General features: G+C 41.5%; 4 protein-coding genes, 1 non-coding gene and 1 pseudogene across 8 annotated transcripts; 4 read left to right on the plus strand and 2 right to left on the minus strand.

Moving 5' to 3' along the window:
- Positions 1–10502: 10502 nt before the first annotated feature.
- On the minus strand, positions 10503–46401 carry HSD17B6 (hydroxysteroid 17-beta dehydrogenase 6). Of its 2 annotated transcripts, none has more exons than XM_059184899.1 (5): positions 46293–46401; positions 21640–21972; positions 19832–20090; positions 14767–14930; positions 10503–10943 (listed from the first exon to the last, which is right to left on the minus strand). In XM_059184899.1, the coding sequence occupies exons 2-5, from the start codon at positions 21950–21952 to the stop codon at positions 10726–10728; spliced, it is 954 nt and encodes a 317-aa protein (XP_059040882.1). In that variant the 5' UTR covers positions 21953–21972; positions 46293–46401; the 3' UTR covers positions 10503–10725. The 2 variants fall into 2 exon arrangements, with proteins under 2 accessions (XP_059040882.1, XP_059040883.1); XM_059184900.1 differs by having other exon boundaries at positions 21640–21969; positions 46293–46399.
- Positions 37557–37661, minus strand: LOC131839983 (U6 spliceosomal RNA). Its single transcript, XR_009357103.1, has one exon. It is a non-coding gene; the product is annotated as a U6 spliceosomal RNA (small nuclear RNA).
- Positions 46402–46450: 49 nt separating the features above from the next.
- PRIM1 (DNA primase subunit 1) lies at positions 46451–71554 on the plus strand. Its single transcript, XM_059184898.1, has 13 exons — positions 46451–46647; positions 47310–47467; positions 52513–52619; positions 52691–52764; positions 54330–54466; positions 54834–54892; positions 55891–56000; positions 56715–56803; positions 56969–57110; positions 59788–59857; positions 60790–60881; positions 69263–69361; positions 71264–71554. Exons 1-13 carry the CDS (start codon positions 46545–46547, stop codon positions 71281–71283), a joined length of 1260 nt encoding a protein of 419 aa, XP_059040881.1. The 5' UTR covers positions 46451–46544; the 3' UTR covers positions 71284–71554.
- A 5588-nt stretch (positions 71555–77142) lies between these two features.
- Positions 77143–90796, plus strand: NACA (nascent polypeptide associated complex subunit alpha). 2 transcript variants are annotated; one of them, XM_059184903.1, is made up of 7 exons: positions 77143–77284; positions 78159–78230; positions 88119–88204; positions 88388–88465; positions 89322–89468; positions 89893–90021; positions 90434–90796. In XM_059184903.1, exons 2-7 carry the CDS (start codon positions 78161–78163, stop codon positions 90581–90583), a joined length of 660 nt encoding a protein of 219 aa, XP_059040886.1. In that variant the 5' UTR covers positions 77143–77284; positions 78159–78160; the 3' UTR covers positions 90584–90796. The 2 variants fall into 2 exon arrangements, with proteins under 2 accessions (XP_059040886.1, XP_059040884.1); XM_059184901.1 differs by having other exon boundaries at positions 77165–77284; positions 78069–78230.
- A 26226-nt stretch (positions 90797–117022) lies between these two features.
- PTGES3 (prostaglandin E synthase 3) lies at positions 117023–137727 on the plus strand. 2 transcript variants are annotated; one of them, XM_059184904.1, is made up of 8 exons: positions 117036–118058; positions 131421–131534; positions 131683–131752; positions 132260–132358; positions 133078–133167; positions 135215–135277; positions 136046–136070; positions 136562–137727. In XM_059184904.1, exons 1-8 carry the CDS (start codon positions 117211–117213, stop codon positions 136579–136581), a joined length of 1329 nt encoding a protein of 442 aa, XP_059040887.1. In that variant the 5' UTR covers positions 117036–117210; the 3' UTR covers positions 136582–137727. The 2 variants fall into 2 exon arrangements, with proteins under 2 accessions (XP_059040888.1, XP_059040887.1); XM_059184905.1 differs by lacking the exon at positions 135215–135277 and having other exon boundaries at positions 117023–118058.
- LOC131840094 (U1 spliceosomal RNA) lies at positions 136253–136403 on the plus strand (annotated as a pseudogene).
- Positions 137728–142224: the final 4497 nt, after the last annotated feature.

The raw sequence follows: 142224 nt of genomic DNA on the forward strand, positions 1-142224 counted from the left end.
TACAGCAGGGTAACTATAGCTAAGACGGTGCAATAATACGGTATCACATATTTGGATGTTGCTAAGAGAGATCTTAAAAGTTCTCATCACAAGAAAAAATTTTTGTAATCATATATGGAGAGGAATGTTAACTGGATTTACTGTGGTGATTATTTCACAATACATACAAATATCAGATCATTATGTGGTATAATACGTGTCAATTACACCTTAATTTTTAGAAAGGAAAGAAAATCGGGAGTAGTTCGACTAAAAACTAAAAAGAAAACCAAGGAAATTATTTTGACAAAAGTCTGGGTAGTGTGTCCCTCTAGATGGTCAAATGAGGATAGTATGCATTGGGTAGCAGTGCTCCAAATGTTGACCAAAGTGAGAGTTCCAGGGGTATTCACTTTATAGTTATTTATTAAATTATACATATACTTAAAAATTATATATATATATGCGTATATGTATGTATTTCTTTGTATGTACATTATATTTCACAGTAAAAAATGTTAAAATTAAAGGAAACAAAGAAATAAATACTTTGGGTACAGGATTTCCTTTGAGGGAGATGAAAATGTTCTGAAATTAGACACTGGTTGCACACCTCTATAAACATACTAAGCACCACTGAATTGTACACTTCAAATGAGTGATTTTTATGGTATGTGAATTATATGTCATTGAAAAGACATGACCACCAGTTGACCCGTGAGGTGGGCCCCAGTGATCACAGGATCCTCGCCCCCTCCCCTGTGCTTGGAATGTGGGTTCCCCTTGACTTTCCCGCTCCCAGGGGCTGCTCCGAGGACACAGCCTTGAGATAGCGATGTGGTGTTGACAACACATGCACGATATACGTGACTGAACCCAGCGTGGGCCTCTTTATAAACTCTTCAGATGCAGTGAGCTGATGCAGGGATCCATTCGTCTTGCTGCCGCCTAAGACAAGCCTCATATGGAAGTTCTTTTTGCTTATTAAAACTGCCACCCGCCCCCCTGAAGTGGCCTGCCTCTTTCTTCAGTCTCTCCCCTGCGCTCGGGGCCAGTTTTAGATTTCACCTGGGAAGCTCCCAAAAGGGTTTCAAATCAATAAAAAATCATATAATTTTAAGTATTTCAGCACCAACTTTCATTCCCAAAAATGTCCCGGTTTCAACAATAAATTATTTGGCCACCCTATATTTGGAACTATATACCATTTCACATGTGTTTTCTTTTTCCCATCGACATTATATCCTTAACATTTTTCTATGTTCAAAACCTTGAAAACATCCCACCGAGTTTTCCACTGAAGATGTGCACACCCACCGTTCTGCCCTTGTCCCTGTCCTTCCTTGACAGGAGTTTAAAACAAACAGCTTATCTTGAAAGTCAAAGACAAAGATTTAATATGCTGTGCCATGTTAAGATTTGTTCAACTGACGTATTGGTGCCTGAAAATTGTTTATATCCAACCCATTGCACAAATATTTACTGTATTTGTATGCGGCTAGACCCAGGGCCACGTGCCCTGTGTACCAGGTACCTGGTCCCTCTCCAGAATGTTATAATCCACTGTGAGAGAGAAGGTGGTGGCTAGAAAACAGTAAGCAGCTCAGGAATAGTAACAGTGTTGATGAAGTGCCACAGGAATTTTCAAGAGGGAGAGGCCACTTGGGCAGATCATTCCAGATGGGAGAGATAGCATGCACTAAGGGACAGGATTTGGGATATTATTTAAAACCATAATACAAGGGATGCCTGGGTGGCTTAGTTGGTTGGACGATTGCCTTCAGCTCAGGTCATGATCCCGGAGTTCTGGGATTGAGCCCCGCATTGGGCTCCCAGCTCCACGGGGAGTCTGCTTCTCTCTCTGACCTTCTCCTCGCTCATGCTCTCTCTCACCGTCTCTCTCTCAAATAAATAAATAAAATCTTAAAAGAAAAAAAAAAAGATTAAAAAAAAAAACCATAATACAACTCCAAACCCTTATTTAATGTAGGTGTAAGGAGAGAACCAGATCTGTGGTGTTCTTCCATTTTGTAGACTTTTCTTTATCTGTGTGAGTGTATGTGTGCTCTTGTGTATCCCTTTTTATTTATTTTTTACTTTTAGGGAGAGAGTGATGGGGGAGGGGCAGAGGGAGATGGAGAAAAAAAATCTCAGGCAGACTCCCAGCTGATCATGGAGCCTGATAAAGGGCTTGATCCCTTGACCCTGAGATCATGACCTCAGCAGAAATCAGAAGTTGGATACTCAACCAACTGAGCCACCCAGATATTCCACACGAGTATCTTTTTTTTTTTAAGATTTTATTTTTTTTTGACAGAGATCACAAGCAGACAGAGAGGCAGCAGAGAGAGAGCAAGAAGCAGGCTCCCCGCTGAGCAGAGAGCCGAATGTGGGGCTCCATCCCAGGACCCCGGGATCATGACCTGAGCAGAGGCTTTAACCCACTGAGCCACCCAGGCACCCCATGAGTATCCTTCTTTAAAATCAAAATTAGGGGTGCCTGGGTGGCTCAGTGAGTTAAAACCTCTGCTTTCGGCTCAGGTCACGGTCTCAGGGTCCTGGGAACAAGCCCCACATTGGGCTCTTTGCTCAGTGGGGAGTCTGCTTCCCGCTTTCTCTCTCTGCCTACTTGTGATCTCTGTCAAATAAATAAATAAAATAGTTTTAAAAATAAAATAAAATAAAAAGTAGACCACAATATTCAGACTGTTTTGTAGTCTTTTTTTACTTATGAAGAATTTTGTGAATATATTTATAAAATTATTATACTAAATATAAAGGGTTTTTTTGTTTTTTAATTTATTTACTGGAGAGAGAGAGAGACAGAGACAGAGATAGAGATAGTGAGAGAGGGCAGGAGGGGGGAGGAGAAGGGAAAAAGCAGGCTACCCGCTGAGCAGGGAGCCCAATGCAGGACTTGATCCCTGCACCCCAGAATCGTGACCTGAGCTGAAGGCAGTCACTTAACCAACTGAGCCACCCAGGCCCCCGGGGTTGTTTTGTTTTTTTAAAGATTTTATTTATTTTTTTTGACAGAGACAGCAAGAGAGGGAACACAAGCAGGGGAAGTGGGAGAGGGAGAACAGGACTTCCGAGGAGCAGGGAGCCCGATGCACGGCTCAATCGCAGGACTCTGGGATCATGACCTGAGCTGAAGTCAGACGCTTAACTACTGAGTCACCCAGGCACCCCTAAATATAAAGTTTTGATCATTTTATTTAATAATACTAATATATTTACTTTATACTATATAAATATAAATTAAATATTCTTAAACCTGTGAAATATTTAATATTATTAAATATATTGGGTATATATATATTAAATAGTATATAATATAGTTGCTTCATTTTTCTTATAGCTTTTCAGCATTTTTGGAAATTAAAATTGTTTCTCATTTGTTCTTGCTTATATTTTTAAAATGCAGCTGCAAGCATTCCTTGTAGCTAAGTCATTGCTTGGCCCATACTTTATACCCACAGACTAAAGTCTTGGTTAAATTGCTGAATGTAAGAGTATTTAAAACATTACAAATTCTAATGATGTGTAATCAAACGCCCCCAACAGGCTTGAAGCAATGTACATTCCCACAAGCAACAGGTGAAAGTGCCCTAAGTGGGGACTTGAGACTTTCTTACCAACGGGCTGCCTCCACTTGGAGAGTGGTAGTTAACTGCGGGGCTCAGGGGTGAATAGTCCAGATCAAGAGAAACCCTGAAAACCATTCCAGGGCTTGGCTTCCTTTAACTGGAATTGAAAAGTATGAAAACATCTAGACCTTTCTACTTTGTTCTCTTGCAATGAGAAGCTATACAGGTGGTAAGAGCATCAGCTTGTCCCTTAAATTATTGCAGAAGTTTTGGGTAATGCTCTCCCCAACTCCCACCCTATCATCAACCCCGAGTAAAAAGCACCTCAGTGCTTTGTCCTACTCCCTAAGAACCAGAACCTCACCACACTGATTAATAGATTGGTTTTCGAGGCACCTGGGTGGCTCAGTAGTTTAAGCCTCTGCCTTCAGCTCAGGTCATGATCTCAGGGTCCTGAGATGGAGTCCCGAATCAGGCTCTCTGCTCAACTGGGAGCATGCTTCCCCCTCTCTCTGCCTATTTATGATCTCTCTCTGTCAAATAAATAAATAAAATCTTTTTTAAAAATAGACTGGTTTTCTGGCCTGCCAGAAATAGAAATATAAAATATCCCCATCATAAACACAACATAAATTATAGAAAATTCAAATATTACAAAAGTGTGCAATGCAGAAAGTTTAGTTCCAACCCCCATCCTGCCTCTGAGACAAACCAACAATTGGGATTATTTCTCTCTCTCTCTCTCCCACACAAACTACATGCTTGCATGTATGTATATATACATGTATAAATTTATTTTTTATGTGTAAACTTATTATAACAGAGCTTTCATAATATACATGCTATTTTCTTTTTTAATTGATAATGTTCTTGGACACAGCTTTCTATGTAGATAAGAAGTTAATGACTTAGAGGTTTTGCTTAAGCCTTTCATTAACAGAAAGATCAATGTTTTGTTTATCCTGCCCAGCGCACCTAAATGAATGTCAGCTGTGCAAAATAGTGTAGCCATGGGAAAACTCCTAAACCTGCAGAGAGAGTGCGCGCTCTTTCGAATTCCAGTCAGCAATTAAATGGATTTTTATTCCCACAACTGCTAACTTCTCAAAAAAAGTTTCCCCTCAAAGCATCAGAAAAACAGCCTTTACACTTCACATAATATTATACTTCCTGTATTTGCTTCATTCAACAAATATTTATTTAATGACTACTAGATGCAAGGTCCTAGAGGTTAAAATTTTACTGTCACATTTATTGATTGGTTTCCTCAGCAAGGACTATTTTGTAATGCTTTACTAAACCAATCGAGAAGATAAATAGGAGTTTCTGTTAATGATCTACTTAAACATATTTTTTAAAACCATATTTGGGCACGATAAAATTTCCAATGGTATCTACTAAAAGGAGAACCTAGAAAAGTAGATTCAAATTATTACTCCCTGTTGAAAAAATGTGGTTTGTTTTTTACATTCAAGATGTGCTTTTTGACTGTTTATTATACACAAGGTATGGTAATGGGTAAGGATGTAGTTCCTATAGTTTGAGATTATACAGACTATGACTTCTTTAAATTTCATTTTTGTTATTAAATATTTGTGCCCTACAAAATAGTAAAAAGAGTATTAATTTGGGATGCCTGGGTGGCTCAGTCAGTTGAGCAGCTCAGGCCATGATCTCAGGGACCTGGGACCCAGCCCTGCATTGGGCTCCATGCTCAGTAGGGACTCTGCTTCGCATTTTCCTTCCCCTTTCCCTCTGCCCTTCCCTACCCCATGCTCTCTCAATCTTAAATAAATAAATACATCTTTAAAAAAAGAATATTAACACCTATGCCTATATAACTAACCTACTTAACTACTAACATGTAGTTTAAGAAATATAATGTTAGTTCAATTGACATCTCCAACATACCCTTCCTCAATCCACAAAGGTAACTAAAACCAGGAATTTAGTGTTTATTATTCTCATAAACATACTAGTTCTTCTACTATATATATTTATATCCATAAGCAAGATATAGGACTTTCTGCAAGTTTTAACACTTTAAACAAAAGATATACTACTGTTCAGATCTTCTGCAACTTATTTTTATCACTCATTATGTTTTTAAATTTTACCCACATTGATATATATAGCTTAATCCTCATGAAGATTCATGTTAACAATCACATGGATGGATGGATGGTTGGAGAGATAGATAGGTGGATGACAGGTAGATCAACCAACCATTGTATGAACATACTACAATTTATCCATTATCCTGTAAATTGACAGATAAGTTATTTCCAATTTATCATGATTCAAACAATAGAATACTCAAGATTTTTGTACAGGTCTTCTTGTGTAAATGTATGATATTTATGATTTATATCTAGAAGTGAAATTGTTGATTCATAGGGCAAATGCACTTCAACATTATCAGGTATTTCCCAAATTGTTCACCAAAATGGCTCTATAAATTAATCTTGCATAGAAGTGTAGAATCTTCTCTCCTAATATTGGCTGACTTTCATTTTTGGCAGTATTATGGATGTGGAACTATATCTCTCTGTGGTTTTACTTTTCATTTCTCTGATTACTAGTGAAAATGAATATATTTTATATATTTATTAGTCATTCAGCTTTTCGTTTCCTCTGTCCATTTTTCTTTTTTCTTTTCTTCACTTTTTTAGAGAATTAACAATTGAGTCTTCTGACCCACCTGTAAACATGGTATATCTCTTCATTTATATTTAGGCCTTCTTTATTTTTTTTAATTTTTAATTCCATTATAGTTAACATACAGTGTCAAGTTAGTTTCAGGTATATAAGACAGTGATTCAACAATCTTCTATGTTACTCAGTGCTCATCAAGGTAAGTGCACTCTTAATCCCCTTCACCTGTTTCACCCATCCCCCACACCCACCTCCCCTCTGGTAACTGTTTGTTCTCTATAGTTAAGAAGAGTCTGTTTTTTGGTTTGTCTCTTTTTTTTTTCTCTTCTTCCCCTGTCTACTTTCTATTATTTTTTCTTTTCCTTTTCTTTTTTTAAAGTAATTTCTATACCCAATGTGAGACTCAGACTCACAACCTTGAAATCAAGTCACATGTTGTACCAGCTGAACCAGCCAAGAACCCCATCATTGTTTCTCTTGCTTATAAACTTCAAGTTCTTTCCATTTAACAATAAAACTTTGTGATATATATGGAACTACAAAAGACCCCTAATAGCCAAAGAAATCCCAAGAAAACAAAGCAGGAGGCATCATACTTCCTGATTTCAAGCTATACTATAAAGCTATAGTGATTAAAACATTATGGTAGACATAAAAACAGTCAGCTAGACCAATGGAAAAGAATCAAGAGCCCAGAGATAAACCCAAGCATATACAATCAGCTTATATTTGACAAGAGAGCCAAGAATACTTACTGGAAAAAAGATAGTCTCTTCAATAAATAGTGCTGGGAAAATTTATTATTCATATGTAAAAAATAAAACTGGACCTTTATCTAATACCACCCACAAAAATTAACTTGAGGGGCGCCTGGGTGGCTCAGTGGGTTAAAGCCTCTGCCTTCAGCTCAGGTCATGATCCCAGGGTCCTGGGATCAAGCCCCGCATCGCATAGGGCTTTCTGCTCAGCAGGGAGCCTGCTTCCCTTCCTCTCTCTCTGCCTGCCTCTCTGCCTACTTGTGATCTCCGTCTGTCAAATAGATAAATAAAATCTTAAAAAAAAAAAAAAAACCACACACACACACAGTGAGGTATCACCTCACATCCATTCAAATGTTCATCATCAAAAAGACAAGAGATAACAACTGCTAGTACTGATGTGGAGAAAAGGGAATCTTTGTGCCCTGCTGGTGAAAGTTCCACAAAAATTAAGAAATAAGATAAAGCCACGATATGACCCAGCAATTCCACTTTTGGTAATATATCCAGAGGAAATAAAAACACTAACTCTGAAAGATATCTGGACTCCCATGTTCATAGCAACATTACTGATATTGCTCAAGACAGAGAAACAACCTAAGTGTCTGTGGATGGATGAATGGATAAAGTTGTGGTGTGTATATATAATGGAATATTAGCAGCAATAAAAAAATGAGGAAATTCTACCATTTGTGACAACATGGATAGACCTCGAAGGCATGTCAGAAAAAGACAAATACTGTATGATCTCACTTATATGTGAGACCAAACTCATAGAAAAGAGTTTAGATACATGGTTATCACAGGCAGGGGTGGAGGGTGGAGGAACTGGAGGAAGGAGTGTGTGTATGTGTGTGTGTGTGTGTGTGTGTGTGTGTGTTTCTCCTTGCCTGAGTTGGAGAATGTTAGGAACTTGCTAGTGTGTGGCAGGTTCTAACTGGGTGTGCTTTGGTCTGCTTGTTAAAAGAGGTTAGACTCTATTTCCTATTTGCCCCAGAGCTGAAGCTTTGCAGCACTCTATGGTCAGTAGACTTGGTGCGTGTGGGGGGGTTGTGCTGGTCTTCTGGGGGAGGGCCCACTGCTACTCTGACTCTCAGGCACACTTGCCCTAGCAGGGGGCTGTGGTTTGGTATAATCGGCTCAAGCCTCCACTGTGGGCACTGTGCTGATAGGGGGCGGGGTTGGGGGCAGGCAAAGTTCACACCACCACTGTTTAGGAAGCCCTCACAGAAGAGTGAACAATAACCCCTCATGTGTCCCAGGCACATGATCCCCTTAGATCCCTGCCTTCACCCTGTCATTGCCCAAGCCATCTGCTCACCCAGCAGGGCAGTGCTCCTATATTTTATCTGAGGTCCACTAGCTGGGTTTCAAAACTCCAAATTTTAGGAAGCCAGCGAGGCACCGACCCATGCTGATCCTCTGGGGGAGAGTCTTGCCACACTGTGGCTGGTGCCAATTTGTCCTAGAAGGGCACACGAATGCACAGGCACTTGGAGTTAATGGTAAAGCACAGCCAAAAGCAGTTGGTTAAGCAACTGACTCTTGATTACAGCTTGGGTCATAATCTTAGCCTTGTGAGATCCAGCCCCACATCAGCTCCACGCTCAGCATGGAGTCTGCTTGAGATTCACTCTCCCTCTCCCTCTTTCCCCCTCTCACACTCTCTCAAATAAATAATCTTTTAAAAATAATAATAAAGTTGTACAGATATAAGAATTCTAAAAATACGAAATACATAATGACAGAAATGGCTTATAACTAATTAAACTAATAATCCATGAGTCCATTCCTTTTTTTTAAAGATTTTATTAATTTATTTGCAGGGAGAGTGAGCAAGGGAGAGAGAGCACAAGCTGGGGGAGAGGCAGAGGGAGAAGCAGACTCCCAACTGAGCAGGGAGCCCAACGTGGGGCTCAATCCCAGGTCTCTAGGATCATTACTTGAACCGAAGGCAGAGGCTCAACTGACTGTGCCACCCAGGTGACCCCATGAGTCCATTCTTATAATAAATACAAAAATAAAGGAGATGGAAATTTCAACTTGTAAATGTAGATGGAATGAGGGAGTTAAAAATCATTCATAATCATCATAGTAGTAACTGATTTTAAAAAGAATCATTAATAATTCTAAAATTAGTAGGTAAAAGTTTGATGAGGAACAGGACATTTAGATAATCTCAAAATATCCTCACGAATTATTTATTAGTTACAAAAGAAAAAAATTAACTTTACAGTGGAGAGACTCCATTTAAAAAAAAAAAAAAAAGATTTTTATTTATTTGAGAGAGAGAGAGACAGCACAAGCCAGAGAGAGGAAGAAGTAGATGTCCCGCTGAGCTGACAGCCCAATGTGGAGCTCGATCTCAGGATGCTAGGAGCACAACCTAAGATGAAGGCAGACAATCAACTGAGCCACCCAGGTGCTCCTTGGCAGACTCTATTTTAACCAAGGGTTCAAACTTAAAAACATCACCAATAATGAGATAAACTGACATCTATGCCCACTGATATGATGCATTGAGAGGGACTCCGTATTACTTCTGTGGCATTTCTGCCAAAATGCATAACCCAGATCTGATCATGAGGACATGCTTTACAAAATAACTAATACTTTTCAAAAATGTCTGTATTATAAAAGATTCTTTTTTGAAGTGAAGAAAATATTATAGATTAAATCAGAGAACAGGGACATAACAACTAAATCAAAGTGTGATCCTTTATTGGATCAGTTGAAATAGAATGATAATCTGTTTAACTATCTAAAAATACTACTGATAGTGTTCTGACATCTGCAAGAACCAAAAAAAAGTAAAGTAAATTTAAAATACTGCAAGTAAAAAAGCAAGGCAATAATTAACTCTAAGAAAAACAAAAAGATGGTATTATAAAGGAAAAATATTTGACTAAACAGTAAGCAATATTCACATACTTAACAATGCAAACACTATTAATTACTGAAAATAAGATAAAATTTTATTTAAAATATTGGGATACAGGAAATGGTCAGGAAAGTGGTATAAATAAACTAATAGGAAAATCAACAGGATTTTTCTTAGTGGGAAATCAATTGAGAATGTCTAAACTTAATAAATCAAGAAATAACAGTATATTACATAGAAATATAGAGGTTGATGCCAGAAGAAATAGGTAAAAGTTGAAAGCATTTACCTCTGAGGAGCAGCAATGAAGCATGGGGAACTGTTGTTTTTTATTTTTAAGCTTTTGAGTATTAATGGAACATTTAACTGTGTGTGTGCATGTGTGTGTGTGTATTATTTTCATTTACAAAATTAAAAATCTTTTATTTTTAAACAAGAAGAAACATCATCAAAAATAGCTGGCAAACAGAGAAGAAAGCAAAATGAAATATTTATTAAAAGTACCAGAGTAGAAAAAAAAAGTACCATAGAAAAAAAATAAGGATAAAGAAGCCCATATATTTCTAAATAGTCCTCAAGCAATAGTGTTATCATAGCCCAGAACTATTCATTAACATAAAGAAATAATACCAAAACAAGTTGAATTATTTTCTGTTTATTCTGTTTAACAGGCAAAGAAGAATGATGTATTTTGGAAATATTCTCATCAAAAAATTCTTAAAATAGTAAAAATTCCTCAAGGAATAAGCTTTGGATATCTGGACTATAAACATGTTAGTTCCTAATAAGGAGTACTGAGACACTAAGTATCAATTTCGGACTTTCGTCTTCTTCATTTTGAGAGCAATCAAACCAGTTTTCTTCAGACAGCCTGGGCTGGTTTGGGCCAGGACCTAGTCAGTATGTAGTCTGACAGTGATGTAGGTAAATAGGACAGAGGAATGAAAAAAAACTGAGAATCCCAACCAGCTGAGTATCGAGTGCGGGGATACACAGATGTCAAAGCATGTTCCATGCAGTCAGTGACGAGGTTCAGGTTTGTGCTACATTTCAACAGCTCTTGTTTGACGCCATTGTAATCTGTATACAAACAGAGAAATGGTGGTCAGCCATCTTATTCCTTGCGGTTTTTTTTAACAAGATCTTATTTATTTATTTGAGAGAGAAAGAGAGCATGAGCGGGGAAGAGGGGCAGAGAGAGATGGAGAATCAGGCTGCCCACTGAGCAGGGAGCCTGACACAAGGGCTCAATCCCAAGACCTTGAGATCATGCCCTGAGCCAAAGGCAAACACTTCACCAACTGAGCCACGCAGGTGCACCAATCTTATTCCTTGTATTTTAGGGGTGCCTAGATAGCTCAATGGGTTAAAGCCTCTGCCTTCGGCTCAGGTCATGATCCCAGCAGGGCCCTGGGATCGAGCCCTGCATTGGGCTCTCTGCTCAGCAGGGAGCCTGCTTCCTCCTCTCTCTCTGCCTGCTTCTCTGACTACCTGTGATCTTTGTCTGTCAAATAAATAAATAAAATCTTTATTCCTTATATTTTAAGGTTAAGACCCTGCTATACAGCCACAGAAATCTAACGACATTTGATTTCTACAAGGATTAGGCTGTAGATCTATGCTTCCCAGTGACAACCATTAGCCAAATGTAGCTATTGAAGACCTAAAATATAGCTAGTATGACTAAAAACTGAATTTTTAAATTTTAATTAATTTTCATTTTAAAACTCAAATCTAGGGGACGCCTGGGTGGCTCAGTGGGTTAAGCCGCTGCCTTCGGCTCGGGTCATGATCTCAGGGTCCTGGGATCGAGTCCCACATCGGGCTCTCTGCTCAGCGGGGAGTCTGCTTCCTCCTCTCTCTCTGCCTGCTTCTCTGACTACCTGTGATCTTTGTCTGTCAAATAAATAAATAAAATCTTTATTCCTTATATTTTAAGGTTAAGACCCTGCTATACAGCCACAGAAATCTAACGACATTTGATTTCTACAAGGATTAGGCTGTAGATCTATGCTTCCCAGTGACAACCATTAGCCAAATGTAGCTATTGAAGACCTAAAATATAGCTAGTATGACTAAAAACTGAATTTTTAAATTTTAATTAATTTTCATTTTAAAACTCAAATCTAGGGGACGCCTGGGTGGCTCAGTGGGTTAAGCCGCTGCCTTCGGCTCGGGTCATGATCTCAGGGTCCTGGGATCGAGTCCCACATCGGGCTCTCTGCTCAGCGGGGAGTCTGCTTCCTCCTCTCTCTCTCTCTGCCTGCCTCTCTGCCTACTTGTGATCTCTCTCTGTCAAATAAATAAATAAAATCTTTAAAAAAATAAAAAATAAAAATAAAATAAAACTCAAATCTATTTCTGGAAAACATTTTAGTATTTTTGGAGTTGTCCATGGATCAGAATAATCTACAGTGTTATCCAATAGAAATAATAATGAGACCCATATATGTAATCTTAAATTTTCTAGTTGCCACTTAAAAAAAAAAGAAAACAGGGGGCACCTGGGTGGTTCAGATGGTTGGGCAGCTGCCTTCAGTTTGGGTCATAATCCCAGGGTCCTGGGATCGAGACTCAAATCAGGCTTCCTGCTCAGCAGGAAGCTTGCCTCTCCCTCTCCCACTCCCCCCCTTGTATTCCTCTCTCGCTGTTTCTTTTTCTGTCCAATAAATTAATAAATAAAAATCTTTTCAAAAAATAAATTTAAAAAAATTTAAAAGTTAAAAATATTTTAAAAAGGAAACACATGAGGAGCGCCTGGGTGGCTCAGTGGGTTAAAGCCTCTGCCTTCGGCTCAGGTCATGATCCCAGGGTCCTGGGATGGAGCCCCGCATCTGGCTCTATGCTCTTCGGCCAGCCTGCTCCCCCCTCTCTCTTTGCCTGCCTCTCTGCCTACTTATGGACTCCGTCTGTCAAATAATTAAATCAAATCCTCAAAAAAAAAAAAAAAAAACCCACATGAAATTAATTTTAATAATATAGTTATTTGGGGCGCCTGGGTGGCTCATTGGGTTAAAGCCTCTGCCTTTGGCTCAGGTCATGGCCTCAGGATCCTGGAGCCCTGCATCTGGTTCTCTGCTCAGCAGGGAACCTGCTTCCTCCTCTCTCTCTGCCTGACTCTCTGCCTACTTGTAATCTCTGTCTGCCAAATAAATAAATAAAATCTTAAAAAAAAAATAGTTATAATTTAATCCTCCATATCCAAAATACTACCATTTCAGTATTTATTATCATTGTGAAATTGTTAATAAGGTAATTTATATTCTTATAAATAATGCTCCAGTGACTCTAAATTTTCTTAATCTACAGATGAAGTATTTCCTAGGAAAATTTAGCATCCAAGTTAAGATATGCTATAAGTATAAAATATACACCAATTTTAAAGGACCAATAAGAAAAAGAATAAAAAATACCTTATTAACAACTTTATATTGATAATAACTCTTTGAACAATTCCAATTCCTTTTATATTCTTTTTTTAAAAGATTTTATTTATTTGTCAGAGAGAGAGCATGACAGAGCGTGACCACAAGCAGTAGGAGCAGCAAGCCAACTCGGGACTCAATCCCAGGACCCTAGGATCATGACCTGAGCTGAAGGCAGACACTTAACTGATGAGCCACCCAGGCATCCTGTAACTACTTTTAAATCATGACAGATATATATATATATATATATATATATATATATATATATATATATATATATATATATATCTCCTTTTATATCTATATGTACTTTTATGTATAGTCACTGCAATAAATTCTATTTTCCTCTTAATTTCTATTGTCAAACTCTATGTATCCAGATGGGAAAAAAAATTCCCTAATACAGTTTAAAACCTTAGACAGGGAAGAGTTTATAACTACAGCTGGCCCTCTGCCATGTTGGGAACGATATTTCCCTAGCTTGCTATGAGTTCTGAGAGGCTCAGGTACTGTTTTGTGACAGCTTTTTTCTTGATTCAATTTTTCCCCCCTCTGCTAATCGTGACCCTCTTAGGCCTGATGCACCCAGAATGTCTGTGAATGACAGAATGACAGTGCTGGAGGTCAGGAGTCTTCTGTCTGCACCTCTGTCTGCCTTCTTTTCTCCGGACTACAGTATCACTCAAAGCCAGTGCCTGGGCTGCTGGGACCCACCCATCACAGGGTCCCCTTTTGAAAGGCGAGCTGCTCCCTTTGGCCTTGGCAAGCTGCTGACTCCTTTGTGTGAAGAAAAACCATCGCTTCCCCCAGGAAGATGGAACCCCACACCAAGGTGAATGACTTACTCCTATGAAGAAGGCTGCTTTACCTCTACCCCCAAACTGCCTTTTAGTCATAAGAATGCCATTCTTACAGACATTGAACCATCTCACTCCCAGGAGGCTCCTGAAGACTGCACTGCACGTGTCTCTGGCCTCGGCCAATAAAGCCTTGCAAAGCTGGCCTTCACCTAGTCCTCTCTACCCACACCCCTCCCACCCTCAACAATAAGGCATGGAGTTTGTGCCTGGGCCCTTTATTACTAAAGGGGTAGACAATACTGAAGGCTGTACTTCAGTTGTGCAGGCCTCCCACACCAGTCCCGCCAGACTACAGAAGCGCACACCCCTCTCAAGACCCAGAGGTTCCAGGCCTCTAGCCTGCCTCCCTAGTACGTAGATGGCCCAGCCCATACATAACAGGGCAGAACGAGCATTGGCCCTAGGCTGTCCATACAACCTCTTCTCAGCCATGAAAGCCATCACCAAGCCAACGATGAGGGCCATGGGACCTTACCCAACACCTCCTATCCTGCGAAGGCTTTGTTTAAGGAGTTTTGTTCTCAGAGGACCTGCCCATCTTCACCATTCTTCACCAACCCTCTTTTCCCCTTCTCAGGCAAGGTTATCCATTATCTTAGGAAAAGAAAAGCTCACGGGCATCAAAAAACTTCTGTCCATAGGCTTCTTTAACATGTTCAGGGACTTCTTCCCAGGCTTGCTTGAGTTTCTCCAGGCACCGCTGCAACTCTGTCATTCCGGTTCTGAAGTAGCCAGGCTCAACTATGCTAATTTTCACCCCAAAATGTTGAAGCTCACGCCTGAAAATACAAACCCTGGAGTTAACTCTTTTTTTTTTTTTTAAAGATTTTATTTATTTTTTTGACACACAGAGAGAGATCACAAGTAGACAGAGAGGCAGGCAGAGAGAGAGGGAGAAGCAGGCTCCCCGCTGAGCAGAGATCCCAATGTGGAGCTCGATCCCAGGACCCTGAGATCATGACCTGAGCTAAGGCAGAGGCTTAAACCACTGAGCCACCCAGGCGCCCCAGGAGTTAACTCTTTTGACTGAAAGACATGACTTCAGTGCCCTCATGGAGGAAAACAAAACAAGTTTTTAAAAACATCTCTACTGAATATTTTGAAGGATAAAGAAGCAGAGAGGAAAAGGAAAAAAAATGTTTTTAATTTCCTAGGTCCAACAATGGGGACATGATTATACAAACTACCAGAACCATTCAATTCTACATCCATTTTTTTCACAGAATCATGAAGTCCCTACCCTGTTTTAGACAGGGGATCCATGAAGGACACAAGGAAGAACAAAGAAAGTTAGCATTTTTATGGCAGCTACTGTGCTAAGCATCTTACATGCACAATCTCAGAAAATTAAGACTCAGTTGCTTGCCTCAGAAGCTCACAATGAGGGGCACCTGGGTGGCTCAGTGGGTTAAAGCCTCTGCCTTCGGCTCAGGTTATGATACCAGGATCCTGGGATCAAGCCTCTTATTGGGCTTCCTGCTCGGCAGGGAGCCTGCTTCCTCCCCTCTCCCTCTCTGCCTGCCTCTCTGCCTACTTGTGATCTGTCTGTCAAATAAATAAATTTTTTAAAAATCTTCAAAGAAAAAAAAGCTCACAATGAGTGAGTCTGACAAGTAAGCAAATCATTGTTAACACAACTCAAAAGAATTACAGGGGTGCCTGGGTGATTCAGAGGGTCGAGCATCTGCCTTCAGCTAGGGTCGTGATCCCAGCAGAGCAGGGAGCCTGCTTCTCCCTCTCCCTCTGCTGCTACCTACCCCTCCTTGTGCTCTCTTCTCTCTCTCTCTGTCAAATCAATAAACAAATAACCTTTAAAAAAAAAAAAAAAGAATTATAGGGGCGCCTGGGTGGCTCAGTGGGTTAAGCTGCTGCCTTTGGCTCGGGTCGTGATCTCAGGGTCCTGGGATGGAGTCCCGCATTGGGCTCTCTCTGCTCAGCAGGGAGCCTGCTTCCTCCTCTCTCTCTGCCTGCCTCTCTGTCTACTTGTGATCTCTCTCTCTCTGTCAAATAAATAAATAATCTTTTTAAATAAATAAAAAGAATTATAAAGGAGAGATATTCAAGGGGCTACATAAGTAGAGAGGAGGAGGCAGAGAGTTTCTGAGGGAGTCAAGGAAGGCTTCAATGAGGAGAGACTGTTTCACTTGAACCTTGAAGGATAAAGAGGAAATTTCTGCATGATGAAAGGGGAAGAACAGAATACCAGATAGTGGGAACTGGACCTGCAGAAGCATGGAATTACTATATATTCAAAGACTACAAAAGACCATTAATGGAATCTGAGGTGGGCATGAAAATTACAAGTCATTGGTCATTCCAGAATATTCAGGTTAGTTCAACAAAGAGTTCCAGAATCCTTACCGGGGGCTGGATATGTACCAGGCACTGTGCTAAGTACTGCCTTCACCAAGTGAAATAAGATGGCATTGTGTACCATGGGAGAAGTATAGTCTAGGTATTTGGGGACAGTGATGAGGGGTGTTCCCTAATCTGGAGGCTGAAGTGGCCTCACTGAAAAAGGTGAAGCCCAAGCTGATTTCAAGGAGAAATGTTTGAAATAATTGGTCCATAAGAAGGTAAAACACATAGCATCATGACCCCCTAAAGCTCTGAATGGTTCTCAAAGTGTGGTCCCCAGATAAATGGCAACATCAGCATCTGGGAGTCTGTTAGAAATACAAATTTACTGGGCTCTAGTCCAGATTTTTTTTTTTAAAGATTTTATTTATTTATTTGACAGGCAGAGATTACAAGTAGTCTGAGAGGTAGGCAGAGAGAAAGGAGGAAGCAGGGTCCCTGCTGAGCAGAGAGCCCCATGCGGGGCTCGATCCCAGAACCCTGGGATCATGACCTGAGCCGAAAGCAGAGGCTTTAACCCACTGAGCCACCCAGGTGCCCCTAGACCAGATTTATTAAGTCAGGAACTCTGGGGATGAGACCTGACAATCTGTGTGAATAAGCCATCCAGGCTCTGAGGCAACCTAGAGGTTAAAAACGACTTTTCTAAAGGAAAAGCCTCCCTTATCAAAGCAAAATCTAAAACTTTCCATGGTAGGGCCTCAGAGAAAAACTGTCAATGGCTGTGTGTGCTGGAAAAGAGAGAGGGCTGTGTAAGCCCATGGTGCTTCTGCCCTAGAATTTCACTTCCCCTTGCGGCTTCCTCACTGTGATTCCCATCACACCGTGAGATCTGCATTCCCTCTTAAAGTCCAGCTCATGTGTGGGCCAGATCTTCCTTTCCCTGTTTGGCCTTAGCACAATTAGAGCACACTGGAATTTTCTAAAGAAAATCATGATTTGAACATTGGAAGGCCATTCTTTGCTCTTGGTCTGAGACACCAGTGAAACACAGGCAGCAGCCCCGTGGAGGCAGACAGAAGGTAAGTTAGGCTGGAAGCCAAGCAAGGCGCCTGTCCCATGGTGACAACTCGCATGACTTCAATTATTTCCCTATTCCCTTCCTAGGCAGATAATATAATATGTGTATTATGAGAGATACCTACCGGTCATGGCACGTGATAAGCTAAATAATGGCCCCCAAAGATACCGGGTCCTAATCCCTGGAACCCATGTGGTACCCTGAAGTTGTGATTAAATTAAGGATCTTGAGACAGGGAGATTATACTAGATAATATGGGTGTGCAATCACAACTACCTTTTTTAAAAATATTTTATTTATTTATTCGAGAGAGAGAGAGATAGCAAAAGAGAGCATAAGCAAGGAGGAAAGGGAGAAGCAGACTCCCTGCTGAGCAGGGAGACTGATGTGGATTCTGATCCCAGGACCCTGCAATCATGACCTGAGCCAAAGGCAGATGCTTAACCGACTGAGCCACCAGGTGCCCGCAATCACAACTATCTTTATAAGAGAGACAGAGGCAGAGTTGAAGGCCCACAGAGGAACAGAAGGCAATGTGACCTTGGAGGCAGGGACTGGAGTGATGTAGCAACAAGCCAAGGAATACTGACAGCCCATAGATGCTGGAAGAGGCATGGAACAGATTCTCCCCTAGAGCCTTCAGAAGGAACCTGGCCCTGTCAACAACTTGATTTGGGCCCAGTAACACTGATTTCAGACTTCGGCCTCCAGAACTGTGAGGGAATAAGTATGTGTTGTTTTCAGACACTCCAAATTATAGCAGCCACAGGACACCTGGCTGGCTCAGTCGGCAGAGCATGTGACTCTTGATCTTGGGGCTGTGAGTTCAAGCCCCACGTTGGGTGTGGAAATTACTTAAAAAAATAAAATCTTAAAAAAAAAAAAAAAAAAAAGAGGGGCGCCTGGGTAGCTCAGTGGGTTAAAGCCTCTGCCTTCAGCTCCGGTCATGATCCCAGGATCATAGGATCGAGCCCCAAGCCCCGTACCAGGCTCTCTGCTCAGTGGGGAGCCTGCTTCCCTTCCTCTCTCTCTCTGCCTGCCTCTCTGCCTACTTGTGATCTCTCTGTGTCAAATAAATAAATAAAATCTTTTAAAATTTTTTTAAAATTAAAAAAAAAAAATTACAGCAGCCATAGGAAGCTAATACATGGTGCCTAAAATACTCACAGCTCATTTCCAAGAATGAAACTGCCCTAAAGTCAGTTCCTGCTTAACAGAGAGTATGTGTGGCAATATTTTGTGCCATGTGACTACCCCATCGTGTCCCCAGCTAACTGGACCAGGGAGGAGAGAGCCCTGCTTAGCCTTGGAGAGTGGCTCTGTCTATTACTACCTGTGTTATGACCATAGCGACCTACTAATCTCTGCCCCTGTTTCCTCACACACACACTAAGGATAAAAATAAGACCTTCCTCATTGGGTTGCTATGAAAATTAAATGACCTGTTAGATGTGAAGTACTCACAACAGTGCCTGGCACATAATAAAGCACACGAAAATGTCACAGAATAGGTCACCTGGCACACACAGAAAATAAACAAAGCTAACAGAGTCCTCCCTCTTAGGAATGAAAAGGTAAAGGGAAATATAAAAAGGAAGCAGCTGACAGAGCAACACATGCCTGAAACAGTGCCTGAAAAAAAGCCAGGAGGTAAACCCAGGGCCATAATGGGCCATGGAGGACGAACAGAAGGTCTAAGAAAAGAAGTGCTTAGATAAAGAAAAGAGATACAGAGTAAAGCAGATGAGTGCCCAGAGACAAAGAGAGTCAGAGTCACCATGGAGAGACAAGGACAGGCTCACTGTAAAGAGGAAAGAAGACAGTCATCTTCTCTTCAGAAATGAAATTTTTTAAAAAAATTTTATGTATTTACTTGACACAGAGAGTACAAGGGGGGGAGCAGCAGGCAGAGAGAGAAGCAGACTCCCCGCTGAGCAGGGAGGCCGATGTGGGGCTTGATCCTAGGACCCTGGGATAAGATGCTTGCTTAACCGTGTGAATTACCCAGGTGCCCTGAGAAATAAAATTTTATCAAGGCTAAATCTTGAGAATCAAAGTGTGATGTGGTGGAAGGAAACAAAGACCTACAGCCAAAACACAGTTTTGCCAAATCTGAGTTGCGGCCGGTGAACTTTGGGAAAGAGACTTAAATCGGAGCCTCAGTTTCCTATATAAAACAAACTAGTAATAATATCTATAAATCAAGATTTTTGGAGTAATGAAATAAAATAATGTAGGCAAAAGCAATTAGCACAGTGCCAAGACATATTTGTTGCTTTTGTTTTAACTTAAGAGCGTTACCTCAGAATATCTGAAAAGGCTTCTACTCCATACTTGGAGCTACAGTAGATTCCTCCAAAGGAAGCAATTCTTCCCAGAATGCTGGAGACATTAACAATCCTCCCACGTGCTCTCCTCACCAAGGGAAGCATGCTCAAGGTCAACTCAATCAAACCAATGAGGTTCACTTTGAAGACTTCCATATAGGTTTCCATCTTCAGCCACTCGATGTAGCAGTGTGGGTGGAAGATGCCTGCATTGTTGACCATGCCCCAGAGTCCTAAAACAAAGTCAAAGCAGAAGTTCAGTTTCAGACAAAACCGACAGACTATTTACCTTAATTCGTCTTCGGGCTGACAGCAACTAAAAATGTTAGAAAAAATATATTTTTTAATGTTCTTTTTTTTTTTAAGATTATTTACTTATTTATTTATTTGACAGAGAGAGGGAACACAAGCAGGGGAGCAGCAGAGGGAGAGGGAGAAGCAGGCTTCCTGCCGAGCAGGGAACCCAATGCGCGGCTCAATCCCAGGACCTTGGGATCATGACCTGAGCCGAAGGTGACACTTAACGACTGAGCCACCCAGGCGCCCCTATTTTTTTTAATGTTCTTAAATCCATCAGTTAACAAGAAAGTAGAGGAAGGTCAGGGCAAAAACTAAGAAAAGGCAGGAATCCAGAGACAATAAAGAGAACATTGGTGCTGGCTTTTGATTTGAGGGAATTTTCCAACCAGTGTGAACTTGAATTTCAGTATTTATAGCCTCAAAAAAATACACAATAAGATATGAAGTCCAGGACCTAAGGTAGGTATTCTAATAAAAAATACTTTCTTCATTAAACTGGGATCTTTAATGGTTATGCTATCCATATAACGGTGAGATAGAAAGTCCTTCCAAAGGACTGAGAGTAACACTGTCCACCTTGAACTTTGCCATTGTGGGGAGGGAGCAAGAATCATCCCTACCAACCCTGAGGAATCATTATTACAAGCCATTTCTCATTAGAGTTTGCAGCCCAATTCCCACTATCTGGATGGTCCAAAAATGTCAAGCCAAGAATTAAGTTCAAGGTGGTCAAGGCTTCTGAGCACCCCTGGCACATGATAGAAGCAAACATGGATCCTCTCTGGAAAAATCTTTATATCAGGCATCAGGGAATCACCAGAGTTACTAAGAAAAATTGTAGTTCATGGTCATAAATCAAAATACAGAAGGAAACAAAACACCAAATGCAAGAACCAACAGAATCAAAAGAAGCAAAAAAAGACTCACAAAGACATTAGATACCAGAAGTATAAGACTTATCATATAAAATATGTATGCTAAATATAACTTTTTTTTTAAAGATTTCATTTATTTATATATTTGTCAGAAAGAAAGGGCACAAAAGCAGGGAGAGTGGCAGGGGGAGAGGGAGAAGCAGACTCCCCGCTGAGCAGGGACCCTCCTTCCCCTGCCCCTCCATGTAGGACTCAAAGACAGACGCTTAACCAACTGAGCCACCCAGGTGCCCAGGAATGACTCTATTTTAAACGGTAGCCAAGGGGAGAAGATCAGTTTCTTAAGAATACCTTGAAAATTCTTTAAACATAAACATAAAGAACTATGGTTATAAATACCCACTGGCAAGGAGAGATAATAGCTTCAGATCTATTTGGCTCATTTTTCAAGATAAACATTGTTAAGGAAATGAAACACCACTGAAGATCACCTCTATCCTTCAAATGAGAAAGCCTTTTAGGCCCTACTTTGGGGTATTACATATAGAGAGAAAACTTTAACAACTTCATGCCCAAGTAAATGAAAGGAGAAACTACTTCTCCTTACCTCTGTCCCCGACACGCTCCCTCACCCACTGAGTGGCTGCCGATATGCTCTCTGTCTTGGTGACGTCCAGGATCACGGTCTCCAGCCTGTCTGACGTCTGGCCTCTCAGCTGCTGGGCCCCCTCCTCCGTCAGACACGCGGCCAGCACCCTCAAGCCTCGCAGGTCCAGCTGCCGGGCCAGCAGGTTCCCGAAGCCCGAGTCACAGCCCGTGATGAAGACGTACTTGTCTCGGAGGTGGCTCACCACCTGCCTCTCCCGGTACCAGCGCAGGAGGAAGTAAAGGCCCACGAGGGCCGCCAGGCACAGCCACATGGTGAGGGGACTCCCTTCTGCTTCAAAAGAAAGAGACCAGCTTTCATTCCCTTCTGTCCTTTTCTCTTTAACCAGTTATCTACTGAGGATATGCTATGTGCCAGACACTGCTCCTGGGGCTGGGGACTCCACAGTCACCAATACTCCGGAAGCCACAGTCCAGAGAGGGCATCGGAGATAACAGGACAAGTGCCATGCAGTGTGGCCGGTGTCATAACAACAAACAAACAGTCTGACAAGGCTGCAAATGAGTGGGACTTGAGGCCTAACAAGTTAGAAATGGCTTCACAGGGGGCAGTGTTTTGGCAACTACTTCCTGTAAGATAGCTAAGAGTTCAAGAAGCAGATCCAGATGAAGAACGTTCCAGGCAGCCACAGGGTGTATTTGAAGGAAGTGGTGGGCAGCATGCCTTCCTGATGCCTACAAGCACTTCAGCACGGTGTGCCACAGAGCATACAGAGGACCCAGATGCCCAGACCAGAGCGTTCCTTCTGGGCCACGCTAAGGAATCTGGACGTTATCTTACAGGCAACCAGAGTGTGCTGTTATCGGGAGGTATTACACTGAGGAGTAGGATGGGCAGATTTAGCTTGAGAGATCTGTACCACAGTGTGAGTGGAAGGTATATTTAACAGGGCTGTGAGGAAGTCAAAGACGTAGGTTAAGAGACCCAACTGTCTAGGGGAGATACTGCAGCCAAGGCAGTTTGTAAATAAAGACCAATCAGATGCATTATTGAAATGAATGTTCAGAGAGGCCTACATTTCTTCATGTAGTTCTAGAGAAACAGCCACCATTTGGGGGCAACCTATAGTGTTGGGTGCAGTACCATATGATTCATAAGGACGTAAGACACCATCACAGATGGGCGTGAGCCCACCAGCACATCATAAGCACATGACACCTGCGTGAGGTGAATCTATGCCATTCACACTCTTTGGCTTGGCATTCAGGCCATCGAGGTGCTCTGACCCTTGACTTACTCCTTAGGCTTCTTTTTTTGCCACATCCCTCTTGCATGCACTCTTTAGTCATAGCAGCTTCCAGTACCCCACACAGTACAGGCCTTTCATGGCCCAGTACACAATTCTCTCAACAATCCCTTCTTTCCCAGTCCTCATCCATTTGGCCAATAACACTCATCCATTAATACTCAGCTCAACGATCATTTTGACTCAACAAACACCAATTCAACACCTACTATGAGTCAGACACAATGTTAGGCATGGATAAACAACAGTAAACCCAACAAGGTTCCATTATTCATTGAATTTACCATCTAAGGGTGAAGGCCAACAAGAAAACAAAGCAATGGAACAGAATTAAGGACAACATGCTGCTGGAGCACTCTAGGAGATCTGAGGTTTCTGGAGAGAGAGTAAATAGAAGTTGAGATCTAAAGGGTAATAAAATAATCGTAACAATAGCTAACAACAACAATAGCCTAACACTTGCTGTGTACCAGGCTCTTTTCTAAGCTGTCCCCATATACGAACTCACTGAATTCTCACAACAGCACTCTAAGGCAGGTCCTGTCATATCCCTGTGTCAGGTTCAAATGTCAAAACATTCAGGCATGTGAGTGATTTGGTGGGGAAAATGCACGAGAGGATAAAGGGGAGAGTGCAGGAGTAGGTGGTGGTGCAGGTCTGAGAGCCTCTGAAAGGAGAAAGAGGAGGGAGGAGTTGAGAGGAGGCTCCTTAACGTATAGGACCCTCAGAAAGTCTCAGCCAGGCAAATGGGGGGCCTTTGAGCTGAGACTGTCCAGTAGAACCCTGCACTGGGCAGAACTGGCTGGGCTCCATTGCTGCCACCATGCTCCGTCACTAGCTGGGGGTGCCCAGGAGAAGCGTGCCTCAGTATACAGGCCATCGCAGATCCAAAAACAATAGCTGGGGGCTGTGAGTCAACCTGACTCCTCAAAGCAGATTCTCTTGAAAAGACATCTGAGCAATACACCTCCACAACCGCCGCATTATTTTATAGATGAGCACTGAGAGATGAAGTATAGCTCAGGGCAAAGGAGGGGGAGAGGGGTCCAGGCAGAAGACTTTTGGACCCCTCTTAACCCGACCCCTGATCAAACAAAAGGGACCACTCCCCCCCCCCACACCCCACATCCCAGCTGCAGCCTGTACTTGAGCGTATCATGACATCACACTGCTTCCTCCGACTTGTAGACTACGAAGCCCTTGCGAGCTCAGGCTATCGATTCCTCTGCAGCTGGCACAGTGAAGGGTATACAGCCGGGGCTGTGTGGTTGGATAAATGCTGTTAGATAGATAAATGAAACAAAGGGGCGCCTGGGTGGCTCAGTGGGGTAAAGCCTCTGCCTTCAGCTCAGGTCATGATCCCAGGGTCCTGGGATCGAGCCCCGCATCGGGCTCTCTGCTCGGCGGGGAGCCTGCTTCCTCCTCTCTCTCTCTCTCTCTCTCTGCCTGCTTGTGATCTCTGTCTGTCAAATAAACAAATATAAAATCTTTTTTTTTTTTAAGATTTTATTTACTTATTTTACAGAGAGAGATCACAAGTAGACAGAGAGGCAGGCAGAGAGAGAGAGAGGGAAGCAGGCTCCCCGCTGAGCAGAGAGCCCGATGTGGGACTCGATCCCAGGACCCAGTAGAGTTAACATATAGTGGTACATCAGTTTCAGGTGTACAGTATAGTGATTTGACAATTCTACACATTACTCAGTGCTCATCATGATAAATGTGCTCTTAGCCCCCTTCACTCCTTCCACCCACCCACCCACCCCTCTCCCCTGGAGACCTCCAGTTTGTTCTGTAGAGTTAAGCATTTCTGTGAGTTCTGTGAGGGCCTTTAGCAAATTAATAGAACCCAAAAAGGGAATCATTGGAACTTCCAACGATCTTGGAACTTCCAATGTGTAGCCTGTCAGTCAGAAGTACTGGTGATAAGCTGGGCTGGTGGCTGGCATCTGCAGTAGGGGCTGGGGATGGGGTGGGGGGTGGGGGAGGGGGGCAGTCTTGCAGGATTGAACCTTTCACCTGTGGGATCTGATGCTATCTCCGGTAGATAGTGTTGACATAGGAAACAAAGGCAGAAGGAAAATTATTAAATTTCCTTACTACTTACAGCCCATTGACAGGTGGAGTGACATTCCTCTAGGAACTCAGCTGCCTGGATGCTGACAGTTCATTAAGGCCAAAAGGCAATTTCAGCCCGACCCACAGGACCCTGTAAGTCCACTTAAACATATAAAAATTCTGGGGCATCTGGGTGGCTCAGTTGGTTGGGCAACTGCCTTCGGCTCGGGTCATGGTCCTGGAGTCCCGGAGTCATGGGATCGAGTTCCGCACTGGGCTCCCAGCTCCACAGGGAGTCTGTTTCTCCCTCTGACCTTCCCCCATCTCATGCTCTCTCTCCCTCTCTCTCTCTCAAATAAATAAATAAATAAAATCTTTTTAAAAAAAATTTCTTTCAGAAACTTCCCTTATCTCTGCTCCCCAAGATACATGTTGGCAATCATCCCCCAAGCCTATGACCCACTGACAAACATCGAAAGGGTCTCATAACTAAGGCTTTACTAGACAGTAATAAATGACCTTTTCCCAACAATAGCTATTGCCCCTCAAGGTCCTGGAAACCCTGCTTCCAAAATTCCTTAGACTTACACTATCCCTAGTCCCCTCCCAACTTTAGTATTCCCTCCCTCTCCCCACTTCCTTTTTTCCCCTCTCCCTCCACCTCCCCATGATCTCTCTCCCATTCCCAACTTTCTCTCTCCAACCTGAGAGCTTTCCATTCTCTAGCCAGATGCTTCTGGCTCTCCTGTACACCTGCATTCTGCATTCTCCAGTGTGCTATAGTAACAGGGCTTCCTCCTGCCTGTTTATTGACTAAGAGTCACTTCCTGATGTTAATCAAAGATGAAAATCCATTTCCCCCATCAGAGAGCAGTTCAGGCTGCACAGCCTTCCGGGGTCTTACTCTTCAACCGCATAGCCAGCAGCGAGAAGACTGCACTCATAGAAGAGACATGCCAGGCCAGAGAGACTCTCCGGGCACCAAACCTGAACATGAATCAAATTCCCTAAATATGCCTTGAGTACTTCAAAGATCAAACCCCAAGTGGCCTGCTTGGTTTTATAACCATTTGTCTGCAAAAGCCATGCAATCACTTATGTTTCTGCCTTTGACCCAGGAGATTTATATGTTTATACTACTATTTCTTGATTTAGCACCTCTAGACATTTTCTCACTTCCTGTCCATCAAATGAACTTAGCTTTCTCACATCGTATTGTCTCTTTCCTTCTCATCCAAAGGACACCACCTGGTTAATTTTCTTTAAGGAGTTTTAAAGTTGAACTCAGAAAACACCTTCATAACCGTAATGCACAAACTAAGATCTACTCTTTACTTCAGGCCAGACCCTCGCCATCCTTGGTCTTCATCATCATTTGAAACTGCTCTTCCACAAAGATCTTGAAAGCTGAAACTGCCCTCTCTGACTACAGCCCCTTCGTATCTCTCCCCCTCCTTCCCTCGCCTCTCCCTGTCTCCCTCCTCCTACAGCGCCCTCCCTTTGCTCAGTCTCAAATTATTACGGTCCTCTTATGGCTTCATTTGCCTCCTTATTCAGTGTAGGTCCTGGGGCCAGCCACTTGAGGGGTGTTTTACTGGTGTCCCAAAGCCTTTACTATCCACATTCCCTCGTTGCCAGCTGCCAAGTGGCACTAGAGAAAGGCTAGAAAACAAACCAGCGATTTCCACAGCAAATCAATAATACCCCATCTCCGCTGGACTTTGCTGACACAAGGCAGACCTTCTGTTTGCCTCCATCTGACCCTCCCCTTGTGTGTTCCCAATAAGACCCATTCCAAATCTCCAACCTTCTCAATTTCCCAGCCTCATGTTCATCGGGCTCTCCTTCCACAGATGAGCTGACCTCTTGCCCTCCCTGCCAAAATCCAGATAAGTTCTACTGTTGGGTCCCCCAATAATGGGTCCGTGATTAAAGGAGTGAGACTGATACAAAGCGAAGGTCAAGCAAAGCTTTATTTCACGCCAGCCATCAAGAATCAAACCAAGGGCGCCTGGATGGCTCAGTGGGTTAAGCCTCTGCCTTCAGCTCAGGTCATGATTTCAGGGTTCTGGGATCAAGTCCCGCATTGGGCTCTCTGCTCGGCAGGGAGCCTGCTTCCTCCTGTCTCTCTCTCTGCTTGCCTCTCTGCCTACTTGTCAAATAAATAAAATCTTTAAAAAAAAAAAAAAAAAAGAATCAAACCGAACGTTCGGGGCCGCACCTCTTACAAGAGAAGGCGACCCCTCTCTCCCTTACAGACTAACTTTTATAGAGCAAAGGCCATGTGGTTGGGCCTGGCCACACACAGGTGGCCAATGAAATTGTAACACACAGAGAAAGCTGCACAGTCATGCTAGGTGACCAACTGAATTACAGTTTACCCTAGTAGACATTTGAACCAGCCTATCACCTAGTTCAGAATTGGCACCCAAAAGGTGCCCAAAGGGCAGGGCCCATACTCCTTGGTAGCTAGGAGACAGTATGTGCCCCCACTGATTGAATACCTCCACCTGGCCTGACCCACCCTTGTACTTGGACTTTGTTACCGGGGACTGGTTTCCAGGACTTGTTTTTAAGTAAGTTGGGGGGGGAGCAGGATCAATTTAAGTTTTATTGCATAAACAACAATATGGCAGTTCAACCGGGGTGGGGCCGCTCTGGCTAAATAGGCCCTTACACTACCTTGTCATCCTCATTTCTAAACCAACAGCCTGCACTGTCTAATTCATACCCACATTTTGTCTCTCATTTCAGGAGCTGCCATGTCCACTGAGGACATCCTTGCTTTAAATGTTTCTATATTTTCTGTACTCTGGACTGCTCTTTTGTCTTTCCTCCTCCCTAAGACCATGCTATCCTGCCACCCTCCAAATGACAACCTCTCTTACCCCATATGGTCAAAATATTCAAAGAACATATGCACAGGCCCCCTGTTGTCTCCCTGCCCATGCGTTCCCAACCCCTTGTACTCCACCTCCCATCCCCATCCCTCTCCGGAAACTCAGGGCTCACCAAGGACCAAGGAGACAATCCTTAAAGCCTTTTATCTCTCCTCCTTCTCAGATATCACTACAATAGCTAGCACTTTCTTTTTTCTAGTAATTGTATCTGGTTCCCAAATTCCAACTGGATCTTGGATGAAGGAGATTGCTTTCTGACCATACCATGCCCTTGCTGAAGCCTATCCATGACCCCATCACCCACAGATAAAGTCAAAACTCCTCAGCTTGGCACATAATCATAATAGTGAACAGTAATTTAGAACTTTCCTTGTACCAGGCACTGTTCAAAACAACATACACACACATACAACGTACATGCAGGCATTATGCCTACTTTTCAGATGAGGACACTGAGGCACAAATTAAGGCAAAAATGAAATGAAATGCCCAAAGTCAAACAGAGAGTGAGTAGTAGAGACTGGATCAAATCACCACGCCATACTATCTCTCCCCTAGAAGACTTCCCACGGTCTGGCTCCGGCCTACTTTTTCCACCTAAGCTTCCTGCTCTCACAGTCAGAAGCCATCACCTGCTTCATTTTGACCACCCAATTCTGGGAACACGTTCCTCCCTTGACTTCTGAGATACTCCGCTCTCCTGGTTCTCCTGCTTCCATCACAGCGCCCCTTCCCTTCTGTAAGGGCCTATTCAGCCGAGCGGCCCCAACCTGGTTGATCTGCCATTTTATTGTAAAACTTAAATTGACTCCCCCCCACAACCCTCCAGGGGAACTTACTTAAAAGCAAGTTTCGGGAAACCAGTACAAGGGTGGGTCAGGCCAGGTGAAGGTATTCAATCAGTGGGGGCACATACTGTCTCCTAGCTACCAAGGAGTATGGGCCCTGCCCTTTGGGCACCTTTTGGGTGCCAATTCTGAACTAGGTGATAGGCTGGTTCAAATGTCTACTAGGGTAAATTGTAATTCAGTTGGTCGCCTAGCATGACTGTGCAGCTTTCTCTGTGTGTTACAATTTCATTGGCCACCTGTGTGTGGCCAGGCCCAACCACATGGCCTTTGCTCTATAAAAGTTAGTCTGGAAAACAGGGAGGGGTTGTCCTCTCTGTAGGGGCCGCCCAGACGGGTCTGTTTGACCGTCGGGTTTGATTCCTGATGCTTGGCATGAAATAAAGCTTTGCTTGACTTTCCCTTTGTATCAGTCTCACTCCTTTAATCACAGACCCATTATTGGGGTACCCAATTTTGTGGGGACCCAACCCTTCCACCTAGTCTGCTCCTCCTCTCCTTCCTACACCCTAAGTACAAAGATTCCCCAGTGTTCTGTCCCAGAATCCTTCCCTGCCTGTTCCTCACTCTCTCCTTGGCCATCTTGTCTCTTCTTAAGGTTCCAACTCTCACCTCCACAGAGCTGCCCAGATCTGTATCCCCAACCTGACCATTTCCTGAGGCTTTGTCCTATAGTTTTTTAATTTCCTGAATTACTCTCCCACCAGACATTTAGCTAGACACTCAGTATACCCACGGCAGACTCATCATCTTATCTCCTAAAAGTGCTTCTCCTCTAGTATTCCCAATTTCTACTTGTATTACATTTTAGTCTTAACGCTCTGACACTTCCTCTTCCTGGCCCAATGCATTCTTTGAGGAAATGAGGCTGTAGAGTCAGGCTTGGTTGTGTCCAGAGCACCTGTCCCCTCCTCTTCATTCCTACGGTCACATTCATTGTTCAATCAAGCCTTCAACACTCAGTGCCTGTTGCCTGGCCTATCATATAAGCCTTCTCACTATCCCTACGGGATCAGTCCCTTCCCCTCTCATCTACATGGTGCTGTCTGCTTAATTTTCCCAAAGCACAGCTCTGCTGATGCTCTACCTGAAAAGCATTGGACCTACTAAAAATAATCTAAAACTTCAGTTGGGTGTACAAGGCCCTCCATTATTCCTAGTGTGTCATATTCTCTCAAAAGTTTTACAGGCACATTCGCAGCCACTAACCACCAAACAAATGACCTCCCTAAGACTAGAACATCAAAAAAAGCACAAAGAGGATTACTAACTCAAAAATCGTGAACCTGAGATTGTAACCTGTGGATATCTCAGAGATTAAGGAAAAAAAGTCATGACCAGTGAATACCAAACAAAGGATCAACAAAAGCTCTGAAACCACAGACCCAGAACTGTGCATTTAGTTAAGGCCCCACACCAGGGCTTAATACCTAATTTAACTACAGTTTCAACATAGCCCATAAATATAATCTTAATCAGGAATTTGTTGATGGGCACCTATTAGTTGGCCACATGGGCCCTCTCCATCCTCCAAAGACAGGATGATCTTCAAAGTAAGACCCCCAGCTTTCCCCCTAAGCGAAAGCAACCTTGCCTAGAATAATCCTTTTCTTTTGCTAATAACTTTCCTGCCCCATCCTCCTTCCTATAAAAACCTTCCATTTTGCACGGCTCTTCTGAGCTCCCCTCTAGATGGGATGATGCCTGATTCATGAATCATTTAATAAAGCCAATTAGATCTTTAAATTTATTTATTGAATTTTGTTTGTTAACAGCTGCAAAAACTACAGAATAGTAGCTAAGTGGCGCTGATGCCTTAATTTTTAGGACATCTCAAAAAAAAAACACTTTTTTTTTTATCACATCTCTCACTTAAACTGAGGGTCTGATCGGAAGGGGGGAATGTTAAAAAGAAAACCACAGGCCCCAAATGGAGTTACTTATGTTAAGTCCCCATGTCAGTAAACCATGATTTAATACCTAAGCTAACTACAATTTCAACTTCTCCAGGAATGTAACCTTTCAGCAGCCAAAATGGAATTTCCTGGTCAACACTAGGAGATAATCCTCCATAGACTCTATCTCCCTTAGGAAGGCAACCTTGCCTAAAGAATGCATTCCTTGTTAACAAATTTCTTCTTCTTCTTCTTTTTTAACACCCTCCTTGTGCCTTTAAAAACCTTTCTTTTTCCAAGCTTAGTGCAGCTCCCTTCTCCTTGCAAGATGGGATACTGCCCAATCCATGAATCATTTAACAGAGTCAATTAGATCCTCAAATTTACTTAGTTGAGTTTTGTTTTTTAACACAATCCAGTTGGAAAACTCACTGTTTTCTAAAACCTGCCGGTGGATTTCTTGGTCTGGGGTTTTGCTCTTGTGATTTCCTCTACTTGTTCACCAAAACAGACATTTATGAAATAGCAACCATGTGCCAAGCCCTGGGTAAGTGCAGAGGATACAAAGATGAATAGAGGGGCACCTGGGTGGCTCAGTGGGTTAAAGCCTCTGCCTTTGGCTTAGGCCATGATCCCAGGGTCTTGGGATTGAGCCCTGCATTGGGCTCTCTGCTCGGTGGGGAGCCTGCTTCCTCCTCTCTCTCTCTCTGCCTGCCTCTCTGCCTACTTGTCTGTCAAATAAATAAATAAAATCTTAAAAAAAAAAAAAAGATGAATAGAACAGTGACAGTCCTTAAGAAGCTCACAGAACTAGGAGGGAAAATAGAAATAGAAATAAAATTATTAAGAAAATGTGGAGAGGGTGCCTGTGTGGCTGTTGGTTAAGGGACTGCCTTTGGCTCAGGTCATGATCCTTGAGTCCTGGGATCGAGTCCCACATTGGGCTCCCTGCTTGGCAGGGAGTCTGCTTCTCATGTTCTCGCTCTCTCTCTCAAACTAATTAATTAATTAATTAATTTTTTTTTTTTTTTTAAAGAAAGTGTGGAGAGAACAGCAAGAGAAAGCACCTATTATGCCAAAGGTTTAAGGGCAGAGTAGTATTCGAGGTGAACAGAAGCTCAGCACACTAAGCAGAAGGACAAGAAGTATATCTCAGGCTGCCAGAATAGGATGGGAGAAGGCAGAGAGGTCTGTAAGGCTAGAGGCCATGGAGTAGCCACAGATGATGCTGGGAAAATAGGTTAAGGACCTGATCAGGAAAGTCCTTGGATGGCAGGCTAAACAATGTAGATTGTACCCTACATTTTCTCATCCATACATTTAATAAACATTTAGCTTATTAAACTAAACATAAACTAATTAAACATTTAGTTTAATTAATGCAGTGTCAGCTACTGCATTAGATGATCACCCCTCATTCACTGCTGGTGAAAATGTAAAATGGTACAGTTCCTTTGGCACCTTGAAAACATTACACTCAGTGAAAGAAGTCTGTTGCAAAAGACCACACACTGTATGATTCAATTTATAAGAAATTTCCGGAATAGGCAAATCTATAGAAACAAAGAGTAGGTGAGTAGTTGCCTAGGGTTGGGTTCAAGGAGTTGAGGGAAAATGGGAGGTGATGGCTAAAGAGTAAGAGAAGTCTTTTTAGGGTAATAAAAATATTCTAAAATTGATTTTGGTGATGATCCCACAACTTGTGAATATATTAGGAGTTACTGAATTATAAACTTTAAACGTATGAATTGTATATGTGAATTATATTTTAAGAAAACTTTTTTTTTTTTAAAGATTTTATTTATTTATTTGACAGAGAGAAATCACAAGCAGACGGAGAGGCAGGTAGAGAGAGAGGAAGGGAAGCAGGCTCCCTGCTGAGCAGAGAGCCCGATGCGGGACTCGATCCCAGGACCCTAAGATCATGACCTGAGCCGAAGGCAGCGGCTTAACCCACTGAGCCACCCAGGCGCCCAAGAAAACTTTTTAAAAAGTAAAATAAACAATAGATATAATAAATATGTTAGAAGAGGATATGCACTTTGGAAAAAAGAAAAAGAGTAGAATAGGGGGGATCAAGAGGGCTGGAGGGAGGACGGTTTACAGCATTAAATATAGTTGTCAGAGTAGGCCTCGCTGAGAAACAAACATCTGAACAAAGACATGCAGGAGGTAAAAGAGTTGATCATGCAGTGGGTATGAGGAAGAAGGGAGCAATTAGAAATATACAAGAGGCAGATGCCCTAGGACCTAGTGATTGGATGGGGTGGGGGGTCCTAGGATGATCTCCAGTTTCAAATCCCTGAAATGCAAGGATGGTTTAACATATATAGAAAATTCTAGAGGTGGGTATGGAGCTAAGGGGAAAAAAAGAAAGAAAATCCTAGATTCCACCAAGAAACCCTTGGAATAAACAAATTCAGTAAAACTGCAGCATTAAAAAATCAACCTACAAAAATCAGTTGCATTTCAATATAATAATAATGAACTACCTGAAAAAGAAATAAAGAAAGCAAACCCACTTACAGTAGCATCAAAGACAACAAAATACTTAGGAATAAATTTAACCAAAGAGGTGAAAGATCTGTACAATGAAAGCTATAAGACTTTGATGAAAAAAATAGTAGAATACACAAATAAATGGAAAGATATCGCATGTTTATGGATCAGAAGAATTAATATTATCAGGGCTCAGTTGGAAGAGCATGCAACTCTTGGTCTCTGGGTCAGGAGTATAAACCCCACATTGGGTGCAGAGATTACTTAAATCAAAAAATGTTTTTTAAAAAGGACGCATATTGTTAAATGTTCATACTACCCAGAGCCACCTGCAGCTCAAATGCAATCCTATCAAAATTCCAATGGCATTTTTCATGAAGTAGAAAAAACAACCCTAACATTCTTAGGGAAGCACAAGAGACCCTAAATAGTCAATTTAATACCAAGAAAGAACAACAAAGCTGGAGGCATCACACATCCTGATTTCAAACTATACTACACAGCTATAATAATTAAAGAAGTATGTTACTGGCATAAACACACACACACCCACACCCCAAGGGAACAGAATCAAGAGCCTAGAAACAAACCCACATATACAGTCAACGTACATATAGGAGCCAGAAAAGACAAGAAATAATAAATGCTGGCAAGAATGGGGAACAACCTGAAGGAGACTGGAAGGAGAAAAGGGAAAGCCTGGAAGAAGTTTCAGGGAGATAAGCGGTACTGAGGGCTGGGTTCTGCTTAGGAAGTATCTTCACTGAGCTACCTCCTTGGGCAGGAGATACTTAAGTCCAAACATGACTCTGTAGGAAACACCTACAGAGCCTTTTCTTTACCAACAGTGCAGTCATTGGCCCATTCTGCCTTTGGAGACTTGGTCCTGAGATTATCTCCATGAACTACACAGGTCATCTGGCCATTTCCCAGCCTGAGATTTCCTTCCTCCTTTCCCCATTTAGAGTGAGCTCTTTTCCAAGGGAAGGTTATTTATATTTGTGGATGGGGCAATGTAAGTACAAGGGGAAAAGGAGAAGCTACGGGAATAGGAAACAAAGGTATAAAGGGGTGTAGGGAAGTGGAACACGTCTAGGGGCTCCAAGAGGAAGTGAAGATGGTTTAATCTCCACCTAAGCACCCACTAGGGTGTCCCTCCTTTGTTCCTCCCTCCCCATTATCAGTCTCCAGATCCCACCCTCCAGCCCAGGTCTCAGTGACAGGGCCCTTTTGGAGCCCCAGGAATTGACCTCTCTGGTTGTCTCGGAATCTGGGGCAAATACAGGGTCCCTAGCCACTGGCATGGGTATTAGAAATATAAATCATATATAATATGATTTAGTATCATAATATATGAACTACTGTCCCTGATTGGTTTCTCTACAACCAGGAAACCCAAAAGAAACTAGCTATGATATTTATCATCTATCCCTCAGTAGAGCAATCATAAACACCTGACACAGGTGTGAGAAGGAGGAAAGACTGGCAATCCTCAATGTTAGGCTCTCTCTGCTAAACTGGCCTTCCCTACTCAGCCATTGTGCTTGCTGTGTGCTGAAGACTCTAATATCCAAACCTGGAGATGTTTCAGGCTTCCACGGTTTTCCCCTTCATCAACAGTGCAAATGTATTCCGTTTGTCAGAACACGTTTTTGGGAGCCTGTTAGTTGATACCAGTGAGACTACCCGGCTAACTCCTGCCTACTTTTCCTTTTCTTCCTTTCCAAGAATCTGTCTGCATGAGTTCCCCTGCTCCCAACCCTAATTCAGTGGATAGCATCAATTCCTGAGCCTGGATTCGGAGGCCAGATTACCTGGGTTCAAATTCAGACTTGATTTATCACTTACTTGTAGTGTGGCCTTGGGTAAGTGAATTAACCTCTCTGTACCTGGGAGCTCATCTTTAAATGGGAAAAGAACACCTCGGTGATTTGTTAAGAAAGTTAAATGAGTTAACATACATAAAACACTATAAAATTATTAGATACTATTAGCATTATTTTGGTGGTCGTTGTTTTATCAGTGCCATTCTAGGCCTTTCTCTATGAGCCTTACCTCTTCCTGCAGGCTATAACAGAAGGAAATTTCATCATGAGAACTCAAACTATCTGGCGCGTTCAGAAGTCAAACTCCATGCATGGCAACATCCTTCATCACTTCTACCAGCTCTTTGTCAGCATACTGGGCAATGCTAATTCACCCTGACTTTCTTCAGTCTCAAGCAGAGGACCCATCTCTCTGCAGTATAGTGCATTGCAAAATAAGGAATAGCCTTTATTCCCTCTTTTCAAATCTTCAGACCTGAGTTTGTCTATAGACTCCTATAGTCTCATCACTGATCCTAAGAGCTAGTCTATGATCAGCACATGGGTAGGGGGAGGACCTGGGTGACTCAGTCAGTTAAGCATCTGCCTTTGGCTCAGGTCATGATCCTGGGTCCTGGGATCAAGCCCCGCATCAGGCTCCTTGCTCAACAGAAACCTCCTTCTCCCTCTACCTCTGCCCCTCCCTCTTCTCATGCATGCTCTCTCTCTCTCTCTCAAATAAATAAATAAATAATCTTTAAAAAACAAAAATCCTCTGCCCCTCCCTACTATGCTCACATGCTCTCTCTCTCGAATAAATAAAATTATATATATATATATATATATACTCAGCACAATTCATGGACCGATCCACCACAACACTCTTTGTTCCCATATTGGACATACAGGTGGTACTCAAGTCAGTAATCATTCATCATAATCAGATGCCACTAGGCACCCACCATTATGTTTTAACTGAAAAATGGTTGGCAATGTCAAGTGCTGGCAAGAATATGGAACAATCTAGCATGTACACTGAAAGAGTTAATTGAGTCAATCAATTTGAAAAATGGTTTGTCCTTATCTACCAAAGATAAAAACCCACCTTCCTTAAAATAATTGATTCTACTTTTAGATATATAACAACGACAAAATATGTGCACATGTGCATCATAAGATGTATTTGTATCAGCACCAAAAAGCTGAAAACAGCCCAAATACACAACAGTTGAATAAATAAAGAAGTTGAAATGTGTGCACACAATGTAACGCTATACAGTAACAAAAATGAACTACACCTACACACAACTGGATGTATGAATCTCACAAACATAATATTATGACACAAAAGAACTTTGTGTAGATTCCACCTATACAGAGTTACAAAGAGGCAAAACTGATCTATGTTGCTACAAATCAGATTGGTGGTTACCCTTGGGGAGGTAGGCGGGGTCAAAGACCCAGGGAGGTATTAGAAGGTTGTCTGTGGTACTGGTAATGTTCTATTTCTTGACCTGTGTGATTGCAATGTAAGTATTAATTTTGTGAAAATTCACTGAACTGTTCACTTAAGATTTATATGTGTTTGACTCAAATTAGAAAAAGAAGAAGAAAAAAAAGAAAAAGAAAAATAGATCTTTGATTAAAAAAAAGAAGAAAAATTGTCTGAAAAACTCTGCATTTGCTTATGAAATTCTAATCAAGAACAATATGAATCCATACACTGTGCAAGACTCCACACAATAAATCCTGTCATGGGGCTCCTGGGTGGCTCAGATGGTTAAATGTCTGCCTTCAGCTCAGGTCATGATCTCTGGGTTCTGGGATCGAGCCCCACATCAGGCTCCATGCTCAACAGGGAGTCTGTTTCTCCCTCTTCCTCTGTCTCTCCCCCTGCTCACGCTCTCTCTCTGCATCTGTCTCAAATGAATAAAGGAAATCTTTTTAAATAAATAAATAAATCCTGAGATTTTATCTTTCTTTTTTTTTTCTTTTTTGAGACTTCATCTAAGTAAATAGTATGCTACTGATTTTTTTTTTAAAGATTTTATCTATTTATTTCAGACAGAGCAAGTGAGAGAGCAGGAGCAGGAAAGTAGAGAGAGAGGGAGAAGCAGGCTCCCCGGTGAGCAGGGAGCTGGACGTGGGGCTCAAACACAGGACTCTGGAATCATAACCTACCAAAAGCAGATGCTTAACTGACTGAGCCACCCAGGCGCTCTGCTACTGATTATTTTTAAATTACCTAGTTCTGGGCCTGGGTGGCCCAGTCGTTTGCATCAGCCTTCGGCTCAGGTCATGATCTCAGGGTCCTGGACTGGAGCCTCGTATCTGGCTCCCTGCTCAGCAGGAAGCCTGCTTCTCCCTCTGCCACCTCCCCTGCTTGTGTTCCCTTTCTCACCATCTCTCTGTCAAATAAATAAATAAAATGTTTTTAAAAAACACTTAAAAAGTTCTTCATATTATCTTACAAATTCAAAGCCAAATTTAATGTTCAATCAGAGTAATTCTCTTAGGCTTTGTAGACAGCATTTTTCTTTGCTCTTCTATCACTTTGATTTTCTTTTTTCTTTTTCTTTTTGTACTCCATTTGCATTTTATTTATTTTTTTAAATATGGAACACTTCATGAATTTGCATGCCATCCTTGCACAGAGGCCAAGCTAATCTTCTCTATCGTTCCAATTTTAGTATATGTGCTGCCAAAGCAAGCACTCAATTTGCATTTTATTATCCTTAATGTCTATGTGTCTTTTACTTTAGGTTACCTCAAACTCTTTTTGAAGATGCTGCATCTGTCCAAGAATAAAACTTAACAGATTCTCCAATCTCAGCCTCATTCCAACAACTGACTTCACCTCTGCAAAGTGGGGAAAAATAAGCGAATACTCCAGCAACTGCTGCCTTGTGCGGACAGTTTTTGGTTATATCACACTTTATCTCCTATCAGCATATAAGATTCCACAAAGAGAAAGGAAAAATGTTACCTGAGGAATTCCTGTTTGGGACTGACTATATGTCAGATTTCAAACATTTCTTATTTAACCGCCTTTGGAATTTTATTTCTTTGTTCGCCACAGAATTAGAAATTTAACAAGTGGGAAGGAATAATGGGACTATTAAACTGTGTTCAGTGGCCAAGTGAGTAAAAAAGAAAAAGAAAAAAAATGTTTTCACCACTGCCACTGCAAAGAGCTTGCCAGCCACAGGAGGGGGGTGGTATTGGTGGGGGTCAGTTTAGGGCAAGACCCAAATGAGACTACCAAGCTTCAGCAACACAATTCTCATGACTTAATTAAAGAAGCCTCCTTTTGCTTACCCACAGTTTCACGAACTTACCCCACAGCTATCAGCATGAACTACAGAGAGCTGATTTTCCCCAACGTCAAGAATCTCAATTTATAGGCATACCCAGGGGATCTTTTTTTTTTTTTTTTTTAAAGATTTTATTTATTTATTTGACAGAGAGAGAAATCACAAGTAGGTGGAGAGTCAGGCAGAGAGAGAGAGAGAGAAGCAGGCTCCCGCTGAGCAAAGAGCCCGATGCGGGGCTTGATCCCAGGACACTGAGATCATGACCTGAGCCGAAGGCAGCGGCTTAATCCACTGAGCCACCCAGGCGCCCCTACCCAGGGGATCTTATTTGCAAGGATAAAATCACTCCCAAACTTTCCCAAGTTTCCCATACTTTCACAAACTCCAAAGGAGTGCAGATTTAAAAAGCAGAAGAAACAATGGTGATGAAATTTCTTTCAGGAATCAAAGCTGAAAGATCTTTTGAGAAAATAAAAAAAATCATTACCAAGACCTCTCTCCATACAGACCTTATCTCCTCCCTGTCCTCAACCCAACACACACACACTACCAGCTCAGGCAAAGTCCAGTCCTAGAGGCTAGAAAGGACTTCATGAATCTGGGGGCCGGGGCCAGAGAAGGGAATGCTGGGGGGTGTGGCGCAGCACCTTCTGCCCTGCTTGCACAACATCTCCCTCTTGTGGTAAGGGGTGGGCACTACATGCCCTTGGACCAAGTTCACAATCCTCACCCATGTCATCCTTGCTCAGCTGAAGAACCAGACCTGTTATAATAAAATAAAAAGCAGAAAGAAAAGAGCTGTCCTGGCCAACCAGAGAAATTTCCACACCTTCGGCCCCCATCCTCTGATTTAAGTTGGAATACTAAAATATGAAACCCCTGCTGGAGTATGGAGTAAGGAGGTCAGCTAATTTAAGCAGAGCCCACCCAGACTGCCAATCTGAGATCAGATGCACAAACCTGGGATCTCAGCCTTCATGGAGTCAGACACCTTTACTGACACGGTTCACACACCAAACAATTAACCCTTTCAAAGTATACAGTTCACTGCATTTTAGTATATTCACAGGGTATCTCGTTTCAGAACACTTTCTTCACCCCAAAAAGAAACCCTGTACTCCTTAGCAGTCACCACTCTTCCCTTCTCTAGCCCTAGGCAACCTCTTATCTACTTCCATGTCTCTGGATTTGCTTCTTCTGGACATTTCACATACATGGAATCCCACAATATGAGGCCTTTTAAGACTGACTCCTTTTGTTTAACATAACGTTTTCAAGGTTCATCCATAATGTAGCATATATCAGCATGCAATATTGTGAATTCTAAGGAATATATATTTGGTCTTTCAGATGACCGAATATTTATTTTTCATGTATGTTTGGTCTTTGTCCATGTTTCTGGCTCTCAGCTCCCAAAGCCCTTGGAACTGCCTGAGGGATAAAGAGCAATGGAAAGAATGCCTGGGTAGCTCAGTTGGTTAAGCGTCTGCCTTCAGCTTAGGTCATGATCCCAGGGTCCTGGGATTGAGTCCAGCATCAGGCTCCTTGCTCAACAGGAAGCCTGCTTCTCCCTCTGTCTGCTGCTACCCCTGCTTGTACTCACTCTCTCTCTCTCTCTCTCTGAAAAATACATAAATAAAATCTTAAAAAAGAAAAGAAAAGAAAAAAAGCAACAGGAGCATCTTTCCTTATAATTTTTGGCCTTTTGTCCTCAGTCCCTGAAATCACTTCAGACCCATGAAGGTAAAATGATGTACTGTTATTCCTAACGAGCCCCTTTCTACCACAACTGGGCTTATGTTAATGAGGTGATTTTTGGAAAGCACTTCATTGGCTGCCAGGGAAACCAACTAGGAACAGAAGTTGGAATTTTCAGTCCCACCCCAGACCTCAGGGAGAAAGAGGGGCTAGAGATAGTTTAATCACCAATGGCCAATGATTTACTCTATTGTGCCTATGTAATAAAGCCACCATAAAACCCAAAAGGGCAAGGTTCAGAGAGCTTCCAGGTTGGTGAACACATGTAGATTAGATTCAGGAAGAATCTGGAGAGAGCTTGGAAGCTCCAAGCCCTTTCTCATACACCTTGCCTTTTGTATCTCCTCATCTGGTGGTTGTTTCACTTCCTTTGTAAAAATTGGTAATCTACTGAGTAAATGGGCTTCCTGAGGTCTGTGAGCAGTTCTAGAAAAGTAATCCAACCCAAGGAGCGATGTGTGGGACACTCTAGTTTGTAGCCAGTTGGTCAGAAGCACAGGTGACAAGCTGGGCTTACGATCACCATCTGAAGCGGGGCAGTCTTGTGTGGTTGAATCCTTAACCTATGGAATCTGAGGCTGTCTCCAGGTAGCTAATGTCAGAATCAAGTTGAATTGTAGGACACCCAGCTAGTGTTTGAAGAATTGGTTCGGATATGTGGGAAACACTCTCCACCCACACTGGAACTGGTATCAGCATCCTTTCACAACTCTCCCGCCTTGGCACTTATGAAATGACCCTTCCCAGCTCTTCTTCTGTTTATACTCCTATTCATTTACACTGTCCTTTGCTAGCTCCCCTTTCTCTCCCCAGTTTTTAAAGTCAGTATCTTTTAAGAGTTCTATCCTAGTCTTTCTTCTCTTCTGACTGTCTATATCCTCAGTCATCACCAGCTTCCACCCTGATCTGAGTGCTAATGACTTGCAAATCTCTGTCTTTAGTCCAGATCATTCCTGAGATCCAGCTCCTCAGATCCAACTACCTGCCGGACATCTCCCACCTGGTTTCACCCATATCTTCCATAAACAGAGTCCCAACTATGCACTAGGTCCTATCAAGTTACTGGACATAGCAGAGGTGAGTAAAGTAGACATGATATTTGAAATCTTTGTCTTAGCAGGAAAGATAGACATTAAATATATATTCCCACAAATAAATACATCATTACATATTGATGGGAACTACGAAAGAAATACATAGGGTCGGGGCGCCTGGGTGGCTCAGTGGGTTAAAGCCTCTGCCTTCAGCTCAGGTCATGATCCCAGGGTCCTGGAATCAAGCCCCCTACCCCTGCTCAGCAGGGAGCCTGCTTCCCTTCCTCTCTCTCTGCCTCTCTGCCTGCTTGTGCTCTCTGTCTGCCAAACAAATAAATAAAAATCTTTTTTAAAAAGAGGAAAACAACTAGCAGAGAAGTATTTTAAATTTCCTACTTACTTGTTTCAACAAGATTATTTACTCCCAAGACGTCTCATCAAATACTGATATGATCAATATTTTATCTTAATTTTAACCAAAGCGGAATAAAATGGAAGATGAATAATTTTTATTTCCACACTCCTTAGCTTGGCATGCAATGCTCTGGCCATGGCTTGCCCCTTAGCCCCATCTCTCCCAGGCCTTCCCTTCAAGTCGGAGCTCTGTCCATGTGGAACTATTAGCAATTTCCGGAAAGTGCCATGCCATTTACTATTTTGTGGCTGTGCTTCCTGTACCAATCTTACCCAAGTCTTAAGGAAAATGATGCCAAAAGACAGCTGGTTATAAATGCATCTATAACCCTTTTTTTTCACTTTTTGATTTGTGTCCATTGCTCCAACTAGGTTATAACTTTCTCAAAAACAGAAACCATGTCTTTATTTTTTTTTCCTCCCCAGAACCTAGCTAAGTGCCCAACATAAATGTTCATTAACTATCTGTGGATCTATCATATGGATCACCTTTTACATGCTAAAAACATCCAGAATAACAATAGGAGTTTGAACTGGAAGGGAAGTCCATGAGGTAAGTATCCAAGTCTGCAAAAAACTTGGGGAGACCTAGGACTGATGGATTACCCAAAGAGGATGACAGTAGATGTATATAGGCAATGTAAAGAGGATGACATACAGTATAAGGCTTGAGGGACAAAGGGGTTTTGCACCCAGGTGGATGAAAGCTGAATGGCAATACTGCCTCCCAGTGGCACGTAGGATAACAGCCTCCATACCAGAGCATTTGTACAGAATTCTATAGCTTACTGCCACAGTGTGCTTGTGGCCTGTGAACTGTGCTAGGGACCTCTCACTTTACCTCATTTAATTCTCATGACAACCGCTTGGAGAAACACAGCATGTAGCTTAGGGGTTAACTGTAGAGACTTACTAGCTGGTGTGACCTTGGACAAAGTATTTAAATTCTCCACATATAGGATAAATAGTAGTCAAGTAGTCAGAGAGGCAGGCAGAGAGAGAGAGAGGGAAGCAGGCTCCCTGCTGAGCAGAGATCCCGATGCGGGACTCGATCCCAGGACCCTGAGATCATGACCCGAGCCGAAGGCAGCGGCTCAACCCACTGAGCCACCCAGGTGCCCCAATTTATTTATTTGATAGAGGGAGAGAGATCACAAGTAGACAGAGAGGCAGGCAGAGGGGGAGGGGAAGCAGGCTCCCCGCTGAGCAGAGAGCCCGATGCGGGGCTTGATCCCAGGACCTTGGGATCATGACCTGAGCAGAAGGAAGAGGCTCAACCCACTGAGCCACCCAGGCGCCCCTTAAAGATTTTTATTTAGTTAGTTGAGAGAGAGACAGTGAGAGAGAGCATGAGAAGTGAGAAGGTCAGAGGGAGAAGCAGACTCCCCATGGAGCTAGGAACCTGATGCGGGACTCGATCCCGGGACTCCGGGACTGTGACCTGAGCCGAAGGCAGTTGCCCAACCAACTGAGCCACCCAGGCGCCCCGAGGGATAAATTTTTTTTAAGTAGGATCCACGCCTACCACAGAGCCCAACATGGGGCCTGAACTCACGACCCTGAGATTAAAACCCGAGCTGAGATCAACAGTTGGATGCTCAATGGACTGAGCCACCCATGTGTCCCCCAAAATTCTTTTTTTTTTTTTAACAATTCTATACATTACTCAGGGTTTACCATGGTAAGTCTTGTCACCATCTGTCACCAGTGTTATTACAATCTTATTGAGTATATTCCCTATGCTGTACTTTTCATTTACTTTTATTTTTTTAAGATTTATTTATTTATTTATTTGACAGACAGAGATCACAAGTAGGCAGAGAGGCAGGCAGAGAGAGAAGGGGAGCAGGCTCCCTTCTGAGCAGAGAACCCGATGCGGGGCTCAATCCCTGGACCCTGAGATCATGACCCGAGCTGGATGCAGAGGCTTTAACCCACTGAGCTACCCAGGCGCCCCTACTTTTTTTTTTTTCATTTACTTTTCATTTACATTTCATGTCACCGCCAACAACCACAATTTTGTTCTCTGTATTTAAGAGTCTGGGTTTTTTGTTTGTCTTTATTTCTTAGATTCCACATATGAGTGAAATCGTAAGATATCTATCTGTTTTTCTCTGTCTCACTTATTTCACCTAGCATAATACTCTCTAAGTCCATTCATGTTGTTGCAAATGGCCAGATCTCATTCTCTGTTACGGCTGAGTAATATTCCATAGTGTTTTTTTATTTATATGTACATATATATTTATATAAATATATATATTTATATATCACGTCGTTGCCCATTCATCAATTGGTGGATATTTGGGTTGCCTACATATCTTTGCTACTGTAAATAATGCTACAATAAACACAAGGGTGCACATATCTTTTTTAATTAGTGCTTCCATTTTCTTTTTTTTTAATTTTTATAAAGATTTTATTTATTTGAGAGAGAGAGAACACAGAGAGAGAGAGCACATAAGGAGAGGGAAAAGCAGATGCCCCACTGAGCAGGGTGCCCAATGTGGGGCTTGATCCCAAGACCCTGAGATCATGACCCAAGCCAAAGGCAGATACCTAACCAACTGAGTCACCCAGGCACCCCAGTGCTTTCATCTTCTTTGGGTAAATAGCCAGTAGTGGAATTACTGAATCATATGATATTTTTATTTTTAATTTATTGAGGAAACTCCATACTATTTTCCACAGTAGCTGCACCAATTTACATTTCCCTCCATGAGGGTTCTTTTTTCTCTACATCCTCACCAATACCTGTTATTTCTTGGTTTGTTTGTTTTTATTTTAGCCATTTTGACAGGTAGAAAGTGGAAGAATAAATTCTCAAAAGGGTACCTGACAGCACAGCAAATGCTATATAAACATTAGCTATTATTATTCCCTTTTTCCTGATGAGAAAACTAATGTTAAATAAATCGAGCATACAGTAGGAACTCAAAAAATATAACTTCCTTTGCTTTCTCCCCCTTTCATCTTCACTCCTTCAGGAGTTGCCCTCCTTAGCGGTCCTGAAATTCAAAACGGATTCCCAAATATCCCAAAGAAGTCAGTTCTGGGGCATCTGGGTGCCTCAGTCAGTTGAGCATCTGACTTCAGCTCAGGTCATGATCCCACAGTCCTGGAATCAAGCCCCATGTTGGACTTCCTGCTCATCGGGAAGTCTGCTTCTCCCTCTCCTGCCCCTCCCCACCCACGCTCATGCTCTCTCTCACTTTCTCTCTGTGTCTGAAATAAATAAAATCTTAAAAAAAAAAAAAAAAAGGCAGTTCCTAAATGCAGCAATGAGAAAACTGAGAAACCTCCATTAAACAGTCCAGAGGGATATGGTTACGCAAAAGAGCACTCTCTAGGGCACTCTTGTCATCATTATTAGAGTGAAGACATTCTCAGTTATGAAATTCATGCTACCCAACACAAGATGCCTATGGATTGTGAATATCAACGAAGATCTGTGCAGGAAACCAGATTTCAAGGAATATTCAAATAAGCATGATCTTCCCAGAGCCCAATTTTGACCAGTTTGCCCAGAGGAGCTGAGAGACCCTGACCATTTTTGAGATTAAGCTAATAATAACTTCCTAGAGACTCTGTTCTCTCCCTACTCTCTTACTGTTACTGCAAACATAAAATTCATGAAAATGATGGTTTTCGAGTGACATGATATCTTTGTGATTATAGACTGTCCACCCCAGTCCACATTTGCAATGAGGTTTATCTTTACCAGGTTAGAGTGATGGGCAGATCTGCACATTAGCAGCAAACAGCCTCCTTTTATACTCGGAAATCTCTCCGTGATTCTGCAAGATTTCTATAATTCAGATTTTAGCATTCCTGGGTGTTCTATTTGAGAGACTGAATATACAAACCGTGGCCAGACCATATACAAAAACAGAACTCTGAGGGCTGCTGGCAGGCTCAGCTCACAGGGCATGCAACTCAGGGTTGTGAGTTCAGCCCAATGTTGGGTGTAGAGTTTACTTACAAACAAAAACAAAACAGAACTCCAACCTACAACCTTTAGAAGCCAACCCCCTTATCCATAATAAACAGCTCAGGAAGTCAGTCTGCTTATAGGTCAGACTTGCAAAAGTCAGACCATTGTCTCTAGTGATATTTCAGGGAGCCAGACCATAACCCCAAATGGCCAGGACTTGATTAATAAATATCAGCTTCCCTAGATTTTGTGGTTACTTCCAATTTAGGACCAATCAGAGAAAGCCAAATTAGCGCTCCTAACCAATCACACAGAATGCCCCTATGCCAGTTAGCCCAGCTACGGCTTTCCCATGTAAACAGCCTTGAATCTAGGTACACCTGAAACCTCCTGTTCACCCAGTATATAACTTACCGATTCCTCTGCCTGCCTTTGACTCTCTGCTAGAACCCAAGTGTCTGCAGCTGACCCCCTTGCTATATAGCAAGCTCTGAATAAAAAGCCTTTGACCTTATTTGGTTGGTCTTCGTTTATTTCCACATAGTGGACCTAGTAATTCTATGAAGAATTAATTTTCAGACCCTCTTAAAAAGACACTGGCGCTTGGGTGGCTCACTCTTTTAAGTGCCTCGGGCTTGGGTCATGATCCCAGCGTCCTAGGATAGAGCACAGCATCAGGCTCCTTGCCCAGCGGGGAACCTGCTTCTCCCTCTCCCTTTCCCTCTGCCTGCAGCTCTGCCTGCTTGTGCTCGCGCTCTCAATTTCTCTGAAATAAAATCTTTTTTTAATGGCTTACATTGTTTAAATGCGCTTCCAAAACATTCATAAAGTTAAGGGGGAACATCATTTTTTACGTCATCTTAACCTAAGTCAACACGCTCAAGAGCTCACCTCTCTGTACGACACCTTCCTTCCTGAAACAGCAGCGGCTTTCTTCTACCCACGAGAGCAGAGGTCTTAGTGAGAACGCTAATAGGCCGAGACCAAGTGGCGCCCAAGCCAACCCCTAAGTGGGAACTACAATTCCCAGCGGCCCGTCGAGACGTCCGGTTGCGGCCACAGCGCGCCTGCGCAATGTCCGGGGATCCTGCTGTGTGATTCCCGCCAATTTTTGCGGTTCTACGACAGTGAGTCGAGCCTTCCATGGAGACGTTTGACCCTGCCGAGCTGCCTGAACTGCTTAAGCTTTATTACCGGAGGCTTTTTCCCTACGCCCAGTACTACCGTTGGCTCAACTATGGCGGAGGTGATAAAGCTGGGAGCGGAGTGGGTAGTGGTTCGGTGGGGAGGGTGAGGAGGTACTGGGAGCGTTCCTCGGAACGACAATATGAAGTACCTCCTGTGCGCCAGGCATTGTGCCAGCGCCTTTGCGTATTATCTCGAGCCTTCCCCACCAGCTCAGAGATGTAAAGGGGCCGAGAGAGGTTACGGTAAGCAGGCACACAGAGGAAGAAAGAGCCGCTGCTCCTACCATCACGTGGTGGGACTCCCCATTCAGCTCCTCATTTACCTGCCGCGCGTCTGAGCCCGGGACATTACTGGGTCGTACCCTGGAGGGGCAGAGGCGTGTTCTATATCGGGGACAGCGGGGCATCTCCCGGAAGATGAGAGGTACTGAGCTCTTCGCAGCTGAACTTAGTAGTGCTCGCCGAGGAGAGACAGCTGACATTACATCTTTAGAATATGTCTGCATCTTTTTCCTCATTTTTACTTTTTCCTATCAGAGGCAGGATGGTATGCACCTTCAGAGTAGGAACTAGTTTTGTGTTTTGGTTTTTTTTTTAAACATGTAGCACAGCGTTGAGCACAGAGGGCTCATTAAAAATATCTTATCATTGGTTAATGTTTTAATGCCCTGAGCCGAATCAAGTGCCAAATTAACTTTAAAATGGTATATTTATTTTGCAGTAATAAAGAATTACTTTCAAAACCGTGAATTTTCATTCACATTGAAAGATGATATTTACATTCGCTACCAATCCTTCAACAACCAGAGTGAGCTGGAAAAGGAGATGCAGAAAATGAATCCATACAAGATTGATATAGGCGCGGTATATTCCCACAGAGTAAGAAATCGGTTTTTTAATGTATTTTGTAGTTTTGTTTTTTAAACCAAGAATGGATTGGTGTTCTCATTGTTTTGAGGTTAAATTTTTATAATTGATTCTAGTTGAGTCCCACTTTAACTTTTTTGCAAGTAGATTGTAATATTTTGTTGTTCTTTCATACTCCACATTACTGATTGGAAATCATTTGGAAGTGAATTGGTTGTATTCTTACTAGGACAGAAAAATTGAATATCTGGCCAAAAGTGTAAACAAGGAAGTCAGCGTGGTTTAAAGGAAGGTATTTTAAAACAATTACATTGTCTTCCAGCATTGGAGGTGTTTTGTTTGTTTGTTTGTTTGTTTTTAAGTAATCTCTATATCCAATGTGACCCCAATATTTAGAGTCACGTGCTCTACAGACTGAGCCAGACCAGGACCCCTTCAAGATATGCTTGATTCCTTTATTTCTCTCACACTCATATATCTATTCCATTAGGAAATCTCTTCAGCTCTACCAGAATATTATCTGAAATCCAGCCACTGGTACCAGTACTACTACCATCCTTATCATCTTTCATCTGAATTACTGTAAAAACTTCCTAACAATTTGCTCCTATAGACTCTAGAGTGTATTCTCAAAACAGTTGCCAGAGCAATCCTTTTAAAACAAGTTAGATTCTGTGATTCCTCTGGTCAAAACCGTTCTCTAGTGGCTCCCCATTTTGCTCAAAGTAAAAGCCCCTCTCTCCCCCTCACTCCTTCCACTCATGCCACACTGCCCCTGCTCAAGCAGTTTCCGCTGCCCAGAACCCATTTCCCCAGATAGCTCCTTGGTTCCTTCCCTCACCTCCTCAAGTCTTCACTTTGAGGCCTTCTGCAACCTGCCACTCCTCCTACCCATTGCCACTTATACAGTCTAAATGTCTAGATTAGTGCCTGCCTGAGAGAGTATATCGTATTTGTTGAATGAATGAACATACCAAAATTGCCTTTCTTTCCTTAAAAATACACACATGGGGAGGGTCACCTGGGTGGCTAGTCAGTTAAGCATCTGCCTTCTTCCTTCAGCTTGGGTCATGGTTCCAGGGTCCTGAGATCAGGCCTGGTGTCAGGCTCCGTGCTCGGTAGGGAGTCTGCTACTCTCTCTCCCTCTGACCCTCTCCTCTGCTTGTGCTCTCTTTTAAAAAAAAAAAAAAAACATACATGGGAGAAACACACTCATGGCATGATAGCTTTTGTAGGGAACTATTTCTTTTTCTTTTTTTTTTTCCCCCAAGATTTATATATTTATTTTAGAGAGAGAGCAAGCGCCCAGCAGGGCAAGAGGCAGAGGGAAAGAATCTCAAGCAGACTCTGCAGACATGGAGCCCAAGGCCAGGCTCAATCCTGTAACCCTGAGATCATGACCTAAGCCACAATCAGAAGTCAGACATTTAACTGACTGAACCATGAGGTGGTTCAGTCAACTGAGGTGCCCATGGGTTTTTTTGGTGGTTTTTTTTTTAGATTTTATTTATTGGGGTGCCTCGTGGCTCAGTGGGTTAAGCCTCTGCCTTTGGCTCAGGTCATGATCTCAGGGTCCTGGGATCAAGCCCTACATCGGGCTCTCTGCTCAACAGGGAGCCTGTTTCCCCCTCCCTCTCTATGCCTGCTGCTCTGCCAACTTGTGATCTATCTCTCTCTGTCAAATAAGTAAATAAAATCTAAAAAAAAAAAAAAAAGATTTTATTTATTTATCTGGTCAGTTTCATCCTGAAGAAATTTCACTTACAGCTTCCTGACCTCCAAGCTAGACTAATTGCTCTCTCTAAGCCTCATGGATAAATATAATCTTGTAATCACCCTGATTTCCTTTCACCTCCTATTTTGGATCCTGTGTTCCCTGAATCCTTTGTTCTCTTTTTGGTTTACTTTTCTTTACGTAGAGAATGTCCTCCATGAGCTTCCTGAGAAAAGGTGCATGGAAAAGGAAATATTGGACACCTTCTGTATCTGGAAAATGACTTCATTCTACCTTTGTACTTAACTAGTGGTTGTTTGTAAATCAGTTTCCCTTAGAATTTTGCATTATCTGCTAGCTTCCAGTGTTGCTGTTAAGAAGACTAATGCCAGGGGTGCCTGGGTGGCTCAGTGGGTTAAAGCCTCTGCCTTTGGCTCAGGTCATGATTCCAGGGTTCTGGGATCGAGCCCCGCATCGGGCTCTCTGCTCAGCAGGGAGCCTGCTTCCTCCTCTCTGCCTGCCTCTCTGCCTACTTGTGATCTCTGTCTGTCAAATAAATAAATAAAATCTTTAAAAAAAAAAAAAAGAAGAAGAAGAAGAAGACTAATGCCATTCTGTTTCTTATTTCACTGTGTTGGAACTGAAAGCTCTTTAGGATTTTCTGCCTAGCCCCTCTGTCCCTAATGTACTAAAGTTTCACAATGATGTGCCTTGGTGTCCATCTTTTTTGCACCTATTATGCTAGATACATGATGGGCTCTTGTGATCATGAACTCATGTCCTTCAATTCTGGGAAATTTTCCTTTTATTTTTTAAGATTTTATTTTGAAGTTTAAAAAAAAAGATTTTATTTTTAAGTAATCTCTATCCCCAACATGGGGCTTGAACTTAAAACCCAGAGATCCAGTATCTCATGCTCTACTGACTGAACCAGCCAGGCTCCCCTTTTTTCCTTAAATATAATTTTTTCTATCTATAATTTTTCTCTGGTCTCTCTACAAATCCTAAAGTCAGATGTTATGTGTCTTGGACTGATCCACTAATTTTTTTTCCCTCTTATTTTTATTTTGCTCTACTTTCTGGGGAATTTCCTCAGAGGTTTTCATTTCTGCTATTATAATTTATAAGAATTTTTTTTTTAGAGCATCCTGTACTTTTTCCATTGATATGTCTTATCTTTTTAAGAGTATCAGTGATAGTTTATGTGTTCTGCTATACAATCTGTTTTCTCCCTTTTTTCCCCTGTTTTTTCCTCCTCTTTCATATTAGAGGCTTTCCTCATAAGTCTGATAATTTCTTGCATGTTATTTATATTTAAAAATAAAGCACTAAAAAAGCTGATTGGAAGTTGTGTATACATGGCTGGGATTTCTTTATTACAGGGTGATCTGGCTAGGCCATTTTTTTTTTTTTTTAAAGATTTTATTTATTTATATGACAGACAGAGATCACAAGTAGGCAGAGAGGCAGGCAGAGAGAGAGGAAGGGAAGCAGGCTCCCTGCTGAGCAGAGAGCCCGATGCGGGACTCGATCTCAGGACCCTGAGATCATGACCTGAGCCGAAGGCAGTGGCTTAACCCACTGAGCCACCCAGGTGCCCTGGCTAGGCCATTTTTTGGGGAGGAAGCTTTGATGTCAGTTTCTCTAGATCTTTGCTTGAATAAAAACTTCACTTGCACAGGGATCTTTGTTTTGATCACAAATCTTCTATTCCTAAAGCCTATAATAGTGCCTGACACTCCTGATCAGATTCTTCAGTGAGGAATCTTCTGGTTTCCTGCATAGGATGGCAGTAATAGGGTATAAAAGTTGGGGAGAGGGCTGGGTCTCAACTTTCCACATGTAAATGTTTGTCCACTTAATCCGCTATATATCAATACAATACACTTTTTTCAACTGTACCTATTGTTCCTGCCCCCCATCCCAGTCCAGAGAGACCCACTATTTGAGGTTCTCCAGATAATAATTCAGGTGTCTTTGCCAGGGAAATGAAAGTGCAGTTACCTAGCTCTGCAGAGTAAATGGAAGAATCTGGGGAATTAACTGCTTCATAAATAGATTTTTAACTGATTCTCCTGTTTTTAATCTTAGCTTCACCACTGCCACACACACTCCCTCTCTCACTCTAGGGATACCCATTATCACCTGAGTTTGGGAGATGCTGAGGTGTAAATTGGATTGCTTATCTTTCCTTACTGAGAGTTTAAAATTCAGCCCTTATGGTTATCCTTATAAAAATTTTAGTGGTATTTTCTCCTCTCTGGTACTTTTTAATTTTTCCCCCACTCTGATCCTTTTTTAAAGATTTATGCCTTTATTAAGAAAACCCTTACTATCATTTTTGTGCAGGTTTGGAAAGAGCAAGATAAGTATCTGTATTCAGTCTGCTTTTTTTCTTCTGGTGGCCCATAGTCTCAAAAGAGGCTACTTAAAGGGGTGCCTGGGTGGCTCAGTGGGTTAAAGCCTCTGCCTTTAGCTCAGGTCATGATCCCAGGGTCCTGGGATCGAGCCCTGCATCGGGCTCTCTGCTCAGTGGGGAGCCTGCTTCCCTTCCTCTCTCTCTGCCGGCCTTTCTGCCTACTTGTGATATCTGTCAAATAAATAAATAAACTCTTACAAAATAAAAAAATTTAAAAAAAAAGAGGCTACTTACAGCTTGAGCCAAAGGCTCAGTTCAAACTAAATTGAGATATTTTGAATTATTGAAAAATTTTAAATACCTTTTTGTTACTTATATGTCCAGTAATAATTAAAAGTCTTTAAAACAGTTTGCAATAGGGCATTAATTCTTTGTATGTACTTTTCTTTATGAGAAAACTAAAAAAGCCTTACTGGGATTTCTGTTGATTAACAAATTTTTTAAAAGATTTTCTTTATTTATTTGACAGAGAGACACAGTGAGAGAGGGAATACAAGCAGGGGTAGTGAGAGAGGGGGAAACAGGCAGAGCAGGAAGCCCAATGTGGGGCTGAATCCTAGGACCCTGGGATCATGACCTGAACCGAAGGCAGACTCTTAACGAACTAAGCCACCCGAGCGCCCCAGTTAACAAATATTTATTATTCAATGTTACATATCAATTATATCTCAGTAGAACTGGTAAAAAACAAATATCTATGGTAATATGTATTTACCAAAACCTTTTCTAAGTAGATGAACTTTATATTGTCATCCATTCTGGATGTATAAAATCCAAACTAGTGAACTTTAACTGAGTAGAGTTGGCATTATATTATGGTTTTTTTGTTTTTTTCTCTTTGGCCACATTCTTTGAAAATAGAAAATAGCATAATTGGCAGCATGACAGCTCTTACAGAAGCTGATTAATATTTTCTCCTTGTAGCCCAATCAGCACAATACAGTGAAGCTGGGAGCTTTCCAGGCTCAAGAAAAAGAACTGGTGTTTGACATTGATATGACAGACTATGACGATGTGAGGAGATGTTGTAGGTAAGCACTGCATGCCTTGCTGGTAGGGTGGATGATATCACTGACAGTGAGTAATGATGCCTCTACTCCAGTTCTGCAGACATATGTTCTAAGTGCTGGACCCTCATGACGATGGCCATACGCATAATCGACCGAGCACTGAAGGGCAAGTATTGGCAGTGTCTGAGTGGGGTCAAATGTAAGAGTCTGTTTTCCTCTGAATATTTGTCTATGTATACCATTTTATAATCAAATCTCATAGATTTCTAACATGTTTCCTTGAAACATATATCTGGAAAATAAAAGGAGATTAGAATAAAGTTGTAGTTGAAATGCTAATAAAGCTGTTGATCAAACCAGTGAGTTTTTATCCAGTTCAGTCTGTGTGCTACCCAGAGCACCTCTTTGTGCTAAAAACTGTCCTAGATGAGGGAAATATGAAAGATAATGATTGCCTCAAGTAGGTTATACAGTCTAAGAAAGTGACAAATAAAATTGAGGATTACATTTAGTTTAGTAATATACACGAGGTACCATGGAGATAGAGAACAGAAGGAGTACATATTGGAATAGAAAGAAATTAGATCAGAAAAGGTGATGATAAGGATGACAATGATATTAAAAAGAGGGGCACCTGGGTGGCTCAGTCAGTTGATTGTCTGCCTTCAGTTCAGGTCATTATCCCAGGGGTCTTGGGATCGAGCCCCACATCGGACTCCCTGCGCAGTGGGGAGCCTGCTTCTCCCTCTGTCTCTGACTTTCCCCATGCCTTGTGCTCTCTCTCTCTCCTCTCAAATAAGTAAATAAATAAAATAAATACCTTTAAAAAAAAAAAAAAAAAAGCTAACTCTTGGGATGCCTGGGTAGCTCATTTGGTTAAGCCTCTAACTCTTGATTTCAGCTCAGCTCATGACCCCAGGGTCCTGGGATACAGGCCCACATCGGGCTCCTGGGCAAGGAGCCTGCTTGGGATTCTCTCTCCTTCTGCCACTCCTTGCCCCAATGCATGCACGCTCACTCTCTCTATCAAAAAATTAAAAAAAATAGCTAACTATTGTCCTCGCTTCAGCAATGCATATACTAAAAAGAGCTCTTTCTGGGGGACACCTGGGTGGCTCAGTTAAACATCGGCCTTTAGCTCAGGTCATGATCCCAGGTTCCTGGGATCGAGTTCCACATCAGGCTCCCTGCTCAGCTGGGAGTCTGCTTCTCCCTCTGCCTGCTGCTCTCCTTGCTTGTGCTCTCTCGCTCTCTGACAAATAAACAAATAAAATCTTGAAAGAAAAAAAAAAGCTTGAGAGGGAAAAAAGGGCATGAAGAAATTCTTGGCAGAGAGAACAGGATAGGTATAGACATGAAGGCAAGACCATGGGAGACAGGAAACTACACATAATTTAGTATAGTTAAGGTGAGTACATGTGGATAAGAGGTAAAAATGAAGCCAAGGAAGTAAGCAAGAACCAGGAGTTTATAAATTTATTTATAGATTTTAAATTTTTTTTTTTTAAGATTTTATTTATTTATTTGTCAGGGATAGAGGGAGAGAGAGCGAGCGAGCACAGGCAGACAGAGAGGCAGGCAGAGGCAGAGGGCCGAGCAAGGAGCCAGATGTGGGACTCGATCCCAGGACCCTGGGATCATGACCTGAGCCGAAGGCAGCGCTTAACCAACTGAGCCACCCAGGCGTCCCTATTTATAGATTTTAAAACATACTATTTCTTCCCTCCTCAGAGGACTTTGGATTTAAGCATCGTCTCTGGGTATATTCTGGAAGGAGAGGTGTTCATTGTTGGGTCTGTGATGAATCGGTTAGAAAACTGTCCTCTGCAGTACGTTCTGGGATAGTTGAGTATTTGAGTCTTGTAAAGGTAAGATCTGAGTAATACTTTACATTTCTTTGTTTGTTAGATGTTACCAAGCCTGAAATGTTTAGTGAAAAAAATGAAACTATCTTTTATAGCATCCATATTCCAGAGTAAATGACCTTACTAACAGATCAAATAATCACAGTGGCTACATTTTTTAAGATCTTTCATATTTTGCTGTAAGTATCCTCCTTGTAGCAAGAGGAAAATGACTTTTCTGGTTCAATTATGTCGATTAATATTGACATAATTAAAAGAATTAAATTCTATATTTTGACAATTTAATCTATATTTAGAGTACATTAAAAAAATTTAATTATTTCACTTGTGTCTTATACATGAAGTTCTTTTTTGATGGTTTATTTTTCAGGGTGGTCAAGATGTTAAAAAGAAAGTCCATCTAAGTGAAAAAATTCACCCTTTTGTCAGGTCTGTTGGAAAAGATTCCATGTGGTTTAAGCTGTGTCTGATTTACGTACATGTGCTTTTAGAATTACATTGTTACCAATTTCTCTATTGGGGTACCATTTTACTGATAATAAGGCAACTAATGATAGATAGATAGTCATTAATTGAATGACTGTCTTATGCTACAGTATTCATGATAGTTGTTTTACAGATGTTCTTATTGGTCTTAATAGTAACTTCATGAGGGACATGATAGTATCTCCATTTATAGTTGAAGTAGAACTTAGATAGTATAATTTCTTTGGTACCACAAAAGTAATTGTTAAATTTAGGAAGCATGTCATAGTCTGCCTAATTTCAAAACTCAGACTCTTTCCACTAAATTCACTACTTCTCTAGATGTAAAGAGCATTGCATTAAGAGTAAGAGTTTCTATTCTGTGGCTTTCTAAAACCCTGATAAAATATTAGAGACTCTATCTCCTTATAAGTATAAGATGGGGAAAACAACATCTGCTCCATCTATCTCAGAGTTGTGGCAAAGATTAAATGAAACGATAGATGTGAGGTCTGTTTGCAAATTGCTAAGCACTATGTAATTGTTGAGACATTAATGCAAGTACTTCGGAGTAGAAACTGTAGACTCTATCCCACACTACTACTGATGTATTATTATGTTGTCCTGGCCTGTTTCTACCCTTGTTACATATTTGTGATGCTATTCATCTGTAAGTTGTGGAATTTAAGAAGTAAACATTTCTTGAATAGCTATTCTAAGCCAGGTGCTATATTAGGTTCTTCCCCCTTAGAATGTCTTAGTTAATTCTCATAACCCTGTGAAGGCATATTATTCCCATTTTACATAGCTAATTTGTTTGTTAGCTAATTCTGTTTGTCTTCTTATTAGACTAATGTATGCTCACTAAAAAAAAAAGATCAATAGAAGCAAGCACTAGCCTCCCTTCTTGGCATGTATGTGTTGCTAATAGTATTAGGACTGTGCTATTGTTGTTCCTACAGCAAATCTATAAACATAATAAAAAAATACTTCCAAGAATATGCCTTAGTTGATCAAGATATTCTTGAAAATAAAGAAAGCTGGGATAAGATTTTAGCCCTTGTTCCTGAAAATATCCTTTCCCAAGGCCATTTCTATGTGAGCTATATGATGTATTGATCTATATTATAAATGTGTTCTGCCTACATATTTTCATATACTTACTCTTATAAGTTTAATCTTTTTATACAAAAACATCTCCTGTTTTTCTGCATTTTAGTATATCTAGTCTGGAATACAGTAAGAAATGAGACCATTTTGGAAATAAATGTCCTTATTTTGGAAGTTGATCCTCATAGAATTAATGGATACTTAAAGAATGCTGAATCATTTTGTCAAAATATGTACAGACCAGGGAAAGGTTTTACATTAAACTATATAGAGGGGACGCCTGGGTGGCTCAGTTGGTTAAGTGACTGCCTTTGGCTCAGGTTATGATCTTGGAGTTTCAGGATCAAGTCCCACCTCAGGCTCCCTGTTCAGCAGGGGTGTCTGCTTCCCCCTCTGACCCTCCCCACTCTCGTGCTTTCTCTCTCTCCCAAATAAATAAGTAAAATCTTTAAAAAAAAAAAAAACAACTATATGGTTATTTTGGCATTCTTTCTGTCATATCTGTTTATATTTTTACAGGGGACTTTTTTAAGGAAATGTATTTAATTAATATTTGCATTTTTGAAAACAATAATTACTTTCTAGTAAACTTTTGGTATCCTTGTGAGTAATACATACTGAAAATAAGTTGTTCATCAGTGGCTGTAAATGACTGTGTTCCTTAATGACTCATCACCAATTCATGAGACACTTCAGCAAAACTTCCCGAAGTATCACAATTCACTTCAGCGTTGGGAATATTTGATGAAAGCCATCAGCTTGCAGGTATATTCCATTGAAATCTCTATTATAAATATAATGTCATTCTTAGTTAAATTCTAATTTTTTTGCTTAGTAAGTTAAAGATCACTGAAAGCCATTTTTTAACCTCTTAAAGAAATCCTCAAAAGTTCCTACTGATCCTCATGCTAGAGTTTTATCTCCTTTTAGGATAGTACCAAAAATGACAAATGTGGACCCTACCTGGAATGGGAGATCATGCTCCAGTACTGTTTCCCACGGCTGGACATCAATGTTAGCAAAGGAATCAATCATTTGCTGAAGAGCCCCTTTAGTGTTCATCCTAAAACAGGTACAATGTAAAGAAAGCAAAGAAAACTAGAAGAAAAATGAGTTATTTTTTGTTTGAGTAAGCATGTCACTGGATATGAATACATATGATAACTGAGTTATTTTTTAATTGTCGACTAGTAGCTACCAGATCAGTTTCCACTACATAAATAATTATCCTCTGGGTTTCTGAGGTTTAGTGTTGGAACTATAGAGGAACTTAGAAATCCAAGGACAACAGCTCTCATTGTACAGATGAGAAAACCGTGGTCCAAGAGGTTGAAGTGACTTGTTCACAGTCTTAAAACAAATTGTGTCAGAGCTAGGAAGAGAATTCAGTTCTTAAAACGTGAAAGTTCTGTGGTTTTCCCACTATGCCTCCTCCCTCAGTTCTTTTTCCATAGTTTAGCTTTCCTCCTTCACATTTCTCTTAGATATGTGTTTTGATGGACTGAAACTGACTTTAAAATAAATAAAATGGTTACTATATTGACATAAACTTTGCTTCATCCAACCAGGAGACATAGACAGTTGTATGTAGTTGTCCTTTTACGTCTAACTCTACCACTCACTGTGGGATGTTAGGCTAATTACTCTCTGTGTCTTGGTTTCCTCATCTGTAAATGGAAATGATATAGTACTTACCTCACAGGGTTATTGTGAAGATCTAAAGTGTAAAGTGCTGGGGTGCCTTGGTGGCTCAGATGTTTGGGTGTCTGTGTTTGGCTCAGGTCATGGTCTCGAGATCCTGGGATCAAGCCCCAAGTCAGACTCCGGGCTTAGCAAGGAGTCTGCTTCTCCCTCTTCCTCTGCTTCACCCCCTGCTTGTGCTCGCTCTGTCTCTGTCTCTCTCAAATGAATAAATCTTTTTTTTTTTTTTTTTTTTTAAGATTATTTATTTATTTATTTATTTGATAGAGAACACAAGTAGGCAGAGAGGCAGGCAGAGAGAGAGAGAAGCAGGCTCTGCACTGAGCCCAATGCGCGGCTCGATCCCAGGACCCTGGGATCATGACCTGGGCTGAAGGCAGAGGCTTTTAACCCGCTGAGCCACCCAGGCGCCCCTCAAATGAATAAATCTTTAAAAAAATAAATAAAAAATAATAATTAGATGTAAAGTACTTAGAAAAGGATCTGTCACACATTCAATTCTCCCAAGTTGCCTAGTTTCCTTTAATAATCTGTGATGATTCTCTAGTGCATATATTTGAATAACCCCTTTCTAAACCTATCAACTTGTGCTCGCTTCGGCAGCACATATACTAAAATTCTAAACCTATCAACTATGTGTTTTTAGCTTTTTTTAATAATAAGCTTAGTATTTCTTTTTTTAATTTGTCTTATTAGTTTCAGAGGTAGAGTTCAGTGATTCATCAGTTCCATATCATACCCAGTGCTCATTATATATTTCTTTTTTAAGTTTTTGAATTAATTTTTAATTTTTTTTAATTTGATTTGATTATTATTTTAAAATTATGTTCAGGTAGCCAGTGGCTGAAAAGTTTTGGGTTTATTTATTTATTTTATTTATTTATCACCATAAAATATATCATTAGTTGCTCTGGGGGTTTTTTTTAAAGATTTTATTTATTTATTTGACAGAGAGATGTCCCAAGTAGGCAGAGAGACAGGCAGAGAGGGGGGGGGAAGCAATCTCCTTGCAGAGCAGAGATCCCGATTCAGGGCTCAATCCCAGGACCCTGAGATCATAACCTGAGCTGAAGGCAGAGGCTTAACCCACTGAGCCACCCAGTTGCCCCACATCATTAGTTTTTGATGCAGTGTGCATTATATATTTCTTATTATTTTTTAAACCTAACTCTAAAGCTATAGTGGGTATCCCCTTATTCTAATACTCAGAGTTTGGGTAAATAATTATGTTCATAAGTATACACATTTGATTATATTCTTTTCCCATAAGTAGCTGTAGTCTTTTTACTCTGTCTTCAAACCACAACTCCAAACAACAATTCTCTTGATTATTTTACTTGTTATTTACCTGGCATCCTTTAGATTGATTATCTCATTTTTGAGATGTAATGAATTTTATGAGGTATCCCAGGTGTGGATATTGTGAAAGGGGAAGTATAATGCTGTCCATTTTATTTCCAAAATGCTTTCTAAAGATGCCCAACATATAGGTGTCTGTTCTAATCTCAGCAAATAAACCAAGTTAATGAAATGAACTATATCTATGTTATTTCATTTTTCAGGACTCACTAAATTTGATATCATTCTGTCCTTACGTATAAGGATATTAGGAAGAAGGAGATAGAAATAAAAGTGGAAATAAGAGCACTAGATTATAGCTCAACATTCTTTCATACCTATTTTTTTGTTTGTTTGTTTTTAGGAAAAAATAAAAACAGCTAATGTGGAAGTAATTTCTAGCTATTGTTTTTAACAGATAAGGGGCACCTGGATGGCTCAGTGGGTTAAGCCACTGCCTTCAGCTCGGGTCATGATCTCAGGATCCTGAGATCGGGCTTTCTGCTCAGCAGGGAAACTGCTTCCCTCTCACTCTCTCTGCCTGCCTCTCTGCCTACTTGTGATCTCTGTCAAATGAATAAATAAAATCTTAAAAAAAAAGAAAAAAGATAAGTCTAACCCTTTTTCTAAGCCTTAGATTAAAATTTGGCCAAAATAACAAACAGGATTGTATTTTACAATCATCAGTTTATAACTTTTGGTTCTTACAGGTCGTATTTCTGTGCCTATTGATTTACAGAAAGTGGAACAGTTTGATCCATTTACTGTTCCAACCATAAGGTATGTTCCAGATCATTGATCATTCATTTTTTGTTTGTGATTTTTACTCTGAATTTGAAGTAGGTTGAATTAGAGCCCTTTCAGAGAGGCAGCTGCTCTGAGGCTATATGACAATGCCTTTGTAAAGCAACATTTCCTAGTGAGTTCCACAGAACACAAGCTGCTATTCTCTTATAAAAAAAAAAAAAATTGTAAGTTCAAATAAGTTTGAGAAATAACAATTTTAACAGATAAAATGTTCTTTACTGCAAGATTTCCCAATTTTTATTATGCTCTTATGCATGGAAAACTCCCAAGATGCAATTGTGACTTTTAGAATATCCCAAATTTAGTTGGTCACACAGTGTTTTCACAGAAAATTTTGGGGGATTCTTGTGCTATCATATATTGGGTAATGTTGACCAAGAACCAACTTTAAAATTCTTATTCTGGGGGTGCCTGGGTGAGTGACTGAGTTGGTTAAGCGTCCAACTCTTTATCTCAGCTCAGGTCTTGATCTGTGGGCCATAAGTTTATGCCCTGAATTGGGCTCCACACTGGGCACAGAGACGACTTTTAAAAAACAGAATAAAATTCTCTTATTCTGGAGCACGTGGCTGGTTCACTTGGTAGGGCATGTGACTCTTGATTTTGGGGTCATGAGTTTGAGCCCGACATCAAGTATAGAGTTAAAAAATTAAAAAAAAAAAAAATTCTCGGGACACCTGGGTGGCTCAGTTGGTTAAGTAGCTGCCTTCGGCTCAGATCATGATCCCAGCGTCCTGGGATCGAGTCCCACATCGGGCTCCTTGCTCAGCAGGGAGCCTGCTTCTGCCTCTGCCTGCCATTCTGTCTGCCTGTGCTCGCTCTCCCTCTCTCTCTCTGATAAATAAATAAAATCTTTTTTTAAAAAATTGTCTTATTCTATTATTATTCTATTGTATTATTTGTAGCTCTCTCTGCCGTGAATTGGATGCCATTTCCATTAATGATGAGGGAAAAGAAGGAAATGAAGCCGAATCTGATATCAAACGTAGAACCAGAGGTATGTTAATATGTTGAAGTCTCCCTTTAATATAAGTTTCTTATAAGAAATCCTCTGTCAGTCCAATAATTAATTCTCCTTGGATTCAGCCCAGAATGGATCAATGTTTATCATGAAACCAGCTCAGTTACAAATAATATCATAGCAATGCTTCTGTCCTTTCTTCATCAGTTCCCCAAATGGTGCTGTTGAAGCCAATCTGAGTCAACAGATATTTACTAAGCAACATCTAAATACTAGGATTTATGGGGCGCCTGGGTGGTTCAGTGGGTTAAAGCCTCTGCCTTTGGCTCGGGTCATGATCCTGGGGTCCTGGGATCGAGCCCCACATCAGGCTCTCTGCTCAGGAGGGAGGTTGCTTCCCCTCTCTCTCTGCCTATTTTTCTGCATACCTGTGATCTCTGTCTATCAAATAAATAAATAAATCTCTTCTTAAAATAAATAAATAAATAAATGCTAGGATTTATACTATAAGATTAAATTGTCGTTTTGTGTTGATAGTTGTTTGACTCTCACAATTTTAGATTCAACGCCTACTTATTTAACAACTACTATATATGCATGCTTTTGGTCTTTGTTCTTGATGTATCCAGAGAATGTTATGGTAAATATGTATCTAAACTGTGGTTGAATTGTATATTCAAGAATTTGATGAAGCTGGGAAACTTATAAATCTTCCTGCTAATAGAAGCCAAATCTTCATATACCAACACCCAAAAGACACTCTACAGCTACAGAACCAATAGAACTTCTTGTGTGGTAGAAATGTAAGGCACTGCCCAGTGTGGTACTCACTAGCCACATGCGGCACATTCCACTTGAATTGTGAGAAACCTGATTTTCAGTTTCATTTAATTTTAAGTAGCCACCTGTGGCTAGTGACTATTGTAACACAGTGCAGATCTGTGCTATCTAACTGACCTTTCTGGGTCAAATGTTGCCACCTTCTGTCAAAACCCAAGTTCAAATATCACTCCATAAAACAAAAACAAAACAAAATCACTTCATCTGTTCCAGCTCTAACATAATACCTAACCATAGTATATTCCACTATTAATGATTATAGTGATTACAAGCTCTCTGCCTAAGGTATTTGAGGGGCTTCTGGGTCACTCAGTCAGTTGGGCATCTGATTCTTGGTTTTGGCTAAGGTCATGATCTCAGAGTCATGAGATCGAGCCCTCCATCTGGCTCTGTGCTCAGCATGGTGTCTGCTCATCCCTTTCCCTCTGCCCCTCCCCCCCATCTCTCTCAAATAAATAAGTAAATAAAATATTTTTTAAAAATAAAGTATTGGGGGGGCACCTGGGTGGCTCAGTGGGTTAAGCCTCTGCCTTCGGCTCAGGTCATGATCCCAGGATCCTGGGATGGAGCCCCACATCGGGCTCTCTGCTCAGCAGGGAGCCTGCTTCCCCCTTCTCTCTGCCTGCTTCTCTGCCTACTTGTGATCTCTGTCTGTCAAATAAATAAATAAAATCTTTTAAAAATAAATAAATAAAGTATTGGGGGTACCTGCATGGCTCAGTGGGTTAAGCCTCTGCCCTTGGCTCAGGTCATGATCTCACAGTCCTAGGATCAAGCCCTGCATCAGGCTCTCTGCTCAGCGGGGAGCCTGCTTCTCCCTCTCTGCCTGCCTTTCTGCCTACTCGTGATCCCCTCCTCTCTCTCTGTCAAATAAATGAATAAAATCTAAAATAAAGAAATAAATAATTTGAAGAACATCTCCAACATGAAAAATCAGAATAAACTGGAAAAAGGGACTCAGAGAAAACAGATAATGCAAGGAACAAAGAAAACCCTTTTTTTCCCTCTTTTTTTCTTAAGCAATCTCTGCCCAGCATGGGACTCAAACTCACATACCAGAGAAGAAAAGTCACATGTGCTACTAACCGAGCCAGCCAGGAACCCTGAAGACCTTTTTTTAAAAAATTATCCTCAGAGAATATGAGAAGATAGTGTATCCGTGAAGCAATAGCAGAATGCTATGAAAAGAAACATTCAGAATAAGAAAGAGGTCTTAGAAATCAGAAACATAATCATTAGAATACAAAATTCAGTGGAAAGGCTAGAAAAGTTAAGATTTTCCAGAAAGTACTATCAAAAAAGATAAAATTTTTTTTTAAGATTTTATTTATTTGACAGAGATCACAAGTAGGAAGAGAGGCAGGCAGAGAGAGAGGAGGAAGCAGGCTCCCCGCCGAGCAGAGAGCCCAATGCGGGGCTTGATCCCAGGACACTGGGAACACGACCTGAGCTGAAGGCAGAGGCTTTAACCCACTGAGCCACCCAGGTGTCCTGTTTTTATTTTAAGGAGGAAAAAGATAAAATTAGAAGAATGGTTCAGGGGATGCCTGGGTGGCTGTCAGTTAAGCGTCTGCCTTTGGCTCAGGTCATGATCCCAGGGACCTGGGATCGAGTCCACATTGGCTCCTTGCTCAGCCAGGAAACTGATTCTCCCTCTGCCTGCCATTGCCCCAGTTTGTGCTCACTCTCTCTGTCTCTGACAAATAAATAAAATTTAAAAAAAAAAAAAAAAGAATTGTTCAGGAGGTCTAATACCTAACTATGGGAGTTTCAGAAAAACAACAAAGAGAGGTAAAAAATATATATATCTATATATATATATATATTTATATATATATATATATATATATATATATATATATAAATTATATAGGAAGCCATTGCAGAAATGAGCCTTTTATTGAAAAGGCTCAGCATAATAGGAAAACAGACTGGCACCAAGGCACATCATTTTGAAATTTCAACATACTGAGAATTAAGAAAAAATCTTAGTCTTCTGACCCTTTCCTACTTCTCCTCCCCCCAAAAAAGCCACAGTCCTAGGAAGAATGGCTTTGGATTTCTAAACATTGGAAGTGTTCATCTGTTAAAAGTAGGTGCTAGAAAGAAAAAGTGGTTGCCATTCAAGAGGATGGAGAGGTCAGAATTAGGGCAGAAAGCTATTTTTTCCAACCTGTTAGTACTATTTTATTCTTTTTAACAACATGTATACCTTACTTCACAATTTTTTAAAAATATTTTCTCTTGATGAACATCTTTTCCTTTTGTTCAGGGATTTTTTTTTTTTTTTTTTTTTTTTTAAAGATTTTATTTATTTGATAGAGAGAGAGAAAGCACAAGCAGGGGGAGCTGGAGAGGGAGAAGCAGGCTCCCCACTGAGCAGGGCTCTATTCCAGGACCTGAGCCAAAGGCAGTCACTTAAACAACTGAATCACCCGGTTGCCCCGTTCAAAGATTTTTTTTTTTTTTAAGATTTTATTTATTTATTTGACAGAGAGAAATCACAAGTAGATGGAGAGGTAGGCAGAGAGAGAGAGAGGGAAGCAGGCTCCCTGTTGAGCAGAGAGCCCGATGTGGGACTCGATCCCAGGACCCTGAGATCATGACCTGAGCCAAAGGCAGCGGCTTAACCCACTGAGCCACCCAAGCGCCCCCTGTTCAAAGATTTTAAAGAGAAATTTTCTAATATAACTATTCAAAAATAAACTAAACTGCCTGTCATTTCAAGTATTCATAAATAGCCTAATAACCATCAGTCAGAGGTGCTTTAGAGATGATGGGGAGTTGGAATGAGTGATGTGTAAGTTCCCTACTATCGCTTTAGTTTCTGTAATTTTAAGCCTTTGTCCTTTATCATACTAGTACCATGTTCCCCCCTTCTTCTTTTTTTTTTTTTTTTGAAGATTTTATTTATTTATTTGACAGAGATCACAAGTAGGCAGAGAGGCAGGCAAAGAGAGTGGGGGTGGGGAAACAGACTCCCCGATGAGCAGAGAGCCCGATGTGGGGCTTGATCCCAGGACACTGAGATCACAACCTGAGCCGAAGGCAGAGGCTTTACCCACTAAGCCACCCAGGAGCCCCTGTTCCCACACTTCTTCAAAAATCCTGGAATGTTCTATCTACTAATATCTTTTTTCTTTTTCTTTTTTAAATATTTTATTTACTTATTTGAGAGAGAGAGTGCAAGCATGAGCAGGGAGAGAGGCAGAAGAGGAAAAGGCAGAGAATCTCAAGCAGAATCCACACAGAGCATGGAGCCCAGTGCAGGGCTCAGTCGTACTACCCTGAGATCATGACCTGAGTGGAAACCAAGAGTCAGATGTTTAACTTACTGAGCCACCCAGGCACCCCTAATTATATCTTTTTTCTAAGACCCACCTCACAGCCACCTCACTCAACACTGACAGGTGGATCCTTTGGCCTTATAATTATCCATGTGCTTCTTTGGTCTTTTAATTATATATTGTTTTCTATTACTACATATAGGACTTATTTTACCAGTTCATTTAAAAACTTCTTAAAACCAAAGAGTTTGGCTTATACTTTTTTTAGAATTTAGCAGAGTACTTAATATGTAATAGGTAGTTAGTAAATATTTAAGTGATTATTGAATGCCTGTTACATATTCCACAATGGTGAAATAAACATATAGACTTACAAGCAAGGAGGGGCACCTGGGTGGCTCAGTGGGTTAAAGCCTCTGCCTTCGGCTCAGGTCATGATCCCAGGGTCCTGGAATCGAGCCACGCATCGGGCTGTCTGCTCAGTGGGGAGCCTGCTTCCCCTCATCTCTCTCTCTCTCTCTCTCTCTCTCTCTGCCTGCCTCTCTGTCTACTTGTGATCTCTGTCTGTCAAATAAATAAATAAAATCTTAAAAAAAAAAAAAAAAAGACTTACAAGCAAGGAGCTTAGAATCTTGAATTAAGATTCTAAGTACTATGGGGCTAATCCCAAACTAAACTGTTTCCTTGGTGTATATTTTATATTATTATAAGAAAATTCATATATAAAAGTTTAGGACAAAATACACGGTACTGGGGCACCTGGGTGGCTCAGTGGGTTAAAGCCCCTGCCTTCGGCTCAGGTCATGATCCCAGGGTCCTGGGATCGAGCCCCACATCGGGCTCTCTGCTCTGCAGGGAGCCTGCTTCCTCCTCTCTCTGCCTGCCTCTCCTCCTACTTGTGATCTCTGTCTGTCAAATAAATAAATAAAATCTTTAAAAAAAAAAAAAAATACGGGCGCCTGGGTGGCTCAGTGGGTTAAGCCGCTGCCTTCAGCTCAGGTCATGATCTCAGGGTCCTGGGATCCAGTCCCAAATCGGGCTCTCTGCTCAACAGGGAGCCTGCTTCCCTATCTCTCTCTCTCTCTGGCTGCCTCTCCGTCTACTTGTGATTTCTCTCTGTCAAATTAATAAATAAAAGCTTTTAAAAAAAAAAATACACAGTACTTTCATGATTGCCACAGTTCAGATATTCATCTGAATATCCTCATCAAAATTCCTTTTCTAGTCCCAAGTACATGAGATAATGTTTATTAAAGATTGTATTTATTTATTTATTTATTTGAGAGAGAGAGAGAGAGAGAACATGAACAGGGAAGAAATGGCAGAGGGAGAAGGAGAAGCAGACTTGCCAGTGAGCAGGGAGCCCAACACGACACAGGACTCCATCCCAGGATCTCAGGATCATGACCTGAGCCAAAAGCAGACACTAAACTTACTAAGCTACCCAGATACCCCTTAAAAATTTTTTTAAGTATAGTTTCTTTTTTTACTCTTTTTTGAATGAACTATTATGAGGACTATTCCATCCAGATACAGCACACTACTGAAATCCAGATCTCATCTTGTTCTCAGATTTTCTCCCCTTATTATGTAATTAAATAGATGATTAAGATTCTGTATTCAAAATTTTGTTGTGGGGGTGGCTCAGTCATTAAGCATCTGCCTTAGGCTCAAGTCATGATCTCAGGGTCCTGGGATCAGGCTCCCTGCTCAGTGGGGAGTCTGTTCCTCCCTCTGCCTCTCCCCCTGCTTGTGCTCTCCCCCTTCTCTCTCTCTCTCTGAAATAAATAAATAAATAAAATCTTGGGGGAAAAGATTAAAATTTTTTTTTGTTGTGTACATTTTTTAAATTTTATATAAATCAAAAAATACCTAGGGCACCTGGGTGGCTCAGTGGGTTAAGCTGCTGCCTTCGGCTCGGGTCATGATCTCAGGGTCCTGGGATCGAGTCCCGCATGGGCTCTCTGCTCAGCAGGGAGCCTGCTTCCCCCTCTCACTCTGCCTGCCTCTCTGCCTACTTGTGATTTCTCTCTGTCAAATAAATAAATAAAATCTTTAAAAAAAAAAAAAAATGCCTGGGTGGCTCAGTTGGTTAAGCAGCTGCCTTCAGCTCAGGTCATGATCCCAGCGTCCTGGGATCGAGTCCCATATCGGGCTCCTTGCTCGGCAGGGAGCCTGCTTCTCCCTCTGCCTCTGCCTGCCATTCTGTCTGCCTGTGCTCGCTTTCTCCCTCTCTCTCTCTGATAAATAAATAAAATCTTTAAAAAAAAAAAAAAAATACCTATACTTAAGGCACTATGACTATAAACTTCTGGTTGTCTCCAGGTAGAATGCCCCTGACATTTTTAATGTTTGCTCTATTGGTAAAACTATTTATTAATGAAACCACAGTTTGTTTAAAAAAAAAAAAGAATATTGTATGGGATTTAACATAGAGCAATAGATTATGCTGGTCTAATACCAGAAAGCCTGACTACTGAAGTAGATATGTACATGTGGTTTGGATATTTTCAGGCACCACTGTCTTAATACAGCAGCCACATATGGCTGTTAAGCACTTGGAATGTGACTAGTATAAACAAGGAACTGACTTTTTAAATTTAATTTTAATTAATTTAAATTTTAAAACTGATTGGGGTGCCTGGCTTAGTCGGTAGAACATGCAACTCTGGACCTCAAGGTTGTGAGCTCAAGTCCCATGTTGGGTTTGGCAATTACTTAAAAATAAAATCTTAAGGGATGTCTCTCTAAAACAAATATTTTTTTAAATTGTTTAAATATTTTTAGGGGCGCCTGGGTGGCTCAGTGGGTTGAGCCGCTGCCTTCGGCTCAGGTCATGATCTCAGGGTCCTGGGATCGAGTCCCGCATCGGGCTCTCTGCTCAGCGGGGAGCCTGCTTCCTCCTCTCTCTCTGCCTGCCTCTCTGCCTACTTGTGACCTCTCTCTGTCAAATAAATAAAATCTTTAAAAAAAATCTTTTTAAGGGCGCCTGGGTGGCTCAGTGGTTAAGCCGCTGCCTTCGGCTCAGGTCATGATCTCAGGGTCCTGGGATCGAGTCCCGCATCGGGCTCTCTGCTCAGCAGGGAGCCTGCTTCCTCCTCTCTCTCTCTCTGTCTGCCTCTCTGCCTACTTGTGATTTCTCTCTGTCAAATAAATAAATAAAATCTTTAAAAAAAAAAAAAAAAAAATCTTTTTAAATATTTTTAAATAAATAATTTTTTAATGTTTGGGGTTTTTTTTTTTAAGATTTTTATTTATTTGACAGAGAGAGAGACCACAAGTAGGCAGAGAGAGGGGAAGCAGGCTCCCTGCTGAGCAGAGAGTCCGATGTAGGACTCGATTCCAGGACCCTGAGATCATGACCCGAGCCAAAGGCAGAGGCTCAACCCACTGAGCCACCCAGGCGCCCCAATAGATAAATTTTAAAACTGATATTTGATTCAATTATTAGAAAACATTTAAGTATGTTTAGGAAATTTGGATATGTGAACCTACTTTTACACTGTCTATAATTCAAATCTAAATATAGATCAAGGGCGCCTGGGTGGCTCAGTGGGTTAAGCCGCTGCCTTCGGCTCAGGTCATGATCCCAGGATCCTGGGATCGAGCCCCACATCCGGCTCTCTGCTCAGCAGGGAGCCTGCTTCCCTTCCTCTCTCTCTGCCTGCCTCTCCGCCTACTTGTGATTTCTGTCAAATAAATAAATAAAATCTTAAAAATAAATAAATAAATATAGATCAAGTATTTCTCATGATAATGTATCATCTAAATTGAGATATATTTTAAGTACAAAATGCTAGATTTCAAACAGTATGAAAAAAATAAAATATTTCAATTTTTATTATGTATTAATATTTTAGATACACTGAATTAAATATTAAAATTAGTCTTCCCTTTTTAATGTAGCTACTAAAGTATTTATTTATTTTAAGATTTTTATATATTTATTTGACAGAGAGAGAGAGAGCACACAAGCAGAGGGAGTGGCAGGCAGAGGGAGAAGAAAAAGCAGGCTTCCTACACAGTGGGGAGCCCAATGTGGGGCTCCATCCCAGGACTTTGGGATCATGACCTGAGTGGAGGGCAGATGCTTAACCAACTAAGCCACATAGGCGCCCCACTAGTAGAGTATTTAAACTATATATTTCTCATTATATTGGACAGCACTGTTCTAAAGAATTCTTTTTCTTATTGTTGTTCTAGAGAATTTTTTTTTTAAAAACTTAGTTATACTCTCATGTTATTCTGCTTCCAAAATGCTAATTATAATGCATGGCCTTCATAATTTAGATTATAAGAAGACCAGTCTAGCTCCTTATATAAAAGTTTTTGAACAATTTCTTGAAAACCTGGATAAATCCCGAAAAGGAGAACTTCTCAAGAAGAGTGGTAAGACTCTATGCCTTTCCTTTTTAGCTATTTAGATCTTAGTGTAGGAAGTTTAATCATCTAGTACATGAGAAATTTTAGAGCTCTAGCTTTTACCCTCCTAAAACAAGTTATTGATTTAGCTTACTATCCTTAGTGTTTTAAAAATTGAGCTCCCTTAATTCAATTCAGCAGATACTCATTAGACACCTTCTGTGGATCAGGTACTATGAGGGAAACAAAGATTAATTATACAAAGATGAATTCCACACCATGCCCCTCTACCCTTAGGAAGTACTACTGATACAAAACAAATAAGTATAAAAGAGATCTCATCTAACTGAGAGAACCTGAGAAGATTTAGTATGAAAAGAGTGGTATTTGAACTCTTTACAATGAGGGGCTATACAGATTCTAGTTCCCAACACCAATATACCATGCCTTAAGGTATGCATAGGATTTCTATAAGCAGAAATTTGATAAGGGTACAGGAATGGGAAAAGGGGATAGGTTATTCATTCTTGAAGGAATGGCAAAGGCATTAGATAGGAAAGCATCAGGTCACTCCAGAGGCCGTCGAGTAATACAGCTAATCTGGAAAAAGATGCGTCAGGCGTGGATGGAACTAGAGGGTATTATGCTTAGCAAAATAAGTCAACTGGAGAAAGACAACTATCATATGATCTCCCTGTTAGGAGGAAGTGGAGATGCAACATGATGGGTGTGGGGGTAGGAAAAGAATAAATGAAACAAGATGGGATCAGGAGGGAGACAAACCATAAGAGACTCTTAATCTCACAAAACAAACTGAGGGTTGCACAGGGGGAGAGGGGAGGGAGAGGGTGGTAGGGTTATGGACATATGTGCTATGGTGAGTGCTGTGAGGTTGTAAACCTGGCGATTCACAGATCTGTACCCCTAGGGCTAATAATACATTATATGTTAATAAAAAATATATAAAAATTATTTAAAAAAAAAAAAAGATGCGACAGAAATTGATGGGATAGAAATCTGAAGAAGCAGACTGAATTCAGGGTATAGATGGCCTTTGAAGTCCAGTCTTGAGAATCTGGGCTTAATTCAGTAGGGACAGGTAATCTAGTAAAGGTTTTTGAGGAATGGAGTACCATGATTTATGGTTTTATCTAGCAAAATAAAACTAGCAACAATGTGTCAGGGGAGAGGTTAGGGACAAAATAGACCAAGAGGCCAAGTCGGCCTATTACCATTAGGACACTGGGACTGGATATCTCCAAACGGAGCAAATACTAGAGCCATCCTTGAGAGTTGGTAATGATTTGGAAGTGGAGAGATGAAAAAGGAAATTAAAAGTGTCACAGAAGCCGGGGAAAGGAAATGTTCAAGGAGATTATCAAGTGTCAAATGCAGTAGAGAACTGATAAAATCATGTTGCATATTGGGACTAAAGGGAGATACTGAGAGGACAGCAGTGTCTCTGAATAAGAGACCCAAACATATGTGTAAGCCAAAATGAAAGAAATCAGCAGTGAATATTATTCAGGAGATCGATCAATACCATAGAAAACTGTAGTAGTGTTATAGAAATACAAACTTCCTTCCCACTTTATTTTTTAATAATACGCATGATGGTTAAACAGTAGTGCCCAAGATAATGCTGAACTCATAGTAGACACTCAAATATGTGCTTATTGAATGAACAATGATGACTCTGAACTTGGAAAGCCTCAATGAACCTGCCATTCCAACTGGCTATATTAAGTCCTTTGTACTTTTGTTCTGTACTAGCTCACCCTATAATGTGGGCTTCAGCAAAAGTGAAAGGAAATCTTTATGCATGATGTGAATTTAATAGAAGCATTAAGCAAATCAGAATGTGAAAATAAATGGGATTTGTCTTGTCTTCCTTTACTATCCCTTTGACAACAATCTATTCTATTCCAGATTTACAGAAAGACTTCTGAAGATAACAGCTCTCCTCAAACCTATGTAGATATCTTCTAGCTTCAAGAATCAAATACTTCAGGCGCCTGGGTCGCTTAGTCGGCTGGGTGTCTGCGTCCGGCTAGGGTCATGATCCCAGGGTCCTGAGATCAAGTCCCAGGTCAGGCTCCCTGCTCAGTGGGGAGTCTGCATCTCCCTCTCCCTCTGCCCCTCCACCCAACTCATGCGCGCTCTCTCTCTCTCTCTCTCTTTTAAATAAATAAATAAAAATAAAATCTTTTAAAAACCAAATACATCAAGAGCAATTTAATATATATTACAGAACCATAATGTGTCTTAATACTCAAAGCAAAATTTCCTTTCCTTTCCTTTTCTTTCTTTTTTTTTTACTTGACAGAGAGAGCACAAGTAGCCAGAGCAGCAGGCAGAGGGAGAGAGAGAAGCAGGCTCCTCGCTGAGCAGGGAGCCCCATGAGGGGCTCAATCCCAGGACTCTGGGATCATGACCTGAGCCAAAGGCTGACGCTCAACAGACTAAGCTACTCAGGCGCCCCCAAAATTTCCTTTACTTGAAAAATTATTATGTTGAAAAGATTCCTGAGGCCACCAAAGGAGAATGTCCAGGTTTCTGGAAGCAGCAATAATGGGAGGAATAAGTGAATAGCAGATATATTTTGTAAAAGTTAATATTATATGGGCTCCTGGGTGGCTCAGTCAGTTAAGCGGCTGCCATCAGTTCAGGTCATAATCCCAGGGTCCTGGGTTCGCTGCTCAGTGGAGAGCCTGTTTCTCGCTCTCTGCCTGCTGCTCCCCTACTTGTGGGTGCTCTCTGTCAAAAATAAGTAAAATCTTAAAAAAAGGGCGCCTGGGTGGCTCAGTGGGCTAAGCCGCTGCCTTCGGCTCAGGTCATGATCTCAGGATCCTGGGATCGAGTCCCGCATCGGGATCTCTGCTCAGCAGGGATCCTGTTTCCCTCTCTCTGCCTACCTCTCTGTCTACTGTGAACTCTCTCTGTCAAATAAATAAATAAAATCTTTAAAAAAAAAAAAAAAAGACCCTAATAGGGGCGCCTGGGTGGCTCAGTGGGTTAAAGCCTCTGCCTTCAGCTCAGGTCATGATCTCAGGGTCCTAGGATCAAGCCCCGCATCAGGCTCTCTGCCCAGTAGGGAGCCTGCTTCCCCCTCTTTCTCTGCCTACCTCTCTGCCTACTGTGATCTCTCTCTCTCTGTGTCAAATAAATAAATAAAATCTTTTTTAAAAATTTAAAAATAATGAAAAAATTAAAAAACTAATTATACAAAGATAATTCTAAGATTTTTTGATATACCTTTTACCAGTTGCCATATATATTTTGGTATACTTCTACCAGTTGCCATATGTAGAGGCAAGTGAGCAATAATAATATGCTCAAAACTTTAATCTCAGCTCACTGGATATAGCCTTATTTCTGGACTGAATATTGTAGGTACATGAGAGCTTTGTCCTTAAGTCTTAGACATTTATACCTGGAGTGTGTATTCTGACACTTCTAATTTTACTTACTGATATTTTTATTGGTCAGGCCACACCCCACTGCCTGTCTTTTAAAAATCTTTTTTTTTTTTTAAGATTTTTTTTTTTTTTCTTTTTGACAGAGTTCACAAGTAGGCAAAGAGGCAGGGGGGATGGGGGGTAGGGGGAAGGAAAAAGGCTTCCTGCTGAGCAGAGAGCCTGATGCAGGGCTCAATCCCAAGACCCTGGGATCATGACCTGAGCTGAAGGCAGAGGCTTTATTTAACCCATTGAGCCACCCAAGCACCCCTTAAAAATATTTTTTTAATATTTTATTTATTCATTTAACAGAGAGAGAGAGATCACAACCAGGCAGAGAGAAAGGGGGAAACAGGCTCCCTGCTTAGCAGAGAGCCCAATGCGGGTGCTCCATCCCAGGACCCTGGGATCATGCATGACCTGAGCCAAAGGCAGAGGCTTAACCCACTGAGCCACCCACCCAGGCGCCCTTTAAAAATCATTTTAAACTGGGCATCTAAACATACCAAACTTCAATTCAAAACATATGAGTTACTAGATTACAGTAGGGGATAGTAGAGTACTTTTTTTTTAATGGTGTTTTAACTTTTTTTTTTTTTTTTTTTTAAGATTTTATTTATTTGACAGGCAGAGAGGCAGGCAGAGAGGGGGAAGCAGGCTCTCTGTGGAGCAGAGAGCCCGATGTAGAGCTCTATCCCAGGACCCTGGGATCATGACCTGAGCTGAAGGCAGAGGCTTTAACCCACTGAGCCACTCAGGAGCCCCAGTAGAGTATTTTTTTTTTTTTTAATTATTTGACAAAGAGAGATCACAAGTAGGCAGAGAGAGAGAGAGGAGGAAGCAGGCTCCCTGCTGAGCAGAGAGCCAGATGAGGGACTCCATCCCAGAACCCTGAGATCATGACCTGTGCTGAAGGAAGAGGCTTAACCCACTGAGCCACCCAGGCGCCCCACCAGTAGAGTACTTTTTAACAAGTGTTGCATTTGTAGCTCCTGACTTTTTTCCTCAGAGAACAATTGGGTTAGTCTGCACCATAAAGCAGCAGCTTAGAATAACCAATTTCACCAACATAAAACCTGTTTTATTTGTCAAAACACTTCCCTTTCTACATTTCCAGATACTTAATTTTAAAGGTTTTGTTTCTTCCATAGGTTGATTTTAGTTTTTGTTTTTTCTGAAAGTGTCAGATTTCTTTTGCCTGGTTTTACAACCAGTCTAAACAAAACAGTCATTCTGGAATATAGTTCATCTTCTGAGAAACACTGAGAAGTCAAGCTATCAGGTTGGTGTTTTCTATGACTTTATTTTCTTTCCTTTGCGTTTCCTTTAACATTGTTTTCTCTTTAGCCATACAGTCTTTTCTTTTTTTTTAATCTTTTGGTTTATATATATAAAACACTTTACAATGCAGTCAACACACGGCAATGCCTCGCATTTCCTTCTCTTTTCTAATTGTTTAAGAAAAAATATTAAAGACCATTGTGCAAAATTGCTCATTTGAGTCTCTATTTACTATGTATTGTTCAGTTTTTAGGTTTGGAAAACAGTGGGTCAGTTAAAATTCCTGAATACAAAATTACTAAAGACTCAGTCTACCTTAAGAACTCAAAACCAGAATATAAAGACTGGTATTATGCTTTCAAAAAGAGATGTTTCATGCTTCCAATATGCCTACCATTAAAGTATTTTAATGCTTTAATATTAAAGCTCTTGGATAAAGCGTAACATATTGTACTCATGTAAAAGTATAAATGTTTGGGGGCACCTGGGTGGCTCAGTCATTGAGTGTCTGCCTTCAGATCGGGTCATGATCCCGGGGTTCTGGGATTGAGCCCCAAGTCGGGCTCCTTGCTCAGTGGAAAGCCTGCTTCTCCCTCTCCCACTATGCCTGCTTGTGTTCCCTCTCTCGCCGTCTCTCTGTAAAATAAATAAAATATTTTTAAAAAAATAAATAAATGGGGACACCTACTTGGCTCAATTGGTTAAGTGATTGCCTTCGGTCAGGTCATGATCCTGGAGTCCCAGGATCGAGTCCCACATCAGGCTCCCCGCTCAGCAGGGAGTCTGCTTCTCTCGTTGACTCTTCCCCTTCTCATGCTCTCTCAAATAAATAAATAAAATCTTTAAAAAAATTAAAAACTAAAAAATAAATAAATGGGGGCACCTGGGTGGCTCAGTGGGTTAAAGCCTCTGCCTTCAGCTCAGGTCATGATCCCAGGGTCCTGGGATCGAGCCCCACATTGGGCTCTCTGCTCAGCAGGGAACTTGCTTCCCCCCCTCAACCGCCTGCCTCTCTGCCTGCTTGTCTTATCTGTCAAATAAATAAATAAAATCTTTTAAAAATATAAATAAATAAATGTTTTTGCACTGTACGCTAACTGGAATTTAAATAAAAACTTAATTTTAAAAAAATTAAGTCTTCTTTTTTTCCAAAATAAATATTTGGTTCTTGAAGACAGCAGAAACATGCTCAAAGACCACTGACTTCCCTATTCTCTGATTTTAGCAACTCATCCATTTGTGAGAATTGTAGAAACAAAGGTCACAGAACTGACTTCCATCTCCAAACTTGCCCAATTTATAAAAAAAATCCAAAGAGGGGCGCCTGGGTGGCTCAGCGGGTTAAAGCCTCTGCCTTCGGCTCAGGTCATGATCCCAGGGGCCTGGGATCGAGCCCCGCATCGGGCTCTCTGCTTGGCGGGGAGTCTGCTTCCCTTCCTCTCTCTCTGCCTGCCTCTCTGCCTACTTGTGATCTCTATCAAATAAAAAAAAAAAAAAAAAAAATCCAAAGAAAGAAAATACATCCTTCCTTAGTCATTAACAACAGAGAGAAGAGTCAGTGGGCTTGATGGAAAAGAAAGTGAAATGGTCAAAATAGCTTTACTTGTCTATGAAGATGATTGGCTATTGCTGGCTCTTTCTTCTGAAGTTAAATGGACTGTGCTGACAAATCTTCCAAATCACACATTTACTTAGAAAAAATAATAGTAAGCACTTTCCAAGTAATGTACATATATTACCAATCTTCCTAACAATCCTATCAAGTAGCTACTATATCCCCATTTTTAGATGGGGAAACTGAGGCACAAAGGGGTTAATTAAATTGCCCAAGGTCAGTATGAGGTGACAAAGCTGTGATTCAGACAAGTATAGCTAGAGTCCAGGTTCTGTGTGTATGTGTTTTAAGTTTATTTAAGTGATCTCTACACCCAGCATAGGGCTTGAACTCATGAACCTGAGACCAAGAATTGCATGCACTTCCAACTAAGCAAGCCAGGCACCCTTACAGAGTTCATGTTCTTTTTTTTTTTTTTTTTTAAGATTTTATTTATTTATTTGACAGAGATCACAAGTAGAAGAGAGGCAGGCAGAGAGGGAGAGGAGGAAGCAGGCTCCCTGCTGAGCAGAGAGGCCGATATGGGGCTCCATCCCAGGACCCCGGGAACATGACCAGAGCCGAAGGCAGAGGCTTTAACCCACTGAGCCACCCAGGCGCCCCCAGAGTTCATAATCATTCCACAATATTGCCTCCCCTATCTGAAAAAATTTTCAGAATTTCTCATTCCTGGTAAACTCTATTTCATTTAATCCTAATTCACTAATCCTCACTTCAAAATAGTTTTTAGAGCATAACGTCACTGCTTCCCTTAAAAGGCAGCCACAATTGTCCTAAAGCCTTTAGTTCAAATAGTTTTGCTGGTTTAGGTAATCTATTTGTTGAGTCTTTTTGCAGGGCTGAGAGGGCAAGGGGATCAGGACCCATGGCCTTTTCACTAACAAACCACTGAATTTACATTCTACTCTCAGGAATATTACAGTGTAAAGCAAGAGTTCTTAACTTGGGGTCTGGGACTACTAGCATGGATGAGTTTCAGGATATCTATTTGCCCAAAACAGCAGACAAAAAGAATTGTATATATGCCTATGTGCTTTTCTCTGAGGAGTGTAATCTAATAGTTTCAACATCGATCTAAATTGTGTATTCCAAAAATAAAATAATTGAGGGCTAACCTCAGTCACTGCTATTTTACAAAGATGTGACTACAATCTGTGGCGTTCAATATTATTTAGTATCTCCTATTTCCCTGCATTAGTTGAAAAAGGGAAATCAAATAGTCACTATAATACCGCTGTGCCTACTACTACCGCAGTGGCTGCTTCTCTCACTACACTTTCCTTTCGGGTATCAAAAATGCCTCGACTCAGGGGACGGAAAGGGGTCGGCTATCTAAGGAGTGCACGGCTCGAGGTTAAGGTTTCTGCCAAGCCAGCGCGTCCTGTTCCGAATTCTTACCCTTATTTAGACCTCGTCACCACCCCCGTCCGGGAACAGTAGGACGGGTCACTCAAAGGAAGTGACTGTCGGCAGCTCCTGACCCGGAATCGGATTCTAGTCCCGCCCCCTCCGCCAGGCTTCCTTCTGCAACAGGCGTGGGTCACGCTCTCGCTCGCTCTCTTTCTGCCGCCATCTTGGTTCCGCGTTCCCCGCACAGTAAGTCCTGTCTTCGCCGCAACTCTCTATCCGCAGCCATCCTCCTTTCTTGCGGACTAAGCCGCCCCAGAGACTAGGAGCTAAGGGGAGTTGGAGGCTTTATGGGGCTGCTGGGTTCCTACTTGGCCCTGGGAAGTGTGGCCTTGGGGCCTCCGGACAAAATGGGGTCTGCGGTTGATGTCCTGGCAAAAGCAGGGCAGAAGGGCCGCCTGCCGCGCCTGAAGGACAAGGCTGGCGACATAGAGCCGTTGCGGTGTGGGGGGCGGAAGCGGAGTGTGTGTGGTGTTGGGAACGGCTTCACGAGAACCCAAAGGAGGTTAAGGGGGTCACAGCCTTGGAACACCCCCACCCCCGCGCGCGCGCACACACACACACGCCGTTCTTAATTGTGACAAGCGAGTGTTGGGACTTTAGGCACTCTCTTTCCCCTCCTGGTTCCCGAAAGTCCGGCAAACGGGAGACCTGGTGGTCCCAGCCCAGGCGGCGTGAGTGTAGGAGGTGGTGCAGGCTAGCGTCTGAAGTCACCCGCGGTCGGGAGCCAAATCGGGATCCTCTCCCTGGGGTTGAGAACGCAGTGCTGAGTGTTGCCTCTGTGGGATTTGGAGTGTAGAATAAAAGGAACCCCTTGACCACTGAAGGTTCGTTCTCTGCGGAGTGAAGAGAGGTAGAAGGTGATTCGCTTGATGCGAGATTTGAGAGTCACGTCTTATTTCTTACCTATTCCAGTTGCTTTGGGGAGGATTGTCCTGAAACATCCTCGTAATTTTTTTTTTTCCCTTAACAGCCCTTCGCAGAGTTTTTAAGAATATTTGACTCTGGGTTGGGCAGCAGAACGGATCCCAGTCAATTCAGGCCTCCTTTTTATTCCCTTCAGAAATGCCTGGTGAAGCCACAGAAACCGTCCCTGCTACAGAGCAGGAGTTGCCACAGCCCCAGGCTGAGACAGGTAGGTTCCCCTAGTCCCCTTACTGTTCATTAAAATTTTAAGACTGACCCTAAGACCATTTGGTGGGTAAAATGGCACATGGAATACCCTTGGTTTTTTCAGAGTTAACTCATTAAAGATGGCTGTAGCTTTACCAGGGAGGATAATCCGTGATACTAACTGCCGTCCTGGAGGGACTTCATTAAGGAATGGACTATAAAGAGTATATTTAAGATCGGAGAGCATAAAAAGCTCCCAGGCCTGCATTGTAGGTTATGGCAACTACCTCATAGGTCATACCGGAGAGCCCTCAACTCAGTAAAACTGAGCAGGGAGGGGGCTTGGTGATTCTTACCTATTGGAACTGGATGACACACTTGCAGGCCAAGGAGACCTGAGCTTTGAGAAGATGCAGCCAGCAAGTTGCATCAAGGTTTTAGATGGCAGAGCTTGGCATTGTGCCTTCATCACATGTCTGGATGAGATGTGTGCTGGTGGTAAATGTGTCCTCCTGGGCCGCAGGGCCCTGCTGGGTTGGTTCACTTATTTTATCGGTTGGTACTAAGATGTTTATAGTGTGCTGGAATCAACAGCTTGCCCAGAACCGAAGATTGAAATAAAGTTTTCCTTTGACTGCTCTTCAGCTTTGAAATAAATGGACATAAACATAGTATAAGGGCAGGTTTCAAATTCTCATTAAAATACTTCTCTAGAAAACTTGAGAGGGTGTAGTGAAAAAAAATTTAATGATGTTCTTGCTGTGTCAGTTGTGCTGAAATAAATGAAGAGAATCTTCAGGCCGTAACTTCCATCCTCACTTTTTCTTACTATAAACTTTTTTTTTTTTTTTTAAACCCCACCTGTCACTTAAGCAATTCCTTTCCCCTTCTGGACTTAAAATAGAGTTGTTTATAGTTGAAAGCATTGAGGTTCTCTCTCCCCACCTGTCTGATTTTAGCAGCTGAGGGGATTAATACAGCTGCTAGAAAAGAAAAAAGGAAGGGACCTCTAAGCTAGTGAACAAGCTATACGAAATCCTTGAGGTACAGGGGACTTAATGGAAAGCGGGAATAAAGGACTGATCTCTAAAAGATCGTATAATTCAATACTAATCAAAACCTTATTGAACAACTTGATTTTACAAATGTGGAGACTGAAATTTAGATGAATTTGTTTCAAGCTTCATGCCATTTCCTTCTGAAGTTATCCTTAGTGCTGTTAAGCTTATTTCTGAATAGTTAGAGCTTGCACAGTAGGTTTAGTAATATTAAGGGAGGGCCAGTGGTAAAACGCTAAATTTTTTCTTAATTAGGTAGTTCTTACAACGAATGTGAAGATGAGCCCAAGGAGTTGGTTATGGTATCTAAAGCATGTAAATTGGGCTTTAACTAACCATCTTGGAAGTCCAGTCAGAGGAAAACATTCTAAGTTTCAAATTCTGATTCATATGTTTGGAGGCATTTGCCCTTTAATCGTGAGATTTTGACCTAGCAACTCTCCAGGAAAACCTGGTTGAGCCACCTGTCCTTTCTGGAGTTGGATACTCTAACTAGAATTAGTGGTTGAATAAATTTTGAATTTTTTTTTTTAAGATTTTATTTATTTATTTGACAGACAGATCACAAGTAGGCAGAGAGGCAGGTAGAGAGAGATGGGGAAGCAGGCTCCCTGCTGAGCAGAGAGCCCGATGCAGGGCTCGATCCCAGAACCCTGGAATCATGACCTGAGCCGAAGGCAGAGGCTTTAACCCACTGAGCCACCCAGGCGCCCCTAAATTGTGAATTTTTATCATTCAGGAAATCTTACTGAGCTTTACTGTAGTGCTGAACATTGGTCTATTTTGGCAGAATGACATACTTATCCAGATTAAGGGATGGAAAGCCAGTGTATTCTCCACTCCAATTCCCTACTTCCAAAATAGAACCACAGTCTGGTTTAACAAGTTGGCCTACAGTTTCATAATACAGCCCCTACACTTGTGACTAAGCTCTCTCCCTAGCAGTGTAATTCATCTTAAATTGATGTCTGAAGAGCTAACAATACCTAGGAAGGTGTGTGGACTTTATGAAGTACAACCCATTTGTGGTTGGTTTTTTGTTTCTTTGGGGTCAGTAGGTGAACTGAGGCATAGGGAGGCAAAGTGACTTAGTATTTAATACTTCACACAGAATTGTATGTCAACACCACCTTCCTAAAACTTAATTCTTTTAAGATTTTATTTATTCATTTAACAGAGACCACAAGTAGGCAGAGAGGCAGGCAGAGAGTGAGCCCGGGAAACGGGCTCCCTGCTGAGCAGAGATCCCGATGTGGGGCTCGATCCTAGGACCCTGGGATCATGACCTGAGCTGAAGGCAGAGGCTTTAACCCACTGAGCCACTTTATTCTAAGAGTCAGGCTTTTCTTGACCTAGTGAAAGCCTGAGCATAAAAAGACTTGGTTTGTTGCAAGGGTGAGGGGAGGGTTGTTTTTTTGTTTTTGTTTTTCATTCAGTTCCGGCTCCCCATTATTATCACCATCACTGCCTGCCTTGTTCCAATTTTCAGTATCTGTTTCAGTTAGTTCATGATCCTTGACAGTAGAACATCCATTCTACTGGTATTCTATGGCCTGTAAGAAAGACTTTGGGTTCATTCAAGGAGGGAAGGGAGGGCATATCTGGGAAAGGGTGGAAGCATGCTGTTCCCAACCCACTCCTAGGCCTGTGCTCCCCATTTAGAGACTAATAGGCTACTTAGACTATTATCTCCACCTTAAAATAGTTTGCTTGTGGGGGGGGTAGAACTTGGGAAATGTGGGAGATGGGGAGAGGGATATATTCTTAATCGACCACTGAAGTATATTTGGGGAAGGTTGCTGTTGCCTGTCACCTTTGTCTAATCCTGTGCGGTGACTTTCATTCTCGGATTAAAAATTCCGTGTTTCCTGTGAGGCATGTTGTACAAACTTGGGCTGCATAACTCACCTTTGTTTTTTTCCTTCCCTTTCCTTCTTTATCCCCTTTTTTGCTTTTCTCCTCCAGCTGTGCTTCCTGTGTCTTCAGCCTTGAGTGTCACTGCTGCCTCAAGGCAGCCTGAATCTACCCTACCCCCTCCTTGCTCCATGGCCCCCCAACAATGCCCTCTGGCAACCCCTAACCAGGCTTCCCCATTCCTTCCTCCCTCTAGTGTTGTCTCAACCCCCTTTGAAGCTCCTTTTCCTCAATCACCCTCTGGAACAATCCTTCCTTTGGGAGTTGCCCCTTCCCCCACTGACACCCCAGTTTTCCTACCAAACCTAATAGGGCCTCCCATCTCCCCAGCTGCCTTAGCTCTGGCCTCTCCCATGATAACTCCAGTTGTGAAAGATGCCCATTCCTCTTCAGCTCCCTTGGCTCTGGTGGCCTTGGCTCCCCACTCAGTTCAGAAGAGCTCGGCTTATCCACTTAACCCTCTTAATTCACCTCCTTTGATTGCTGGGGCTGAGTCAGGGTCAGTAACATCTCTGTCAACTCCCATTGTTTCCTCAGAACCAAAGACCTCTTCTATTCAAATTCCCATGCAAGTAGGCCCTAATCTAAAAGGTACCTCTATCCCTCCAGGTATAGTCAGTGCTGTTCCTTCCCATCTTGGAACTCCCTTGGCCTCTATTCAGTCTGGAGCAGCCACATGTCCTCAAATGCCACCCACCACTCCCCCAGCCATCACTCCCCCTCAGTTCAAAGGTATCCCTGTTTCCTCAGCTCTGACTTCTCCACAAAACCCTGAAAGCCTCAGCATAAAGGGGCCCCTTAATTCACCTGCTACATTACCTCTTTCAACCCAGTCTGTATCTGTGGCTCCCAGTGTCACTCCAGTTTTCCTCACTTCTCTGGGCTCTCATCTAGCACCTTTACATCAGGGTTCTCTTGATTCTCCTGTTCGACCCTTAGGTCAAACAGATCCTAATGTTCTGTCACATCCTAAAGTGGATGCCATTTCTGCAGCTCATTCTCCCATTGGGGCCTCTTACCCTTCTCAGAGATCTGTAATTCCTCCACTTTCCTCCAGAAATGAGGTGGCTCCTACTTCGGGGGCTCCAGCTTCCCCTCTGGCTCTTTCTATTGAGAAAGACCCCCCTGCTGTCACTGGCATAGCTTCCTTCAGTCCTGGCTCATCAAACGTAGCCACCTCTTCTCCATTATCTCCTACAGCCTGTCTCATTCTGAAAGGCTCTCCTACTGCCACTCCTCGTCAGCCTTTGGTGACCCAAATTCCTCCTCCTCCAGGGAGTCCAAGCTTAAAAGAAGCTCCTGTTTCTTCTGTTGGAACCATCCCATTCGTTATGACTAACCCCTCCACAATTTCTGCGACACCTACTACCCTTGAGGTAGCTACTTGCATGTCTCCTCCAGTTTCATCAGATCCCATAAGTAGTAAGGACTCAGCTTCCCGCACTGCCTCGGTTATGGCTCCTGGGGCTCCCAAAGAGCTTTCTACTCCTCAAGTAACCCCTCTGGGGGGAATACCAGTCCCCCCTCCTCTCTCAGTCTCTGAGAACTCCAAAGGTCTCCCTACATCAGCATTGGTAAAGTTACCAAAACAAGGAAATATCCAAACTGAACTTCCTTCTCCTCTTGGAGTCCCTGTGTCACCAGAACAGGCAGGACTCCCTACCAAGAAAGACTTGACTCTAATACCATTAGTACTGGCAACTCCCAAAAATCCCCCCTCTCCCCAAAGTATATCATCATCTCTGGAGATAGCTCTTTCTCCTGAAGCCTCCTTAGCAAAGGTAAGCCTTGTAGAGCCTCTCCCTGTAGTTATGTCAGCAAGTACTGCTTCTTCTCCTCTGAGTGTTAACTCCCCAGCCTCTATAATCAAGACAGACCCCAGTAGTCTGCCTCTCAAAAGTTCTCTCACCACCCCAAGCATAGCTACATTTCCTCTGGAACATGTTGCTACTGCGGAAGTGGCTCCTGCAGTTACCAAAGGTACCTCCACTACAGCCAGTCCTTTTCTAGATGTCTCTTTATCTCATAAAAGCCATCCAGGTAAGAAGGGTAGTTCCACTCTTACTTTACCTGTGGTTCCTCCAGTCTCTGAAAGTTGCCCTGTGGCTCCAGCTGTGACTCTATCCCCCCAGAATGTTTCTGCTTTTCCAGCTGCCATAGCACTAGCCCCAGAAATTCCCAAGTCTGAGCCCTTTCCCTCTCTCCATCCTCAAGGTACAAAGAAAGTTCACGGTATTTCTCATACCTCAGCATTGGCACCTGTGGCTTCCTCTCCTGAAGGGCACCCAACCAAGGACTCTGGTGCTTGTGCTTCTGTTAATGCATCTTCGAAAGGGACTTACTTAGCTGACTCTCCATCTCCTTTAGGGACTAGTGTGTCTCCTCAAACTAAAAGACGTCCAACCAAGAAGGGTTCAGCTCCTCCTACTACCTTAACTCTTTCTCCTCTTTCGAAAAGTGTTCCTGCTATCCCTGATATTTCTGCTGGAAATCACTCCTCCCCTATTTCTCCAGTTGAAGCGTCCTTTCTTCCAGAGGCCAATCTTTCTTCTCAAGTCCCTAAAGAGTCACTGGCCAAGAAGCATTCCCCCACTCTTTGCCCCAAAGAGACCCCAGATACCCCACCTCCCAAAGAGGCCTTCACTCCCCCAGCTATGGTTCCTTCCTCCCCCAAAGGAGCCCCAGGAACTTCATCCTCCAGAAAGTCACAAGCAGCTCCAGCCCCCAAAAGAGCCCCAGCTACTCCATCTCCCAAAGGGACCCCCACTGCCTCAGCTGTGGCTCCTTCATCCCCCAAAGGGGACCCAGCAGCTCCATCTCCTAAAGAGTCCTCCACTCCAGCAGTGACTCCTTCCTCCCCCAGAGGGACCCCCAACCCCCAAGCTGTGGCCCCTCCCTCTCCCAAAGAGTCCCAAGCAACTCCAGCCCCCAAAAGAGCCCCAGCTGCTCCATCTCCCAAAGGGCCCCCCACTGCCCCACCTGTGGCTCCTCCCTCCCCCAAAGGGGGCCAAGCAACCCCATTCCCTAAAGAGACCTCCACTCCCCCAGCTGTGAGTCCTCCCTCCCCCAAAGGGTCTCAGGCAACTCCAGCCCCCAAAAGAACCCCAATGACTCCACCTCCCAAAGGGGACACAGCAACCCCATCCCCTAAAGAGGCCTCCACTCCGCCAACTATGACTCCTTCCTCTCCCAAAAAGTCCCCACCTACCCAACCTCCCAGAGAGGCCCCCACCTCCCAAGCTCCCAAGGAGTCTCAGGCAACTCCAGCCCCCAAAGGGACCCCCACTGCCCCAGCTGTGGCTCCTCCCACTCCCAAAGGGGGCCCAGCAACTCCATCCCCTAAGGAAACCTCTGCTCCCCCAGCTGTGACTCCTCCCTCTCTCAAAGGGGGCCCAGCAACCCCATCCCCTAAAGAGACCTCCTCTCCCCCAGCTGTGGCTTCTTCTTCACGGAAAGAGTGCCCAGCTACCCAGTCTCCCAAAAGAGCCCTAACTACTCCATCTCCCAAAGGGGCCCCCACTGCCCCACCTGTAGCTCCTCCTTCCCCCAAAGGGAGCCCAGCAACCCCATCCCCTAAAGAGACCTCCACTCCCCCAGCTGTGGCTTCTTCCTCCCAGAAAGAGTGCCCAGCTACCCAGTCTCCCAAAAGAGCCCTAACTACTCCATCTCCCAAAGGGGCCCCCACTGCCCCACCTGTAGTTCCTCCTTCCTCCCTCAAAGGGCCTCAGGCAACTCCCATAGAGTGCCCAGCTACCCAGTCTCCCAAAAGAGCCTCAACCACTCCATTCCCCAAAGGGGGCCCAACAACCCCATCCCCTAAAGAGAACTCCACTCCCCCAGCTGTGGCTCCTTCCTCCCGCAAAGAGTGCCCACCTACCCAATCTCCCAAAAGAGCCCCAACTACTCCATCTCCCAAAGGGCCCCCCACTGCCCTATCTGCGGCTCCTCCCTCCCCCAAAGGGGCCGCAGCTACCCTATCTGCTAAAGAGACCATTCCCCCAGCTGTGACTCCTTCCTCTCCCAAAGGGCCCCCCACTGCCCCATCTATTTCTCCTCCCTCCCCCAAAGGGGGCCCAGCAACCCCATCTGCTAAAGAGACCTCCATTCCCCTAGGTATGACTCCCTCCTCCCCCAAAGACTCCCCAGCTACCCAACCTCCCAGAGGGGCCTCTAACCCCCAAGTTACAGCTCATTCCTCTTCCAAAGAGTCCCAAGCAACTCCATCTCCCAAAGGGGGCCAACCAACTTCCTCACCCAAAGAGTCTGAAGCAACTTCAGTCCCCAAAAGAGTTCCAGCTACCCCACCTCCCAGAGGGGTCTCCACTCCCCCAGCTGTGGCTCCTCCCTCTCCCAAAAAGTCCCAAGCAGCTCCAGGCTCCAGAAGAGCTCCAGCAACTCCATCTCCTAAAGGGGGCCAAGCAACCCCATCCCCAAAAGAGACTTCCACTCCCCCAACCAGGGCCCCTTCCTCCCCCAGAGAGTCCCCAGCTACCCAGCCTCCGAAAGGGACCCTCACTGTAGCTCTTCCCTCCCCTAAAGAGTCTCAAGCAACTCCAGCCCCCAAAAGAGCCCCAGCTACTCCACCTCCCAAAGGGCCCCCCACTGCCCCACCTGTGGCTCCTCCCTCCCCCAAAGGGGGCCCAGCAACCCTATCCCCTAAAGAGACTTCCAATCCCCCAGCTGTTGCTCCTTCCTCAAAAAAAGCCCCAGGTGCCCCATCTCTCAAAGGGTCCCTTACTCCCTCAGCTGTGACTCCTTCCCCCAAAGAGTCTCTGGAAACTCCAACCCCCAAAGGGGCTCCAGGAACCCCATCTCCCAAGGGGCCAGCTGTGACTCCTTCCTCCAAAGAGTCTCCAGCAGCTCCAGCCCCAAAAGGGACCTCAGCAACTTCATCCTCCAAAAGAATCCCAGGAGGAACTCCATCCCCCAAGAGAGCCCAGGCTACCCCATCCAAAGGCACCCCCACTCCCTCATCTGAGAGTCCTCCCTCCCCCAGAGAGGCCCCTACCTCTCCAGTTTCAGTCACATGTGCCCTGGAGTCCATTGCCCCTCTGGCTTCTAAAGGCCTACCAGTAAAGAAAGGCTCCACAGCTCTCAAAGCAGGACTTGTTGCCCCAGCTCCAGAAAGTATACCAGTTGTCACAGCTCCCTCTGAGAAAGGTCCACTGGCCAAGAAGAGTTCTGCTACTTCACCTCCTGTGTGCCCAGATCCTTCAGCTAAGAATGGTACTAAAGGACCCCTTCCTACAATGGCTCCAGCCCCACTGACAGTCTCTGCTCCCAAAACGCTCCCTGTTTCTCCATTAAAAAGCAAAGATTCTGCCCATTTCCCAAAGAGCCCTTTGACTCTTCCTCTTGGGTCTGTGACATCTACTCCTCCAGCAACAGTTTGCTCTGAGAAGATCCTTCCTAAAGCTGGATCAGCATCTATCCCTCCAGCACCCACCCCATCAGTCTCTCTGCCTCTCACTCCCTCCCCAGTTCCCCCTCTGCTTCCTAAACAGCAAATTCTGCCATCCTCACCTGGGCTGGTGCTGGAATCACCCTGTAAGCCCTCAGCCCCTGCTGATGAGGATGAGCTGCCGCCTCTGATTCCCCCGGAACCAATCTCGGGGGGACTGCCTTTCCAGTCGGTCCTCGTCAACATGCCCACCCCCAAACCTGCTGGGATCCCTGCCCCAACCCCCTCTGCCAAGCAGCCTGTTCTGAAGAACAACAAGGGTATTTGCCTTGGTTTGCTGTGTGCATGGTGTGTCGCCCACACCCCTCCTGGGGCTACCCACCGTACTAACCCTAGGATGCGCCGCTTTCTCCAGTGTATCTGCTTGTGTTTGGACATAGAACATAGAACAATAGTTTTAAATGCAAAAGTTCTAGGAATGTGAATCAATCTTGGTTTTCATCACCTCAGATAGTCTGTTTTGTATCATCTTGTATAATATGGTCCAAGCTAACCCTGGATCTGCCATCTTTTTACCTGAATAATCTGACATTGAAAACCAAGACCGACCTATTAGACCTTTTAATTTGCTCTAATCTCTACCACATAACTAACCTTGTCCCTGGGCCTGGGATTTGCTAAAATGTTGGGAAATACAGAAGTATTTTAATTTCTTTTCATGATTTAGATTCAGTAATGACCAGTGCCCAGGGGACTCCCTTTTCAAGACTTTTTTCCTAGCCTGAGAATGGTGCAGGTGTCTGCTTTTTTCTCTCAGTAGTCTTTATTGATGCTTGGTCTTTTGATTGAGGTGAACTTAAAATATGTGAATTATATTTGGAAAGGGGAGAGGTCACAGGACAGGCTCTAACAGAGGTGACTATTAGAACTATAGGTTGGCAATCTTTGAGAATCTTCAGGCTATGTTGATGAAACCAAATTGCTAGGGTAAGTGGTTTGAAAACAAGGCTAAATGTGTGTACACAACTGCTTCTGGCCTTCCCCAACTCAGTGTAAGGATGAGGGGAAAGTGTCCTCCTTGGTCTGCCTCCACAGTGTGATCTTACTGGTTTTTTGTTTTTGTTTTTGTTTTTGTTTTTTTCCATTTAAATGTATCTGGAGATAATCTATCTGTCTGCCATAACCTTGTGGAGATGGTTGGGCTATCGGGTAGAATTTGGAGTTACGTAGGTCCTTAGTGTTGGCCTGTGCCAAGTGGAGACCTTAAGAGAAAGGAAACAGTTACTCTTTATAAACTGTTTGGCTATAACTAGTAATTACCTCTTATTTCTGGGGCTGGGTCTTTAATGGATGTGTACACACTAGTTTATGGCTGAGTTGGAGGCTGTCAAGCTGACTTCATACAAATCAGTTGGTTTACATTTAACTTTGTGAGGTCTAGCATAAGCCAGTGACCTCTATTCCACATAGGCTGTGGTGAGGTGTCTTTTCCTTATAATCTCCTGTAAAATAGTAAAAGTTAAATTTGTCATCTCAGGGTCTGGAACAGAATCTGACAGTGATGAATCAGTACCAGAGCTTGAGGAACAGGATTCCACACAGGCAACCACACAACAAGCCCAGGTAGGTGTTCTCCTACTTGCTGGTCAGAGTACTTGGGTCAAAGAAGCATTGAAGACAAGGGTTGATCAGAGAAGCTGACTTCAGTATTTGGAACTGTGAACCTTCATAAAGGGAAAACCTCATGGGGATTGTAGTATCTAGGCCTTATATACCAGTTTACTCATAGCTGTTTTTTTTCTTCAGCTGGCAGCAGCCGCTGAAATTGACGAAGAACCAGTCAGTAAAGCAAAACAGAGCCGGAGTGAAAAGAAGGCACGGAAGGTAAGTTTTTAAGTTATGAACAAGGATTAAAGGTTCTGATGAAGCAGCTTTAGAGAGGGGGAACTGTAATGGTAGAATCATATTTATAGTGATAGAAATTACTATGGCAAAAAAAAAAATCAGGAGTCCTGGAAGCCAATTCTGTAATATCAGGTTAGCCTAGGAAAAGGCTTTGCTTTGTTTTCATTTGTTTTGTTACTTTTTTTCATTTAAATTTAATTAACATTTAATGTATTACTGGTGTCAGAAGTAGAGGTCAGTGATTCATTAGTCTTTTTTTTTCTTTTTTCTTTTTTTTTTTTAAATCTATTTGAGACCACACAAGCCGGGAGGAGGGTCAGAGGGAGAGGGAAAAGCAGACTCAGGGAGCCCGATATGGGGCCCGATCCTGTCCTAGGATCGCAACCTGAGCCAAAGGCAGACATCCAACCAACTAAGCCACCCAGGCGCCCCAATTCATCAGTCTTCTCTAATACCCAGTGCTCATTACATCATGTACCCTCCTTAATGTCAACCCAGTTACCCCGTCTCCCTACCCCCTTCCCTTCCAGCAACCCTCAGTTAAGGCTTTACTTTGGATATAGTTATTACTATGTCCTTTACTTCCTAAAGCTACTTCTTTTTTTAAGATATTATTTATTGGGGTGAGAGAATATGTGCAGGAGCAGGGGAGGAGGTAAAGGGAGAAGCAGAATCCCTGCTAAGTGCAGAGCCTGATGTGTAGGGCTCAATCTCACAACCCTGAGATAAGAGCCAAAATCAAGAGTTGGACATTCAACCAACTGAGCCACCTAGGCTCCCTTGTGAAGCTGCTTCTAGAGAAGTTGAAAACCTCATGTTCTTTTCTATTCCTTAGGCTATGTCCAAACTGGGTCTTCGACAGGTTACAGGAGTTACAAGAGTCACTATCAGGAAATCTAAGAATATTCTCTTTGTCATCACAAAACCAGATGTCTACAAGAGCCCAGCTTCAGATACCTACATAGTTTTTGGGGAAGCCAAGGTAAAGTTTTCTTGGGCGTACTCTAGACCAGGGTTTCTCAACCTCAGCACTATTGATAGTCAAGAGTTAGATAATTCTTTGGTGTGTAATTTGAGGTCAGTTAATTCCTTGTTGGGGGAGCTGCTTTCCTGAGTGTTAGAGATGTTTAGCAGCATCCTGCCCAGATGCGATAATCAAAAAAATCTCCAGACATTTGGTAGATGTCCCTGGATGACAAAATTACCTCCCAGTTGAGAATCATTGCTTTAGATCTAAACTAGTTCTCTCTGTACAGTGATAACATAATCTTAGGGCAAATAATATAAAGCTATATAGTAAGCTAACCTGAAGTAGCTTTAGAGTGAGAGTTTGGAAGAGATATAAATGATTTTTCACTTACTGCAGATTGATCTTGTCACATAAATCTGTATTTTCTGCCCTGCAGATTGAGGATTTATCTCAGCAAGCACAGCTGGCAGCTGCTGAGAAATTCAAAGTTCAAGGTGAAGCTGTCTCAAACATTCAAGAAAACACACAGACTCCAACTGTACAAGAGGAGAGTGAAGAGGAAGAGGTATATAGGGAAATCTTTTATACTTTTAATCCTCTCCAGATAGTATTTTGTGTTTAAGATTTTATTTATAATAGTACATATAATGTATTATTATTTGTAATACAAATTTGTTATTTATCCATGAGAGAGAGGCAGAGGGAGAAGCAGCTTGGGGCTGCTTGGGGTTCAATTCTAGGACCCCAGGATCATGACCTGAGCCAAAGGCAGATGCTTAACTGACTGAGCCACCCAGGCACCCAGTATTATCTCGTATTGATGGGTGCGTTCTACATTGCTTTAGGCTCTCAAACTCAATTGACTTAAATAGTTTCTGAGTTATATTAAGAACTAGATTTAAGAGACTCCTGTCTCCAAAGAACTACCAGAATTTTTCTTGGCCTTTGGGTTATTGTGTTTTTCTTCCTTCTCTTAGGTTGATGAAACCGGTGTAGAGGTTAAGGACATAGAATTGGTCATGTCACAAGCAAATGTGTCAAGAGCAAAGGCAGTCAGAGCCCTGAAGAACAACAGCAATGATATTGTAAATGCTATTATGGTAAGTGTTAAAGCCTTTATTCCTTGACTTCTTCAGCCCTGACCAGTTCGGGGTGACTTTATTTTCTATACTTAAGATCAACCAGTTTAGGAAGCTTCATTCCAAAGCCTATTCTGAATTACCTCATATTTAGGGACCTGAATTCCAGTTTGCCTTTAACTACTTCTAATGATCTCTTTTCTTACAGGAATTAACAATGTAACCATCTGAAAACGAGGACCTTTTTTTGGTGTTTCAAAAGAATAACTGCAGCTTGGTTTGAAATTTGTACTGTTTCTATCATTAATAAAGTTATGGCTTCTTGTTGGATGAACTTAGTGGGTGCTTGGTCTCCTTTCCCTCCTTCTACCCACCTGCCCCCTCCCCCCCCCCAAAAAAAAACCATGAAGTCTCTAGAAATGAAAACATGTAATTTACCTTAAGGCCTCAGCTTGAGTTTGAGAAGGTTTAGTGCCGCAGATTCCTCACTTAAGATGTCAGTCTTTCATCTCTTAAAGATACTATACTAGGCTGTCTGTTAGAACTTCCTTGTCTTAAGAGAATACAACTTACATGTAAAGTTTCTCCTTTCCATATTCTTTCCCACATGTTAACTGTTAGCAAATCGTCTTCTATATTTAATAATCATCAGCCTCTTTTCTGGCCTACAGTCCTTGAAAAAAAAAATATATATAGATATATATGACCTCATCTGGCCTCTGGGAAGCAGTTCACAGTGGGTACATCTTGATATGTAGGAGCTTGGTACAGGGTTGGAGAGGGTAGGGTGCATAATTAATATGGATGAAAAGACTGCACTTTGTACAAAATGCAGAGGTATGTCATGAAAGGAGTTTTTGACTGTTGTATACAGTATAAACACTCTGCTGTCAGGCATACACTATAGCAACATTTTAATGTACAAAATAAATTATGATTAGGGTAGCCATAATTATGGTAGGACAGTAAGTGGAAAATGAGGCAAACTAATAAACAATGATTAGCCAGTGAATGAAAAATACACATAACTCCATAGAAGTCCTAAGAGAAGAGTAAAGCGTCTGAGTTTGGGTTGTTAGAAAATGGTTTGGGGGAAAAGCAGAAGACTAAAATTTGGAAATGGGAAGGCTAAAAGTAAACGTAGAGGTAAGAATCCTAAAACAAATAAGTGTTAATACACCTGGAAGGAATATTAAGATGGGAATGGATCAGACTAACATGGTAGAAGGCATTGGAGACCAAAGAAGTTTATCCATTTCTATTACTGAATTCAGGTTTTTTTGGGTTTATTTAATCTCTTCACCCAACTTGAGGCTCAAAACTCAAAACCCCTAGGTCAACAGTGATAACGCTGCTCTGACTGAGCCAGCCAGGTGCCCTTGAATAGTGTTTTAACAGATGTGAGTGAAAGTTGAGGACCAAAAAAATTAAACGACTTCCTCCAAAGACAGCTACTCTCTAAGTAGGGTCTTTTCATTGTGGTAGGCTGTATTAGTAAGAAGTGGTAGACTACCTGGAGAACCACAAGTTGACATCTGGCTGAGATTGATGACCTGCTTCCATTTTACCAGGGTAGAACAGTTAAGTTGCTGAACAGAACTTCTCAAGGCTGGGATTCCTGGGTGGCTCGGTTGGTTAGGCATCTGCCTTCAGCACAGGTCATGATCCCAGGGTCCTGGAATCAACTTACATGTCAGGCTCCTTGCTCAACAGGAAACTTGCTTCTCTGCCTGCTGCTCCCCCTGCTTGTGCATGCTCTCTTGCTCACTTGCTTTCTCTGACAAAATACTTAAAAAAAAGTTTTTTTAAAAAAGGAATGTACAACTAACTTTCTCTGTCACAGAATGATAAAAATCTTGGTTCTCAAATTAGGGAATGTATGGGATGAGCAAAATTTTTTAATTACTTTCCTGATTCTTAAAATGATTAAGTCTCTATTCAAATACTCAGTAGACCTTTTTTTTTTTTTTTTTTTTTTTTTGAAAGATTTTATTTATTTGAGAGCAGAGGCAAAGAGAGGACCAGTGGAGGGGAGGGTCAGAGGGAGAAGCAGACTTGGTGCTAAGCAGGGAGCCTTGATCCCAGGAGCCCAAGATCATGACCTGAGCCGTAGGCAGATGCTAAACCAACTGAGCCACCCAGGCACCCCTAAATAGACTATTTAACAATGATATTTTAAGTAATCTCTGACCTCATCTGTTAAAAAAAAGTGGGGGGCACCTGGGTGGCTCAGTGGGCTAATGCCTCTGCCTTAAGCTCAGGCTGTGATCCCAGGGTCCTGGGATCAAGCCCCACATCTGGCTCTCTGCTCAGCAGGGAGCCTGCTTCCCCCTCTCTGTCTGCCTCTCTTGCCTACTTGTGATCTATCAAATAAATAAATAAAATCTTAAAAAAAAAAAAAAAAAAACTGATAACCCCAAAACATATAGGTCTGTTAGAAGCATTTTGCTAAGAATCTGTGAAACAGACACTGGTTATTTACTGAATGACCATTCTGATTTCTAAAGGGGAAAGAAAACAGTAGGCCAATTTAGTTAGCCTCTCTGTCTCTCCATGTTTCTCCATTAGCAGATTTTCTTTTTATTTGGGAAGTAAACTTCGGACATGAGGTAAGAACTGTATGTGTACCTGTCATTCAGCTGTTTTATTTTTTAGAAATTAAACCATACAGATAGGTACAGAGACCCCTTTATATCCTTCCTCAGACCAATTCCCTCCCTCAGAGATACCAATGTCATGAACTAGTGTTTCATAATATCTGTATATAAGTTGATATTCTCTCAATACATATTTATGTACCCAAAGCATTTAGTGATCTACAGACTTTGAAAACTTTAAGCAAAACTGTACACTATGTATCATCCTGCAAATTTCTTTTCACTCCAACTTTGTTCCCATGATTTATCTATGAAAGAGGTAGCTCTGTTCATTCTCTTTCCAGACCACAGTAGTATGGCTTTCCACGAAATGGCTCTCAAGTTACCTAGTTGATAACTCCAGTGGGCATTCATGCATAGTCACATTTGTCCTTTAGTCTCCTTAACATCCCTTTGGTTTCTCTTAAATTTGTTTGATCTTTTTTCAAGATCTACAAAATTACTTCCATTATCTGTCTGCCTTGTCAAAATTTTCCTTTGTGTTTTCCCGGTTAACACAGCTCATGAATGACACAGTTGCCTATTTGGTTCTATAAAAAAGAAACCTAGTCTGCAACAGATGGTGCTGGGAAGACTGGATATCCACATGGAATAGAATGAAGTTGGATTCTTACTGGATACCAAATAGAGAAATTAACTACAAAAGAATGTAAGACCTAAAACCATAAAACTCTAAGAAGAAAACAGGAGAAAAGCTTCATGCTTTTGATTTTCCGATGATTTTATGTGATACCAGAAGCATAGGCAACAAAGTATGGAGGAGTGCCTGGCTGGCTCAGTCAGAAGAGCATATGACTCTTGATCGAAGGGTGGTAAATTCAAGCCCCATGTTGTATATAGAGATTACTTGGAAAAAAAAAAAAAAAAAAAGTAGTGTGGCTCAGTCTGCCTTTGGCTCAGGTCATGATCCTGGAGTCCTGGGATTGAGGCCCACGTTGTGCTTCTTGCTCAGCAAATGACCTCACCCTTTCTTTCAAAAATAGGTAAAATCTTACTAAAAAAGAAAAGGACACCTTACAGATTGTGAGGAAATATTTGTAAAGGATCTATCTTGATGAGGGGATAGTATCCAAAATATATAAAGAACCTATAGGGGCGCCTGGGTGGCTCAGCTGTTAAGCGTCTGCCTTTGGCTCAGGTTGTGATCCCGGGGTCCTGGGATCCAGCCCCACATCGGGCTCCCCGCTCAGTGGGGAGCCTGCTTCTCCCTCTCACACTCCCCTTGCTTGTGTTCCCTCTTTCTATGTCAAATAAATAAAATCCTTAAAAAAAAACTATAGATCGGGGCGCCTGGGTGGCTCAGTGGTTAAGCCGCTGCCTTCAGCTCAGGTCATGATCTTGGGGTCCTGGGATCGAGTCCCACATCGGGCTCTCTGCTCAGCAGGGAGCCTGCTTCCTCCTCTCTCTCTGCCTGCCTCTCTGCCTGCTTGTGATCTCTCTCTGTCAAATAAATAAATAAAATCTTTAAAAAAAAAAAAAAAACTATAGATCAACAACAAAATAAGGACATTAAGCTATATAAAATAAGCTATATAAAAATAAGCCAGTCACAAAAAGATAAGGATTGTATGATTCCACTTATATAAGGTATCTAGATTAGTCAGATTCATAGAGACAGAAATAGAATGGTGTTTGCGAGGGGTCGGAGGAGGAAGAGGAAGAATTAATGTTTAATGGGGACAGAATTTCAGTTGGGGAAGATGAAAAAGTTCTGAAGATAGATGGTGAGGGTTACACAACAATGTGGATATACTTAATCTCACCAAACTATAGACTTAAAAAATGGTTAGGATGGTAACCATTTATGATAAATGCCTAGTTGGGGTTTTTTTAGATTTTTTTTTATTTTTGGGTAATCTGGACACACAACATGGAGATTGAACTCAACGACCCTAAGATCAAGAGTCGCACACTCTACTGACTGGGCCAGCCAGGTGCCTCTATGTTAATTGTATTTTTAAAAAATTATTTTTTTTTAAGATTTTATTTATTTATTTGACAGAGAGAGATCACAAGCAGATGGAGAGGCAGGCAGAGAGGGAGATAGAGGGAAGCAGGCTCCCTGCTGAGCAGAGAGCCCAATGTGGGACTCGATCCCAGGACCCCGAGATCATGACCTGAGCCGAAGGCAGCAGCTTAACCCACTGAGCCACTCAGGCGCCCTAAAAAATTATTTTAAGGGAAGAAAAGAAACCTGTCACAGGCTCCCTTCACAGCTGTTCCCTACAATTTTTACTTTCTAAATATTCTCTGTCTCTTCCCCCTCTTCATTCCTAATGCAACTGCCTTAATTGAAAACCACATGAGGGGTGGGCACCAGGGTGGCTCAGTGGGTTAAGGCCTCTGCTTTGGGTTCAGGTCATGACCCCAGGGTCCTGGGATCAAGCCCCACATCCAGCTGTCTGCGCAGCAGGAAAGATTGAGATTCCCTCTCTCTGTCCCCCACTTGTTCACTCTCTCTCGCCCTCTCAAATAAGTAAGTCTTAAGGAAGGGAGGGAGAGGGGGGAAAGAAAAGGAAGGAAAGAAGGAAGAATGGAAAGAAACAAAAGGAAAAAAAAAAAAAAAAACCTGAGCATAGTTCCCTAATTGTTCTTCTATACTGCACTAAGAATCCCTCTACACTTGTGCTTGCCTCTTGCCTCCATAAAGTAGCTTCTCCCAAGGTGCCTGGGTGAGTCAGTCAGTTAAGCTCCTGACTCTTGATTTTGAGGAGGGTCATGATCTCAGAGTCCTGGGATCAAGTCCCAAGTTGGGCTCCACATCAGTGTGGAGTCTGCTTGGGATTCTCTGTCTCCCTCTCCCCCTGCTTACGTTCTCAGTAAGAGAAACTTATAAATAAAACTTAGAAAGTAAAAGCCTCTCCCACTTAAATCTCTGTTGAATAAAGCAGCAACTTTAAAACTTTAGTCATGAAATCCTTTGTTCAATATAAGTCTTAATTAAAATTCTTAGGGCACCTGGGTGGCTCAGTGGGTTAAGCCTCTGCCTTCTGCTCAGGTCATGATCTCAGGGTCCTGGGATCGAGCCCCGCATCGGGCTCTCTGCTCAGCGGGGAGCCTGCTTCCCTTCCTGCCTCTCTGCCTCTATGCCTACTTGTGATCTCTGTCTGTCAAATAAATAAATAAAATCTTTTAAAAAAAAAAAAAAGAAAAAAGAAAACAAATGGGAATCCATATTTGTTCAATAAATCCTTCAATTCCTACCATTAGCTACACATTAAGAACCCAACAGAGAATAAAACACAGATCTGCCCTCCCGGAAATTAGCCTGATAGGAAAGGCAAATAACAACATTCTAAATTTCTTAACTTGGTCTCCATGTATTTCTCTACACATCTCTAAACCTATTCATTTAGGGAGTATTTATTCAGCATTGGAGCAGCCTATAGATTTTAATTCATTTTTTTTTTTCTCTCAAGGAGTAAGGTATTTCAGCATTTTTGTTTATTTCATTTTGTTGATTTCTTTTTAGGGTTTCATGGATAAGTGTGGTTTGAAAACTTTAGCTAAAATATAATGAATAATACTATAATTATTGATATGGTAATAAATCAAGTTGATGTATCTGGTTATAGCATAACATTAAGGAAGGATATTTAGACTCAATCTTAAAAGGTTAATGTTTTTGGAATGCAAACTGGTGCAGCTGCCCTGGAGAACACTATGGAGGCTCCTCCGATTGTTTAAAATACAACTACCCTACTGTCCATCAATTGCATACAAGGTATTTACCCAAAGGACATAAAAATACAGATTCAAAAGAATACATGCACCCAATGTCTATAGAAGCATTATCAACAATAACCAAACTGTGGAGCCAGCCCAAATGTCCCTCGACTGTTGAATGGATAAAGAAGATGTGGTACACACACACACACAACACATTCATATATGTGAATATTATATAACGGAATTTTATTCAGCCATCAAAAAGAATGAAATCTTGCCATTTGCGACAATATGGATGGGGCTAGACTGTATTATGTTAAGTGAAATAAGTCAGAAAAGACAAACAACATGATCTCATTTATATGTGGAATTTACGAAAGAAAACATCAACATATGGGAAGGGGGGAAAGAGAAAAGGAGAGAGGGATACAAGGCATAAGAGGCTCTTAATGATGAAGAGCAAACTGAGGGGTGTTGGAGGGAAGTGGGGGGGTGGGCTAGATGGGTAATGAGTATTAAGGGGGGCACTTGTGATGAGCACTGGGTGTTAATATGTAAGTAATGAATCGCTGAATTCTACTCCAGAAACCACTATTACACTGTACATTAACTACCTAGAATTTTTTTTAAAAAAAGGGTTAATGCTTTATAGTTTCTTGATGACATTACATATAGATGCAGACCCTTTTTAATGTATCTATTTTAGTGGAACTGGAGTGCATGGGTGGCTCAGTCACTAAGCATCTGCCTTCAGCTCAGGTCATGATCCCAGGGTCCTGGGATCAAGCCCCACACTGGGCTCCCCAGTCTGCGGGAAGCCTGCTTCTCCCTTTCCCACTCCCCCTGCTTGTGTTCCCTCTCTCACTGTCAAATAAATAAATACAATCTTTAAAAAAATATTTTAGGGCGCCTGGGTGGCTCAGTGGGTTAAGCCGCTGCCTTCGGCTCAGGTCATGATCTCAGGGTCCTGGGATCGAGTCCCGCATCGGGCTCTCTGCTCAGCAGGGAGCCTGTTTCCTCCTCTCTCTCTCTGCCTGCCTCTCTGCCTACTTGTGATCTCTCTCTGTCAAATAAATAAATAAAATCTTTAAAAATAATAATAATAATAATAATAATAATATAAAAAAATATTTTAGTGGAACTAATTCAAGAACAATTGGAAACAATTATGATATGACATACAAGTTCTGAGCATTGTCCATAGTATAGTCCTGGTCATGTAGATATCAGGGTTGTTTGATTTAATCATCCAAGAATGGCTTCCATTTTCAGGCCTAGGGAAGGAATAGCTCATGAGTGTAAGACAGCTTCTGATGAAATTAGTATTCACATGCTATTTCTATAGGTAAAACAACTCAGCTATGAACTTCTTTTTTTTTTTTTTTAAGATATTATTTATTTATTTGACAGACAGAAACCACAAGTAGGCAGAGAGGCAGGCAGAGAGAGGAAGAGAAGCAGGCTCCCTGTGGAGCAGAGAGCGTGATGCGGAGCTCAATCCAAGCCCAAGGCAGAGACCTGAGCCACCCAGGCACCCCATCAGCTGTGAACTTCTAAGACCCCTCCTCCGCTGCTGTCATCCAGTCTGGTGATAGAACTAAGCAAATATTACACAAATTGTTGGAACTTTAAATTTTTATTATAAAGGAACAGGTACTGGCCTCTCACTTAAACTTTATGTTCCAGTCTTCCCAAATACATAAAACTGTTTAATTAAAACAAGCTGTTTTATTTTGCAATCCTCCTCCTATGTTCTTTCCTAAAATATTTTCATACCTTGTCCCTGGCATACTTTTGCCCTTATTCATCTATACCAGGAGTGATAAAACGATCAGCCCACAAAAATGTTTAATAAGTATAAGATATTTAAATATAGTATTTGGATTTTCTTGCTTTTACATTTGGCCTTTCTAGAGTGCTTTAAGCTTTATATTTTCTTGCCTGGTAGCTGCACATACATACATGATGCCTGGCTCCTGAAGACTGGGGTCCATACTCCAGTGAGAACTCCTTGTGAAAATGGAGTTCATTGGTTTTTGTATTCCTAATACATGTCCCATAATAGGGCTCAAATATTTTTTAAGATTTATTTATTTATTTTTGACAGAGAGAGTTCACAAGTAGGCAGAGAGGCAGGCAGAGAGAGAGGGGTAAGCAGGCTTCCTGCTGAGCAGAGAGCCTGATTCGGGGCTTGATCCCAGGACCCTGAGATCATGACCTGAGTCAAAGGCAGAGGCTTAACCCACAGAGCCACCCAGGCGCTCCTCTTTTTCAGTTTAATTTTCAAATAATTTATTGAGCTATAACTGATACACAATAAAAGGCTCATATTTAAAGTGTGCAATTGGGGCGCCTGGGTGGCTCAGTGGGTTAAGCCGCTGCCTTCGGCTCAGGTCATGATCTCAGGGTCCTGGGATTGAGTCCCGCATCGGGCTCTCTGCTCAGCAGGGAGCCTGCTTCCTCCTCTCTCTCTCTCTGCCTGCCTCTCTGCCTACTTGTGATCTCTCTCTGTCAAATGAATAAATAAAATCTTTAAAAAAAAAAAATAAAAAAAAAATAAAGTGTGCAATTGATAATTTTGACATATTTATATACTCGTACACCATCACCAAAATAAAAATTAACCTATCAATCACTCCCAAAAGCTTTCATAGTGCACCTTTGTAATCCCTCCTCTTTCCCCACCAGAAACTCTGGCACCAGATAACCGCTGATCTATTTTGTCACTAGAGGTAAATTTGCATTTTCCAGAAATTTTAAAAATTAGAATTGTAATTATGTAAGATAAACTTTTTTTAACTGACTCCTTTCACTGTTAGTGATTGAGATTCATTTACGTTGCTGTATAAATCAAGAGCCTGTTTCTTTTAAATGCTATGAAGTTAATAGGTTTAGAACAAACTTCCCCAAAAGTACTGCCTTACAGAATTCCACAAATTTGGTATTTTCATTTAGTTCAAACATTTAGTATTTCCCTTCAATTTCTTCTTTGACTTGTGATAATTAGAATTGTTTTATTTAGTTTAAAATACTGGAGCATTTTCTAGATATCTTTCTGCTATTCTGCTAAGTTAATTCCATTATGAGCTTAGAACATATCCTATATGACAGAAATCTTTATAAATGTATTGAAACTTGTATTGTGGCTCAGAATATGATCTATCTCCGTAAAAGTTCGGTGTGTATCTGAAAAGAGTGTGTATTCTGGTGTGGTTAGGTGGAGTGTTCTATAAATGTGAATTAGGTTAAGTCAACTGGTAATGTTGTTCTTTTGTATCTGTACTAATTTTTAGTCTCTTTATTCTATCAATTATTGAAAGAGGGATATTAAAACCTATTTTTTAAAGATTTTGTTTATTTATTTGACATAAAGAGCTTGAGCACAAGCAGGGGAAGCGGCAGAGGGAAAGGGAGAAGCAGGCTTCCTGCTGAACAGGGAGCGGGATATAGGACTTGATCCCAGGACCTTGGGATCATGACCTGAGCAGAAGGCAGGAGCTTAACCAACTGCACCAGGCAGGCGCCCGACACTGAACCTTTTAGGTAAATGAAGTGTTAAGTTCCATCCCTAAGGACATAGGCCATAGGTCTTGATAGATTTTAACTGGAATGCTTTTGTGTTTTATGATTTCATGTACTATTACCATTTTATATAAGCATGAAAAGCACTTTGATTATTTCAGCTCATCCACAACATAACTATTTTCAGCAATGAGAGCCCATCCCTAACGTCCATTATTCCAATTAACAATCCATTAATGTCTCCAATATAAATTAGTTTCTGTCATTCATTGGTTTAATAAGCAAAATATCGGGGCACCTGGGTGGCTCAGTGGGTTAAGCCTCTGCCTTCGGCTCAGGTCATGATCCCAGGGTCCTGGGATGGAGCCCCGCATCGGGCTCTCTGCTCTGCAGGGAGCCTGCTTCCTCCTCTCTCTCTGCTTGCCTCTCTGCCTACTTGTGATCTCTGTCAGATAAATAAAGAAAAAATAAAAAAATAAAAATAAGCAAAATATCTAATGGTGATTAGAGTTAAGAGGACTGAAGTGCTTCTAGCAATCGCTCTGGCATGTGAATTCCCAATTAGAATGCTAGTTGCACCTAGAGTATAATTTTTAACCTAACATAACCATAATATTTTACTCTCTCTACTGAAATATTTTAAACTAAATTATAGATATTGTAACACCAGATTCAAATACCAATTCTGCCACTTAATAGCTATGTGGTATTGGGTATGAATTTAATTTGATCCCCTTGAAACTCAGTTTCTTACATGTAAATTGAGGATAATACCTGGCAGAATGGTGAGAATTATATAATGGATATGAAAGGGCAATATAAACTCTGAAACAGTCTACAAATTTTAGGTATTATTATTTGATAATAGCACCTCAAATATAAGTTAGGTTCTGTTGAGTTCCTCTGAGGATTTACTCATGATATGCAAGGTTAGGTAATTTCTAATGTTCACCTACTGAAAATATCGCAATTTTGATAATCTCTTTGCTTGTCTACAAAGACAGTGAGAAAAGCAAAATAAGTAAGTTATAAGGTCCTCAACCCAGAAGGCCAAAATAATTACCTTAGACTGGCATTGGGGCCATAACCCTCCCTGACAGTCTCCTACTGGAAGATTCTCTATCATATGAGGGCAGACTTACTAGATTTAATAAGAATAATATTTATCTAGTGTTTATTAGATTCCAGGCTAAATATATTATCTTATTTAATCCCAATAATAACCCAATAAAGTAGGTATTTTTTTCAAAAGATTCTATTTTCCTATTTGACAGAGATCACAAGTAGGCAGAGAGGCAGGCAGAGAGAGAGGGAGGAAGCAGGCTCTCTGCTGGGCAGGGAACCTGATGCAGGGCTCGATCCCAGGACCCTGGAATAATGACCTGAGCCAAAGGCAGACGCTTAACTGACTGAGCCACCCAGGCACCTCTTGAGCAGTTTTTCTTAACCTATATTCTAAATAGGACAGTTCATATATAAATACTATATCTATATGTATATTTATACATTCTGTACAACATATATATGAATTTTCCCTCACATCCTGGGCTTAAGAACAAGGGGGTGGACAAAATGCATGATGCTGCCATCCTTTACTAAAAACAAACATATATTCATTTTCACTCATTTATACATTCAGCTAGTTTTTCAGGGGAAATTCAAGAATATTAACCAAAAAAGCATTGTAGAAGAATACCTATACTGTTTTTTCCCTCTTTCATCTCATTTCTCCTCTTTTGAACTTCAAATTCTTTTCCCTCTTTTTAGTCTTCTCTTTCCTCATGTGTAATAGATTATCCGCAAAGATGATGACCAGCAGAACTGCTCCCATTCCTACATATGCCTGCTGCTTTATTTTTTTTAAGATTTTATTTATTTATTTGACAGAGAGAGATCACAAGTAGGCAGAGAGGCAGGCAGAGAGAGAGAGGAGGAAGCAGACTCCCTGCCGAGCAGAGAGCCCGATGCGGAACTCGATCCCAGGACCCTAAGATCATGACCTGAGCTGAAGGCAGCGGCTTAACCCACTGAGCCACCCAGGCACCCATGCCTGCTGCTTTTCTCATCAAGAGGTGGCATTTATTTCCCCACCCCTTGAATCTGGACTGCCCTTGTTACTTGCTTTAACCATGTGAGAATATTGTGGAAACAAAACTGTGACAATTTGAGAGTCGGGACTCAAGACACTTGGTAGTTTTTACTTTTCACTTTCTTGGAGCTTTGCAGCAAAGTCCAGCTATCCTGCTGGAGAGATTATGTGGAGAGGAATGTGCCAGCCAACAGCAGACACCTACTGACCAATGTGGGAGGCCATATTGGATCATTCAGACTTAGTCAAGCCTCTAGATGCCAGTCACATGAGTGACCCCAGCTGATACCACATGGAGCAAAAAAGCCACACAGCTGTAGCCAGCCAACACACAAAATAATAAATTGTAAAGCCACACTGGGGTGGTTTGTTATGCAGCAAAGGCTATTTATTTGCAATATGATGGGCCAGAAACATTTAGATAGAATAGTTAGTCATATCCTTCAGAGATGTCTTCACTTAAAGAAATGACTGTTTTTGTGATATCTGCAAAAGAGCTGGAAGCAGTAAAGTATGTGGTGGATTTGAGTTTGTCTTATCCAATTCTAGATCAACTAGCTTAAAGAAAACTAGATACTAAGATCTTTCTTTTTTTTTCTGACCACAGTAAGAAAACATGAATGTGTCTCATTTCGTCCATTATTACATCTGTTGAACTTGAGCCAAATAGGAAAACAGGTTCTCTGACATAAACATCTTCCTCCTTGAATTTGGCTTTAAGGTGCAAAGAAGCCTACACTTACAGGATGGAGAATATACCAAAAATATCAGCTTCTTAGGAGTTGCACAGAGAACTGTAGTCAATTCGCAATCCATTTTAAGGGAAGTTAAAGCCAATAAAATATAGTTTAAAACTTATCTGCAGAAAACACTTTATTTGGGAATATACTGACGTTCACTTTACTCATTATATTTTACCCATGGCCTGTTAATAAATTTGACATCTCATTCCCCACCAAGCGCAATAGGGAAAGAAGGCCCTAAACTATTAGGGAAACAAACATGTTTATTGTTTTGTTTTGTTTTATTTTGTTTTATTTTATTTTATTTTATTTTAAGTAAGTTCCATTCCCAATGTGGAGCCCAACACAGGGCCTGAACTCATGACCCTCAGTTCAAAACCTGAACTAAGATTAACAGTCAGATGCTTAACCAGACTGAGCCACCCAGGCACAGCCAACAAAAAAAATTGAATTAAAATTGTTTCAACAGGGGCGCTTGGGTGGCTCAGTGGGTTAAAGCCTCTGCCTTTGGCTCAGGTCATAATCTCGGGGTCCTGGGATCGAGCCCCGCATTAGGCTCTCGGCTCAATGGGGACCTGCTTCCCCCACCTCTCTGCCTGCCTCTCTGCCTACCTAGGATTTCTCTCTGTGTCAAATAAATAAAATAAAATCTTTAAAAAATCAGTAAATAAAAATAAAATTGTTTCAACAATAAAATTTAAGCACTGGGTAGACAGTGGCAACTTTACGAGTTATCTCGTGATTTAGAGTGTGACAAAATCAAGGTACAAAATTTCTCTCTTTCTCCTCATCCCTACCCAGGAATGTAAGAAATTGAGAGTTGCTTCTCATGAAGTAGAGGAAAGGAAGCTGAAGGAAAGAAAAACCTAAAGGTGATCTTTAAATACTAATCTTTAAATACAAAGGAGAAGCATCGACTTTGTTTCCAAAGACAGAATGTGAAGAGGAGAAATGGTGATGGAAGTAGGTAGATTCAAATGGTTCTTTTTAAAAAATGGATTCTCACTTCTGTGAGGGAGTTACAGTAGGCATAGGAAAACGTGTGAGACTACTTACTTGATTTCTTCATGTGTAAAAATTGTTTGGTAGGGGCACCTGGGTAGGTCAGTGGGTTAAAGCCTCTGCCTTCAGCTCAGGTCATGATCTCAGGGACCCAGCTCGAGCCCCATGTTGGGCTTTTTGCTCAGCGGGGGGCCTGCTTCCCCCACCCACCCCCGCCTGCTTCTCTGCCTACTGTGATCTCTGTCAAATAAATAAATAAAGGGTGCCTGGGTGGCTCAGTCTGTTAAGTGTTTGTCTTCAGCTCGGGTCATGATCTCGGGGTCCTGGGATCGAGCCCCATGTCGGGCTCTCTGCTCAGCGGGGAGCTGGCTTCCCCTCTCTCTGCCTGCCTCTCTGCCTACTTGTGATCTCTCTCTGTCAAATAAATAAAATCTTTTAAAAAATAATCTTTTTAAAAAGTAGTCTTTTAAAAAAAAAAGAATTGTTTTGTATACATATACTTTTTTTTAAAGATTTTATTTATTTATTTGACAGACAGAGATCACAAGTAGGCAGAGAGGGAGGCAGAGAGAGAGGAGGAAGCAGGCTCCCTGCCGAGCAGAAATCCACTGATGCGGAGCTCGATCCCAGGACCCTGGGATCATGACCTGAGCCGGAGGCAGAGGCCTTAACCCACTGAGCCACCCACATATACATTCTTAATATGAAAATTTTCACAGAGAAAAGTAGAAAGATTAATACAATGAGTAACTATATTCCTTTACAGAATCAACAATTAATATACTGACATATTAGTTTATTTGCTGAAAACTTTAAAGAAAATCGGATGTCAAGATGTCATGGCACTTCCATCCTCATTATCATGCATCTCCAAAAAAAAAAAAAAAGTTAAAAAAAATATTTGAGAGAGATAGAGAGAGCCCAAGTGCATGTAAGCGGGACAGGTGGGCACAGGAGGAGTAGAGGGAGAGAATCTCAAGCAGACTCCTGGCTGACCACAGAGCCCTAGGTGGGGCCAATCCCATGACTGAAATCAGGACCTGAACTGAAATCAAGAGTCATCTAGGCACCTCCCCACCGGAGTTTTCTTTTACAAGACTATGATACCACTATTGTACCTAAAAATTAATAATTCACTAATCATTGAATACAAAAATCTATGTTCAGAATTCCCCAATGTCATTTTTTAAGGCTTATTTATTTTTAAGCAATTTCAACACCAATGTGGGGCTGAAGAGTCACATGCTCTTCTGACTGAGACTGCTAGGCACCCCTTCCCAATGTCATTTATAGCTGATTTTGTTTTTCAAACCAGTATCTAATCAAGCATGAACATTTTGATCCACAGAAATCATACTTTGGTTTCGGAATTAAGCAGAAAGATTCCTGACCTCTGTCCCAAGAGGTACCTGTGTAGTCCCACCCATTAATCGATCCAGTTCTTAGAAATCATCAAGTCAGATCTTCTCTGCCTTTCCATTTTGGTATAATTTGGGGTTAAAGAGGCAGCCACCGCCTAGATCCAACTGGCAACCTTGGCTGGGAAAGTGGCAGTTTCTAAATGATACAAATTAAGGATGAAAGTTGCTAACTGCTCTTGGCCAACTGTATGTTGGAGAGTTGAGTCAGGGAGCAAATAATTTTCATATTTTGTTGTTTAAAATAAAGACAAGGATGGTGGTGAGCAATTCACATCTCCAGCAATAAGAGTCACTTGGGACCTAATAATAAAAACCCTTGACTTCCTCCCCATTGAGCATTTCTGGTTATTTTTATATTGTCCAAATAGCTCAGGAAATCCTCCACCAAAATTGCAGGGAGAAACCACAATGCTGGGAAATGAACAGTTCCATTAAAATGGGGATTACTTTAATTGGGTACAACTTTGGTTTCTTTACCCAGGGCTACCCTAGCCAGATGCTAAGACTGGGCAATCATTTTTAACTCTTATTTTTTAAAAAGGCGGGGGGCGCCTGGGTGACTCAGTGGGTTAAGCCTCTGCCTTCGGCTCAGGTCATGATCTCAGGGTGCTGGGATCGAGCCTAGCATTGGACTCTCTGCTTAGCAGGGAACCTGCTTCCCTTCCTCTCTCTTTGCCTGCCTCTCTGCCTACTTGTGATCTCTCTCTCTCTCTGTCAAATAAATAAATAAACAAAATCTTTTTTTTTTAAGGGTAAGATAGTAAATTAAAAAAAAAAAAATGTCTTTCCTTGCCTCTACTCTTGTCCCAGGAAGTGTGAAGAACATCAAATACGGAACACCTAGGCACACACGTGAAACCTCCTACTGTCATAGGTATTTGCAGGAGGATAGGGGACCTTGAAAAAGCCATAAAAAGAGGACCTAGAAATGGATAGCTGGGATTTACACAAGCCTCTGCCCCTAATTACCCTAAAGCTCTTCTGCTATGCTTTCTCTTCCCCCTTGAAAATGAAAAATACAAATTTTGAAGTTGTGAAGTAGTTTTCCCAACTTCCATCTCAGAGTAGGACATGGTAACCTCCCAGGAATTACAATATATTCTGTATTAAAGCTACCACAGAGGAATGCCTGGGCAGCTCAGTTAAGTGGCCACATTCAGTTCGGGTCATGATCCCAGTCTCCTGGGATCGAGTCCCTGCTTCTCCCTCTGCCTGTGCCTGCCACTCTGCCTGCCTGTGTGCTCTCTCTCTCTGACAAATAAATAAAAATAAAATCTTTTTTTAAAAAGCTACTATAGAAATGCAGAAAACTATTGATAGGATCTAATTTACAATGGGACATAAAACAATACTTCCCATCCTCCTCTAACTCTTCCATACACAGCATATTCTCTTGCCTAGGCAAACAGAGGAGAATAATTTTACCTTTAAAAAACTATGAGGAGGGGGGCCGCCTGGGTGGCTCAGTGGGTTAAAGCCTCTGCCTTCAGCTCAGGTCATGATCTCAGGGTCCTGGGATGGAGCCCCACATCGGGCTTCCTGCTCGGCAGGGAGCCTGCTTCCCCACCCCTCTCTGCCTACCTCTCTGCCTACTTGTGATTTCTGTCAAATAAATAAATAAAATCTTTAAAAAAAAAAAAAACTATGAGGAGGGGCGTCTGGGGGGCTAGTCCAACTTTTGATTTTGACTCAGGTCCTGATCTCAGGGTCATTAAGTCAGCCCAGGAGCCTGGTTAAGATTCCCTCCCTCTGCACTCCCTTCACCCTGAATATAGCACACCTGAAGCTCTCTTTAAAAAAAAAAAAAAGGGGAAGAAAGAAAAGAAAAGAAACCATGAGGAAATAAGACTACTAGAGTAGGGCGAACAATGGAGTTTGGATCTTCAAGTTTCTTGGAGGCTTCCGGGCTACTATGGAGAACCCTGTGTAGGGTCCAGAGAAGAGGGAATAGGGACCTGACTCCTTAGGGTTTTCTGTAGGATTTAAGCAATGAGGTAAAGATCACTAAAGTTTTCTATATAGAAAACTCACTGGGGTAGGAAAGGAAATCAAGATTTACTCTTTCAACAATATATATATTTTTTTTATTTGACTGGTAGGTCCCTGTTGTTACATCTTCTCAGGAACCTTTGGATTATATACAACAGCAATAGGTGAGAGCACCCTCAAACCTCAAGAGGGTACTGCCATGATGGAGATATAAAGTTTGTATCCCTGCCTCAAGGAATTCAAGGGCTTTTGTTTTGTTTTGTTTGGAGGCAGGTATAAAAGACAAGTACATTAATAACATTACTAACTAGTAGTACAAGGTTTTAAGATTTTATTTATATATTTGATAGACGGAGAACACAAGTAGACAGAGAGGCTGGCAGAGACAGAGAGAGGGGGAAACAGGCTTCCCGCTGAGCAGAGAGCCCGATGTGGGGCTCGACCCCAGGACCCTGGGATCATGACTCGAGCCGAAGACAGAGACTTTAACCCACTGAGCCACCCAGATGCCCCGGTAGTACAAGTTTTTTACTTGTAAATACACGTACACATATACACTCAGTCCCCATTCACAGATTCCACATCTGTAAATTCCTGATCATCCACAGACATGCAGAGAGCAGTGAAAAACCTGATGCCTGATGGGCACATCTCCAGCTGTGGTACAATTGTCTTCTTTCAGCTCTCAAACTGTTAACGTGTTTTTATTGTCTAGTTACACATTTTTTTGCATTTTCTTTATTTCACTGTTTAAAGTAGCCCTCATGTGTACTGAAGTGCTGTGTAGGTTTCCTAGGTGCAAGAAGGTTGTGACATGCCTCATGGAGAAAATGCATGTGGGAGGTAAGCTGTGTTCAGGCTTTTTTTTTTCCCCCCTGCCACCAGCACTTTATTATGCAGCAGTCACAACAGCCATAAGCGACAGTCCCACGTCACATTCCACTTATCCAGGGGTCCACTGGTCTTTTTCATGTTTGAGTATCAGATGTCAAGTTCTGCTAAGGCCTTCTGATCTCTTTTTTCTTTTCTTTTCTTTTCTTTTTTTTAAGATTTTATTTATTTATTTGACAGAGAGAGAGAGAGATCACAAGTAGGCAGAGAGAGAGGGGAGGAAGCAGGCTCCCTGCGGAGCAGAGAGCCCAGTGCGGGGCTCCATCCCAGGACCCTAGGACCATGGCCTGAGCCAAAGGCAGAGGCTTTACCCACTGAGCCACCCAGGTGCCCCTGATCTCTTTTTTCTTAAGTGTAAAGCTGGGCTTATAATAATCTGAGTCTCAGAATTGATACTTGTCTCTTAATTAGTGATGATGAGGAACACTGACAGTACCTGAGCTCCTGGGGTGGGGTGGGAGGGGGATACAGAGGGTATCCCAAGGTTATGTGGGGGTGGGGGGTGTAGGGACAGAGTCATTTGTTCATCTTTTACACTGCAAATTGGTCGAAGAACTTGAGATAGGCCTGACACTGGGCCGCAGCTGCTGGAATGAAGTGGCCACCAGAGTGGGTGAGGATGACAACTGTGGTGAATCGCCTAGCCAGTTGCTGGCTGTGAATTCAATGTTAATATACCAACAAAATATATTAAATAAGGTGTCTTTAAACAGAAACACATATAAAACAAGGTTATATATGAATCAATGACAAAATGTGACTAGAAGCTTTTAGAAACCTAACCTGTATTTCTCCTAGGAGCAATGGTTCAGTTTTCACTAAACCGGTGTTCATGGTGACTTTACAGAACATAACTACTATAATGAGAATCCACTGTGTATGTGTGTGTGTGTATAAACAAATAAGGTATTGTGATTAAGAAAGTTAGGCAACCACTAGCGATGAAGGGGAGCTTCAAGAATAGAACTTGAGGGGCACCTGGGTGGCTCAGTGGGTTAAAGCCTCTGCCTTCGGCTCAGGTCATGATCCCAGAGTTCTGGGATCGAGCCCCGCATCAGGCTCTTTGCTCGGTAGGGAGCCTGCTTCCCTCTCTATCTCTGCCTGTCTCTCTGCCTACTTGTGATCTCTGTCTGTCAAATAAATAAATAAAATCTTAAAAAAAAAAAAAAAGAATAGAACTTGGGAAATCACCTATAATTAAAAGAGAGCAGAGAAAGGCCAGTCAGTCATAGAGAGTGATAAGAACTAGAAGAGAACCATTTCAAGAAAAAGGAATGGCGGGTAAGACTATGTCAAATGCTTCAAAAGGTCCAGAGTGGGGACTTAGTAAAAGTCTTTGAATATGACAACTGATTGACCTTACTTTTTTTTTTTCAAAGATTTTATTTATTTATTTGACAGAGAGAAATCACAAGTAGATGGAGAGGCAGGCAGAGAGAGAGAGAGAGAGAGAAGCAGGCTCCCTGCTGAGCAGAGAGCCCGATGCGGGACTCGATCCCAGGACCCTGAGATCATGACCTGAGCCGAAGGCAGCGGCCTAACCCACTGAGCCACCCAGGCGCCCCAACCTTACTTTTTTTTTAAATGTTAAACTCTGTGCCAAATGGGGCTGGAACTCACCACCCCGAGATCAAGAGTCTCAAGCTGTACTGACTGAACCAGGCGGGGAGAGGAGGAGGGAATCTCAGACAAGACTCTGCACTGAGGGCAGAGCCTGAGGGGGAGGTTGATATCATGATTGAGACCATGACCTGAGCTGAAACCCAAGAGTCTGACACTTAGCCAACTGGACCACTCAGACACCTGCTCCCCATCTTTTTACAAATGGTATAACATGTAAAATGTCTATGGGGCATCCTGGGTGGCTCAGTGGGTTGGGCCTCTGCCTTCGGCTCAGGTCATGATCTCGGGGTCCTCGGATCAAGTCCTGCATAGGACTCTTTGCTCAGCGGGGAGCCTGCTTCCCCCTCTCTCTCTGCCTGCCTCTCTGCCTACTTGTGACCTCTGTCAATAAATAACATCTTTAAAAAATATATGTAAACATGTCTGAGGTAGAGACTATTAGCCACCTATCTCAACATCTTTTCATCTTCCTAAGTCATACCATCTCTGATTTTAGCCTGGCACATAATCCCATGGATCAAACACTCCCATTCTCCCAGTCTCACTCTTGCAGATTGATGTAGCCACATGAGTTGTCAACGAGGTACAAGTAGAAAGGTTGTAATATAGCTTTTGGCAGACTGTTTTAAGAGTGCTGGCAAAACAAAGCAAAGTTAAGCAAAACAAAACAACAAAGAGTGCTGGCATCTCTTCTTTTACTTTTTTCTTTGAATCCTCCAGCCTGCTGACTGAGACATGAATGTGATGACTGGAACTCCACATCTATCTTAGTAAATAAAGACAAGAAGAGTCATAGGGGTAGAGGAGGGGAAAACTTTAAAGAGCCTGAATTCCTGAGAATGTTAGACTCTCCATACCATTTCCAGACTGTGTGTGTGGGTGTATGTGTGTGTATTTCATTTTTATTTTTCATAATTTTTAAGTGGCACTTAGGAATATCTTCAATTTCGGTGAACACGAAGGGAACTCTGGACTATTCCTACATTCAAAAATCTCTTTCTGCAGCCTCACATTTTGTAAACTTTTGGGTTGTTCTGGAGAACTAAAGTTCAGTGCAGTATTTGTATGCTCATCTTAAGCTATTGTGCTTAAAAACAGAAATAAATGGGAGTTTAATATTTCTTCAGGATTGTTTCTCAAATGTGTGGAATCAAACAGATGAAGCGTGTATGGGAATATAGCTAGTATGAAGTTATGACAGACAGCAAATCTAGATATAGAAATAATTTACCAACTATCACATTTATCCCTGTCCTTTCCTCATATTGATGAAAGTTAATAAATATCTGTCTCTGTTAATACTTAATCACTTTTTTTTTCATGAACACCAAGCAATAAGCTATACATGCTAAACAGAGGATCTAAAAATTTCTTTAGGGGCACCTGGGTGGCTCAGTGGGTTAAAGCCTCTGCCTTCGGCTCGGGTCATGGTCTCAGAGTCCTGGGACTGAGCCCCCGATGTTAGATATTATGTGGGAGTTAGATATTATGCTTATTTCCATGTTGCAGTACCTAACAAACCTGGAAACACAGAACTCAAGTGATCTGAGGTCCTTTGAGGTAAAAAATTTTAAGATTTTATTTATTTATTTTGAGAGAGAGAAAGAGTGAGAAAGAACATAAGTGGGGGGTGGGGACAGAAGGAGAGGGAAACACAAAAGACAAATATGACACTCATGAAACTCATGCACCCACAGTATAGCATCAGTACTATTAAAAATTTCTTTGTTGGGGCACCTGGGTGGCTCAGTGGTTTAAGCCTCTGCCTTCAGCTCAGGTCATGATCTCAGGGTCCTGGGATCGAGCCCCACATCGGGCTCTCTGCTCAGCGGGGAGCCTGCTTCCCCCTCTCTCTCTGCCTGCCTCTCTGCCTACTTGTGATCTCTATCAAATAAATAAATAAAAATCTTTAAAAAAGAAAAATTTCTTTGTTGCCAACGGAATCAGGTTCAGACTCCTTAAAGAGCTATATTGGGCCCTTCCCGATTTGGCCTACACCAGCCTTAAATCTCACCATTCTACTTTACCTACAGTCTCTCCTAAGCTACAGCCACAATAAACTGCATAGATCTCTCAAATTCCATTGCCCCTACTTCAAATATACTATATTTTGTCAGGAATATGCTCTTTTTTAAAAAAAAGATCTTTATTTTATATTTTTTTAATTTTTAAAATATTTTATATTTATTTTGTTTAAGAAAGAGCATGCATGCATGTACAACTAGGCACAGAGGCAGAAGAGAAGGGAGAGAACCTCAAGCAGACTGCATGATAAGCATGGAGCCAAGATCATGAAGGCAGACGCTTAACTGACTGAGCCACCCAGGTGCCCCGAATGGTATTTTCTGGTAAAGATTTTGAGTCAGAGAGAGCACAAGCAGGGAGGAGGGGCAGAGGGAGAGGGACAAGCAGCCTTTCCACTGAGCAGAGAGTCGGACAAAGGGTTCGATCCCAGGGCCCTGGGATCATGACCTGACCCAAAGGCAGAGGCTTAACCAACTGAGCTACCCAGGCACCCCAAAATGGTATTTTAAAAAGGATTTTAAATTTTATTTTAGAGAGAGCATGGGGGAGGGGGGGTGGAAGAGAGAGAGTCTTAAGCAGATGCCACGCTAAACGTGGAGCCTGACATGGGGTTCAATCTCACAACTGTGAGAGCATCGCTGGAGTTGAAACCAAGGGTCAGATGCTTAACTAACTGTGCCACCCAGGTGCACCCAAATGGTATTTTATAGCCCTTATTTCCTAGAAAAGGGAGCATAAAAAGAATTTCAGGTGAACAACTAAAAAATCAGAAAAAAGTTCCCATTAATTTTGAAACTAATCCTATTTCCCCATTATCCCATATTCCTACAAGATGCTGAACAAAATGGTGTTAATATTCCTCCAAATCTAACGTCTAATATATGTATATACATATATGTAACCTTCTTCTGGTCACTTCCTACCATATATAATGGAAAGAGCACAATGAAGTGTTGTGGAAAACAGAGTTACCCTTCTTGGGTATATATATACTACCTTCCCTTTCCTAAAGACCATGAAATTAAAAGAAAACTTTACCTGATTTCTTCTGATCCCAGAGAATATTGTTAATTTACATATTAATAAGTATATATCACCCATATCACTTGTTTTATAGTCTCATTTTCTTTTTTTTTGAAGATTATATTTATTTATTTGGGAGAGAGAGAGAGCATGAGAAGGGGGAGGGTCAAAAGGAGAAGCAGACTTGAGGCCGAGCAGGGAGCCAGATGTGGGACTCCATCCCGGGACTCCAGGATCATCACTCGAGCCAAAGGCCGTACCTTAACCAACTGAGCCACCCAGGTGCCCCTATAGTCTAATTTTCTATACTATGAACTCAAGGTATGTATATACTGTAAGGTGTTATTTGGGATAGAATATTATTGTTAGAGAATTTAAATATATTTCACTTTATTTTTTACTTATTTTTTTTAAAATATTTTATTTATTTGTCAGAGAGCGAGCAAGCACGAGCGAGCACAGGCAGACAGAGTGGAAGGCAGAGTCAGAGGGAGAAGCAGGCTCCCTGCGGAGCAAGGAGCCCCATGCGGGATTCGATCCCAGGACGCTGGGATCATGACCTGAGCCGAAGGCAGCCGCCCAACCAACTGAGCCACCCAGGCATCCCTATTTTTTACTTATTTTTAATTAAATAGGCTCCTTGACCAGTGTGGGGCTTGAACTTATGACCCTGGGATCAAGAGTCGCATGCTTCACCAACTGAACCAACCAGGCACCTTCAAATACATTTCATTTCAAAATGTAGATTAGCTTTTTAAAGCCTCTTCCTACTCTTAGAGCTGTTCATGCTTTTGTCAGCCCACAGTTGACTGGTAGCAAAACTTAGAATAGGAAAAATCTCAACATGAGACACAGTTGTTTTTAACCCTTCCCATTACTGACAAACCAGACTGATAGGGTGATTCCAAACTGTGGGAAGATGATGACATCAGAGAACATAAAGTAAATGAAGTTGCTATATGTGACATTTAGCTAGGTGATGATGTCTCTCTTAAACTTTATGACTCAACTTCTTATTCCGTATACTTAGAACAGATTACTACTTTGCCTGCTTCCCTTTATTTGCCTTACAAAGTTAACAACCTAAGCCCTTATTAGAAAAATCCCTGGGGTGCCTGGGTGACTCAGTTAAGCATCAGCATTCAGTTCTGGTCATGATGCCAGGGTCCAGGGATTGAGCCTCGAGTCAGGCTCCTTGCTCAGCAGGGAGTCTGCTTCTCCCTCTCCTGCTCCTCCTGCTTGTGCTTTCTCTCTAAGAGTCAAATAACTACAATCTTAAAAAAAAAAAAAAATACCCTCATAAAACTGCTCTCACCGGTTGTAATTATTTTAAGTGCTCATGTCAATCTGTAAAGTTCTCTTTTGCTATTACTGTCAATGCACCCACATTTAAACAAATATCAGGGATGGGGGCGTGGCAGCCTCAGTTGGTAGAGAACCTGACTCCGTCTCAGAGTTGTGAGCTTAAGACCCACAGTGGGTGTGGAGATAACTTAAAAATAAAATCTTAAAAAAAAAAATACCAGAGACAAGATTTATTGTACAATTATAATTGACAAATTATTTCCGTGTTGCTTTTACTAATTTTTTTTTTATTGGTCTGGGATTTTCTTTTCTCCAGGGGATTGTTAAGATTAAACCTGTGAAATGGGATCTAAACTTGTATTTTTTAGTTTCTGTCATTTTGGGTTCCAGATTTCTCTCCAAAAAGTCCTGAGAGTATAATTATACATATTTGAATCTAGATTTTGCCCCCTACTAGAAACAGAACTTGTTAGGAAGTTTGAAAAAGAAGCCTGGTACTATTTGGCTAATAGTTGATTATCCAATTAGTGATTAGATCCCTACCAGCTAATAGTTGATATAACATTTAAAAGCATGGATAAACCTTATTACAAAGGTTGAGGAAGCTATTTCCAGACCTACACTAACATTAAATCCCTTGAAATATATCCAGTGAGGATAGTAAAAAAACAAAACTATGAATTAGGTAGGATACAGTGTGCCTTAATTTTCAAAATTTTTTTGTGTGAAAGGCAGTTTTTCTCATAGCACTTCTTTTATAAGGGAAATTGCCAGTTATTAGAGCGTGGTCTTCTAAATGCTATCTTCAGTTCTTCTATTTTCACTTCATCTTATATGTTACCAAATTTATCTAGAACACAAGAGTGTTATTAACCTCCAAGAAAACTCTAACACCTTTCCATTGTCAGAGAAATATGTTGAAAACAGTTAACCTGATATTCAGTACCACCATTTTTTGGTTGTAACCTACCTTCTAAACCTTAAATTATTTTCCTGTACTCTGGGCTAACCCAGGCCGAGGGTTGGCAAACTCTAGCCTGCAGACTAAGTCCAGCAGACTACCAATTCTTGGATGCCTTCAAGGTAAAAAAGATTTTTCCATTCTGTGTGTGTGTGTTTTTTTGTTTGTTTGTTGTTTTTTAAGATTGTATTTATTTGAGAGAGAGCATGAGCAGGGAGGAGAAGAATGAGGCACCCCTAATTTTTTTTTTTTTTTTTTTAGGATTATTTTATTCATTTAGGGAAGGAGTCCACAAGCTAGGGGAGGGGCAGAGGGAGAGAAACTCAAGCAGATTCCCTGCTGAGCCAGAAGCTGAGACAGGGCTAGAGATTCCTGAGATCATGATCTGAGGCAAAATCAAGAATCAGGCACTTAACCAACTGAGCCCCACAAATGCTCCAACTTTTACATTTTCAAAAGGTTAGAAAAGAATATCTTGTGCCATGTGAATATAAAAAATTCAAATGTCGGTATTCTTAGTTTCCGGTTTTTTTGTTTTGTTTTGTTTTGTTTTACACAGCCGCTCATTTATTTACATATTTTCTGTGGTTGCTTTCATGCAACAATAGCAGTTCACAAGGTGCAACAGAGACCTTGTAACTTATCTGACTCTTTGCAGAAAGTCCGCCAGCCCCTGACCTAGATATTCTCTGTCTCTTCACCTATGGAGATTCCTGTCCTCCCATACATTGTTGCTATCAGCTTTAGAAGGCTGTCAAAGAAGAGTTTTCAAAAAATTTAAAAACATAATTCTCCTACAAATATAAAATTAACATGAGCCAAACATTTAACTCACTGATGGAGCTGGTAAGATGGTAAAGCTGGTTTAAGGAGCATTTAAAGATCTAAGATTTTAGGGAGACCAAAAATAAAGTTAGGATAAGGTTGCAGGTTAACAAAACTGGTTAGCGTTCTACACAGCAATAAAACGGTGACTTTGGGGTTAGCTTTTTTTATCATTCAGAGATTTTGAGCTCTAAACATATTACAAACAGCAAAGTCAAACATAGGTACCTTTTCCTAGAGAACAATCCTTGGGGAGGCAGGTTAAACCATGTCCCAGTATGAACTGAAAGGTCATCCCTCCACTCCTTGCTTTATTTCCATGTTTAATTTTTCTTAACAGGGCCTGTCCTTATCCAGTCAATATCGACCTCTCATTTTATGCTCCTATTGCTTTCTGTATTTCCGTTATAGCACTCTATCTTGACTTGTGTATTTCGTTTTCTTCAACAGGCAGTGGGCTCCTTAAAAACATAGTATTTGAAAGGTGGGATTTAACACCCCTTTCAAACGAAGATTTGAGCTCAGTATCCAATGTCTGTAGTTCCTAATACCTGCCGTGGTCAGACCACTAGGTCCTTAATGTTAATATTTAGCCAACACTCTGCAAAATGAGAACACTTCAGCTTCCTTTGTGTTCCAACTAGCGGCGCCCTGGTGTATTTGTCCCTCACTCCACTGTTAAGCGGCCTTCTAGAGTAGTCAGTACTGTTTTCATTCTCTTGGTTACTATTCTTCATTAGAGCCCAACCAAGTCCAAGGGACAAAGCGGCAGTTCCAGAGATAATGGTTGAAAACAGCTGGGGAAACTTCTCCAACAGATGCGTGTCCTGGTCTCTCCATCCTCATAAACCTGGACTCTCCACTTAAATAACCTCCCTGTCCCACCTACAGCAGTAATTATCTCAAAGCAGGACCAAACGCCCGCCCCAAATGGCAAACATTCCTCCTCAAAGACCTCAAATTTCCGCTGCTTGTGGAGAGGGTCTCCAACCTTCAGAACAATGGCCGGATGCAGCCAGGCCCTCGATTCTGAAGTTAGCCTTTTTCCGCAAACTTATCACCAGCACAGGCGTTTCTCATGTTTTTGCGGGAGAATGTTTCCTCAGTAGACTGGTTTACTCCCTCAAGAGCAACCAAGCCGTTTCACTTTTCAAGCCTCCCTCCCGACTCTACGTCCATCCGCCTCAGCCTCCTTCCTGGGGCAACACAGCCGTTTCTCCGGGAGACGGCCCGACGCGCGTGGCCAGACGGTTAGACGACCAACGGTTTCTAACGCGAGCGGGGAGCGCGGGAGGAGAGGCGGGAACGAGTCAGACCGGAGGGAGCCGACGCAGGGCGGGGCCAGCGTCGGGAAGGATCGCGAAGGAGCTGGGAGGCCCCGCCCTTTCCGTAGATATCTCTAGAAAACCGCGCAGGAGCCCGAAAACAAAGAGTGCGCACGCGCGGCGGCAGGGCCCGGGCATTTTGCTGCGTCACCAGCCGCCGCCCGGCCTCACCACCCCTCGCTCGCTCGCTCGCTCGCACGCACGCACGTTCATTCTCCGTCCTCGCGCCCCTTTTCCTACACTTTCCTCTTCTCCCCGACCGGAGGAGCCGCTCTTTCCGCGCAGTGCATTCTGGGGACCCAGGTCGAGCCCGCCGTCGCCTGAGGGAAGCGAGAAGAGGCCGCGACCGGGAAGAAAACGCCGAGTCGCCACCGGAGAAGAGTCGACTGCCCAGCAGCTGCCGCCGGAGAGGCCCGCCCACCCGCTCGCCCGTCCCCCTGCCCCGTTCACGATGTGAGTGCGACACCCGGCCGAGGGAAGGTCGTCCCGGAGGGAGGCCGAGGCCGCGCAGGGGGCTGCCGGGAAGCTGCCCTCTCCCCTCCCCCGCTTGCGGCCCCTTCGGCTTTCTCCCTCCGGTGGCGGCAGTCGTTCTTTCTTGTGGGAGGTTCAGTATCCTTGTTCCGGTTACCGTTGGCGGGTGGAGGACATTTTTCCTCCAATGTCTTCTTTCCCCACCTCGGAACCGTCCCTCGGCTTCCCCGCGGCAGAAATCCCACTTTTCCTCATTTCCCAGACCGGGTTACTCCAACTCCGTAACTTAGCCTTAGGCCTTCCTCTCCTGTGAGGGTTTTTTTTTTTTTTTTTTTTTTTTTTTGGCCATGCGGGCGCCCTGGAGGCGTGGACCCTCTTGGATAGCCACTTTTGGCTTTTTGGGTGGTCTGATTCTACCGATTCGTGGTGTTGGGACCAGGCCCTGGGCCAAGTTCACCTGTGGTGGGTACTCCCAAAGGCTGGTGGTTCTCCTCGTAGAGGACCACGCGGCCTTGTACGCCGTGAGCGACAGGTACTGCTAGGCAACTGCAGGGAGGTCGTACCGTCACCATCTCTACGGGGTCGTGATTTCTTGAGTATGGGTCTTTCCAGGTCTCCTAACGCCAGTTTTGATGGGTTACCCAAACTGAACCATGCCCCTGGCCGCGGGGAGTTAGTATTGAGCAGGTAACACGTGTCGAGTCGAAAGATACTTGGGACATTTTCTGTTTTACATTGAACTTTAGGTGAGGTTTCATTACCCTTTTTTTTTTCTCATTACGCTTTTTTAATGAAGGGTGAAACAGGTACGTAGTTGCCTTGTCTTTGAAAGCTTAAATTTGTTGACGCTGACGTGACAGGTTTTTGGGTATTTTTGTTTAACAATTTTAGTTGATCTTGGTAAACTAAAAAACGTAGTGATTTTTTTAAACGAATAGAAGTCTGGCATTCCCACCTCCATTATATCCCTCAGGAAAAGTTCTGTTCTTCTAGATGTGAGAACTGTTGGTTTTATAGGTTTTTTTTTTGGATACTAACTGCTTCCTCAAAGTTACATAGGGAGACTAAGTGAAGGGTAACAATTTCAATTCTTCTGAAAAGTAACATACTCTCAAAGGTTCGCTTAATAAAATAATGATACTGTTGGTGAGTGTACTGGGTTAGACGTCTAAATGGATAAGTTTTGGATACAATACAGCTAGTTGATGATGGAGAGCAAACCTCAAGAACACAGGAATACTGTATAAAAGGGATATATTAGAATTTTTGAAGGATCCGACGCCCCCGTGGTATCTAACAAAACACTTTAGTCTATATAAGGTAGCTTTTTCTTTTCTTTTTGAAATCCCTATTCCAAATAATGTAGCAGAATTGTCAGTTTTAAAATGCCTTTTGTACTTTGAAACTCCATGAGGAGAAAATAAATTCTTTGAGAAGCTACCAACTGTTAATAGAGTAATGTAGCCAAACAAAATAATCTTTGCCTTAAGAATTACCAAGCTTGACTTGAAAGACACTTTGGGGAGGTCACATGAAATAAAGAGATAAGATGAAAAGCATAATAATCAATATTCCAAAAAGCAATTCTAACTTAGAAGAATGCTATGAAGTGGGGCGCCTGGGTCGCTCAGTGGGTTAAGCCTCTGCTTTGGGCTCAGGTCATGATCTCAGGGTCCTGGGATCCAGCCCTGCATTGGGCTCTCTGCTCAGCAGGGAGCCTGCTTCCGCCCTCTCTCTGCCCACCTGTGATCTTTCTCTCTGTCAAATAAATAAAATCTTTTAAAAAATAAAAAAGAATGCTATGAAGTGTGTGTTTAGAAGAGGCCAGATAAATCCCTTCTTACAAATAAATGCCATCTTGCAAATTATTTAGGGGATCTTCTTGAACTAATGACTTGAATTCAGGTTTACAAGATAAATATTATGAAGCGGTTATTTGAATTGAAAAAAACCTTGAGTGGGTCATCCAGTCCCCGGAAGAATCTGGCAAAATAGGGTTCATTTTGTGGATGTTTGCTATTAATTTTTTTTAAATTTGTTTAAGTAATCTTTATCCCCAGCATGGGGCTCCGACTCATAAGTTGGAGATGAAGAGTTGCATGCTCTTCCAACTGAGCCTGCTATAAAACTTACTTTAAGGTGGAGAGAGTATTCATATTTGGATATTTTAAGGGTTTTACAGTGTGTTTTTCCTCATTTGGATGTTCTTCAGTAGAGGTGTTCTAGATACGTTTCTTTGAATCAGGTTTTTAAAGTTTTATCTAATAGTTTGCATAAAAACTCAATCTCTCACCCTTTTTAGAGAAGGGTAGGATTTTAGGACCTCTCCTGGGGGGGTGCTAGTTTGCCTTTTTTGTTTGTTTATTGTTTTTTTAATCTATTGTAGTTAGTTCTGATTCTGATTTTAAGGAAAAGTTTTCTTTTTCGTTTGTACTTCTATTTTTAAGTTTCTGTTGGCTTTTTGTTTTTAGTAATCTCTACACCCAGTGTGGGGCTTGAACTCATGACCTGAAGATCAAGAGTCCCATGCTCTTCTGACTGAGCCAGCCAGGAGCCCCTGTTTTATTTAATTTTAAGCTATTTGAAGTTATTCTTTGGGTTGTGTTGTACTTGAGTTAATAAACTCTCCAGAAACGTACTCTATCTGTGATAGTGGTTGAAATCTTTTTGCCATCACTCGGTTTTGTAGAATTGAGTCCCCAAAATATAATTGGTCTTTAGTCTCCAAAATAAATTCTAATAGTGAGCATATGGCATATGGTTGATTTTTGTAGGTTAAGGAAGGATAACTGCTGATGGCTTTGTTAAGTGTTGATTTCTTAACCATTGTAACCTGACAACTGGATTTTCTTCTTTTTCTCTGTGTTTAGTTTAGTTAGGCTTTAACTAGAAAGCAGTTGAAACTGGAAGTGACAAATCAGTTCAGTGCAGGCAAGTGTATACTGTTAAATAAGATGCCCATGTTTAATTGTGGTTTTTTGTTTCCAAAGGGGGTCTTAGGTGGTAGTGATTGTCGCTTTTCAGGAAAAAAATACCCTTGCAATGTGGACTGTTTAGAATCAGTATAGCTCTTAAATTCTTAAAATATCTGAGTTGCTAAATTGGAAGTTATTGAATCTAGTGTATTTTGCTACAGAAATACAATATGTGTTGTAGTAAACTTTTTATTATCTACTGTGTAGATTGGCAGTGATAGATCTTAAATTTGAGGCTCACTACTTTGCTTCCCTAGGTCACCTTTGAACTTTCGGTTTTTCAGGAAGATACCAGTTACTTTAACCTTGAGCAGCAGTATGTCCTCCCCTATATTGTATTCCAAAGCTATAATGTGCTGTTGTACATTTTCTGTACAGTAGTTGATCCTTACAGGTTGTCACTCTGTATTGCTAAAAAGTGTTTGTCACGGCCCTTTCCAGCTCAGCATTTTAATTATCTTTGTGTACTGAAAGGATCTAAGTTACAGAGAGGTATTCTGAAAATTTTTTGTATGTATTTATGTTCCAAGATCTAGTTCTTTAACACAATGCTAGTTAGTATAAGGAAATGTCCTATAGCATTAGAACTCAGGATTTCTGACAGAGGGCTTATTTTTTCCACTTTACAAAAAGGAATAATTTTTGAGGTGATCCTCTTATTTCCAAGGAAATAAATAAGTTTCTGTAGTTCCGTTTTATTATCTAATCAGGCTGTTTCTTTTAAAACCTATGCCTCTTCTTGACATATGGTAATGGAGCCCAGAGGCTGAAATTTGCTTGTAATGGAGCCAGTAAGACATTAACCTTGTTTGAGTCTTGTTTGTATGAAGAAAGGTTACTGTATCTGCTTTGGAGATGTTTACAAGGATATATACCAAAGGAGGGAATATAGGAAGGTTAGAGTTGCTTGAAAGAAAGGCTCTTAAGTTTTGGGAGAAATACTATCTTTAAGAACAGCTTTCACTTTGATGTTTTAGAGTAGGAATTACCAAATAAAGGAACTGACACACAGGTTCACGAATGTTCTTGGTTTGCCCCTTTTGGTCTTAGTAGGTTGTGTTTTGTTTTTGTTTTTGTGGTGATGTTGGCCAAAAGGAGTAACGTAGCAGCTCTGTTTATTATGTAGTTGGGTCCAAAAACTTAACTAATTCATCCAGACAGCCTTCAGCCTTTGAAAAGTTAATTGACAAAGGTTGAAAGAAAAATGTCATTTCTTTTATAACCACAGTTACCGATGGACTATGTATACCCTTTGGGCATTGTAACTTCTTACATCTTTAATTCAGATTGAGTACACCTATCTCAATTTCTCTTTGCCACTGATTTTTTTTTTAATGCTACCCCACCCTTTTTTAAAAAAATCAAAACAGCCACCAAAAATCTATCTTCACAAAAATGAAGGTAAATGAAGGTAGTTCAAAACTGAACTACCTGCTGTCTTTTTTTTTTTTTTTTTTTTTTTTTTTTAAGATTTTAGTTAACTTGAGAGCGAGCACAAGCAGGAGGGAGTGGGGAGAGGGAAAAGCAGACTCCCTGCTGAGCAGGGAGTCAGATGCTGCAGGACTCAATCCCAGGACCCTAGGATCATAACCTGAGCTGAAAGCAAATGCTTTATCAACTGAGCCACCCAGGCGCCCCACCACCTGGTGTCTGGACTGAGGTTGAGTATCACTAAATTTTTCTCAAATCTAAAATACCTGCAGTAACCAAGTTTCTCGTGGTTCCCTGATGCACCTTAGCACATAATTTGGAAGGCACTGGACTAGCATGTGTATTCAGATCCCCTTTCCAGAAAATTTTACATGGCAGTACAACTGAGCTACAGTGATCTGAAAGTATGAGAAGCATATCTTGGGATTTGTTTGAGGAAATAATATGTGTATATAAGAGAGTGGTTTTAGACATTTGTATACCGGGCTTTTGATGAAGGAAAAACTACTCAGTCTATGAACCTAGAACTACTTTTTCCCTTTTTCTTATATTTTTTAAAATTATTATTATTTTTTAAAGATTTTATTTATTTGACAGAGATCACAAGCAGGCAGAGAGGCAGGCAGAGAGCGAGAGGAGGAAGCAGGCTTCCTGTTGAGCAGAGAGCCTGATGTCGGGCTTCATCCCAGGACCCTGGGATCATGACCCGAACCGAAGGCAGAGGCTTTAACCCACTGAGCCATCCTGGTGCCCCCTTTTTCCCTTTTTATACGAGAATTTCATGTTTCCATATCATTCCTCACTTAGTACAAACTTAAAAAGATTTACCTGTGTCTTAATTCCCTTCTACAAATGATAAGACTATTGGACAAACTTTTAAAAAATCAGTAATTCTGAATTTTATAGCCTCTTACTGCTGGTGTTTTCTTTTTTCTTTCTTTCTTTTTTTTTTTTTTTTTTTTTTTAAGATTTTTATTTATTTGACACAGAGCACAAGTAGGGAGAGAGGCAGGCGGAGAAAGAGGGGGAAGCAGACTCCCTGCTGAGCAGAAAGCCCTACATGGGGCTCGATCACAGGACCCCAAGACCACGACCCAAGTGGAAGGCAGAGGCCCAACCCACTGAGCCACCCAGGCACTCTGATTTTTTCTTGGTTTTAATGAGTTTTCTTCTATAATCCTTCTTGATGTTTAAAGGTATTCTGAGATGTATAAAAGATTAGTGAATCTAGTCTTTAAGAAGCTTCCTACTAAATAGAAATGTGTTTGTTCCTAAACCTAGAATAGATTTACTCCATTATTAAGCTTTAATAAAAAGTTAGTCTCCTGGGGCGCCTGGGTGGCTCAGTGGGTTAAAGCCGCTGCCTTCAGCTCAGGTCGTGATCCCAGGGTCCTGGGATCAAGCCCCACATCAGGCTCTCTGCTCAGCAGGGAGCCTGCTTCCTCCTCTCTCTTCCTGCCTCTCTGCCTACTTGTGATCTCTCTCTGTCAAATAAATAAAATATTTTTTAAAAAAGTTAGTCTCCTAATTTCTATTGTTTTATCTTAGAATTCAAAATGATCCTTTAATTCTGGCAAGTAATCATGCTCTATTAAGAAAAAACTTACAAGGAAACGGTCATTATACAGTTGACCCTTGAATAACACTGGTTTGAACTGTGTGGGTCCACTTGGGCAGAATTTATTCCCGTAAATACAGTACTGTATATGTACTTAAGATTTTATTTATTTTCGAGAGAGCGTACAAGCAGGTGGGAGGGGAAGGGCAGAGGGAGTGGGATAAGCAGACTCCCTGCTGAGCAGGGAGCCAAATGCAGAGTTCGATTCCAGCACCCTGGGATTATGACCTGAACCAAAGGCAGACAGCCAACTGAGCCACCCATCCACCTGCCCCCTCCTTTTATTTTAAGTAGGCTCCATGTCCATCATGGAGCACAATGTGGGGCTTGAACTCAGAGCCCTGAGATCAAGATCTGAGCCAAAATAGAGTCTGATGCTTAACTTTCTTTTTTTTTTTTTTTTTTTAAAGATTTATTTATTTATTTATTTGACAGAGAGAAATCACAAGTAGGCAGAGAGGCAGGCAGAGAGAGAGAGAGGAGGAAGCAGGCTCCCTGCTGAGCAGAGAGCCCGATGCGGGACTCGATCCCAGGACCCTGAGATCATGACCTGAGCCGAAGGCAGCGGCTTAACCACTGAGCCACCCAGGCGCCCTGATGCTTAACTTTCTGAGCCACCCAGGCAACCCATAATTTTTTTTTTCCCCCTTAGGACTCTCGTTATCATTGTCTTCTCTTTTGTTTTATTATAAGAATACAATTTATAACAAATAATATACGAAGTATGTGTTAGTCTACTGTTTACATTATCAGTGAGGCTCTGGTCAACAGTAGGCTATTAAAGTTTCAGGGGAGGGGGCGCCTGGGTGGCTCAGTGGGTTAAGCCGCTGCCTTCGGCTCAGGTCATGATCTTAGGGTCTTGGGATCGAGTCCCGCATCGGGCTCTCTGCTCAGCGGAGAGCCTGCTTCCTCCTCTCTCTCTCTCTCTCTCTCTCTCTCTCTCTCTGCCTGCCTCTCTGCCTACTTGTAATCTCTGTCTGTCAAATAAAATAAATAAAATCTTTAAAAAAAAAGTTTCAGGGGAGTCATAAGTTACACTTGGATTTTCAACTTTGTAGGGGGTTGGCGCCCCTAACTCACATGTTGTTCAAAGCTCAGCTGTACTGATAACCATAGCATGTTACCTTTTTTGTTTTTTCTCTTGAGAATGTTATCTTGGTTTGTATTACCGATTTACACATTAAGAAAGATAAACTGTAGTTAGTAATGGATCTAATCCCTTTATCCCATATTTTCTGGAAGATTTTTGGACTAAATTTTATCTAACTGGAATGGAAGCTTTGTTGTTGACTGCTCTATCCCCAGAACAATTCCTAGCCCCATGTTTAATAAATATTGTTTATTGAATAACACTCAAACTCTAATGTTCAGTTGCTAGGCTTGGCTACCTGAGGTGCTTGATAGTAAAGATTGAGCCCAAGAGGGGTTTTTTACTATTAGTCCCAAATTCTGTGTATCACATTTCAGCCAAATCCTGCTATATCTCCTGTAGAAAGTAGATCAGTGGTCAGTAGTTGAAAGGTAGTTGATGAAAGCCATCTTAGAAATTAACCTGATCTTATATTTTGTTAATTTGAGGTTTTGCTGTATTTTGGGAAATCTGAAAAAGAAGTACTGCCAGATCCATATATACCTTCAAAGTACATTTGACTTGTTTGTGAGTCCTTTATTTTGGGAATAGTTTTGTTGGTTATGTTTTAGATAGACTGATCCTGTCCTTATAAGAAGTTGGGGATGTAGTCGGAAAAGGATGTGACTCTTGATCTCAAGAGTCCAGGAGTTTGAGCCCCACTTTCGGTGTAGAGATTACTTTAAAAAAATAATAGAACTTATAAAATTTTAAGGAAGTTAGTTTTTTCAGTCAAAATTAACACTTATTTTTGCTTTTTTCCTGTTTAATTTTTGAATGAGGCCATGAGTTAAAGATAAAACATATTTTAAAATGTTTGCCTATTTTATCATAAAGATTTATCGTTAATATTCATGTGTCAGCACTTTTCTTTTTCTTTCTTTCTTTTTTTTTTTTTTTTTTTTAAGATTTTATTTATTCATTTGATAGAGATCACAAGTAGGCAGAGAGAGAGGAGGAAGCAGGCTCCCTGCCGAGCAGCTAGCCCGATGCGGGACTCGATCCCAGGAGGCCGAGATCATGACCTGAGCCGAAGGCAGTGGCCCAACCCACTGAGCCACCCAGGCACCCAGTGTCAGCACTTTTCAATGCCTTTAATACTTCTACAAAAGTAGGGCTTTTTTTTTTTTTTTTTAATGATCATTACTGCTATTTTCTCCAGTACATTTGTCTATATCAAAGAGCTCCTTCTCTTCTCCTTCTTTTTTTTCCTTTTCTTTTTTCACATTTTATTTATTTGACAGCACAAGCAGGGGTAGCAGCAGGGAGAGAGAGGCTCCCTGCTCCCAGGACCCTGGGATCATGACTTGAGCCGGAGGCAGATGCTTAACCAGCTGAGCCACCAGGTTTCTCCTGTACATCCATTTTTTTTAAAGTGAAGGGTGTTTGTAGTTTTCTGCATATCGAAATTAAAACTCACCAGAATGGGGCCCTTGGTGGCTCACTGGGTTAAAGCCTCTGCTTTCGGCTCAGGTCATGATCCTAGGGTCCTGGGTTCGGGCCACATCGGGCTCTCTGCTCAGCGGGGAGCCTGCTTTCCTTCCTCTCTCTCTGCCTACTTGTGATCTCTGTATGTCAAATTAAAAAACAAAAAAAAAAATTCACCAGATTCGGCTGCCTGGGTGGCTCTGTCATAAAGCATTCGGCTCAGGTCCTAATCCTGGGATCAAGCCCCACATCAGGCTTTCTGCTTGGTGGAAGCCTGTTTCTCCCTCTCCGACTCTCCCTGCTTGTGTTCCCTCTCTTGCTGTTGTCTCTCTCAAGTAAGTAAAGTCTTTAAAAAAAAAAAAAAGTCACAGATTCTAGATTATTAAAGATGGTATTTGGGAACAAATAATGGTTTCCATTTTGTCTTTTTAAGACTAAGAAGTTTATTTATTTTAAAGTTTTTTTTATTTATTCATTTGATAGAGAGTGAATACAAGTGGCAGGCATGGGAGAGGGAGAAACAGGCTTCCCATTGAGCAGAGATCCCCATGTGGGGCTCAGTCCTAATGTGGGGCTCGATCCCAGGATCATGACCTGAGCCGAAGGCAGATGCTCAATGATTGAGCCACCCAGGTGCCCCTACTTATTTATTTGTTCATTCATTTATTTGATAGAGACACAACAAGAGAGGGAACACAAACAGGGAATGATAGAGGGAGAAGCAAGCTTCCTGCTAAGCAGGGAGCCCAATGTGGAGCTCATCCCAGGACCCCAGGATATTGACCAGTGGCGAAGGCAGATGCTCAAAGACTGAGCTACCCAGGCGTCCCGAGACAAACTAAGAAGTTTTAGTCAAAACTAAAGAAAATTTTAGGTTCTGCAAAATTCAGTTTCTTGAACTGCCCTGGCCCTAATGTTGAGCTTGGAAGCGCTTGTGGAAGAGCACAGAATGTCCCACTGCGGGGGTGGAGGGGGGCAGATTGTCTGTTTTATTTTGTTTTAAGTAATGGATTATTGGCATAGCCTGTGTAGAGGTAAAAGAGAAGTATTCATTTATATCTGTAGGTATTTACTGTTAATGTGAACTGATTGACTTGCACAGTGGTTATGAATTTTGCCAATGTTAGTATAAGGCTAGAAATAAATCCAATATAATTAAGAGCTAGAGGTGCGCCTGGGTGGCTGGGGCTCTGCTCAGCGGGGAGGCTGCTTCCCTCTCTCTCTATGCCTACTTCTCTGCCTACTTGTGATCTCTCTCTCTGTCAAATAAAGAAAAAATTTAAGAGCTAGAGTTAAAGCTAAACCTGCTCCTCTTTTGGTTAATAGAAAAAAGAAATGTTGTGATCCTCATAGAAGACAAGTGGGATTCCAAACAGTTGAGTTGTCTTCCAGAGGACTGAATATATGAGTTTATTACTGGTTTAGGGTTAAGTATAGTGTGTCATCTCTTGTATTTTTGATGGTTTAGATTAGGATTGCCTTATAAACATTGAGCTTTACAAGCCAGAGGAGATATCTCTGCCCCCACATGCTTGCTTTTAGAACTCTTTAAAAATATAAAAACCAGGGGCGCCTGGGTGGCTCAGTGGATTAAGCCGCTGCCTTCGGCTCGGGTCATGATCTCAGGGTCCTGGGATTGAGTCCCGCATCCGGCTTTCTGCTCAGCAGGGAGCCTGCTTCCCTCTCTCTCTCTGCCTGCCTCTCTGTCTACTGTGATCTCTGTCTGTCAAATAAATAAAATCTTAAAATATATATATATATATAAACCATTTTTTGGTTCCTGCACCAACCCCTGTTTTGGATCATTTAATATTGTTATTTGGAAAGTGGTTGGATTCATTTGCTAGAGCTGCCATAACAAAGTACCAGAGATGGGGTGACTTGAATGGTAGAAATTTATTTCCTCACAATTCTGGAGGATGTATTCTGAGATCAAGCTGTCAGTCGAGTTGGTTTCTTCTGAGGCCTTTCTCCTTGGCTTGTAGGTGGTGCTCTCCTGTGTGTTCACAGGGTCTTCCTTCTGTGTCCTAGTCTTTTGTAAGGACACCAGTCATGTTGAATTATGGCCCACCCTAAGACTTAGTGTTTTTTGTTTTTTAAGATTTTATTTATTCATTTGAGAGGGAGAGCACAAGCAGGGGGGGAGATAGAGAGAGAGGGAGAAGTAGACTTTCCACTGAGCAGGGAGCCTGACGTGGGACCCTATAGCAGGATCCTGGGATCATGACCTGAACCGTAGGCAGACGCTTAACTGACTGAGCCACCCAGGTATTTGCTAAGACTTCGTTTAATTTAGGGTGCCTGGGTGGCTCAGTGGGTTAAGCCTCTGCCTTCGGCTCAGGTCATGATCTCAGGGTCCTACGACTGAGCTCCACATTGTGCTTTCTCCTCAGCAGGGAGCCTGCTTCCCCCTCTCTCTACCTGCTGCCTCTGCCTACTTGTGATCTCTCTCTTTCCCTGTCAATAAATAAATAAAATCTTAAAAAAAAAAAAGACTTCATTTTAAAGATCCTCTGTTCAGGGGCGACTGGGTGGCTCAGTGGGTTACAGCCTCTGACTTTGGCTTGGGTCACGATCCCAGGGTCCTGGGATAGAGCCCTGCGTCGGGGTCTCTGCTCAGTGGAGAACCTGCTTCCCCTCTCCCCTCTGCCTGCCTCTCTACCTATTTGTGATTTCTGTCTGTCAGACAAATAAATCAAAAAGATTATTTATTTATTCGACAGAGAGAGAGAGAGAGAGAAATCACAAGTAGGCCGAGCAACAGGCAGAGGGAAGCAGGCTCCCTGCTGAGCAGAGAGCCTGATGGGGGGGCTTGATCCCAGGACCCTGAGATCATGACCCGAGCCAAAAGCAGAGGCTTAACCCACTGAGCCACGTAGGTGCCCCAATAAACAAAATCTTAAAAAAAAAAAAAAAAAATCCTCTTTTCAAAAACAGCCTCATTCTGAAGTCTGGGAGATTTAGGAGTTCAACATGAATTTGTGGGGGATACAGTTCAGCCCATACCAGTGATCTGACTCTAGATAACATAACGTGATTTGAGGAAAGGGAAAAAAAATTCTGTGGTTCCGGGGCTCTCTGCTCAGCAGGGAGCCTGCTTCCTCCTCTCTCTCTCTGCCTGCCTCTCTGCCTACTTGTGACCTCTGTCAAATAACTAAATAAATAAAATCTTTAAAAAAAAAAAGAATTTTCTTATTCTATTTTTACATAATCTCTTCAGCCAACATAGGACTCAAACCTGCAACTCCAAGATCAAGAGATGCATGCTGTACTGACTGAGCCAGCCAGGCACCCCACAGAGGACAGTTTTAAAGAAACCGGGCATTTGGGTGGCTCAGTTGGTTTAAGCATCCAATTCTTTTTTTTTTTTTTTAATTGATTTATTTGACAGAGACCAACACAGCGAGAGAGGGGACACAAGCAGGGGAGCAGCAGAGGGAGAAGCAGGCTTCCTGCCGACTTGGGAGGGAGCCCGATGTGGGGCTTGGTCCCAGGACCCTGGGACCATGACCTGAGCCGAAGGCAGACGCTTAATGACTGAGCCACCCAGACGCCCCTAAGCGTCCAACTCTTGATTTAAAAAAAAAAAAAAAATACTGTATTTACCATGTACATATACAGTCTTTATCAACTATATTTGACTACATTTGCATCAAACAGTTTTTAATATTCTAAAACATAATTTTAATGGATGGGTAGAGCTCTAGGCAACTTACACCATTGAGGAAGACAGGTATGTTGCAGGAAACAGGAACAGAAGAGTAATAAAGAAAAAGCAAATAGTCCAGGCTTTTTCTAGTACAGTATCTATCAGATATATGTGTAGATAGAGTAGAAGATAAGGCTGTAAAAAAAGCTTAATTCTTTAATGTCATTATTTAGAGTTGTAAAAGTTTGTTAGGAAAATTGGTTTTAAAAAAATGGTTGCTTGATACAATCAGAAATAAGCTATAGATGAGAACTTTTTAAAAAACACTATCAGTTCGGGGCGCCTGAGTGGCTCAGTGGGTTAAAGCCTCTGCCTTCGGCTCAGGTCATGATCCCAGGGTCCTGGGATCGAGCCCCACATCGGGCTGTCTGCTCAGCAGAGAGCCTGCTTCCTCCTATCTCTCTCTCTCTCTCTGCCTGCCTCTCTGCCTACTTGTGATCTCTGTCTGTCAAATAAATAAAAAAAAAAATATTTAAAAAAAAAAACACTATCAGTTCTACCATCATCTCCCTTACTAGGATTGTAAGTAAAAATGTTTAATACTGCATTTCAGTTGATAGTGGATTAGTTCTGTATGATATCTTAATTCTATGAAGTTTACATTTAGGAGCAAGTCTAAGGGAGTGGCAAATAAATTTTGATAGGGCTTCCTAATGGTTAACCCTGTTGAGCATTGTTTCATTTTTTTGTTTGTTTCATTTTTTAGATTCTTTCCTTTTGTGAAATCAGTATCACTTTGTTGTTTTAACTTTGAATGCAGCTGTTACTAAAGATGTATTTGAAATTACAATAAACTGCCTCAAGGTGCATCTGGGTGGCTCAGTCAACTCAGGTCTTGATCTTAGGATTGTGAGTTAAAGCCCTGCATTGGGCTCCCTGCTGCTCGCGGAGCCTACTTTAGTTATTATAATAATAACAATAATAATAATAAACAATTGCCTCAAAATACTCCTTGTTTGAGTGGGAGTATACTTACATGCCAAACTTTGGATGTTATATAAATATTCAGTTAATGAATTCCAGGTTAACTTGGTCTAATTTTATCTCTCTGTAGGCAGCCTGCTTCTGCAAAGTGGTACGATCGAAGGGACTACGTCTTCATTGAATTTTGTGTTGAAGACAGTAAAGATGTTAATGTAAATTTTGAAAAATCCAAACTTACGTTCAGGTAAATCACCATTTTACACCATTGAGTAAAAAGCTTGTTAGACAACTGACTGACTTTGGCTTGCTTGTTTTGTGTTTTCACTGAAGTTATTACTAATCTTTATCTCTCTGAAGATAAAGGCTCATTTTTTTTTTTTTTTTTTACACAGTTGTCTTGGAGGAAGTGATAATTTTAAACATTTAAATGAAATTGATCTTTTTCACTGTATTGATCCAAATGTAAGTAGTCTTGATGCTTTAATCCCAATTTAAATCTTAGGAAATGGACATACATCAAGTACTCTTTTTAGCAGTAAGCAGTAATTGTTTTTCTTAACAGTTCAGAAGCTAACTAGGCGTATTTATATTTTTGCAATATTTCCTGCTTAGAACTCCTTTTCTGCATACTCTTTTTGTTCTTGCTATCACTGTTTGGACTTGAGGCAGTATTCTTGAGGCCTGTTTTAATCTAACTTTATAGAATCTTAAATTACTCTATGATTATATTGTATTTAGTGAAATTTTTTAAGGTTTTATTTTATTCACCTGTGCAGGGAGGGGTAAGTTTCTTGCAATTTGGGTAGCTAATGAAATTTTTAGTACTCTAGGGGATGTTTCTTTAAGTTTAGAGAAAATGTAGGGAGAGAAGTTAGAAAAGAGAGTTGAGGAATGACAAGTGGCTTTCTATTCTATAGTGATATTGGAGAGAGAAATGGTGTGATAGTGCTTTTGTTTGTTTGTTTTTAGGATTCCAAGCATAAAAGAACGGACAGATCAATTTTATGTTGTTTACGAAAAGGCGAGTCTGGCCAGTCATGGCCACGGTTAACAAAAGAAAGGGCAAAGGTATGTTTCTTTTCTTTTTTGGGGAGGGAAAGTTTAACATTTTTATTTTAAGTAATAAAAGAGACATTTGTTTGGCATGAGGAATATAATATTTCTGTTTCATAGTTAAGTGTTGTATGTTTTTTTCCTTCTTTGGGTTTTAGTAGTTACAACTTAAACCAAAGGTGGTCAGAATAAAGTCAGTCACTAGTTGTTACAGTATCTCTTGCTGAATTGAAGAGGCAGATTTTTCTTAGAAGGGTTTATAAGTTCTGTGGGAGCATATTTTGGTGCTACAAAAAAAAAAAGTCAGTTGTATCTGAGAATAGTTCCTAGCAATGAATTTTGTTTGTTTTTTAAGTAGGCTCCATGCCCATTGTGGAGCCTGATGCGGGGCTTGAACTCAAAACTGTGTGAGATCAAGACCTGAGCCAAAATCAAGAGTCAGAGGCTTAACTAAAACTAGCCACTCAGGTGCCCCTGTTTTTGGTTTTGTGTGGGCTTTTTTGTTTGTTTTTTTGTTTGTTTGTTTTAAAGTAGGATTTTCAACAACTGTGAAAGGAGCTTTGTGAAAGTATTTTGCTGCATTTGACCTCATTCTGATTTTTCTATTCTTTCTCCATATGTTAATTGCATGTCTCACTAGTATGAACCCACAGTTTCAAAAATACAGTTTTAAGGTATATAGCTCTAGGTTTAAGTTAACTTAATCATAGGATTATGTTTGTATTGATCTATAGCTTAATTGGCTTAGTGTGGACTTCAATAATTGGAAAGACTGGGAAGATGATTCAGATGAAGACATGTCTAATTTTGATCGTTTCTCTGAGGTAAGTTCTTTATAAATGCATTTTGCCACCTCAGTACATTTCTTCGTGAACCTAATTTGGTTTTAAAGCTCCTATTGATATTTAAGGCTTGAATGATTTTACTTCAGAGGTCATTCTGAGAAAAACAGATAAGATCTTAATAGTGGTCATTTAATCCTGATGTTTAACATTCTTTTATAATTTTTAAAAGAGTTAGTGGTAAGTACTAAAGTTGATGTATACAGACAAAAAATTTTGTTAGTGCAGTTTATCTAGTGTGGTGGGTGTTGTTGGTTTGTTTTGTATCTAATTCTTACTCTAGCATTGAGACTGATTTTTTTTTTTTTTTTAGCAACATGGATAAGTTTGCATTTTAGAGCCATGTAATATGAATATAAACCTTTAAACATAAAAATGGGTAGTGAGGTATGCAAGATGAGTGGTGTGTGAGGTGGTTCTAGTTTGCAAAATCAAGGAAAGGATTTAAGTAGGTATTTTTCCAAGATGTCCTCCAAAATACATATAGCTATGGCCAAAGAGAAAAATTCATTGATCTCCCTTTAGATATTATGAGGTAAATGTACAGCAGTAAAGCTGATTTTAAAAAGGATATTAGATTGTAAGTTGAAGATGAAATCCATTTCATGGCAATTTGAAATTTTAATTGACTGGATTTTGTTTATATTTCTTCTTTGAAAACTAATAGCTAAAAAGTAGGAGTCCTACATGCAACTGCTTATTCAGCATCTCCTCACATGGTTGTGGCACCTTGATTTCAAATTAGAAAGGGGGATAGGAAGATGGTTTTCAACTATGCTATCCCTACTCCTGTTCCTACTCCTTACCTGTAGTAATTGGTCCCAGCTGTGCATGACAGAGCTTAACACTGTCTCTTTCACTGTCTCTGTCCAGGATAGCATTAACAGCTATCTTTTGTTCTGTTTTTCTGTTTTTACCTCCTTAATAGCTCTTGAGTGTATTCAGTTCGTTCTGTCTCTATTGCCATTGTATCCTCAACAGCTAGCATTTTGCTTGGCACATTTTGAGCATTTTTTCCTGCTCAAGGAAACTTAACCGAAGTGTTAACAGTTCTGTACGGAAACTCTTTCCTAGTTATTCATATTATTCGATACTGGGTTGCCCAGAACTTTTATACTGAGCAGAGTTATGGTTAGCTACTTTTTAAAGGCTTCTTCTAACCCTAAAGTGAAAATAAGCATAGATTCTGGAAGTTTTAAAATTTTTTTATAAAGTTACATGTGGTTATGTGAGTATTTAAAATTGTAAAAAAAATTTACAAACAGTTGTAGCTTGGGGACATAAGCCCCTTCCCATCTGTTAATAGTTTAGTTTGGTTATTCGTATCTTTTTAAGTAATAATATCACTTGCTTTATAATCAGGAACTAAAGATAGGAAATTCGTACTTCATGTAAGTATGTTTTTTTGTTAGTCCCAATGTGTTGTGAGTATACAGGAGTATTTGTATATACAAATGTTACTCCTCTCCTTAGTATATACCTTTTATTTCAAGAATTACATATATTTTCTGTTTATAACACATTACTTATTCCTCTTTAGTTTTTGATTTAGTATTCGGGCCTTTTTATACAGCCTAATCATCCTGAAGGTCTTTATTTTAAATGATTTATTGGTTCTTCGCAATATTTAAAACTAATAAGAATACCATAATACATGTGCCACCTAGCTTAAGATACAAAGCTTTACAACTACAGATGAAGCCCATTCTTTTCTTTAGGCACCAGAGGTAGATACTGTTCAGGATTTCAGTATTTAATTTCTACATCCTACATAAATATCTTGCTGGATACGTTTTAACAACTTCACTTTTCTTCAATGAGAACTTAGTTTTCCTACAAGTTGTCAGGATTTTATGTGATTACCTCAATAATCTACCTTTTCAGAAAGGAAGGTGCTTAACATTTGTTTTGCTTCTTTTATTGGTGGAAATCTATGACAGGCTTAAGGTTTATTCTGGAGCTTGCAACCTAATAACTAGGGCTTAATTTATAACATCATTTTTAAAACTAATTTTTACACTTCAAATAGATGATGAACAACATGGGTGGTGATGAGGATGTAGATTTACCAGAAGTAGATGGAGCAGATGATGTAAGTCTATAAATTCTTTTCTCTGTTTACTTAAATAGTAAGAAACAAATGTATTTATAGGTTGTTTCATATAGATTCAGGATTGCTTTTTTTTTTTTTTTTTTTTTTTGCCACTTCTTGTTTTTTTTGTTTTTCTCTAAGAAATACAGGGAAAAGAAATTTTTGAAATGTGCTCATTTTTTGAAGGATAGGTATCTGCTAGGGAACAGGTGTCCCATGATTAGTTTGACTAAGTTAAACAGGTTTTGCAGCAGGATTGGTCAGAAACCATAAAGATGGATGTTGCAAATCTGTAAGGATAAACTGGATCACTTCTCTCAACATTCCCTCGGCTGGCTAACATCTTCAAGAAAGTTGCTCAGTACAGTTTGAAAAATTCTTAGACAATTCATCAGCTAGGATTGGAATTCATTGTCTTATGTCAGTCCAGTGGTTTTCACAGCAAGCCGTTTTCCTCTTCCATTGAATGCCAAAAGAGAAGAGAAACCATTTTATGCCAAGTTTCAGTCTGGTTGATAGGAAGGGATTTAAAGGATGAGCACCTATCAGAAGGCACACAACTTACAGGAAAGTAGATCCTCAGCTGTATGTCTCTTCATCTTAAGTAAACTTGTTCTTAAGTCCAGTGATTAAATTAATAAGCTTGATACAATCACATATCTTTGCTACTTTAATAAAAGTACAGTGCCTCAGCTTTTTAAGGCAAACTGTTAGTTAGCAGAGTAATGTTTAATCAACTTGGTAATTCTTAAAATTCTTCTTCTGCAGGATTCACAAGACAGTGATGATGAAAGTAAGTATCTTTGTAAAAAAGATGTTTACGCTGTGGTATTTCACATCAAAGACCACAAACTCTCAAAATAGAGATGTTAACTTCTTTACAGTTCTTGGAAGAAAAATTATTTCTTCATGGTCTCTAATAAGATCTCCAAAGCAGAAATTTGAATGATTCAAAATTTACATTAAAAAAGACAAATACTTAATCTGGCAGGGGTTAAGGTGGTTTTTCCAGGGCGAGACTTACCCTTTGCACTCCGGATGTGCTGACCCCTGCGATTTCCCCAAATGTGGGAAACTCACCTGCATGATTTGTGGTAGTCGAGAACTGCATTTGCGCTTTCCCCTGTTTAAAAGAAGGGGGGGGGGGGGGACAATTCTCTAGGAAACTATTTAACTCTGTTGTTGACCCTTTCTTTTTTTTTTTTTTTTTTTTTTTTTTTAAATAAAACTTTGAAGTTGATTGTTTCCTTGTATTTCATTGCTAATCTTTTTAAAATCTTTCAGAAATGCCAGATCTGGAGTAAAGAATGTTGTCGTCATCGGATTTTGAGAAAAGAAAAGTAACTTCTCTGCAAGATTTCATAATTGAGAGAATTCCTGAGTCGATAGCTCTAAAGGCAGATGCTGTATTTGCCTCCTTTAACCCATTTTTCAACCTGTTTGTTTTTTTAAAGGCTTCACTAAGGGTTGATACGTACCATTGTATGGGGCAGTTTTAAGTCAGCTAAGGCAATAACCTTATGCATGAACTTTTCCCAAACTTCCATGATGCTGTTGAGGTCCTAGGCAATTGACACAGCAGTTGTGATAAATAAAAACATTTCACCTCAGTCTCCTTTACTTCATAACATAGATACTGACATGATAGGAAGCTCTGGGCTTAGAAGAAAGAGAACTAAATTTTAGATTTTAGAAAATGGACTCAAAAGTGGCTGATGAAACAAATTGGTTGATACCTTAATCTTGGTAACTTGTCCTCTGGTATATCCTCCAGGATTATTCCACTAAAGTTTTTATTTTTCAAAGAATTTACTTCACATTATTGTAAGTAATCACTTGTCAGTGTTCCAGATGTATCTTAGCTAAAATTAGTGAATGCCCTAACTTAGATGGTTTTGAAGCCTGTACATTTGGTATTGTTTGACCCTTAAACTTTTACATCTCTTAGCATGGAGGACGAAGAAAGGCTGTACATTGTTGCTTGAGAGTCTGTACATTTAGACCAAATTGTATTTACACTGTCAGTATGGCAAATGAGTGGAAAAAAAAAATGTTAATACACTATTGGATTTTTTTATTTCTTTTTTTGACTCAGCTTGTCCCAGGCTGAAAACCTCAATTTATGTCCATGACAGTGGGGATTTTTTTTTTTTTTTTTAAATGTCTACATTCTTTCTAATAAACTGTTGGAAGACTTTTTTGGCTGTCCTTTTAAGTGTCTGGTTTACTGTAATTTCATGTATTACCATTTACTGGAATGGAGTTTTTTATTTTTACTTGAGGAAGAATTTGGGAATATTCCTCTGGGGGAAAAAAGGCTTGCTGTAATGTCAGGAAACCTTTTAAAAGTGGATCTGTAATAGCAAATTGTAGATGCACTTTGCAGCGGTTGGAAAAGAAAGTGTTGTGATTTGATTGAAATAAAACTAAATGTGTTGTCCTCCTGTAAATCTTTGAGCTTCTGCATTTTGGCAGTTTTTATTCCCCTTAACTTCTCTGTATTTGTTATAGCATAGAAATGGTTCCTTTTTCAGTATTTCCTTATGTCTGACATTAAGGATATGTGTTACAGGCAGTATTAAGGGCTGGGGATATAAAGACAGTCCTTCAGGTACTTGCTGTGCGCAGGGAGTCACAGGCTAGGTACAGGAGACGAATACTGAACAAAAACTTGAGAGATGGGGAAGTATGCCGTAATAGGTTTGCATAGGGCATTATGGTGATTTAGAAGGAAAACACAACCTTTTTCCCTTCCCTTGTTAAGTATATGACTCTCCAGAGTGATACTCAAAACCATTTTCTTGAAATGCTACAAATAGAAAATCTACTTTCCAGGTGGCCTGGGCATAACACTTGGTATTCAACTCTGTTTTATTATGTACAGAAGTATAACATGGCTTCTGGTTCTCTTAAGGAATGCATTTTTTCAAAACCCTAGATTTTTTCACATTGGGAGGTATGTTTGAATTTCTATAGTTTCTTTAAGTTATTGTTTTAAACTTGGTTTCCTTTGGGTACCAGCTCTTTCTGTCCACAGGTCCCCACCTTTTGCAACAAAAAAATAACAAAAAACTTTTTTTTATTTGGTCTCCTTTGGAGCATACTGAAGGCATTAGTATGACTGATAAGAAGTGTAGCTCTTAGCTTCAGGGAAATATTTAAAAAGATGAACTACAGGGGCACCTGGGTGGCTCAGTGGGTTAAGCCGCTGCCTTCGGCTCAGGTCATGATCCCAGGGTCCTGGGATCGAGTCCCGCATCGGGCTCTCTGCTGAGCAGAGAGCCTGCTTCCCTCTCTCTCTCTCTGCCTGCCTTTCCATCTACTTGTGATTTCTCTCTGTCAAATAAATAAATAAAATCTTTAAAAAAAAAAAAAAAAGATGAACTACATTTTTAGTCTAGTTCTCTTTTGTCAATGAGTTCTAGAAGTTAAAGATTCATTAAGGGTTCATTGGTTTTATCACCAGCCATTAAGCTGTAGCAATAAGAAAGTATAGTTTGATGGATATCTGATTGTATCCTGTGTCTCCTAAGATTTTCTAAAGTTATTTTGTGTTCAAACACTTGAAGAGGATTTTATTACCCTTATTGTTCACTCAGATACCAAGCCTTGTGTATGGCATCAGTAGGCCAGAACTTGAGAAGAAATATTTGTCCTTGTTATCTCATATCTGAATTGTAATTATTGCTTTAAAGAGAATTACTGGAGAGAGGATCACTTGAGTAGTTTTTTTTTTTAAAGATTTTTATTTATTTATTTTACAAAGTAATCACAGGTAGACACATGTAGGCAGAGAGCCTAGTGTGGGGCTTGATCCCAGGACCCTGGGATCATGACCTGAGCCGAAGGCAGAGTCTTAACCCACTGAGCCACCCAGGCGCCCCCACTTGAGTAGATTTTTAGTTTGAATAGCATGTATTCCCATAGTATGTCCATTTGATATGTGGTGAATACAGGTGCTTATATGCAACTTCCTAAACTAAAGTCCCCTCCAAGGAAGAGAGGGAAGGCCATTAGTTGCTATAATTGCATGAAGCTTTTATCTACTAATTTAGTTTGAACTGGTTTTAATTTCTTCTCTTTGATGGGAATCTTTTGATAACTGATACTGAACATCTGTATGCTAATCTCAATGCTGCTGTTAGCATTATACTCAGCATGAGAACATGAAGGCTGGGAAGGAAAGGTGAGGCAGACACCTTGTCTGAGGCCTGCTCTAGCCCCCTAAGTTATTTTATCCTAGTTTATGCTATTCAGGCCTGTGGATTTGAAATTTAGACATTAACCACACTTTAATAATCATCATTGGAGGTCTGTTTCTCCCAGAAGAGTGAGGGACATCCTATATCACCAGTGAATCTCCAGTTCTTAAGATAGCACCTGACATGTAGAGGCTTAGTAAATAATTATGAATAAATACAGCTCAGAAATAGCATGGGTAATGTTTTCTGAATGGGTCTGGAGCTAAGGAAACAAGTTAATCCAGTAATTCAGATGTCAAAAATAAAGGTAAATTTGCACACTGGCAATGGGACCTGGAGAAAGATTTCCAGAGCTAACATAGGGTATGATGACAATTCATGTAAGATACTGCCAGTCTTGCTTTGGTCTTAGCAGTCTTTTCTAGGTTTTTTTTTTTTTTTTTTTTTTTTTTTAAGATTTTATTTATTTGACAGAGAGAGATCACAAGTAGGCAGAGGCAGGCAGAGAGAGAGGAAGTGAAGCAGGCTCCCCACCAAGGAAAGAGCCCGATGTGGGACTCGATCCCAGGACTCTGGGATCACGACCTGAGCTGAAAGCAGAGGCTTTAAACCACTGAGCCACCCAGGCGCCCCAGCAGTCTTTTCTAAAGTAAAAACCAAATCCTGTCACTTTTTTACAAGTTCTGTTGTCAGTAGTTTCGTTGTTTATGTGAAGAACCTATCCAGAACTTTAACCTAAATTTCTTTAGCCTCAAAACCAGTGACCTTCACTTTTCATACTCCATTTAACAGCCCGTTTCCATGGCTATGTGTTGAAATGATCACAGGTTCAGAAGTAAGAGAACTAAAGTTTCTTTTGCTACGAGAACAGCCTTATTAAGTATATTTGTCCCTCAACTATTCTATTATTTTTTTGAAGATTTTATTTATTTGATAGAGATCACAAGTAGGCAGGCAGGCAGAGTGAGAGGAGAAAGTAGGTTCCCCACCGAGCAGAGAGCCCGATGTGGAGCTCGACCCCAGGATCCTGAGACCATGACCTGAGCCGAAGGCAGAGGCTTTAACCCACTGAGCCAACCAGGTGCCCACCGTTGTTCTTTTAAAAAATAATAAAGATTTATTTGAGAGAGAGCATGAGTGGGAAGGGCAAAGAGAATCTAAAGCAGATTCCCTGCTGAGCATGAAGCCAAACAATCTCATGACCCAAGCCAAAAAAGAGTTGGACGCTCAACCAACTGCATCACTTGGGTCCCCAAGATTTTATTTTTAATCTTAGCACCCAACCTGGGACTTGAACTAACAACTTGGAGATCAAGAGTTGCACACCCAATGGACTGAGCCAACCACGCACCCCAACCATTGCTTGCTCTTCTGTTTTCAAAACTAGTAAGCCTCACGGCCCTAGTTTCATCCTCTTTTCTGTATCCCTGTGGTTCATCTCAAGTCCAGTGGTTCTCAGCATAATCAAAATCATGGGGCTTTGTGATAAAGTGGATTCCTAGGTCCCAATGCCAAATACGCTTTAGTAGGTCCATACAGGGACCAGGAATTTTCACTTTTAACTTCTACTTGACATAGTAATTTCTGACGTGTGATCCCTGGGCTTAGCATCCGTCTCGCATAGGAACTTGCTAGAAATACAAATTCTGGGGTGTCTGGTGGCTCAGTTAAGTGCCTGCCTCCAGCTCAGGTCATGATCTTGGGGTCCTGGGATTTAGCCAGCACCAGGTCCTCTATTCAGTGGGGAGTCTGCTGCTCCCTCTGCCCCGCCCCCCACTTGGGTTCTTTGAAATAAAATACTAAAAAAAATACAAATTCTAGGCCCCCAAATAGGCCTACTGAGTCAAAATAAGAGGGTAGAGGCCAGTGATCTGTCTTAAGACCTCTTAAGTTTGACAGTAACTTTTAGATCAATCTAAAATGCAGATTCTGAATTGGTGGTACACACATCAGCTCTGTCCAGTGTGACTTTCTGACAAAGGAAATGTTCTACATCTTTAATGTCTGATAGAATAGCCAGTAGTCACATAGTTACCGAGAATCTGACATGTGGGTAATGTGACTGACATACTGAGATTTTAATTTTTCTAAATTCAAGTAATTCCATGTATCTAGTGGTTGTCATAATGGCTAGAGTAGACTTAGGTGATTCTGATGCAGATTGTTCCTGGCCCATTCATTGATAAAATTTATTAATCAGATCTTACTAATGCTGTGGGGAAATCCCTCCAGTCATAAAGTCTAGAAGCTTATAAAGGAAAAGTTCATGAATCTGACATTAAACATTAACATAGGTCAGGGCACCTGGTTGGCTCAGTTGGTGGAGCATGTGACTCTTGGCCTCAGGGTTGTAAGTTTGAGCCTCACGTTGGGTGTAGAGATTACTTAAAAGTAAAATCTTAGACAGATGCTGGCAAGGATGCGGAGAAAAGGGAACCCTCCTACACTGTTGGTGGGAATGCAAGTCGGTGCAACCACTCTGGAAAACAGCATGGAGGTTCCTCAAAATGTTGAAAATAGAACTGCCCTATGACCCAGCAATTGCACTACTGGGTATTTACCCTAAAGATACAAACGTAGTGATCCGAAGGGGCATGTGCACCTGAATGTTTATAGCAGCAATGTCCACAATAGCCAAACTATGGAAAGAACCCAGATGTCCATCAACAGATGAATGGATAAAGAAGATGTGGTATATATACACAATGGAATACTATGCAGCCATAAAAAGAAATGAAATCTTGC

Source organism: Mustela lutreola, chromosome 8 (assembly GCF_030435805.1).
Source record: "Mustela lutreola isolate mMusLut2 chromosome 8, mMusLut2.pri, whole genome shotgun sequence".
Lineage (NCBI taxonomy): Eukaryota > Metazoa > Chordata > Mammalia > Carnivora > Mustelidae > Mustela > Mustela lutreola.

Excerpts from the sequence above, each read along its gene's own strand:
- HSD17B6 (XM_059184899.1), bottom strand. The coding sequence starts at position 21,952 with ATGTGGCTGTGCCTGGCGGCCCTCGTGGGCCTTTACTTCCTCCTGCGC. Across the intron at positions 14,931-19,831 it reads GCCTTTTCAGATATTCTGAG|GCGTGAGCTTCAACATTTTG; the intron begins GTAACGCTCTTA and ends TTGTATTTTCAG. Across the intron at positions 10,944-14,766 it reads ACAGAAGTTTTTTGATGCCC|ATTACAATGGCGTCAAACAA; the intron begins GTGAGCTTTTCT and ends GTTTGTATACAG.
- PRIM1 (XM_059184898.1), top strand. The coding sequence starts at position 46,545 with ATGGAGACGTTTGACCCTGCCGAGCTGCCTGAACTGCTTAAGCTTTAT. Across the intron at positions 57,111-59,787 it reads TAGTGTTCATCCTAAAACAG|GTCGTATTTCTGTGCCTATT; the intron begins GTACAATGTAAA and ends TGGTTCTTACAG. Across the intron at positions 60,882-69,262 it reads TATCAAACGTAGAACCAGAG|ATTATAAGAAGACCAGTCTA; the intron begins GTATGTTAATAT and ends TTCATAATTTAG.
- NACA (XM_059184903.1), top strand. The coding sequence starts at position 78,161 with ATGCCTGGTGAAGCCACAGAAACCGTCCCTGCTACAGAGCAGGAGTTG. Across the intron at positions 78,231-88,118 it reads ACAGCCCCAGGCTGAGACAG|GGTCTGGAACAGAATCTGAC; the intron begins GTAGGTTCCCCT and ends TTGTCATCTCAG. Across the intron at positions 89,469-89,892 it reads TAGTTTTTGGGGAAGCCAAG|ATTGAGGATTTATCTCAGCA; the intron begins GTAAAGTTTTCT and ends TCTGCCCTGCAG.
- PTGES3 (XM_059184904.1), top strand. The coding sequence starts at position 117,211 with ATGGCAAACATTCCTCCTCAAAGACCTCAAATTTCCGCTGCTTGTGGA. Across the intron at positions 118,059-131,420 it reads CCCCCTGCCCCGTTCACGAT|GCAGCCTGCTTCTGCAAAGT; the intron begins GTGAGTGCGACA and ends ATCTCTCTGTAG. Across the intron at positions 136,071-136,561 it reads ACAAGACAGTGATGATGAAA|AAATGCCAGATCTGGAGTAA; the intron begins GTAAGTATCTTT and ends AAAATCTTTCAG.